The following is a 144,179-nucleotide window of genomic DNA, read 5'->3' on the forward strand; positions in this document are numbered from 1 at the left end:
TTAAAATGGCACTAATACTGACTAACTTCCGGCTGTCATCTGTAGTATTGTATATATAAGTGATTGCCGAGCTGTCAATATTGTATGCGTCCCATTCAAATCGCAATAATAATTCCGAACTTCCCATCTGCCATCTGTAGTATTGTGTATATAAGTGATTGCCGAGCTGTCAATATTGTATGCGTCCCATTAAAATGGCACTAATACTGAATAACTTCCGGCTGTCATCTGTAGTATTGTATATATAAGTGATTGCCGAGCTGTCAATATTGTATGCGTCCCATTCAAATCGCAATAATAATTCCGAACTTCCCATCTGCCATCTGTAGTATTGTATATATAAGTGATTGCCGAGCTGTCAATATTGTATGCGTCCCATTAAAATGGCACTAATACTGAATAACTTCCGGCTGTCATCTGTAGTATTGTATATATAAGTGATTGCCGAGCTGTCAATATTGTATGCGTCCCATTCAAATCGCAATAATAATTCCGAACTTCCCATCTGCCATCTGTAGTATTGTGTATATAAGTGATTGCCGAGCTGTCAATATTGTATGCGTCCCATTAAAATGGCACTAATACTGAATAACTTCCGGCTGTCATCTGTAGTATTGTATATATAAGTGATTGCCGAGCTGTCAATATTGTATGCGTCCCTTTCAAATCGCAATAATAATTCAGAACTTCCCGTCTGCCATCTGTAGTATTGTATATATAAGTGATTGCCGAGCTGTCAATATTGTATGCGTCCCTTTCAAATCGCAATAATAATTCAGAACTTCCCGTCTGCCATCTGTAGTATTGTATATATAAGTGATTTTAGATCTGACAATATTGTATGCGTGCCATAAAAATGGCACTAATACTGAATAACTTCCGGCTGCCATCTGTAGTATTGTATATATAAGTGATTTGCGATCTGACAATATTTCTTAATTGTCCCATTGAAATCTCCATAATAATGCTGTTCAAAAGTGTGGTTTACGTATATGTTGTATTGTAGTATTGAGTGTTAAAGTTCCTAAAGGGGCGGTACAGTGGTGAATCTGTGATGTGTATGGTTGAATCTTCTAATGACGTCATGATATTATTAACCTTCCTATGTAGTTGTGAAATCCTCATTGTGTTGTTGTATTGTGCTACATTGTTATTGTGTGCTGAATAAAATCTAAATGTGTGCTTTGTGGTTGCGTGATGGGTGATACGTGTTATGTACATGTACGTATATATTGTGATTGTGTCCCACATATGCTGACTTCTATATAGCGGTCTGGCATTGTTGTTCCTTCCCATAAAGTGACATCTGTAATCTGGTGTAATGATGTATTTTTTGTAGGTAATTCCTAATGGTTTATTGTGATGGAATAATGATGTTACAAGTACCGTCAAATCCATATGTTGTGTTTTGTGATTCCTGTAGAGAATGTAATGTGTTTGTCCACCATCATTTGAATGCACATGTATGAGTGAATGTTAAAAGTAATATATGTGCATCCATGAGTGATTATGTGTTAAGCCTATGTAAATATGCAGTTGCTGCAAGCATATGAGTTGAATAACTGAAATGCAATAATAAAGGTAAATGAGAGGTGTTTCCCATTGTGTAGTGTTTGTGAATCCAGAAATGTGTATTGAATTTTATTTTAATTTTAAATGTAATTTTATTGAAATAATAATGTGTTACTAGTGATGTGGATTTGTAGTTGATGTAATCTAAAAGTGTGAAACAAATTTATGGTGTTGTGAATATTTAATAATTAAAAACCATAAGTCCACCATAGGGAAATAGTCATTTCTTGATCTATTTAGCATAGCTGTGTCTAACGCATGAAATCATGTATTTTCTAGCGCTGGTATTTGGAGTTTTTCAGTCTACGCTATTTGCGTGCGTTAGGGAAATGAGGGTTTCGCGTGCACGAGCACGTCTTCCCAATAGAAGTCAATGGAGGCTCTAAAGATTTCTAATTTTTTTTTCTAAGACTGGTTTTCCTCGTAAAGTGAGTGACGTCATGAGCTTGTGTAAAAAAGTAACTAAATCGTGTTTTTTTTGTAATAAATAAATATTTTGTGTATGTCATGTGGTGTATATTGTTTGTATGCATCGATGAGTGTATGTTTGTGATAATGTTATTAGTTAGATGTAGGTATATGAGGGTCTTTTCCCGTATGTCCATGTAAGTCAATGGGAAAATGGATTTTTGTGGATTTTTTTCAAACACCCGAGATCTCGCAACTTTAATCCTTTGTATTTTACCGAAAACAAAATAAATATGAAAAATAAAGATAGTGTAGTGTTTGTATGAGTGTAAGTGTACTTTGTGTAATATTTGTTTTGTGATTCGTGGATGTTGTTTTTGTCGGTATATGTTTACTACTGGGTCTGAGGTGGCGGTAGAAAGGTGAGCGTTAGGTGTATTTTGAGTCGCGGTAAATAAACTCTAAATACCGGAGTGCGTAAGAAACCAGCGTTAGGAGCCTCTAACGCTGGTTTTCACGGCTAACGCCGAACTCCAAATCTAGGCCAATGTAAGATAGTTAATAATTTCTATTTAACTCCAGAAAGGATTAGTAAATGGTCTCCCCTGCAGAATTGCTGTTATAAATGTAATATGTCAAACGTTGATCTGATGCATTGTTTCTGTATATGTCCTAAAATACAATAATACTGGATGAAAGTGCAATTCTGGTTAAACAAAGTGGTAAATTATAAGATAAGATTAAATCCATTCCAAATTTTTTTTTTATACCCAGCAGAGAATCTGGAGGACAGATATCTGATAAACCATGCTATTTTAACCGCAAGGCATTTAATTTGTAAGAAATGGAAACAAAAAATGACTCCAAGTTTACAGGAATTTATTAATAATATGAAAAGCCTGATGATACTGGAACGATTGAGCTTAAAACCTAATCTAGAAACACATTATTGGAAGTTTTTTAAGAAATGGAAAAATTATATCTGCTCATGGCCTTTATCTGAACAGCGTCAATTTATTAAACCTTTACAAGATACATTGCCCTTTTTGAATTTAATAGTTGCGGAGGTTCTACCCATACAATGGGTACAACACTTGTGAGGAAGTATAGGAAGAGAAGAGCACATATTATATTTAGATATATGAAAAAAAAAATTATTTTTTTTTTCTTTCCTCCCCCCCCCCTCTTTTCCCTTCCCAGTAGTGGATTCTCTCATGGTACACTACAGCGGGCAAATACAGCTTGTTTAAATTGGATAGAGAAAGGGAGAATATCCAATTAAAAGGTCAGATGGGGTGTCTTTTTATTTTTCTATTAAGATTGGTAATAGCACGAGGTTAGAAATAAACAGAATTTATACGAGTGAAACTAAGGTGGTATCATATTAGTTATCAGAATAATAATTGTATATGGAATTGTTTCATGTATACGGATATTGATATGTCTGTTTTATTTCTTATTTTTCTTCTTTTTTTTGTATTGTCTGATGCAGATGGTATGTTCTGTTTATTTGATATCCTTTTTTTCCCCTTTAATAAAGAGTATATTAAAAAAAAAAAAAAAAAAAAATGATTCTGATGCCACGCCTTAATTCGACCTTCAGGACCTTTTATTTTTTATATAGGAAGTCCTGGAAGCTTGGAAACCAATTAAAAAAAGGGTGCTTTTCCACCGGTTAGCGAGTTTGTGCTTTCTGATAAAACCTAGGTTTCTAAGGAGAACATTATCTCCGGTCTGAATTTCCCTATGCCTGATTTTAGCGTCATAACGTCTTTTGTTATTTTTGATAATCTGGGAACTATCCTTCTCTGTTAGGTCATAGGCTCTTTGCAGACTTTGTTTCAAGTTGCAAACATACTGGTAATATGGGCCATGAGCCATTTCATCAAAGGAGATACCAAACTGAAAATCTATTGGAAGCCTTGCTTCTCGACCAAAAAGCAAGTAATAAGGATAATATCCTGCATATTCATGCCTTGTACAATTGTATGCATGAACCATGGCTTCAACATACCTACTCCAGGTTCTTTTCTCTGTATCATTAAGGGTCCCTAATATGTGCAACAGGATACGGTTTAACCTTTCAGGAAGAGCATCCCCTTCAGGATGGTATGGAGTAGTTCTGGTCTTTTAAATGTTTAGCAGTTTCAAAAGTTCTTTTTATGAGTCAGCTATCAAAGTCACAACCTTGATCAGAATAAATCCGGCTAGGCAACCCATAATGAGTGAAAAACATCTGCCATAGCACTTTGGCAAATGTAATTGCTTTGTGGTCTTTAGTAGGGTAAGCTTGAGCATACCTGGTAAAATGATCAGTTACTACTAATACATTTCCTGCTGAGTCAGTCTCAATACACAGAAAATCCATGCAGACTAGATCCATAGGGCCAGAGCTCTTTAGATGGCTGATTCGCGCAGCTCGGGTAGTTAGTGTTTTCCTCTTAATACACCTTCAACAATTATGGCAATGCCTCTCCACAGACTCTCTTATTTTTGGCCAGAAGAAATGATCTCTCACTAATCCAAAAGTTTTGTCCACTCCCAGGTATCCATGTTGATCATGCAAGGATCTTAGTACCATTCCTCTATACTTTTCTGGTAATACCAACTGTCTTCATCCTGGGTGATCATGATATTGAATAAACCTATAGGAAAGTCCATTCTCAATATGGAAATAGATCCATTCTCTCTTGAATAGTTGTCGCAACTTAGCAGGTAGACAGTTCATGTATTTGTGGCACCCATTCTTAAAAGCTTTTAATAAGGGACCCACTGTTGGGTCTTGAGCTTGAGATTGTTGTTTATCCTCATTACTGATGCTTGTCCACTGGGGCAGAGTAACACATAGCGTCTGGAGCTCAATTCAGAAAAGTTAACCCACCCATCTTCAGTGATTGAGGTCTGGCACAATGCCCTTACTCGAGGGCCAGGAATTTCAATCCAATCTTCTTTATCTGTCTCTGGATGAAGTCCAGGTCTCTGAGATAAAGCATCAGCTCCTACATTAATAGATCCAGGCTTGTATTTCAATAAGAAGCTATAGTTGGACAAAGCTGTGAGCCAGAAATGTCAAATGGCATCTAGTTTAGCTATAATCAAGATATAGGTGAGGGGATTGTTGTCGGTCCTCACCTCAAATTCTGCACCATACAGGTAGTCATGTAGTTCACCTACAATAGCCCACTTCAATGCCAGAAATTCTACTTTATGCACAGGGTAATTTATTTCAGCTTTAGACAAGCTCTGACTAATGTAGGCAACAGGCCTTGCCTTAGCCCCTCAGGATGTGACTGGTGGAGAATGCACCCTAGCCCTTCCATGCTGGCATCTTTACATGAAGCACAAATGGTTTCTCAATATCTGCATATGCCAGTACAGGAGCTTCAGTCAGGCTCTTCTGCTTGGCTTTCTCTCCAGGCTCTGATTTCAGAAGATTGTGAACGCTTCTGGCTATCTCGGAATCACCTTCTACAAAACAGCGGCAGTAACTGTAGAACCCCAAGAATAAACATAGCTCTTCAATATTCTTTGGTCTTGACCAATTTACCACTGCTTCTATTTTTGCTGGGTCTGTGGCCACACCTTCTGCAGAAACTATGTGTCCAACATAAGTCACTGAGCTTCTTGCAAATTTGCATTTGTCAACGAATAACTTCAGACCTTGGATCTTAACCCCTCAGCAACCGATTTTTATGTTCTTCAGGGGTTCCTCCAAAAAATATTTTATCATTCAGATAAACAAGGCACTCTCTTGGACTAAGGTCCCCATGGGTCTTTTCCATTAATCTCTGGAAGGTTGCTAGGGCCCTGGTAACCGCTTGTAGCATATGGGTAAGCTGGTAGAAACCCAGAGGTTTAGGTCATTGAGGAAGTTACATTATTACAGATGAAACATGTTTGACCTGAACTTCCACTTCCTTCTGATTTGATATATTGCTGCTGTTTTTAAGAACTTAACATTGGAATAAAGAATACTTTTTTGCTTTTACTCAATTGAAGTTTGGTGTGTCTATACCTTAGAGTGCTGGGATTACTTCGTTGCTGGATTAATTTCGTTTGGGAGGCGTGGGTGAAGCTTTCCTACCCTATTCCTGACAGCATCGGACTGGACGTACTGGCTTCAAGTTCTGGAGGAACCTTTCCATTACAGGACCGGGTAATGGAAGTGACGTAGCACAGCGCGAAGAACGTTAGAAGATACACAGAGGGGAGAGGAGCATACTGGAGCGCTTACCACTTTTTGTTTATAGAAGCCAAGAGGGCATATAAATGCTTTTTTCTTGTGGTCTTTTTTTATGGGAACTTGATAATATCCAGAATAGAGATCCAATACACTAAACCATTTGCTACCAGATAGAGCATTAAGTAGATCTTCTATCCTGGGTAGTGTATACTGGTCAGGAATTGTTAGTTTTTTTTAAAGTTTGATAGTCTATGCACAATTGCACAGAGCCATTTTTTTCCTCACCACTACAATGGGAGAAGCATAGGGACTTTTAGATTCTTTGATAATGCCAGTGTCTTCCATTTCTTGCAGGATGTTTCTCACATCCTCCACATCTCGTGGTGATATACGTCGAGACCTCTAACGAAATGAAGCAGAGTCTGACAATCTTATGGTGTGTTTTGCACTGTTGCAACACCCTACAAGAGAGCTTTAAGCAGTCTCTCTTTCCCTACAAATGGTAAGCTTGAGTCTTCAAAATCAAACTCCAATTCTCCTGATGATTTGACTGCTGCTTCTGCAGAAAGGGCAGAAATAGGGGTTATCTCCTCTAAGAGGTGAAGGATTCCCAATTCTTGACCATGATCAATATGGACAGTTACTGCAAAAAATGCCTGTTGTGCCTTTCTGTCAAGCCTTGACTTCAGGCATAATCATTCAGCCCTTTTGAATGTCCTCTTCAGGAATAGATTCTACACAGTAGATCTGTGCACAATTAATCATACCCTCCTGTAAGGTGGGTACAGCTTTAACTGATTTCATTTCTCCAGGGTTTAAAGTCAAAGGCTGGGGGCCCCATTAATGGAACTGCCTGGTCAGTGATTCTTGATCTAATTTGTGACATTTGTGTCTTAAGGCAGGCTCCAATTCAGCCATCTGATTAATGGATACATCTCCTACCTCTTGCAAGTAGGCCCTAAACAAGTTTTGAACCGTACTTGTGTTGGTTGCCAGAAGAATGGAAAAACTTGTTTAGGTGTAGGACACAACAGACCCTCCACATCCACGGAGCATGTCTTTCCAATATTCAGTTGTGGGATGACAATCTGCACTCTGACTTCTCCTAGGTAAGTGACGTAGGCGAGCATCATAAAATGATCTGAAGATAATGGTCACCTGAGATCCACTATCTAGCACAGTAGAAGCTGGGATGCCCTCAACCATAAGTGATACCAGTAGCTTGGGTCCAACTCTGGTACTTGCAGCTGTTTCCAGGCTCTTAGAGTGACACTTCTTCCAATGTGTCCACTTTCTTTTCCTAGAAACTTTTCTTTTGGGTAAGGGATCTGTGAAAAAGGTTTCAACCTGAAGAACATCTTCTTTACGTGTACAATGGGATGCTATATGCCCAAGCCCATTACATCTAAAATATCTGAGAGGTTTGTTATGTTTATTATCCTGGGTAGTTGAATTGATTGATTCACAATTGCTGGGTTGAGGTTCTTGTTTCTCTTTTGTTCCTTTAAATTTCTGGGAACTGTCCTGAACAGAGAATTATTCAGAAGCTCTCATCCGTGAACGAGTAAGAGGAGTCTTTTCTATAGTCCTTACTTCCTGCATTACTCCAGCAAAAGATAGAACCTTTTTAATACATAAAAGATTCTCCAGGGTGGCTGCACAGGAGTCTCCAGGTAGTGTTAATCTAAGGAGCTGTTTGCACCAGTATTTGTCAATTTCAGATGCAGGAATGATCCCTTTCTCCACTAATGTTCCTACTATGAGTTCTACTCTCACAACATAGGCTGACAGTTTTTCACATTTCACTTAATCTGTATTTTCATATCATTCTCTCAACTCAAACTCATCTTCCTCTGCATATGCAGTCATTAGAATTTGAAGGAGCTCTGATGCAGAAGCTTGAGGATAGATAATTTGATGTTGCCTTACCAGGTCTAAGGCTGGACCATTTAAACATTCTATGAGCCTTTGTCGTTTCACATCCTCAGTGCAAGCACATTCTCTAAGAAACTGCAAAGTAGTGTCTCTCCAGGGTTTGAATCACTTTTCTCCAACAGAAGTAGGGTCAATCCCAAAGAAAATCTTCAATCTCTTGCAATTGTGAATGTGTTGTGCTTGGGTCACTTCCACCGCTGATGGTTTAAGTACATTTGTTATAGGAGAAGAAACCTCTTGCTTAGGAGAATCATTCTTTAGTCTCCTCCTTTCACTTGTGATAGAACTGCCTTCAGATTCATTTACAGTTAAGTCATCTTCAGACTCACTGTCACTATTTTTAAATATCAGGTCAGAATCATCGCCCTCCTCGTGGTCAGAATCTCCTTCTGGGTATACTATCAGGCACCCTTTAGAGTCTGCTCCAGATATAGGGATTCTAATTGTTTCTTTTCCTGAATTCATATCCTGGTCCCCCTGAACAAGGGTCACACCATGAGTTCCTGTTTTCTTAGTCTGCACTATGGTAGGGTTTTCCAACCGAGGGATCAATTTTAGGGCATCTATAAACTTCCTCTGGCTGAATCCAATAGGAATTTGCACAGCCATGAACCCTCATTATTCTAGCCCACTCTCTAACATCTCTGGGTGATGGAACAGGGGTCTTGCTTAAACACTTCTTACTGTCCCAGTTCGTTTTGGCAGTGCCTCCATCTGTAAACCCTTCCTTACCCATCTTTGGTGAGAATGATACAGGTTGGATGGTCACCTTTGACGCTGTGGCTTCAAAGGAATGACCTAAGTCTCCACTGGGGTAGGGAGTCTGGGACAACTTGATTAATGTAACATACAGTGCCTCCACCCAGTGATAACAATTCTCAGGGATCCCACAACACTGAGGAAGTGAGTACCCCACAGCATGCAATAATAAAACAAGCAGATAAAAAAATAACACAGAATATATTTAAATGCAAATAGAAAGACATATTAATAACATAACAGTCCCACACTTTGCAGGGTACCCTTTCCCCCCCAAATAAACTGCCAAATAATGTCCCTTTTGGTGGCGCACATTGGGGCCCTTAGTAAGTTTCAGATATCCATTTAGTGTGAAGGATAACTGTTCCACTACCTGAATCCTCCTGTGGAACGTTCTAGAAAAGGAGGGGTTTGTTGCAGAACCAGGAGCGCCTATTCGGCTTATACCCACAAAAAGAGAACACAGATGAAGAAATTTGGATAAAAACAAAAACTTTTATTCTTATATTTCTATAAAATTACAGAGACTAATGCATGTAAAAAAGCGGTCTAATAGACCAGATTGCAAACAGTTAAAAATGAATATGCAGCCCAAAATAATCCGTATAGTTGGCCAACCTACTAAATCTGAGCTTAAAAATAAAAGCCTGTTACTGTATTCTTTTATGTAACAGGTGTATGCTCTATGTCAAAAATAGTATAAAAAATATTATAAAAATTATATATATATATATACATACACTTTCTAACTATTAGCACATTTTATAGTTATATATCTGTATGGTCTCACTATTTAACACAAAACAATGTTTCAAATGGAGATTTGTTACATTCAAACTTGAATCAGCAATATTTTAAAACCTTATACAATGTCGTTTGGGTATAATACTTCAGCTCAAAACTTGCTGTCTGTTTCCCACAATGTTATATCACATACACACACGGCCGTGCTTTATCTTATAAGTCCCTTTTCCATTCTTTGGTGTTTCTCGAATTATGACAGTCCTAACAAGTGCACTTGTTCCTAAAATACCTTTATTTTTCAGACCTTGTTTGTCGGTCCATAGGATTCTTTGAAATAAGCTCCGTAAAGTACTTTACCAGTCCACCGATGCTGGAGCCGTCCGTCTATCTCAGCGTCTTAGCTGCTATTCACCCCAGACTCTGTGCCTTCTCCGGACAAGGCTGTGATTGGGTCTCCTTTGGGGGGTGGGTCCTGCTGTTCCTGTGTTGACGGCTCTACGGCTGACTTCATCTGAAGTTAGATTTGCCCGGTATGGAGTATTGCAATGCGTTTCCGCTGAAAACTTCAGCCTTTGTCAAGCATATCCTCCATGTTATCTCTTTGTCTTTAAATATCCCTCTCTCACATCTGATTGGTTACGGGTTGACTTTCAAAAAACGATCAGCTTATTTAGAAACTTGTCCTCTAAACTTATGTGAGTTAAACTTACGTGAGGGGTAAAGAAGTGGTTATGTTTTGAATTTCCCTCTCTCTTGGTTGGTTGGTTGGTTGGAATGCAGCTCTCAGTTAATTTCGAGAACTTGAATTAAGTACCTTAAATTTTCATATAGAAAGTTAGACTCACATAAATGAGGCAAAAAGAAGTAGTTATGTTTTTCCAGTTTCCCTAAAATATCATGTTAGACATTTCATAAATTGTAAGACATTAAAATCATCTGTCTGAGAATCTTTTTTCCATCAATTTAAATAATTATTATTTTGGGCACTTTTTTGTCCTTTTTTGCAAGATAAAAAATAATAATATATAATGTATAAAAAAAAATTCTTTTAAAATATATTTTTTATTTTTAATGGGCAATTGATTTTTTGTAAAAAACAGTAATGATGGTCACAGGTAGCAATGCATTTTTTTGCTCTATTCAATTTAGACAAGTTTTATCACACCACTTAAAAGAATGTAATGTATCTATAAATTTCTATAGAAATTAAGGCCTAGATTTGGAGTTTGGCGGTAGCCGTGAAAACCAGTGTTAGAGGCTCCTAACGCTGGTTTTAGGCTACCGCCGGTATTTGGAGTCAGTCAAAAAAGGGTCTAACGCTCACTTTTCAGCCGCGACTTTTCCATACCGCAGATCCCCTTACGTCAATTGTGTATCCTATCTTTTCAATGGGATCTTTCTAACTCCGGTATTTAGAGTCGTGGCTGAAGTGAGCGTTAGAATTCTAACGACAAAACTCCAGCTGCAGAAAAAAGTCAGTAGTTAAGAGCTTTTTGGGCTAACGCCGGTTCATAAAGCTCTTAACTACTGTGCCCTAAAGTACACTAACACCCATAAACTACCTATGTACCCCTAAACTGAGGCCCCCCCACATCGCCGACACTCGATTACATTTTTTTAACCCCTAATCTGCCGACCACCACCTACGTTATCCTTATGTACCCCTAATCTGCTGCCCCTAACACCGCCGACCCCTATATTATATTTATTAACCCCTAATCTGCCCCCCACAACGTCGCCGCCAGCTACCTACACTTATTAACCCCTAATCTGCCATCCGCACGCCGCCGCCAGCTACATTATAGCTATGTACCCCTAATCTGCTGCCCTAACATCGCCGACCCCTATATTATATTTATTAACCCCTAATCTGCCCCCCACAACGTCGCCTCCACCTGCCTACACTTATTAACCCCTAATCTGCCGACCGCAAAGAGCCGCCACCTACATTATAGCTATGTACCCCTAATCTGCTGCCCCTAACACCGCCGACCCCTATATTATATTTATTAACCCCTAATCTGCCCTCCCTAACATCGCCGACACCTAACTTCAATTATTAACCCCTAATCTGCCGACCGAATCTCGCCGCTATTCTAATAAATGTATTAACCCCTAAAGCTAAGTCTAACCCTAACACTAACACCCCCCTAAGTTAAATATAATTTAAATCTAACGAAATAAATTAACTCTTATTAAATAAACTATTCCTATTTAAAACTAAATACTTACCTGTAAAATAAACCCTAATATAGCTACAATATAAATCATAATTATATTATAGCTATTTTAGGATTTATATTTATTTTACAGGTAACTTTGTATTTATTTTAACCAGGTACAATAGCTATTAAATAGTTAAGAACTATTTAATAGCTAAAATAGTTAAAATAATTACAAAATTACCTGTAAAATAAATCCTAACCTAAGTTACAATTAAACATAACACTACACGATCAATAAATAAATTAAATAAAATACCTACAATTACCTACAATTAAACCTAACACTACACTATCAATAAATTAATTAAATACAATACCTACAAATAACTACAATGAAATAAACTAACTAAAGTACAAAAAATAAAAAAGAACTAAGTTACAAAAAATAAAAAAATATTTACAAACATAAGAAAAATATTACAACAATTTTAAACTAATTACACCTACTCTAAGCCCCCCTAATAAAATAACAAAGCCCCCCAAAATAAAAAATGCCCTACCCTATTCTAAATTACAAAAGTTCATGCCCCAAGAAATTCAGCTCTTTTTCCTGTAAAAAACACATACAATACCCCCCCCCCCCCAACATTACAACCCACCACCCACATACCCCTAATCTAACCCAAACCCCCCTTAAATAAACCTAACACTAAGCCCCTGAAGATCTTCCTACCTTGTCTTCATCACACCGATCCATCCTGGCTCCGATATCTTCATCTAAGCCCAAGCGGGGGCTAGACATCCATCATCCGATGGCTGAAGAAGTCCAGAAGAGGCTCCAAAGTCTTCATCCTATCCGGGAAGAAGAGTAGATCCGGACCGGCAACCATCAGCCAATCGGATCAGCCAATCGGATTGAACTTGATTCTGATTGGCTGATTCCATCAGCCAATCAGAATATTCCTACCTTAATTCCGATTGGCTGATAGAATCCTATCAGCCAATCGGAATTCGAGGGACGCCATCTTGGATGACGTCATTTAAAGGAACCGTCATTCGTCGTCTAGTCGTCGGTTGAAGAGGATGTTCCGCGTCGGCTTGGAAGAAGATGGTTCCGCTCCGCTCCAGAAGAAAGAAGATTGAAGATGCGGCTTGATAGAAGACTTCATCCAGATGATGGACTTCCGACTTCAGCCCGAGGATGGATTTCTTCAGTCGCCGCTTGGATCCAGACGGATCGGTGAACCTGGCAGGGTGAAGATAAGGTAGGAAGATCTTCAGGGGCTTAGTGTTAGGTTTATTTAAGGGGGGTTTGGGTTAGATTAGGGGTATGTGGGTGGTGGGTTGTAATGTTGGGGGGGGTATTGTATGTTTCTTTACAGGCAAAAGAGCTGAATTCTTTGGGGCATGCCCCGCAAAGGGCCCTGTTCAGGGCTGGTAAGGTAAAAGAGCTTTGAACTTTTGTAATTTAGAATAGGGTAGGGCATTTTTTTATTTTGGGGGGCTTTGTTATTTTATTAGGGGGCTTATTGTAGGTGTAATTAGTTTAAAATTGTAATATTTTTCTAATGTTTGTAAATATTTTTTTATTTTTTGTAACTTAGTTCTTTTTTATTTTTTGTACTTTAGTTAGTTTATTTCATTGTATTTATTTGTAGATATTGTATTTAAATAGTTTATTGATAGTGTAGTGTTAGGTTTAATTGTAGGTAATTGTTGGTATTTTATTTAAATAATTTATTGATCATGTAGTGTTAGGTTTAATTGTAACTTAGGTTAGGATTTATTTTACAGGTAATTTTGTAATTATTTTAACTATTTTAGCTATTAAATATAATTATAATTTATATTGTAGCTATATTAGGATTTATTTTACAGGTAAGTATTTAGCTTTAAATAGGAATAATTTATTTAATAAGAGTTAATTAATTTCGTTATATTAAAATTATATTTAATTTAGGGGGGTGTTAGTATTAGAGTTAGGCTTAGCTTTATGGGTTAATACATTTATTAGAATAGCAGTGAGCTCCAGTCGGCAGATTAGGGGTTAATGTTTGAAGTTAGGTGTCGGCGATGTTAGGGAGGGCAGATTAGGGGTTAATACTATTTATTATAGGGTTATTGAGGCCGGAGTGAGGCGGATTAGGGGTTAATAACTTTATTATAATAGCGGTGCGGTCCGGTAGGCAGATTAGGGGTTAATAAGTGTAGGCAGGTGGAGGCGACGTTGTGGGGGGCAGATTAGGGGTTAATAAATATAATATAGGGGTCGGCGGTGTTAGGGCAGCAGATTAGGGGTACATAGGGATAATGTAAGTAGCAGCGGTTTACGGAGCGGCAGATTAGGGGTTAAAAATAATATGCAGGGGTCAGCGATAGCGGGGGCGGCAGAAAAGGGGTTAATAAGTGTAAGGTTAGGGGTGTTTAGACTCGGGGTACATGTTAGGGTGTTAGGTGCAGACGTAGGAAGTGTTTCCCCATAGACAACAATGGGGCTGCGTTAGGAGCTGAACACGGCTTTTTTGCAGGTGTTAAGTTTTTTTTCAGCTCAAACAGCCCCATTGTTTTCTATGGGGGAATCGTGCACGAGCACGTTTTTGAGGCTGGCCGGGTCCATAAGCAACTCTGGTATCGAGAGTTGAAGTTGCGTTAAATATGCTCTACGCTCCTTTTTTGGAGCCTAACGCAGCCATTCTGTGGACTCTCAATACCAGAGTTATTTTAAAGGTGCGGCCAGAAAAAAGCCAGCGTTAGCTACGCGGGTCGTTACCGACAAAACTCTAAATCTAGCCGCAAGTGTTTAGGAAGCTATTTAAATTTAAATCCAAATTTAACCCTTTTGGTTTTAAGGTTTGGATTTCAAAGATCCATTTCGCCTCTTTTTTGAGGAGGGCATACGATTGATTACCCCCTCTTTTATTTCCCTTCAGTTTGGTTATTGCTGTGTAATTAAAATATTTTAAATTGCTGTTATTGCACATTCTGAAGTGTTTTGCAACTGGAAGATCTTTATTTCTTTCTGTGTCTGAGTTTTCTATGGAGTTTAGGTGTTCACTTATTCTTTCTCTGACTGTTCTTTCTGTCTCGCCCACATACTGTTTCCCACATTTTTTGCAGGTTATTAAATAAATTACATTTATATCCATACATCTTATTGTCTTTCTAATTTTGTATTCCTTAAGTGTGTTACTGGACTTGAAAGTTTTTGTTTTGTTTGCATGTTTACAGGCTTTTCAGGATCCACAGGGGTAGAATCCTTGTAATTTGTCACCTAAAACTCCCCTAATTGTATTACTATTTTTCTGTTTTAAAGTGGGTGCTAGTATGCTTTTCAGATTTTTTGTTTTTTTGTACACAAATTTTGGTCTGTTTGGAAGTAATTGTACTAAATGTGGATCCGATTTTAAAATTTTCCAGTGGGATTTAATTATTTTCTCTACTTTAATCCTATCTTCACTATACTCTGTGATGAAGGGTATGAAGATCTCTTCTCCTTCTGTGTTTAATGGTGTAGTTTTCTTAGGTTTATATTGTAGAATTTCCTTCCTGAAAAATAAAGGTATTTTAGGAACAAGTGCACTTGTTAGGACTGTCATAATTCGAGAAACACCAAACAACGGAAAAGGGACTTATAAGATAAAGCACGGCCGTGTGTGTATGTGATATAACATTATTGTGGGAAACAGACAGCAAGTTTTGAGCTGAAGTATTATACCCAAACGACATTGTATAAGGTTTTAAAATATTGCTGATTCAAGCTTGAATGTAACAAATCTCCATTTGAAATTGAAACATTGTTTTGTGTTAAATAGTGAGACCATACAGATATATAACTATAAAATGTGCTAATAGTTAAAAAGTGTATATATATATATATGTATATATTAAAAAAACAACAAAAAAACACAAGATCACAAAGGTAAACTCAAAGAGATGAGTATCACCCCTGTGAGCTAAGGCAGCGCACACTCTAGATTGATATATAAATTGCTGTAATGTTGAAACCTATTACCAAAATGAATAAATAATATATATGTCTGGAATACAAATGGATAATAGCAAAGTACAATCAGAAAATGTGTTAATAATAATTCATATACTTACCATACTCTGAAAGATCCTAATATAGGAAAATCAATGAAGAGCTTTGTCCTTCTGATGATCAGATGTAATAGGGGTTCAAAAAGCTGGTGTTCAATGATGCTCATCACAAAACAACTCAATGTTCAATTTGAGTGAAAAGGTACAGCTGCAGAAATCTAAAAAACAAGCGCAAAGATACACCTCTCATAGTGCAAATCAATTTAATACGATAAAACAATGGAATATACAAAAAACGTCTGAGAGTAATTCCTATTCACAAGTGTGACCCCAATCTAATGAGGTAAGTATTGGCAGGCGGATCTTAAAGTGTCCCCACTTGTGTTAGACAACTGCTCCCAATGTGGTAGAAAAGTCTCCTCACTGTTAATGTCCCCAGTGAAAGTGGAAGAAACACTAGAAAAAGCTGGTTAGTTACCAGCTGAGAGTCAGCACATCAGGAAACAAACACGGAAAGTACTATAAATCCCAGGAGATCAGTACCAGTGCCTGATCTTCAGTATCATTGGGATCCCGCCTCCTTTAACTTCCATGAAACTGCAGTGCATGCTGGGAATAGGTTTGTGGTTTCCGGCTTCTGTTTGATTCCTGCTGAAGATCAGGCACTGGCAATGATCTCCTGGGATTTATAGTACTTTCCGTGTTTGTTTCCTGATGTGCTGACTCTCAGCTGGTAACTAACCAGCTTTTTCTAGTGTTTCTTCCACTTTCACTGGGGACATTAACAGTGAGGAGACTTTTCTACCACATTGGGAGCAGTTGTCTAACACAAGTGGGGACACTTTAAGATCCGCCTGCCAATACTTACCTCATTAGATTGGGGTCACACTTGTGAGTAGGAATTACTCTGAGACTTTTTTTGTATATTCCATTGTTTTATCGTATTAAATTGATTTGCACTATGAGAGGTGTATCTTTGCACTTGTTTTTTTAGATTTATGTATATATATATATATATATATATATAAAATAACTCATTGTGTAGTTCATTAACAAATCTAGACAGGCCCAGAGGCTTGTTTTCCCACAGAAAACCTCTGAATTACACTGTTTCCAATGCAGCAAATGATTCTGGGTAAAATATGCAAATTAAGTACACAATGACACACCTTTTTACTTCAGTCTGCTTTTCAGCAGGTTCCCTTTACGCCAAAGTATCACTGTTCACACAGCTTATAAACTTAGCTAGGGTTAGTGCAGTGATTCATAACCATCCCAGGACAGACTGTTTCGTGGTTTTTGCCACTCATCAGCTGGGAGAAGGTTAGAATCACTGCTGGGTGAAGTTGATTCCAGGCAGAATACAACAACATTTTAAATTAGGGGGAGATAAAAGGTGAGTTTAAAATCCTCCACTACGCACAAAATATAGAAAAAATAACTCATTGTGTAGTTCATTAACATATCTAGACAGGCCCAGAGGCTTGTTTTCCCACAGAAAACCTCTGAATTACACTGTTTCCAATGCAGCAAAGGATTCTGGGTAAAATATGCAAATTAAGTACACAATGACACACCTTTTTACTTCAGTCTGCTTTTCAGCAGGTTCCCTTTACGCCAAAAGGTGAGTTTAAAATCCTCCACTACGCACAAAATATAGAAAAAATAACTAATTGTGTAGTTCATTAACAGAATCCTTTGCTGCATTGGAAACAGTGTAATTCAGAGGTTTTCTGTGGGAAAACAAGCCTCTGGGCCTGTCTAGATTTGTTAATGAACTACACAATGAGTTATTTTTTCTATATTTTGTGCGTAGTGGAGGATTTTAAACTCACCTTTTATCTCCCCCTAATTTAAAATGTTGTTGTATTCTGCCTGGAATCAACTTCACCCAGCAGTGATTCTAACCTTCTCCCAGCTGATGAGTGGCAAAAACCACGAAACAGTCTGTCCTGGGATGGTTATGAATCACTGCACTAACCCTAGCTAAGTTTATAAGCTGTGTGAACAGTGATACTTTGGCGTAAAGGGAACCTGCTGAAAAGCAGACTGAAGTAAAAAGGTGTGTCATTGGGGGCTACTTATCAAGCCGTCTACTTTTCTGGCTTCGCCGGCCCAATACGTCCGCCTAAGCTCGCCTACCTTCGCCGCCGCGGACCTTGAATACGTTCGCCTAAGTTATCAAATAAAGCTGTCAAAAAGCCGCGGGGCGATGAGCAGCGGACTGTGACAGTTATCACTCATCCGATCTCGCTGCCCTTCGGCTTTTTCCCAGCTTTATTGCTAGCCTGTCACTAAGCACTCACACTAAACTACACTGTTCTACCCCCTATACCGGCGCCCCCGGAGCCCCCCGCAACTAAATAAAGTTACTAACCCCTAAACCGCTGCTCCTAGACCCCGCCGCAAGTCTTATAAATGTATTAACCCCTAAACCGCCGCTCCTAGACCCCGCCGCAAGTCTTATAAATGTATTAACCCCTAAACCGCCGCTCCCGGACACCGCTGCCACCTACATTATACCTAGTAACCCCTATCCTGCCCCCCTATACCGTCGCCCTCTATTATAAAATTATTAACCCCTATCCTGCTGATCCCGCACCTCTCCGCAACTAAATAAATAGTTTAACCCCTAAACCGCCGCTCCATGAACCCGCCGCAACCTATAATAAATTTATTAACCCCTATCCTGCCCCCCACTACGCCGCCGCCACTGTAATAAAATGATTAACCCCTAAACCTAAGTCTAACCCTAACCATAACGCCCCCCTAACTTAAATATTAATTAAATAAATCTAAATAAATTAACTCTTATTAACTAAATGAATCCTATTTAAAACTAAATACTTACCTTTAAAATAAACCCTAATATAGCTACAATATAAATAATAATTATATTCTAGCTATCTTAGGATTTCTTTTTATTTTACAGGTACCTTTCAATTTATTTTAACCATGTACAATAACTATTAAATAGTTATTAACTATTTAATGGCTTACCTAGCTAAAATAAAGAGAAATGTACCTGTGAAATAAATCCTAACCTAAGTTACAATTACACCTAACACTACACTATACTTTAATAAATTATTCCTATTTAAAAATAAATACTTACCTGTAAAATAAACCCTAAGATAGCTACAATGTAATTAATAATTATATTATAGCTATCTTAGGATTTATATTTATTTTACAGGTAACTTTGTATTTATTTTAGCTAGTTAGAATAGTTATTAAATAGTTATTAACTATTTAATAACTACCTAGCTAAAAGAAATACAAAATTACCTGTAAAATAAATCCTAACTTAAGTTACAATTAAACCTAATACTACACTATCATTAAATTAACTAAATAAACTACCTACAAAGAACTACAATGAAATACAATTACATAAACTAACTAAAGTACAAAAAATAAAAAAAGCTAAGTTACAAAAAATAAAAAATTAAGTTACAAACATGTTAAAAATATTACAACAATTTTAAGCTACTTACACCTAATCTAAGCCCCCTAATAAAATAACAAACCCCCCCAAAATAAAAAAAATCCCTACCCTATTCTAAATTACATAAATTTCAAAGCTCTTTTACCTTACCAGCCCTTAAAAGGGCCATTTGTGGGGGCATGCCCCAAAAAGTTCAGCTCTTTTGCCTGTAAAAGAAAAATACAACCCCCCCCCCCCAACATTAAAACCCACCACCCACATACCCCTAATCTAACCCAAACCCCCCTTACAAAAACCTAACACTAATCCCCTGAAGATCATCCTACCTTGAGTCGTCTTCACTCAGCCGAGCCACCGATGGAACTGAAGAGGACATCCGGAGCGGAAGAAGTTAATCCTCCAAGCGGCGCTGAAGAAGTCTTCGATCCGGCCGATGTCATCTTCAAAGAGGCGCTGAAGAGGTCTTCTATCCAGGGCGAAGTCATCTTCCAAGCCGGGTCTTCAATCTTCCTTCCGCCGACGCGGAACCACCTTCTTCACCGACGGACTACGACGAATGACGGCTCCTTTAAGGGACGTCATCCAAGATGGCGTCCCCTCAATTCCGATTGGCTGATAGGATTCTATCAGCCAATCGGAATTAAGGTAGGAAAATCTGATTGGCTGATGGAATCAGCCAATCAGATTGAGCTCGCATTCTATTGGCTGTTCCGATCAGCCAATAGAATGCGAGCTCAATCTGATTGGCTGATTGGATCAGCCAATCGGATTGAACTTGAATCTGATTTGCTGATTCCATCAGCCAATCAGATTTTCCTACCTTAATTCCGATTGGCTGATAGAATCCTATCAGCCAATCGGAATTGAGGGGACGCCATCTTGGATGACGTCCCTTAAAGGAGCCGTCATTCGTCGTAGTCCGTCGGTGAAGAAGGTGGTTCCGCGTCGGCGGAAGGAAGATTGAAGACCCGGCTTGGAAGATGACTTCGCCCGGATAGAAGACCTCTTCAGCGCCTCTTTGAAGATGACATCGGCCGGATCGAAGACTTCTTCAGCGCCGCTTGGAGGATTAACTTCTTCCGCTCCGGATGTCCTCTTCAGTTCCATCGGTGGCTCGGCTGAGTGAAGACGACTCAAGGTAGGATGATCTTCAGGGGATTAGTGTTAGGTTTTTGTAAGGGGGGTTTGGGTTAGATTAGGGGTATGTGGGTGGTGGGTTTTAATGTTGGGGGGGGGTTGTATTTTTCTTTTACAGGCAAAAGAGCTGAACTTTTTGGGGCATGCCCCCACAAATGGCCCTTTTAAGGGCTGGTAAGGTAAAAGAGCTTTGAAATTTATGTAATTTAGAATAGGGTAGGGATTTTTTTTATTTTGGGGGGGTTTGTTATTTTATTAGGGGGCTTAGATTAGGTGTAAGTAGCTTAAAATTGTTGTAATATTTTTAACATGTTTGTAACTTAATTTTTTATTTTTTGTAACTTAGCTTTTTTTATTTTTTGTACTTTAGTTAGTTTATGTAATTGTATTTCATTGTAGTTCTTTGTAGGTAGTTTATTTAGTTAATTTAATGATAGTGTAGTATTAGGTTTAATTGTAACTTAAGTTAGGATTTATTTTACAGGTAATTTTGTATTTCTTTTAGCTAGGTAGTTATTAAATAGTTAATAACTATTTAATAACTATTCTAACTAGCTAAAATAAATACAAAGTTACCTGTAAAATAAATATAAATCCTAAGATAGCTATAATATAATTATTAATTACATTGTAGCTATCTTAGGGTTTATTTTACAGGTAAGTATTTATTTTTAAATAGGAATAATTTATTAAAGTATAGTGTAGTGTTAGGTGTAATTGTAACTTAGGTTAGGATTTATTTCACAGGTACATTTCTCTTTATTTTAGCTAGGTAAGCTATTAAATAGTTAATAACTATTTAATAGCTATTGTACCTAGTTAAAATAAATTGAAAGGTACCTGTAAAATAAAAAGAAATCCTAAGATAGCTAGAATATAATTATTATTTATATTGTAGCTATATTAGGGTTTATTTTAAAGGTAAGTATTTAGTTTTAAATAGGATTCATTTAGTTAATAAGAGTTAATTTATTTAGATTTATTTAATTAATATTTAAGTTAGGGGGCGTTAGGGTTAGGTTTAGGGGTTAAACATTTTATTACAGTGGCGGCGGCGTAGTGGGGGGCAGGATAGGGGTTAATAAATTTATTATAGGTGGCGACGGTGTAGGGGGGGCAGATTAGGGGTTAATAAATGTATTATAGGTGGCGACGGTGTAGGGGGGGCAGGATAGGGGTTAATACATTTAATATAGGTTGCGGCGGGTTCAGGGAGCGGCGGGTTAGGGGTTAATACATTTATTATAGTTGCGGTGGGCTCCGGGAGCGGCGGTTTAGGGGTTAATAGGGATAGAGTAGCTTGCAGTGGGCTCCGGGAGCGGCGGTTTAGGGGGTAATAACTTTATTTAGTTGCGGCGGTGTAGGGGGGCAGATTAGGGGTGTTTAGACTCGGGGTACGTGTTAGGGTGTTAGGTGTAGACAGCTCCCATAGAAATCAATGGGATGTCTGTCAGCAGCGAACTTGTACTTTCGCTATGGTCAGACTCCCATTGATTCCTATGGGATCCGCCGCCTCCAGGCTGGCGCTTTGAAAACCAGGTACGCTGGGCCGTAAAAGTGCCGAGCGTACCTGCTAGTTTTTTGATAGCTAGCAAAAGTAGTGAGAATGTGCCGCACTTGTGTGCGGAACATCTGGAGTGACGTAAGAATCGATCTGTGTCGGACTGAGTCCGGCGGATCGAAGCTGACGTCACAAAATTCTACTTTTGCCGGTCTCGAGCCTTTGATAACTAAGGCGTATCAGCCTCGCCACAAATACGCTGCGGAATACGCAGCGTATTTGAGGTTGACGGCTTGATAACTACCCCCCATAGTGTACTTAATTTGCATATTTTACACAGAGTCCTTTGCTGCATTGGAAACAGTGTAATTCAGAGGTTTTCTGTGGGAAAACAAGCCTCTGGGCCTGTCTAGATTTGTTAATGAACTACAAAATTAGTTACTTTTTCTATATTTTGTGCGTAGTGGAGGATTTTAAACTCACCTTTTATCTACCCCTAATTTAAAATGTTGTTATATATATATATATATATATATATATATATATATATATATATATATATATATATATATATATATATATATATATATATATATATATATAAAAATTTATAAAAAAAATTTATACTATTTTTGACATAGAGCATACACCTGTGACATAAAAGAATACAGGAACGGCTTTTATTTTTAAGCTCAGATTTAGTAGGTTGGCTAACCATACAGATTATTTTGGGCTACATATTCATTTTTAACTGTTAGCAATCTGGTCAATTAGGCCCCTTTTTTACATGCATTAGTCTCTGTAATTTTATAGAAATATAAGAATAAAAGTTTTTGTTTTTATCCAAATTTCTTCTTCTGTGTTCTCTTTTTGTGGGTATAAGCCGAATAGGCGCTCCTGGTTCTGCACCAAACCCCCCCTTTTAGGATCATTTTTTGGGAGTCTAGAGGAAGATCCCAGAGTTCCAAGAGCTTTTGTACCCCTGTAGCGCTGACTGTATAAATCTGTTTGAGTATACACGTTCTAGAAAAGGCCTGGTCTTCTGGCTGCTTTCTTCCCACTTGAGTGCTGACAGTCTGAAATGACAGGCTCACTCTAGTCCAAAGGTAGCTGCTTCTTAATGTGACATCAGGCTAAGTGTTCACAGTATACAGGGTCCTGGATGTGGCCTTTATCATTCAAGGCAGAATCACACACACCCCTTTCAGCAGCTCTGAACAGCCCTAACTAAAACTCTCCTCCCAGGAAGTCTCTGAAACTGTTAGCATCTGATTGGCTCTCACTACCATGTGATGCAGGGTTGAGGAAAAGTGCAGTTAATCCCTGCAGCAGAATGAGAAAGGGCTACAACAGTTTTGCAGTGCATTTTTAATATTTTTCAGTTAGCTATTTCAAATTGCACATGCACAAATCAGCATTTAAGAGTAGGAAACCCTATTTAAGAATCGATCGTTATTGAAAGAACTTAGCATGGGAGGAGCTTGGTGGCCATTTTCAGTTCCTAACAAACAATTTAAATGCTTCATTTACTTCTTACAAGCTTATAGATGTGGGACCAGTTGTAGGAAGCTTCTCTAGTATATAACAATATGTAATCAAATGATGTTTTGGGACTAGACGGTAAAATGCAAATAAAATGCAATTAAAAGATAAAAATCCATTTAAAATTATAAATACATATTGCAATAGTTTCTATTAAGTATAATCCACTGCTTAGTGATTTTTATTACACAAGTGAAACAGACTGTTTTATATCCCTTTAACCCCTTAACGATCAAGGACGTGTCAGGCATGTCCTCCAAAAAGTGTCAGTTAATGACCAAGGACGTACCTGACACGTCCTCTGGGGTTTGAAGAGCTGGAAGTGATCATGATCACTTCCATATGCTTTCAGGGTATTGCAGTGATGCCTCAATATTGAGGCATCACTGCAATACCCTTTTTTACCCACCGATGCAAAGAGGGCCCTCTCTGCATCGGCCATCAATGGTCGATTGTTAATGGGTGGGAGCCATAGCAGGGAGGTGGATCATTGAGTTTCCTTATCCTGTTTGTCCATAGTGGGCTTGTGGAGGACGGGAGCGCGTGGGTGCGTGTGCGCGCACACACACGCGTCACATTGTCATTACATTTTATTAAATTGTAGGGAGGAGGGAGTGGGGGGGGGTGAGTGGGAGGGGGGAATCAATGTTGGGCAAGGGATCTGGGAGGTGGTTGGGTATTGAGGGGGGCAACTACACTACAGAAAATGTGGGTTATATTTATTTATTTTAAAAAAGGCTAATTTTTTAACAAATTGGGTACTGGCAGACAGCTGCCAGTACCCAAGATGGTGTAAGCTAGGTAGAGGGGGGAGGGTTAAAAAAGCTCCTTTTTGCCAGTACTTGAAGTGGCGGTGACAATTGTGAGGTGTGGGGGAGGGAAGAGAGCTGTTTGAGGGTGGTCAGGGAGGGATCAGGGGGTGGGATGTGTCAGGGGGGAGGCTGATCTCTACACTAAAGCTAAAATTAACCCTACAAGCTACCTAATTAACCCCTTCACTGCTGGGCATAATACAAGTGTGGTACGCAGCACCAAAAAGCAATGCCAAAGCCATTTATGTCTGTTATTTCTGAACAAAGAGGATCCCAGAGAAGCATTTAAAACCATTTGTGCCATAATTGAACAAGCTGTTTGTAAATAATTTCAGTGAGAAACCTAAGGTTTGTGAAAAAGTGAACAATTTTTTTTATTTGATTGCATTTGGCGGTGAAATGGTGGCATGAAATATACCGAAATGGGCCTAGATTAATACTTTATGTTGTCTACTACACTAAAGCTAAAATTAACCCTACAAGCTCCCTAATTAACCCCTTCACTGCTGGGCATAATACACGTGTGGTGCGCAGCGGCATTTAGTGGCCTTCGAATTGTCAAAAAGCTGTTCCAATCAGCCAATTGGATGAGAGCTCAATCCTATTGGCTGATTGGAACACCCAATAGGATTTTAGCAGCTCTAATCCTATTGGCTGATTGGAACAGCCAATAGGATTTTAGCAGCTCTAATCCTTCAAGCGGGACTTCAAGAACTGTAAGTGGATCGTCAGGGCTTAGTGTTAGATTTTTTAAGGGTCTTTTGGGTAGGTTTTATTTTTAGATTAGAGTCTGTGCATGTAAAAGAGCTAAATGACCTTTTAAAGGCAATGCCCATACAAACCCCCTTTTAAGGGCAATGGGAAGCTTAGTTTTTTTTAGATAGTTATTTTATTTGGGGGGGGGGGTTGCTTGTGGGGGTGGTGGGTTTTACTGTTGGGGGGTGTTTGTATTTGTTTTACAGGTAAAAGAGCTGTTATCTTTGAGACAATGCCCCACAAAAGGCCCTTTTAAGGGCCATTAGTAGTTTATTGAGGCTAGGGTTTTTTTTATTTTGGGGGGCTTTTTTATTTTGATAGGGCTGTTAGATTAGGTGTAATTCTTTTTTTTTTTTTAGATAATTTGTTTCTTATTATTTCTTATTAATTACAAAAAGTGTTTTTTTGTAATTTAGTTATTTATATTTTTGTAATTAGATACTTTTTGTAATTTTTAGAGTAGAGTTAGGATTTTTTTAATGTGTAGTTTAGTTTAATTTAATTGGTAGTTAGTTTAATTGTAGTTTAATAATTATCTAAGTTTAATTGTTAGTTTAAAATTAACTTACAGGTAAGTTTTAATTTAATTTAAGATAGGGAAATTGTAATTTTAATATAAAGTTAGGGGGGTTTGCAGTTTAGAGGTTAATTATATTTAAATAGTGCTTTCTATGCGGGAGGGTGGCGGTTTAGGGGTTAATAGGTTTATTATAGTGGCAACGATTTCGGGGAGCGGCGGAATATGGCTTAATACATTTTAATAGTGGCGGCGATGTCCGGAGCGGCAGATTAGGGGTTAATATATTTATTATAGTGTTTGCGATGTGGGAGGGCCTCGGTTTAGGGGTTAATAGGTAGTTTATGGGTGTTAGTGTACTTTTTAACACTTTAGTTATGAGTTTTATGGTACAGCTTTGTAACATAAAACTCATAACTTTAGACGGTGTTACGGATCTTGTGGTTATAGAGTGTACCGCTCACTTTTTGGCCTCCCAGGCAAACTCGTAATACCGGTGCTATGGGAGTCCCATTGAAAAATAACTTTTTTTAAAAGTGGGGTACTGACATTGCGTGACAGGCTAAAAGGCGTGCGGTACACCTATACTGACAAGACTTGTAATAGCAGCATTAGGGAAAATGAAGCGTTATGGGCCATAACGCTGCTTTTTCACTCATAACGCCAAACTCGTAATCTAGCTGATTGTAATTTAAATTTAGGGGCGTGTTAGGTTTCGTAGTTAATAGTTTAATTTAGTGTTTTGCGATGTAGGGGGGCCGACGGTTTAGGGGTTAATAGGTTTAGTTTAGTAGTTACGATATGGGGGGGCTGGAGGTTTAGGAGTTAATACTTTATTATAGTGTTGGCGATGTGGGGGGCGGCGGTTTAGAGGTTAAAAGGTTTATTTAGGTGTCGGCTATGTCGGGGGCTGCAGAATATGGGTTAATAACTTTTATTATTGTCGGGGAGTGGCGGATTAGGGGTTAATAACTTTTATTAGTGTCTGCGAGTGGCGGATTAGGGGTTAATAGGTTTATTTAATAGTCGGTAAGTGGGTGGCAGATTAGGAGTTAATAAGTTTCCTATAGTGTTTGCGATGCGGGAGGGCGGTGGTTTAGGGGTTTAGGGGTTAATAGGTAATTTATGTGTGTTAGTGTACTTTGTACTACTGCTCTTAGGTTGCGGTATGGATCGTGTTGGTATAGGCTGTAATGCAAGCATTTTAGCCGGAAGGAAAATATTAGAGCACTAAGATGTGAGAAAAGCAGTACGATCACCAGTGACCAGGGGCAGGCTGTGGTACTAAATAAATACCCACTTTCTATTTACCCAAGCGCCAACGGGAGAAATATTGTAGCAATAACTTGAATCTCAATGATATCAGGAATGGACAATATACAAATAACTAATATTTAATGCCCAAAATAGATGCAGGGGTTCTAATACCCAAAATTATACTCTTAATATTGCAAGGCTTTTGCGAAAGTGATATTTGCGCTCAACTTATTAATACCAGTGCACGCAAATGTGTACTGGTATTACATGTTAGGTGCAATGTAAGCGCGACCTCGAGTTTGTATTGCACGGAAGCATTGCGCTCACAAGAGTGTGCTTCCATAGGCTCCTATGGGAGCCTCATTCTCATGCAGATAGTTATGGCACGAGAAGTTGAACAGAGATAAGCAGCAAATATAAATCTAAATGTATATTAATATATACATATATATTTGTGTTTGCGTATATAAACATATAATAAATATATATGTATATAAGCATATACATATATATTTACTGGGAACACATAATCCCAAGAGACTGCTATGTAAAGGCACTTTTCAGTGCTGTTTTTTTTCTAACACCCCCCAACCGCCAGCTTTAGCCCCCAAAAACTGCCTAGTGCAGTAGTTTTTTTAAAATATTTTTTAATAATAAAAAATATATACTTTATTGTGGGGCCAATTGGGGCACTTTTAGAAAATTAACCAGAGATATGATCTCTAATCACTTGTAATGGCTGGTTATTCGTAGCACGATCATAAACGGACAAATTTGCCCATTTTTGGGACGCTATAAATTAGCTCTCCACTTGTATCTAGCTCTTAATATCCCTGGGAATGACACACAGGGCTAGCATAATGTTGCTGTGATGCCACTGTTTAAAATAGAACTAATTCTAATCTGATAAATTATTGACCATCAGACATCAATTATTGAGAAGTTACTAGAAGTGAATATCTAGATCAAGACATATGCTTTTATGAGGAGAGATTATGCCAAACTAATTTAGTTTCTATGAGGAAGTAAGATAGAAACAGGTAAATCAGTTGGGTTTGAAACACTTGGATTTGGCAAATAATTTTTATACAGAGTCCTGTAATAGATTAGTGTGCAATATTAAGGGACTGGGAATAGCTCATAATAGTTGAACATGCATAAACAACTAGATTAAAGACAAGGATCGAAGAGTTGTGGAAAACAAAGATGGTCACTCCCTCGATCGGATTTTCAGCTATCGATGCACTATCTCAAATTTCACAAACTCCCCTTTTCTTCTTTCTGACCATCATCTCCTCACTTGCAACATCACTTCCCTCCCTACAACTCTCCTTCCCCCTATCCCTCACACCAAACTTCTCAGAAGCACTAAGTCATTAGATCAGCAACATCTCGGTAGCTCTCTTGAACCTCTCCTCTCTTCCATCCCCTCCTTTTCCTGCCCTGACCAATCTATCTGCCACTATAACTCCACCTTTACATCGGTCATTGACAATGTGGCCCAGTAATCAGTGATCTAACTTGTATGTCAGTGACCACAGGTGTATTCACTTTTGTTGCATTAAGTTTCTACTTTGGGGCCTGTATTTATAATATAATCTTTCTAAAGTATTTGTTTTTGATGGTTTATAATAGGAAATACTCTACTTGTCAACTTAGAAATAAAACAATTATTGAGAGGTGATACAATTTTGAATAATTTGATATTTAAAGGGACACTGAACCCAAATTTTTTCTGTCGTGATTCAGATAGAGCATACAATTTTAAGCAACTTTCTAATTTACACCTATTATCACATTTTCTTCCTTCTCTTGGTATCTTTATTTGAAATGCAAGTATATAAGTTTAGATGCCGGCCCATTTTTGGTGAATAACATGTGTTATTCTTGCTGATTGGTGGATAAATTCACCCACCAATAAAAAAGTGCTGTCCAGAGTCCTGAAACAAAAAAGAAGCTTAGATGCCTTCTTTTTCAAATAAAGATAGCAAGTGAACAAAGAAAAATTTATAATAGGAGTAAATTAGAAAGTTTCTTAAAATTGCATGCTCTATCTGAATCACAAAAGAAAAAATTTGGGTTCAGTCAGTGTCCCTTTAAGTGATATTGCCCATTGGTGTACTCACTTCTGTTGTATACTGTATAAATATATATATATATATATATATATATATATATATATATATATATATATATATATATATATAACAAATCCAGAGGTAAAAGCACTCTCAATCACAGTCCGGGGTGCACAGCAAAATAGTACACAATTCCAAAAAGAAGCAGGCACTCTCCGTTTGAACTTCAAAATAATTTTACTTAGTGACGTTTCGGGGTTTCACCCCCGTCCTCAGACTTACAACAATAGTGTATAAACACAGTGATATACTTATACCCCCCTAACACCAATTATGCCATCAATATATCAATAATATAATAAATCAATAAACAAGCGTTTGCAAATACAGTCACCTATGTTTCATCGTGATCAGGCTCACAGCGGTGCACACCCGGCGCTTCCATTACGTCATCTGCATGGAGACAGCGCTCTCTAGTGAATCACACCCCCGCAAGCCGCCAACCACCTACCTCTGCCAACCACAGCAAAAGAACGTCATCAGCAGACGTTTGTACGTAGCTGGAGGCTTAATTCCCAGTGATCGTTTAGGCAACTATGTGATCCTATGTGAAAAAGTGAACATTAAAAACATTATCAAAACAGCATTTTGTACATAATTTAAAAATATCATTTCTCCATTAGAACTATTTCTACTCATAGTATTATATTAGGATGTCGCTTATATACAAATACTTCCAAATATACATCGCTGTCTAACATAAACTCAATGTTACCCCTGCATTCTGCTATTCTATGCTCCATACTATAGTACACTAAATTGGAAATAAACACATAAGTAAAGTAGTGATGGCACATATTGTAACACTATAGGAAGACCCTTATAGAAAGATATTTCAGAAAAGTACACTTTCAGAAAAAACACTGCCAATCTAGCTTAACGTTCAGGCCCTTAGGGGTCAGGGTGTCCAATTCATATGTCCATCTGGACTCCTTCTGTAGTAGCAAATTACCCCTGTCTCCACCTCTTCTCAGTGCAGGGACATGATCAATTAGGGTATATCTTAAATCACAGACATTATGCCCGCTCTCCAAGAAGTGGCGGGCAACTGGTTGATCCGATTCACCCTTCTTAATTGCCCTTCTGATTGAGCTTTTATGATTTGCCATACGTATTCGTAGGTTATCATTAGTTTTACCCACGTAAAATAAACTACATGGGCAATGCAGCAGGTAGACCACATGAGTGGTGGTACAAGTCATCCTGTGTCTGTGTGTATACCTTTTTCTGCTTCTTGGGTGATGGAAACATTTTCCGGTTATTAGCCCGTTACAGGTGGTGCAGCCACTACATCTATAGCATCCTGGCTTGACATCCTCCAACCATGTCCTATTAGCGTAGCAGTGAACCGGGTCTGTGAGCTGTAGGATATCTTTCAAGGATTTTCCTCTTCGGTACCCAATCCTAGGTTCACCCATCCCTTTAAAAGGGAGGCTATCCTCTAGACGTAGAATTTTCCAATTCTGTTTTAAAATGGTGTTAAGGCCATTCTTGTCAGCCGCATATGTGGTCACCAGGGTCATCTTATCTTGTTCCACCATCTGTCGCTCAGGGACATTCTCAGAGTATACTTCACTGATGTGTTTTTCCAATAATCCCTTACGATAACCTCTCCTCAAGAAGCGCTCCTTCATCTCATCTGTTTGCCTTGCTGCCCGTTCTTCTTCGGTGTTATTCCTTTTAACCCTTACAAATTGGGATTTCGGTAACGCCTTCTTCAGTGCCGGGGGATGACAGCTGGTTGCCTCTAGAAGAGAATTTTTGTCAGTGGCTTTTCGGAACAAAGTGGTTCCTAGACCATCATCAGTTTTGAAAATCCTTAAGTCAAGGAATTCTATTTCCTCCTGGTTCCAGTTCATTTTGAACTTGAGTGTTCTGTGCTCAGTGTTTAGTTCATTAAACCAGCTGAGTAGATCCTGTTCGTCTCCAGACCAGATCACTATGAGATCATCAATAAATCTCTTAAAGTAAAGGATCTCCCTCCTCTTAAAACACTCGGTCCCATGGTCTTCAAATTCTGCCATAAATAGGTTTGCATAAGATGGGGCCACAATGGACCCCATCGCTGTTCCCATCAGCTGTTGGTAGTGTTGCTGTTCAAATCTGAAATAGTTCTTTTTTAGACAGGTCTCAAGAAGGTCAAGGATGAACTCCACCGGGGGTCCTATATAGGGACTTCTCAAAAGTTGTTTTCTTATAGCCGACAAACCCTCTTCATGGGGGATCACTGTATACAAGCTAGTGACATCCAGGGTCACTAGCAATTCACCTCCCTTCAACCTGATCTTCACAAGGGAATCAATAACATCCTTTGAATCCTTGATGTAGGTCCTCATGCCATGCACGTATGGTTGCAGCAAACTGTCTACATAGATGGCCAGTGGTTGCAATAGCGAGTCAACCGCCGAGACAATCGGCCTCCCCGGCGGTCTCTCCAGGCTCTTGTGTACCTTAGGGAGTGTGTAGAAGATTGGGATTTTTGATTGTCTCGGCGGTTGACTCGCTATTGCAACCACTGGCCATCTATGTAGACAGTTTGCTGCAACCATACGTGCATGGCATGAGGACCTACATCAAGGATTCAAAGGATGTTATTGATTCCCTTGTGAAGATCAGGTTGAAGGGAGGTGAATGGCTAGTGACCCTGGATGTCACTAGCTTGTATACAGTGATCCCCCATGAAGAGGGTTTGTCGGCTATAAGAAAACAACTTTTGAGAAGTCCCTATATAGGACCCCCGGTGGAGTTCATCCTTGACCTTCTTGAGACCTGTCTAAAAAAGAACTATTTCAGATTTGAACAGCAACACTACCAACAGCTGATGGGAACAGCGATGGGGTCCAATGTGGCCCCATCTTATGCAAACCTATTTATGGCAGAATTTGAAGACCATGGGACCGAGTGTTTTAAGAGGAGGGAGATCCTTTACTTTAAGAGATTTATTGATGATCTCATAGTGATCTGGTCTGGAGACGAACAGGATCTACTCAGCTGGTTTAATGAACTAAACACTGAGCACAGAACACTCAAGTTCAAAATGAACTGGAACCAGGAGGAAATAGAATTCCTTGACTTAAGGATTTTCAAAACTGATGATGGTCTAGGAACCACTTTGTTCCGAAAAGCCACTGACAAAAATTCTCTTCTAGAGGCAACCAGCTGTCATCCCCCGGCACTGAAGAAGGCGTTACCGAAATCCCAATTTGTAAGGGTTAAAAGGAATAACACCGAAGAAGAACGGGCAGCAAGGCAAACAGATGAGATGAAGGAGCGCTTCTTGAGGAGAGGTTATCGTAAGGGATTATTGGAAAAACACATCAGTGAAGTATACTCTGAGAATGTCCCTGAGCGACAGATGGTGGAACAAGATAAGATGACCCTGGTGACCACATATGCGGCTGACAAGAATGGCCTTAACACCATTTTAAAACAGAATTGGAAAATTCTACGTCTAGAGGATAGCCTCCCTTTTAAAGGGATGGGTGAACCTAGGATTGGGTACCGAAGAGGAAAATCCTTGAAAGATATCCTACAGCTCACAGACCCGGTTCACTGCTACGCTAATAGGACATGGTTGGAGGATGTCAAGCCAGGATGCTATAGATGTAGTGGCTGCACCACCTGTAACGGGCTAATAACCGGAAAATGTTTCCATCACCCAAGAAGCAGAAAAAGGTATACACACAGACACAGGATGACTTGTACTACCACTCATGTGGTCTACCTGCTGCATTGCCCATGTAGTTTATTTTACGTGGGTAAAACTAATGATAACCTACGAATACGTATGGCAAATCATAAAAGCTCAATCAGAAGGGCAATTAAGAAGGGTGAATCGGATCAACCAGTTGCCCGCCACTTCTTGGAGAGCGGGCATAATGTCTGTGATTTAAGATATACCCTAATTGATCATGTCCCTGCACTGAGAAGAGGTGGTGACAGGGGTAATTTGCTACTACAGAAGGAGTCCAGATGGACATATGAATTGGACACCCTGACCCCTAAGGGCCTGAACGTTAAGCTAGATTGGCAGTGTTTTTTCTGAAAGTGTACTTTTCTGAAATATCTTTCTATAAGGGTCTTCCTATAGTGTTACAATATGTGCCATCACTACTTTACTTATGTGTTTATTTCCAATTTAGTGTACTATAGTATGGAGCATAGAATAGCAGAATGCAGGGGTAACATTGAGTTTATGTTAGACAGCGATGTATATGTGGAAGTATTTGTATATAAGCGACATCCTAATATAATACTATGAGTAGAAATAGTTCTAATGGAGAAATTATATTTTTAAATTATGTACAAAATGCTGTTTTGATAATGTTTTTAATGTTCACTTTTTCACATAGGATCACATAGTTGCCTAAACGATCACTGGGAATTAAGCCTCCAGCTACGTACAAAAGTCTGCTGATGACGTTCTTTTGCTGTGGTTGGCAGAGGTAGGTGGTTGGCGGCTTGCGGGGGTGTGATTCACTAGAGAGCGCTGTCTCCATGCAGATGACGTAATGGAAGCGCCGGGTGTGCACCGCTGTGAGCCTGATCACGATGAAACATAGGTGACTGTATTTGCAAACGCTTGTTTATTGATTTATTATATTATTGATATATTGATGGCATAATTGGTGTTAGGGGGGTATAAGTATATCACTGTGTTTATACACTATTGTAAGTCTGAGGACGGGGGTGAAACCCCGAAACGTCACTAAGTAAAATTATTTTGAAGTTCAAACGGAGAGTGCCTGCTTCTTTTTGGAATTATATATATATATATATATATATATACACACTATATATATATATATATATATATATATATATATATATAGTATATATATATATATATATATTTATGTCTATATACAGTATGTATACATTAATGTATTTATATGTGTATATATGTATTTACAGTCAAAAAAACATTAATATGTATGTACAAACATACGGCTAGATTTAGAGTTTTGTCGGTAATGACACGCGTATCTAACGCTGGCTTTTTTCTGGCCGCACCTTTAAAATAACTCTGGTATTGAGAGTCCACAGAATGGCTGCGTTAGGCTCCAAAAAAGGAGCGTAGAGCATATTTAACGCAACTTCAACTCTCGATACCAGAGTTGCTTACGGACGCGGCCAGCCTCAAAAACGTGCTCGTGCACGATTCCCCCATAGAAAACAATGGGGCTGTTTGAGCTGAAAAAAAACCTAACACCTGTAAAAAAGCCGCGTTCAGCTCCTAACGCAGCCCCATTGTTTCCTATGGGGAAACACTTCCTACGTCTGCACCTAACACTCTAACATGTACCCCGAGTCTAAACACCCCTAACCAAACACTTATTAACCCCTATTCTGCCGCCCCCGCTATCGCTGACCCCTGCATAGTATTATTAACCCCTAATCTGCCGCTCCGTAAACCGCCGCTACTTACATTATCCCTATGTACCCCTAATCTGCTGCCCCTAACACCGCCGACCCCTATATTATATTTATTAACCCCTAATCTTCCCCCCACAATGTTGCCTCCACCTGCCTCCACTTATTAACCCCTAATCTGCCGAACGGACCGCACCGCTATTATAATAAAGTTATTAACCCCTAATCCGCCTCACTCCCGCCTCAATAACCCTATAATAAATAGTATTAACCCCTAATCTGCCCTCCCTAACATCGCCAACACCTAACTTCAATTATTAACCCCTAATCTGCCGACTGGAGCTCACTGCTATTCTAATAAATGTATTAACCCCTAAAGCTAAGTCTAACCCTAACACTAACACCCCCCTAAATTAAATATAATTTTAATCTAACGAAATTAATTAACTCTTATTAAATAAATTATTCCTATTTAAAGCGAAATACTTACCTGTAAAATAAATCCTAATATAGCTACAATATAAATTATAATTATATTATAGCTATTTTAGGATTAATATTTATTTTACAGGTAACTTTGTATTTATTTTAACCAGGTACAATAGCTATTAAATAGTTAAGAACTATTTAATAGCTAAAATAGTTAAAATAATTACAAATTCACCTGTAAAATAAATCCTAACCTAAGTTACAATTAAACCTAACACTACACTATCAATAAATTAATTAAATAAAATACCTATAATTATCTACAATTAAACCTAACACTACACTATCAATAAATAAATTAAATACAATTCCTACAAATAAATACAATGAAATAAACTAACTAAAGTACAAAAAATAAAAAAGAACTAAGTTACAAAAAATAAAAAAATATTTACAAACATTAGAAATATATTACAACAATTTTAAACTAATTACACCTACTCTAAGCCCCCTAATAAAATAACAAAGCCCCCCAAAATAAAAAAATGCCGTACCCTATTCTAAATTACTAAAGTTCAAAGCTCTTTTACCTTACCAGCCCTGAACAGGGCCCTTTGCGGGGCATGCCCCAAGAAGTTCAGCTCTTTTGCCTGTAAAAAAAAACATACAATACCCCCCCCAACTTTACAACCCACCACCCACATACCCCTAATCTAACCCAAACCCCCCTTAAATAAACCTAACACTAAGCCCCTGAAGATCTCCCTACCTTGAGTCGTCTTCACCCAGCCGAGCCAAATTCTTCATCCAAGCGGAGCAAGAAGAGGTCCTCCATCCGGTAGAAGTCTTCATCCAAGCGGGGCAGAAGAGGTCTTCCATCCGATTGAAGTCTTCATCCAAGAGGCATCTTCTATCGTCATCCATCCGGAGCGGAGCAGCAGCATCCTGAAGACCTCCGACGCGGAACATCCATCCTGGCCGACGACTGAACGACGAATGACGGTTCCTTTAAATGACGTCATCCAAGATGGCGTCCCTCGAATTCCGATTGGCTGATAGGATCTATCAGCCAATCGGAATTAAGGTAGGAATATTCTGATTGGCTGATGGAATCAGCCAATCAGAATCAAGTTCAATCCGATTGCTCAGCTCAAATTTGTGGCACTTGTTATGACAAATTATTACATGATGATAATGTTTCTATAAGTATAAATACATCTACCTTTACAGTTTAATGTATATGATATTCCTGCAGATATGAAAAATTATATTGCTACAGCCATAGAGAATGATATGACTGCTATTCTGCCTTCAAATAAACGTTAAAGGTCTTTCCAAACTTCTCATAAATCTGATGAAATTTGTATTGACCGACAGCATACTGAAGTATCCTCTACTGATGAGGATCTCTCTGGCTCAAAGGATCCTGCATCAGAGACTATTCCTATGGATAGGAAGATTGAATCTTATCTTAGAAGAGCATATTTACATACTGGCTATATTCTTAGACCTGCTATTTCTATGGCTGATGTTGCTGCTGCTTCAACTTTTTGGTTGGACAGCTTAGCACAGCAGTTATCAGATCCTGAACTGTCTAGCATTGTTCTTTTACTTCAACATGCTAATCATTTCATTTGTCATGCTATATTTGATGTCATTAACATTGATATTAAATATATGTCTTTAACTATTCTTACTAGAAGAGCTTTATGGCTTAAATCTTGGAATGTTGACATGGTGTCTAAATCTAGAATACTATCTATATTGTTTCAGGGTAATAATTTATTTGGTTCTCAATTGGATTCTATTATCTCCACTATCACTGGGGGAAAGGGAGTTTTTCTGCCCCAAGATAAGAAATCTAAGGGTAAGTTTAAAGCTCCCAATCGTTTTCGTTCCTTTTGTCAGAATAGAGAGTAAAAAACCTCTCCTTCCCCTAAGGCCTCTGGCTCTATTTGGAGACCACCTCCGAATTTGAATAAATCCAAGCCTTATAAGAAACCAAACCCAGCCTCTAAGACTGCATGAAGGTGCGGCCCTCAAACCAGTTCAACTGGTGGGGGGCAGATTGAAATTATTTCAAGACATTTGGACAGATTCTGTTCAAAATAAGTGGATTCAGGATATTGTTTCTCAAGGGTATCAAATAGGTTTCAGAATAAGACCTCCCATGGGAAGATTCTTTCTTTCTCATGTTTCAACACACCCTGTGAAGGTTCAGACTTTTCGGAAGTGTGTTTCAGACCTAGAGCTTTCAGTGGTGATTGTTCCAGTTCCTCAGGAGGAACAGGATTTGGGTTTTTATTCAAATCTGTTCATTGTCCCAAAGAAAGATGATTCGTTCAGACCAATCCTGGATATGAAAATTTTAAATAATTTTGTAAAAATTCCAATTTTCAAGATGGTGACTATAAGGACTATTCTGCCTTTTGTTCAGCAAGGTCATTTCATGTCCACAATAGACTTACAGGACGCTTATCTTCACTTTCCGATTCATCCAGACCACTATCATTTTCTGAGATTCTCTTTTCTAGACAAGCATTACCAATTTGTCGCTCTTCCGTTTTGCTTATCGACAGCAACAAGAATCTTCTCGAAGATTCTCTGTGCCCTTCTATCTGTTATCAGAGAGCAGGGTATTGCAGTGTTTCCTTATTTTAATTATATCTTGGTACTAGCTCAATCTTTTCATTTAGCAGAATCTCACACAAAACAACTAGCGTGGTTTCTTGAAAGACATGGTTGGAGGATCAATTTACAAAAGAGTTTATTGATTCCTCAGACAAGGGTCACCTTTTTAGGTTTCCAGATAGATTCAGTATCCATGACTCTTTCTCTAACAGACAAGAGATGAATGAAGTTGGTTTTAGCTTGTCTAAACCTTCAGTCTCTATCATTCCCTTTAGTGGCTATGTGCGTGAAAGTATTAGGTCTCATGACTGCAGCATCGGAAGCGATCCCCTTTGCTCGTTTTCATATGAGGCCTCTACTGTTTTGCATGTTGCACCAATGGTGCACAGATTATACTCAGATATCACAGTTGATATACTTAAATCCCAACACTCGACTCTCTCTGACTTGGTGGTTAAACTATCACCTTATTGTTCAAGGGGCCTCCTTTGTTCATCCTTCCTGGACTGTGATCTCAACAGATGCAAGTCTTACAAGTTGGGGAGCTGTCTGGGGGTCTCTGACAGCACAAGGGGTTTGGAATCCTCAAGAGAAGTAGTTACCAATCAATATTTTAGAACACTGTACTATTTTCAGAGCTCTTCAGGCTTGACCTCTATTGAAGAGAGAACTTTACATTAGTTTTCAGACAGACAATATCACAACAGTGGCATATGTCAATCATCAAGGAAGTCCTTCAGCAATGAAAGAAGTATATTGGATACTTTCTTGAGTGGAATCCAACTGTTGTCAAATTTCTGCGATTCAAATCCCGAGTGTAGACAATTGGGAGGCGAATTATCTCAGCCATCAGACTTTACATTCGAGGGAGTGGTCTCTCCATCCAGAAGCTTTCCAGATACCTTTCCAGGTCCAAGTATCCTCAGGCGGAGATGGATGCTTTAGCAGTTCCTTGGTTTTACCAACCTGCTTACATTTTTCTGCCTCTGGTTCTTCCTTCAAGGGTGATCTCTAAGATTATAATGGAACAACCTTATGTGTTTCTGATATCACCAGCATGACCTCACAGGTTTTGGTATGTGAATCTTGTCTGGATGTCCAGTTGCCAGCCTTGGCCACTTCCTTTAAGGCCAGACCTTCTGTCTCATGGTCTGTTTTTCCATCAGGATCTCAAATCTATAAATTTGAAGGCATTGAAATTGAAAGCTTAGTGCTTAGTCATATAGGTTTCTCTGACTCTGTGATTAGCACTATGATACAGGCTTGTAAGTCTGTTTCAAGGAAGATTTATCATCGGGTTTGGGAAACCTATATTTCATCATGTTCCACTGATTATTCTTGCCATTCTTTCAAAATTCCTAGGATTTTACAGTTTCTTTAGGATGGTTTGGATAAAGGGTTGTCTGCAAATACTTTGAAAGGACAAATCTCTGCTCTTTCTGTATTATTTCATAAAAAGATTGCTAAGCTTCATGATATTCACTGTTTTGTTCAGGTTTTTTTTTTTTTTTTTAATATTTTTATTGAGGTAAAGTTTGGTATACAAACAAGATATGTAAAACATTCCATAAGTGCCATCACAAGTAACAAGGTTCATCATATAGTAAAAATGCTGTAAAGTGTTAACAGCGATATAATCTAGCAAAACAACAAAGTAAATAAGGTTAGAAAAATAAAAAAGTTTTGTAGGAACACAATACAGTCTTGCCTATGATGATTTAAGCCTCTCCTCTTATAAAAAAGGGCCACTCTTGGACCCCTGACTAAGTGTGAGTTTTACCATGGTAGGAGGCTACAAACTATGTAGGAGATCACTCATGGATCTTATGCTATTTACCTCAGTTTTTTTTTTTTTTTTTAAAGTTATAGTAATTTTATATTTCTATATATTTAAAAGCGATACAATCAAACTATTCTGCTAAATTAGAAAAAAAGAGGGATAAATGTTGTATTCAGTTATGTAGCAGGGCATACTTATAGAGAGTTTGGGGGTGTGGTATAGGTTAGAGAAACCGCTTATTTAATCCTCCTACTACAGGAGGCACATTAAGTAAAAAAGGGAGGGAGGGGGGGGGAGGAGGTGGTAATTCAAGTTTAATGGTCTAGATGGAAGACTCGTGAGTACATAAATTGTCAGCTGTTATATGGGATAGTTAGCTGATTGTATACTGGATTGTGGTTGCACTCAATTTAGAGAGGTGTAAGGACTAAACTACACCAATTGTAATGGGTAACATGAGTCGCGGGGGGTATTATGGCTAGGAGATAGTAGGGCTTTGGCAGGTCCAGCCTGCGCTAGGCATCTAAGGGGCGTTTTGATACAAGACTGCATGTCCCATTTTAGCACCTGCAGGACTAAGAAATGAGCTGTGGTGCCAATATTTAACTGATTTAATCCTCCTGCTAAGGGATGTTTATTATGTGGGGTGGGGGGGGGCAGGAGGTGATGAGTTGCATATGGTAAGCAGATAAGATGTCTGACTATCTTCCGTGTGCACCAAATATTTATACATGTAAGAAAGTTTAATTGGGACAGCTAATACAATATCAATAATCTTCTACAGCTGTTTGACATGACTGTCTAAATTCAATTTGCAGAGTGGGTTAAACTGAGTAAGGTATTATAGATGATCAACTGTACAGACTCTAAATTTTAGGAGTAGAATGCTGAAAATATAGTGCTCAAGTCATTAAACCTGGGTATGTGATAACCTAATGCTATCTGGTAAACAAGAAGGGTAAGTAAAATACAGGTAACAGTTCCCAGTATAATTAAGCAGTGTTTGGCATTATTAAGGGACAGGGCACTGAACAGACTATAGGAGTTCGGAACCAGGTAGAAATAGATGGGTGTCACTTAAACCATTAAATAGCTCCTCCTAAAGAACCAAAATACTCTAACTCCCAGATGTGGGCCCACCATCCAGGAACAGAAGGTCATATATGAACAGCACCTAGGGAAAGGAGGCTATAACAACCCATAATATGCTATAGTAAAGGTTTAATACTTGCATATGACACCCTAACTAGAATGTCCAGAGCTGTAAAGTAGGCATATCCTCAGACCTCACTGCAACCTTCAAGGCTTAACAAGGGAACTGGCAGTGTATTATAGAGATGGTCTCAGGTTACAAACTCCATAAATTGAAGGTTATGAAAAATAAGCACGATGTGGAGTTTTTGAATAACAAGATATGACAGCTTATTAAGCAGGAAATTAACATATTCACTCAAACAACTACATTAAGGGTCAAAATTAAATCCAAACTGATAAGTATGTATCAGAGGATCCCATGTCCTCTAACACAGAATTCAGGTTGACATGTACAAATAACCGATAACCTTAACCAAACTTGTGAGTGTAAAGTATAGAGATAAAAGAGTTGACTTTATTAAGTGTACTGTCCATTAACTCATGAAACAACATATGCAGTCAACTTAGCCTACTTCATGATAGGACAAGCACAGCGTTAACATAATGTCTTCTTCGCTACAGAGACACAATCTCATAGCATGTGAAGGATCGTGTGTAGTCCATGGGGTCTCTTTAGCAGCTGTAAATTCTGGCATCTTATAAACTGACAGGCCTATAACTTGGACAAGAGTCTCTACACGGTCAGATCCGTGCAAGGAGGTATACTCATGTGAGTGACATACTCACATGGAGATATTGCTTTCTGCGTCAGAGGTCTCCCCAACTTTAATAACCCATCATCAGCACTTTGAGCCACCACCGGGTCCCCTCCAGCAAGACTCACCACACCGATCTTCTTCTCTGAACCGGAACTTAGGGACTTTGTAAGCGAGCCACGGATGGCAGAGTCAGGTTCCTCCTGAGGTTTGGATGCAAGTGTAGGTGAGGCGCAAACAGCATTGCGCTGTTGAAAATGCGAGGCTGCCGTAGCTGGCTCCGGTCGCAGCATCAAAGCTGTAATAAAGGAGGTAAGATCTGCTTCGAGGTTCTGGCAATGCTCGTCTAAAAGTTGCCGCATAGACTGCTCCCAGGCCTCCATGTTAGTGCTGTACTTCAGGTGCAGCAGGTAAACTGCCCGCAAATCGCCCGCCGTTACCCCAGTAATGCAGATGATGAGAGCTACTTAAGTTCAAAAGCTCAGGAGGTGATGATTTATAGGCCTCCGGTTTCTCAGTCAGTTTCAGGTCCCGCTAAAGGTGGGCCCGGAAGCTAAGATGGCGATGTTCGTTGGGTGACAAAGTTGTAAGTCTGAGGCTCAATGTGCACTCACTGCATAGATTTTTGTCTGCCCTGCGCTCCTGCATAAGTATCGATGGGCTCTTTGATGGTAAAGCAGGGTTAGTAAGGCTAATAAAGTTGTAGTATACTACATAATAAGACTCGAAAGTCAGGAGCTCTGTCTAGGCACGTCTAGCTTCTTCGGCCGTGGGCTCCTCCCCCCGTTTTGTTCAGGTTTTGACTTGTATCAAACCTGTTATTAAATCTATTTCTCCTCCTTGGAGTCTTAATTTTGCATTGAAGTTTTTACAGGCTTCTCATTTTGAGCCTATGCATTCTCTGGATATTAAATTACTTTCTTGGAAAGTGTTATTTCTTTTGGCTATCTCTTCTGTTAGAAGAGTTTCTGAATTGTCTGCTTTCTCTTGTGAGTCTCCTTATCTGATTTTCCATCAAGATAAAGCTGTTTTGCGGACTTTGTTTACATTTTTGCCTAAAGTTGTGAATTCTAACAACATTAAAAGGGAAATTGTTGTTCCTTCCTTGTGTCTTAATCCTTAGAATATTCATGAAAGGTCTTTGCATTCTTTGGATGTGGTAACAGCTTTGAAATATGTTGAGGCTACTAAAGATTTTAGAAAGAGTTCTAGTCTATTTGTTATTTTTTCTGGTTCCAGGAAAGGTTAGAAAGCAGCTGCCATTTCTCTGGCATCTTGGTTGAAACTTTTGATTCACAAAGCTTATTTGGAGGCGGGACAGTCTCCACCTAAATGAATTACAGCTCATTCTACTAGTTCAGTTGCCTCTTCTTTCAAGAATGAAGCTTCAGTTGATCATATTTGCAAAGCAGCAACTTGGTCTTCTTTGTATACATTTACTAAATTTTACTATTTTGATGTGTTTGCTTCTTCGGAAGCAGCCTTTGGTAAAAAGGTTCTTCAGACAGCTGTCTCAGTTTGATTCTAGTGCCTTTGATTTGAGTTTTTTGAAATTTTTAAAAATAAACTTAATTATTTTTTTTGGATTTAATTTCTCAGCGGATATATCTGTTTTTATTTTATCCCTCCCTCTCTAGTGACTCGTGGACTTCCACATCTTGGGTATTATATCCCATACGTCACTAGCTCATGGACTCTTGCCACTTACATGAAAGAAAACATAATTTATGCAACTTACCTGATAAATTCATTTCTTTCATAGTGGCAAGGGTTCATGAGACCCACCCTATTTTTTGTGGTTATGATTTTTTGTATAAAGCACATTATTTTTCAGTTCCTCTTTTTGTATTCTTTTACTATTTTTTTACACCTCACTATTTGGCTATATGTTAAACTGAGGTAGGAGTGAGTTGGGAGGTGTATTTATAGGCATTTTGAGGTTTGGGAAATTTTGCCCCCTCCTGGTAGGAATGTATATCCCATACGTCACTTGCTCATGGACTCTTGCCACTATTAAATAAATTAATTTATCAGGTAAGTTCTTACATAAATTATGTTATATGTGTGTGTGTATGTGTGGGAGGATGCGTGTGTGTATGTTTGTATGTGTGTGGGTGAGTGTTTGGGAGGATGCGTGTGTGTGTTTGTGTATATGTGTGGGGGTACTTGTGTTTGTGTGTGAATTACTTTATTTTAATATATTATACATATGTTCTGTTATACTTTTATTCTAGCCCTAATACTTAATTTCATGTCTCTAGGTGCTTGTAATATCAGTGATGGTAACTGACCCCCACACTCTCCATTAACAGTATAAGTCCTGCTAAGAAATGTCATCCCTGCTAATCCCTGTATTTTCCCTGTAATTTATGTAAGAACTTACCTGATAAATTCATTTCTTTAATAGTGGCAAGAGTCCATGAAAAAATGTCATCCCTGCTAAAACTATTTTACCATTCACTACACTATCAATAGTGATCCACTTGTTAACTAGGCTTAGTTTGGGTCTAGAAGGGCAGCATATAAATGTAAATTATTTACCCCTGTTTCATTTAATGCAATAATCACGGCGGTACGGCTATACCACTAACGTTTTAGGCTATACCGCAACTCTCCATTCCCCACACAAAAAATGGCTTTTGAGTGTGGAATATTCAGCTCACCGTTATTACCGGTTGAGCGGTCCAGCTATTCCACTAGCGTTATAGCTTATACCGCAACAATCCATTCCATGATCAAATACCAGTAGTTATGAATTTTGCAAAACAAAAATGTTTCACAAAACTCATAACAAAAATGTTAAAAAAGTACACAAACACCCATAAACTACCAATTAACCCCTGAACTGCCACCCCCGCATCGCAAATACTTTATTAAACTTATTAACCCCTAATCTGTCGCCCACCCACATCGCCAACACTTAAAGTATTAACCCCTAAACCGCCGACCACCCCATATCGCCAACTGTAAATAAACATATTAACTGCCGGCCCCCTACATTGTAAATACTAAAATAAACATATTAACCCCTAAACCACCAGCTTTCCACATCTCAAATACGTTATTAAACTTATTAACCCCTAATCTGCCTCCCAGCCACACTAAATAAAAATATTAACCCCTAAACCGCCGACACCCCACATCGCCAACACTAAATAAATATATTAACCCCTAAACCACCTTCCCCCCACATCGCAAATACTAAAATACACCTATTAACCCCTAAACTGCCGCCCCCCACATCGCAACACTAAATTAAACTATTAACCCCTAAACCTAACACCCCCTAACTTTAAATAAAATTTACAATATAACTACCTTTAAATAAAAAAAAACTTACCTGTGAAATTAAAAAAACCTAAGCTTTAACTATAAATAAACCTAATATAACTATTTTAAAACACTAAAATAAATGAAAAATAAAAAACCTAAGTTACAAAATTAAAAAATGCTAACACTACGAAAAAATTAAAAACCCCTAACATTAAAAAACACACTAAAATTACGAAAAATAAAAATAATCTAAGAATACAAAAAATAATAAATGAAATGATCCAAAATAATAAAAATTAAACCTAATCTAATACCCCTATAAAAACAAAAAAGCCACCCCAAAATAAAAACACCCCCTAATCTAACAATAAACTACCAATAGCCCTTAAAAGGGCCTTTTGTAGGGCATTGCCCTGAAGTAATCTTCTCTTTTACATAAAATAATTACAAAGTATCCCCTAACAGTAAAACCACCCACCCACCCAAATCCCCAAAGTAAAAAAAAAACTAAGTCTAAAAAACCTTAGCTACCCATTGCCCGTACAGGGGCATTTGTATGGGCATTGCCCTTAAAAGGGCAATCAGCTCTTTTGCTGCCCATAAAACAATAAAAAAAGCCCTAATGTAAAAAAAACACCCCCCCCCAAAAAAAAAAAAAAATCCCTTGCACTAACCCCAAAAAATGTACTCACAGTTCTTGAATTCTGGACATCCATCTTCATCCAGGCGGTGACATCTTCATCCCGATGGTGAGGAGCTGTGGCGGCGCGGAGCTGAATAGGACCAATGACGACATCCAGCATGGAGGCTCCTCTTCATGCGATCTCCGCCGCACACTGAAGATTGAATGCAAGGTACCCCTTTTATATTTGGGCTACCTTGCATTCCTATTGGCTGAAATATTCAAATCAGCCAATAGGATGGTAGCTGCTTAAATAATATTGGCTGTTTAAATAAGCCAATAGGATTTAAGCAGCTCTCATCCTATTGGCTGGATTGAATATTTCAGCCAATAGGAATGCAAGGTACCCCAAATATAAAAGGGGTACCTTGCATTCAATCTTCAGTGTGCGGCTGACGATCGCATAAAGAGGACGCGGGCGAACTGAACCTGCTCTGCGCCGCCACAGCTCCACGCCACCGGAATGAAGATAGAAGATTTTCCCGCACTTACTAAATTACAAAAAAAACAAACACTAAGTTACAAAAAACAAACAAACACTAAATTACGAAACATAACAAACCACATTATCAAAAATAAAAAAAATTACACCTAATCTAATAGCCCTATCGAAATAAAAAAGCCCCCCCCAAAATAAAAAAACCCTAGACTACATTAAACTACCAATGGCCCTTAAAGGGGCCTTTCGTGGGGCATTGCCCCAAAGATATCAGCTCTTTTACCTGTAGAAAAAAATACAAACACCCCCGCCAACAGTAAAACCCACCACCCAACCAACCCCCCAAATAAAAACCCTAAAAAGGGCATTTGTATGGGCATTACCCTTAAAAGGGCATTTAGCTCTTTTACATTGCCCAGACCCTAATCTAAAAATAAAACCCTTAAAAAAGCTTAACACTAATCCCCGACAATCCACTTACAGTTCTTGAAGTCCCGCTTGAAGGATCCATCCAGCCGGCGAAGTCATCATCCATGCAGCAAGAAGTCTTCATCCAGACGGCCTCTTTTATCTTCATCCAGCCGGCGCAGAGCGGGTCCATCCTGAAGACTCTGACATGGAGCTCCTCTTCTTATGGTCACAGCCGTAAACTGAAGCTTCAATGCAAGGGACACAATTCAAGATGGTGTCCCTTGCATTCATATTGGCTGATTTGAGTGTTAAATTCAAATCAGCCAATAGGATGCAAGCTTCTGAAATCCTATTGGCTGTTCAAATCAGCCAATAGGATTTTAGAAGCTCGCATCCTTTTGGCTGATTTGAATTTAACACTCAAATCAGCCAATAGGAATGCAAGTGATGCCATCTTGAATCGCGTCTTTTGCAATGCAGGTTCAGTTTACGGTGGCAACCATAAGAAGAGGAGCTCCGCATCGGATGTCTTCAGGATAACCCGCTCCACGCCGGCTGGATGAAGATAGAAGAGGCCGCCTGGATGAAGACTTCGCCAGCTGGATGAAGATAGAAAAGGCCGCCTGGATAAAGACTTCTTGCCGCATGGATGATGACTTCACCGGCTGGATGGATCCTTCAAGCGGGACTTCAAGAACTGTAAGTGGATCGTCGGGGGGTAAGTGTTGTTTTAAGGGTTATTTGGGTGGGTTTTATTTTTAGATTAGGGTCTGGGCAATGTAAAAGAGCTTAATTCCCTTTTAAGGGCAATGCCCATACAATGGCCCTTTTCAGGGCAATGGGTAGCTTAGGTTTTTTTTTAGAGCTAGGGTTTTTATTTGGGGGTGTTGGTTAGGTGGTGGGTTTTACTGTTGGAGGGGTGTTTAAAATTTTTTTTACAGGTAAAAGAGCTGATATCTTTGGGGCAATGCTCCACAAAAGGCCCTTTTAAGGGCCATTGGTAGTTTATTGTAGGCTAGGGGTTTTTTATTTTGGGGGGCTTTTTTATTTTGATAGAGCTATTAGGTTAGGTGTAATTTTTTTATTTTTGATAAATTGCGGCTAGATTATGAGTCGTGCGTTAGGGTAAAAAAGCAGCGTTAAGAGGTCCTAACGCTGCTTTTTTATGCCTGCTGCTATTACGAGTCTTGAAAGTTTAGGTGTACCGTACACTTCTTTGGTCTTACAGCAAAACGACTTACGTAAACTTCGTAAAGTCTTTTTTCTATGGAACTTCCATAGCGCCGGTATTACGAGTCTGTTTTGGGAGGCCAAAAAGTGAGTGGTACAGCCTACCCTGTCAAGATCCCTAATGCATTTAAAAGTCTGTAGGTAAGAGTTTTATGGTACAACTCTGTAACATAAAACTCATAACTAAAGTGCTAAAAAGTACACTAACACCCATAAACTACCTATTAACCCCTAAAACGTGGGCCCTCCCACATCACAAACACTATAATAAAAAATGTAACCCCTAATCTGCCGCTCCGGACATCGCCGCCACCTACATTATATTTATGAACCCCTAATCTGCTGCCCCCAACATCGCCGACACCTACATTATATTTATTAACCCCTAATCTGCCACCCCCATCCAAGCCGGGTGAAGTGGTCCTCCAGACGGGCAGAAGTCTTCATCCAGACGGCATCTTCTATCTTCATCCATCTGGCCCGGGGCGGGTCCATCTTCAAGACATCCGACGAGGAGCATTCTTTTCATCCGACGACTAAAGCTGAATGAAGGTACCTTTAAGTGACATCATCCAAGATGGTGTCCCTGTCAGGGTACCAGGAATCAGACTGAGATGAGAAGTGCAAAAATAATCACACCTTTATTAATAGCAAAAAATAATAAAATGTCCACAAGTCAAATAAAAAGCTAGGAATCAAAACCAGATCTGGTAGTCAGACGAGCCGAGTCAGGAGCCAAAGCGAGTAGTCAGACGAGCCGGAATCAGGAACAAGGAGAACAGCAGAGTCAGGAACAAGCCAGGGATCAGTAACCAGGCGGGATGTCAGACAGCCAGGTAATACACAGGAGCTCCCACAAACAGGTCTGAGACAACGCAAGGGCAAAGCATACTGAACAGAGGCCCTTTAAATAATAAGTGATGACATCACAATTCTGAGACTGCATCCTGTCTCACACGGATGATGTACACCAGTCTGGCCATAAAAGGAAGTGCAGGAAATGAGCATTATTATTCTTATTCTTATTATTTTTATTATCGGTTATTTGTAGAGCACCAACAGATTCCGCAGCGCAGTATGCACCAGAGTCAGCAAGAGAGGTGAGTAAAATGGCTGCCAGCAGCACATGGATAACAAAACAGGGAAAATCCCTGATGACCCCCTCCCCCGCAAAAGGACAAAAGGCTTATTGGGGAAACAGGCATGGAATGCACGGAGGAGGGCGGGAGCATGAACATCAGAGGAGGGAACCCATGAACGCTCCTCCGGACCGTAGCCTCTCCAGTGAACCAAATACTGTACGCGGCCCCTGGACATACGAGAGTCAATAATGCTGCTGACCTCATACTCCTCATGGTTGTCAACAAAGATAGGATGGGGACGAGGCAACACAGTGGTAAACCGATTACAAACCAATGGTTTCAAGAGGGAGACATGAAAAACATTGGAGATGCGCATTGCAGGAGGAAGGTCAAGAGCGTAGGCCACAGGATTGACCCGTCGGAGTATTCGAAAAGGACCAACATAACAGGGAGTCAGTTTATTGGAAGGCACACGAAGATTCAAGTTGCGGGAGGACAGCCAAACTCTCTCACCAACCTGGTAGGAAGGCGCGGACAGACGCCTACGATCAGCCTGGAAATTTTGGCGCTGTATAGAAAGATGAAGGCAATCCTGAATCTGCACCCACGTGGAACGGAGTTGCCGGAGATGCTCCTCTAAAGCCTGAATACCTTGAGACATGAATGAATCGGGCAACAAGGATGGTTGAAACCCATAATTTGCCATGAACGGGGATAACTTGGAGGAAGCATTAATAGCACTATTACGAGCAAACTCTGCCCAAAGTAACAGTTCAGACCAATTATTGTGGTGATCTGAGACATAGCAACTGAGGAACTGTTCCAGAGCTTGATTAGACCGTGGCTACCCAGGTCTGACACTATCTCCTTGGGTAACCCATCTAAACGGAAGACCTCCCGGGCAAAAATTGAAGCAGGCTCCTGAGCGGTAGGCAACTTCTTCAAGGGAATGCAATGTGACATTTTAGAAAAACGGTCAACCACCATAAGGATAACAGTATTGCCATTGGAAACAGGGAGCTCGACAATGAAGTCCATGGAAAGATGTGTCCAATGACGCTCACCATTAGCAATAGGTTGAAGAAGACCCACAGGAAGACGTCGAGGAGTCTTATTCTCTGCACAAACCGAGCAGGAGGCAACATACGCAGCAACATCAGAATGAAGACCTGGCCACCAGAATTGTCGAGTGACAGACCAAATCATTTGGTTCTTGCCTGGGTGACCTGTGGCTTTAGGATAGTGGTAAGTGTGCAAAAGTTTATTTCGAAGATTCTCAGGAACAAAACACTTACCACTAGGTTTCTCAGGAGGTGCATTGGTTTGTGCAGCCAGGATCTCCTCCCCCAAGGGAGAAGTCAAATTAGTACATATGGTAGCCAAAATATGGTCAGGAGGTATAACTGGAGTAGGTACAGATTCCTCCTTGGACAGAGGGGAAAATTGTCAAGAGAGGGCATCAGCCCTAACATTCTTAATACCAGGCAGGTAGGAGACCACATAATTAAACCGAGACAAAAATAGCGCCCATCTGGCCTGTCGGGGTGGCAAATGTTCTGCTTCAGATAGATAAGTTAAATTCTTGTGGTCAGTAAGAATGAGTACTGGCACGCTAGTACCCTCGAGAATATGCCTCCATTCCTTAAGTGCTAAAATTATGACCAGTAGTTCCCTGTCACCAATTTCATAATTGCACTCCGCTGGAGACAATTTCTTAGAGAAGAAACCACACGGATGCAAGGAACCATCAGGCATAGGACGTTGAGACAAGAGGGCTCCTACTCCAGTCTCAGACGCATTGACCTCAAGAATGAAAGGCAGGACAGGGTTAGTATGAGCCAGAACTGGAGTGGCAGCAAAGGCAGTCTTAAGACTATCAAAGGCCTTAATGGCAGTAGGTGACCAATGGAGTGGATCATTCTCTTTACGGGTCATGTCTGTGATAGGTTTGACCAAGGAAGAAAAGTTTTTAATAAACTTTCTATAGTAATTGGCGAACCCAAAAAAACGTTGAATAGACCGAAGACCAACTGGGGGAGGCCACTGCAGAACTGCAGATAACTTGTCAGGATCCATGGAGAACCCTGCAACGGAGAAGGTTACTTGAATCTGATGGAATCTGATGGAACTCATCTTTCTCGAGTTTACAAAACAGGCCATTATCACGTAGTCTCTGAAGAACCCGTGTAACATCAGAACGATGAGCCTCAAGTGTGGGTGAGTGTATGAGGATGTCGTCCAAGTACATCACAACACACTGTTGCAACATATCTCGTAGGACATCATTAATAAATTCCTGGAAAAGTATTAAATGCTGTTTTCCATTCGTGGCCCTCCTTGATCCTAACGAGATTGTACGCTCCTCTCAAATCAAGTTTAGTAAAGACCTAGCTCCCTTGAGGCGGTCAAAGAGTTCCGTAATGAGAGGAATAGGGTAAGCATTCTTCATGGTAAGATGATTAGGACCCCTATAATCGATGCATGGTCTTAACTCGCCACCCTTTTTCTTCACAAAGAAGAAGCCAGCCCCTGCAGGAGAGCAGGATTTGCGGATAATCCCCCACAACAGAGCATCGGCAACATACTCCTCCATAGCACAATTCTCTGCATCAGACAGAGGGTACACCCGGCCCCGAGGAGGAATGGCTCCGGGTTGCTGGTCTATGGCACAATCGTAAGACTGGTGAGGAGGTAACGTACCGGCACGCACCTTGTCTAAAATGTCTAGGAACTCTCGGTACTCCTATGGCAATTAAGATACTGAAGAAGTGCACAAGACTTTTTGGTTTCCGAAGACAAGTGGAAATACATTGCGGAGGCCACAACAAAATTTTGGACCTGCGCCAGTCGAGATTGGAATTGTGCTTTTGGAGCAAGGGATAACCCAGAACAACCAGAAAATGCGGAGAGTTTATCACCTGGAACTGGAGGGTTTCAAAATGGAGAGCAGTTTCGTGAGTAACGAGTGCGGGCTTACGGGGCCTCCATAGCAAGCGGAACGGACCGAGGCAAAACTGGAATGGAATGTTTTGATACAAAAGCACTGTCAATGAAATAGCCCGCAGCACCGGAGTCAACAAGAGCCTGGTTGACTATGGTGGAGTCCACCTAGGAAAGGACAACCATGACCAAAGGTTTCTCCTTTAGCGGTTCTGGGGATGAGGATAAACCACCAAGGTCTGCCCCCGACAGGACCTTAGGTGTGAGCGTTTCCTGGCCGTTTAGGACAAGACTTCAAAAGGTGGCCCTGTAACCCACAATAGAGGCAGAGCCCCTCCCTCCTCCTAAAGGCCCTCTCGTCGCGGAGAGACGCGTGTATCCAAACTGCATCGGCTCAGCAGTACCTGGTGACTCAGGACCAGGAGGGATTGGGAGGAGTGGGAGGGATAGGTGGGAACGAACATGTAGGAGACAACGGAACAGGAGGCTTCCACAAGCGCTCCTTGAAAGAGGGCCTCTCACTTAGTCTGAGGTAAATTCGGATCAAAAAATACACCAATGCCTCGAGATCTTCTGGTAAATCTCTGGCAGCAACTTCGTCTTTAATCGCATCAGAGAGCCCATGAAAGAAAGCGGCAACAAGGGCTTCATGATGGGTATATATATTATATATTATGTTATATGGGTAATTTGTAATTCACATATTAAGCATATTGAGGGTAACCTTAAATCTTGTATCAAATGTTTATAATGCAGCATACAGTATTCTATAGCAGCATTCCACAAGTTTCTTTCAGTATAAATTGTAACATATGGTTCTAATATAAGATCCTCTCAACAATATGCTTATATGGGCATATTCTGTTATGTGCTATAACAACATTCTTATTTCCTGTGGGCCCCTTATGCAGATGTGAAGTTAACTACGTTTTTTATATATTTCCTGTGACCTCATGTATGACGTATAATTCACTATAAAGTCTTTGTGTGTTTTTCAATAAATGGGAATCTTGTGAAAACACTCAGTTGCATGTGTGTGTGATTTCAGTGGTCACCCCAGGGCCCTGAAGAAAACGTGTGCTTCACCCTTATCAGCCAGAGCAGAGCTAAGAAACAAAAGTAGTAACCCTAGAAGCTGGTGTCAGACAAGTGGGATGAAACAGGGAAATCTCGGAAGGTGAGTTGAACAAAGAGTCCTTTTTATTCTGACCTTTTTTCTCTTACCACGAGACCCCTTGAGTTTCATTTTACATAGGAATAGTTGGGAAATATATAAGTGAATCTTTGGTAGATTCTAACTATTGTCTTTGGTAGACTAAAAAGAGGAATAGTAGATTTCTTTGGTAGAAATCAGGTAAAATATATATATGAATCTTTGGTAGATTCTAATTAAATCTTTGGTATATTAAAAATAAAAAATGAATAATAGATTTCTTTGGTAGAAATCAGGTTATATTAAGTCTGGCTGAAGGGTTAAACCACACATTTTCTTGCTGCTTGCTTTTGAAATATGCTGTATGGCTAACATTGCTTTAAAGTTATAAGATAAATACTGCATTGTTTATATGAATTCTTATGCTGCTTGCTTTTTAAATATGCTGTATGGCAAAATACTGTTTATTGTATTGTGTTAAGGAAGTAAAATACTGCTTATTGTATAAAGTATTAAGAAAGTAAACTGTTGCTAATATGTATTGCTGTTTATGAATGTTAGTAAAACGCTACATTTTTTCTGGTGAAGGGTGACCTTTGACCTAGAGATAATTAAAGCCAGAAACTACTGAAAGAATCAGCATAGTGATATTTTTTTTTCTTCTCTCTCTTGTTGTAAACTTAAGCATTTAGGCACAATAACTGGTAATGGAGTACAACCATTCTAGTTAATGTGGCTTTTGCAAAAAGATTCAATAATTAATTGCTATAAAAGGTAAAGGTATTGCATTTTTTATTTGTATTATTATTATTTTTTTTTTTTTGTGTTGTATTGTATTTTGTTGTAAAAGTTTTAAAGGATAAGTTAGGAGTTGAGAATAGGCAAATCCCAGTCTAAACACTTTCCATCACCTAGGCCAGGAGAAACATGTAAAGATTATGTGGGAAGGGTGTCGCCCGATGGGTTTATGTATATTATTCCTTGGGTTCAGAATATGGCAGATTGGACAGAAGCTATGAGAAGCTCTGATCCATTCCCCAGAGAGGGGGATATTGATAACTTTCATATGAATATGGTAAAAGGGTTTTGTCTAGGTGATGAAGAGGCATTTCGCTGGTATAAAGGTGACCCAGGGTGGTTATATGAATTATATGAAAAAGGGTGGGGAAAATTGGCTGACTGTTGCTCCATACTGGCAATATATTGATATAGATGGGAATAAAAAGAAGGGTAAAAGTGAGAAGCAAAGACAGACAGCATATTCACCCCCCCTGCCCCATATAATGCCCCTCACCTACCTTTGCCATCATATAACAGACTATATCCTAGCCTCCCATCCCCTAGTGACATAGATCTAGAGACTATTGCTATTGCCTCTGCTCAGGTACCCCAGGAATAGACCTTGCCAGGACCTTCTGTAACTCCCCGATACCAGGTCACTAAACCCCTGATTAAGGTTGAACCAGTAACACCTTCCTACCCCCCTACAATAACCCCACAATATAAAAGAGGGAATGAAGAAGTAGAGGGGGAGGAGGCAGCTGTACCAGAAGCTAGTATGCCATTTCTTACTGTGGGAGACCAATTAATTATTAAACCTTTGTCCCCGGGTGAATTAAGGGAAATTACCAAGGGAGCCCCAAACCCCCGTCAACATCTATCAGCTTGTATTATGTATTTAAAAAAGAATGTTACAAGGACAAAACATGACACAGACAGACATAAGAATTATCATTGATGCACTTCTAGACTATGACCCTGAATCAGGTTGGGAGTGGGGTAATGTAAAGAGTATTAGTAAATTGAGTCGTGATCCAACAATTAACTATGCCCTAAACACACGTGAGGGACTTGATAAAATGTGGACAGAATTAAGTATAGAAATGCATAGAATATGGAAGGTTAAACAAAGTATGTCAATTGCACTAGCGTGCAAACATAATACAAAGGAAACAGTAGTAGAATTTGTTAAGCGTTTTTATAAATGCTGGAAGGAAGAGGCTGGAATGGAATCAGGAGATGCAATGGGCTCTCTGAAGGTCCAGACTTGCATTAGTAATATGCAACCTCAGCTTTCCTTGTTGGTGAAGCAACTTGTCTCTGATTGGCCGGAGTTGACTCCAGCAGAATTCTTGAAAAGAATTCATGAAAAAGAAGGGGCAGGTTGTTTTGACATCAGGAAATTAGAGGGAAAAAACGCTGCTTTTTATCAAAAGCAGAGTTTACAACATTGTGATCCATTCCAGGCCAGGGAAATGGATATTACAGGGAGTAATAGAATGTATGTGAGAGGTAGAGGGAGAGCTAGAGGAAGAGCTAGAGGGAATTATACTTCAAACAGAACACATTGTTTTAACTGTGGGGAACAGGGACATTGGAAAAATGAATGCCCAAAACCCCCTAATAATTCTGGCCCCCCTTACAATCCCCGACAGTATAACAGACAGCCTTACATAGCCCCTGCACCCATGGAGGCACCCAAACACAACATATAATGGCCATAGGGGTGCCAAGAAGGTAGCACTCCAATTTTTCCAGTGGTGTCAACAAGTTATCATGAGCAACCATACTTAGTCCTAGAAGTGGAGGGAGAACCCCTACCATTTCTAGTAGACACAGGAGCTACATGCTCCGCCTTATGCTCAGATATGAATGATGGCATTACTGGAAAATCTGAACCTTCTTTAGGGATTAATGGAGTGCTGACTCAGACTCGCATCACACCGCCACTTGAAGTTAGGGTACCCTGTACTGGCCAACAACTTTTGCACCCATTTCATTTTATAACTGGGTGTCCCCTTAACCTTTTGGGTCGTGATCTTATGGGTCCCCTTGGAGTGAAAGTAGCTGTCACTAGACAGGGTGGGTTAGACTTGAGTCTAGGGTCCACTAACCTGTGTTTTTATAATGACATATTGACAGATGTCCCATCCTCTGTATGGGCATCTTCAAAACTTGACGTTGGTTTAGTTCAGTGTACCCCATATAAAGCCAGATTAAAACCTAATACTACTCCAGTGTTTATTAAACAATATCCATTGTATAGAGGTAATACACCACATTACCACACCAAGACCTGACTTGATGGATAAACCTTTTGACCATGCTGATAATGTGTTTGTTGATGGTTCTTGTTCCCGACCTAGTGACGGTATTTATAAGACAGGCTATGCCGTTGTGCAACTACCAGACATTGTTCTAGATGCAGGCCCCATTCCTTATCCTTCTGCACAAGCTGCAGAATTAATAGCACTCACAAAAGCATGTAAATTGTTTGAAAATAAATCTGTTAACATTTACACTGACTCTCGCTATGCTTTTGGTGTTGTGCACGATTTTGGTATGATATGGAAACAACGTGGTTTTGTTTCAGCAGATGGCAAGACCATCTCTCATACAGACATGATTAATTACCTTTTAGAGGCCATACAACTCCCAAAGGACATAGCGATCATACATTGCCGTGCACATACATACAAGTCTGACCCTATTTCCTTGGGTAATGCGCTTGCAGATAAAATTGCTAAAGAGACTGCTTATGTTTCTCATACACCCGGATCCACCATCCGTATGTATGCTCTTTTAGCCCCACCTTCATGTCCTACAGACCATATGCTTCTTGAACTCCAGGGACATGCCACTCCTAGTGACATATCTTTCTGGACTACTAATTGGTTAACTTTAGATGAGAATGGTTTGTTTTCTAAAGAGGGGAAGGTGGGCATACCGGAAAGCAGTTCACCACTCTTTATAGCACAAGCCCATGGTGTTGGACACCTAGGTATAAAACCAACAACTAACTTGTTGAAGCAATCTTTCTACATTAGAGGTATAGGTGATTATTGCAAGGCATATATTAATAGATGTGTATATTGCTTACAGAGCAATGCAACCATTCCCAATAAAGCCCAGCATGACCACTTACCCCCACCTACAGCCCCATTCACACATCTACAAATTGATTTTACACATATTCCAAAAACTGGCACTAAACAATTATATCTGCTTGTAATAGTTGACCAATTTTCTAAGTGGCCAGAAGCTTTTGTTACCCAGAGGGAAGATGCAAAATCAGTCACTAAAATTTTAGCCACTGAAATAATTCCCAGATTTGGTTGTCCGCTTCAGATTAATTCTGATAACGGTCCAGCGTTCATTAGTAAAATCACACATGAATTAATAGAATGGTTACAGATTAATTGGAACTTTCACATTCCCTACCATCCTCAAAGCTCAGGGGTTGTAGAAAGAATGAATCGCAATATCAAGGAAAAACTTTTAAAGGCAACAGCAGGTACATGGGTTAAATGGCAAAACTATTTACCTGCGATTTTAGCAGAAATCAGAATGACCCCAAATCGGACAACCAAGTTGTCTCCATTTGAGGTCCTAATGGGTAGACCATTCCCGACTCCATTGGTAAAAGGCCCACTTATCATTAAAAATGGTGATTTAGATTGTATTAAGGAACAATATGTAAAACAATTGATTGATAAATTGAATGGCATCTATGGTGATGTGTCTTCCCGTTTACCTCTTCCCTCACAGGAACCAACCCATCCTTTCAAGCCTGGAGATCTGGTCTGCATTCGCCAGCTGAATAAAGCAAAGAAAGGAGGTTTCCCGTTCAGCAAGCCAGTCACTGTGATCGCTGTAACCAGGACTGTCGTACTGACTGACGACAAGGACATCTGGATACACGCTTCACGAGTGAAACTCTGTCCTAAGAGAGGAGAAGCGGTTGACAAGCTATTGGTCACCCCTCACAAAGGAGAAGTGGGTGATAAGGTACAGATCACTCCTCACAAAGACCAGGATGATGATCTCAATCATGGATCCAAGACATTCCTGCAAGATCTTCCTTTTCCTAATGGGGATATTGATCTTTGTGTATATCCCAATAGTATTAATAACGGCATGTTATTACTCACCTGAAGATGCTGAACACTTTACTATTATTAACATTATTTAACTGTTACATGTCTTGTACTTTACGAAAGAAAATATCAGGTATGATACAAGATGCAGAAAAAGTTCAACTGCAAAATTTAATTAGAGGTAGACCCAGATAGTTTATAGTTTATATTGTAGGAACATTACAGGTTATGTGATCACAATGTGATCAAAGAGGGGAATGATGGGTATATATCTTATATATTATGTTATATGGGTAATTTGTAATTCACATATTAAGCATATTGAGGGTAACCTTAAATCTTGTATCAAATGTTTATAATACAGCATACAGTATTCTATAGCAGCATTCCACAAGTTTCTTTCAGTATAAGTTGTAACATATGGTTCTAATATAAGATCCTCTCAACAATATGCTTATATGGGCATATTCTGTTATGTGCTATAACAACATTCTTATTTCCTGTGGGCCCCTTATGCAGATGTGAAGTTAACTACGTTTTTTATATATTTCCTGTGACCTCATGTATGACGTATAATTCACTATAAAGTCTTTGTGTGTTTTTCAATAAATGGGAATCTTGTGAAAACACTCAGTTGCATGTGTGTGTGATTTCAGTGGTCACCCCAGGGCCCTGAAGAAAATGTGTGCTTCACCCTTATCAGCCAGAGCAGAGCTAAGAAACAAAAGTAGTAACCCTACACTTCATTGTTCCAACCTACCTCTGCTGCAAGCGTATGAAACTCAATGGCATACTGAGCAACAGATCTTGTCCCTTGCTGAATGGACATGAGTCGTTTAGCAGCAGAGGAGGAGCGAGCCGGGACATCAAATACCTTTGAAAGGAGGCCACAAATTCAGGGTAATTTGAAATCACAGGTTTATTAGTCTCCCACAAGAGATTAGCCCAGCAAGAGCTGTGTCAGAGAGTAACAAGATGAGATATCCCACCTTAGCTCTGTCAGAGGGAAACGCCTGAGGTAACATCTTAAAGTAAATGCCCACCTGGTTCAAAAACCCTCTGCACTGATTAGCATCGCATCCATAACGCTGAGGTAGAGGTGCAGAACCGGACATGCTCCTGGTAGGACTAGGTGCAGTGCGAGTCAGCAGGGTTTGCAGGGCTAGTTCAAATTGATCCAAGCGGTGATCCTGTTCATCCATCCTGGAAATGATGGCAGGTAAAGGTGGATTATTAGCACCATCAGGATTCATGGCCCTTGCGTAATGTCAGGGTACCAGGAATCAGACTGAGACGAGAAGTGCAAAAATAATCACACCTTTATTAATTGCAAAAAATAATAATAATAATAATAATAATAGTCAGACAAGCCGGAATCAGGAACAAGGAGAACAGCAGGAACAGCAGGAACAAGTCAAGGATCGGGAACCAGGAGGGATGTCCGACAGCCAGGTAATACACAGGAACTCTCACAAACAGGTCTGAGACAATGCAAGGGCAAAGCATACTGAACAGAGGCCCTTTAAATAATAAGTGATGACATCACAACTCTGAGACTGCATCCTGTCTCACACGGATGATGCACACCAGTCTGGCCATAAAAGGAAGTGCAGGAAATGAGCAGCATCACACAGTAGGCACCAGAGTCAGCAAGAGAGGTGAGTAAAATGGCTGCTAGCAGCACATGGCAAACAAAACAGAGAAAAAACCCTGACACTCCCTTAGATTCCGATTGGCTGATAGAATTTTATCAGCCAATCGGAATTAAGGTAGAAGAAATCCTATTGACTGATGCAATCAGCCAATAGAATGTGAGTTCAATCCTATTGTCTGATTGGATCAGACAATAGGATTGAACTTCAATCCTATTGGCTGATTGCATCAGCCAATAGGATGTGTTCTACCTTATTTCCGATTGGCTGATAGAATTCTATCAGCCAATCGGAATCTAAGGGACGCTATCTTGGATGACGTCACTTAAAGGTACCTTCATTCAGCTTTAGTCGTTGGATGAAGAGGATGCTCCGCGTCGGATGTCTTGAAGATGGACCCGCTCTGCGCCGGATGGATGAAGATAGAAGATGCTGTGTGGATGAAGACTTCTGCCCGTCTGGAGGACCACTTCACCTGGCTTGGATGAAGACTTCTCCCGGCTTCGTTGAGGACTTCGGCCTGGCTTGGATGAAGACTTCTCCCGGTAAGTCGATCTTCAGGGGGTTAGTGTTTTTTTTAAGGGTTTTTTTTTAAGGGTTTATTGGGTGGGTTTTATTTTTAGGTTAGGGACTTTGGGCTGCAATAGAGCTAACTGCCCTTTTACGGGCAATGCCCATCCAAATGCCCTTTTCAGGGCAATGGGGAGCTTAGGTTTTTTTAGATAGTATTTTATTTGGGGGGTTGGTTGTGTGGGTGGTGGGTTTCACTGTTGGGGGGTTGTTTGTATTTTTTTTACAGGTAAAAGAGCTGATTACTTTGGGGCAATGCCCCACAAAAGACCCTTTTAAGGGCTATTGGTAGTTTAGTTTAGGCTAGGGTTTTGTTTTATTTTGGGTGGGCTTTTTTATTTTAATAGGGCTATTAGATTAGGTGTAATTAGTTTAAATATCTGTAATTTGTTTATTATTTTCTGTATTATTTTCTGTTTAGTGTTTTTTTTGTACTAATTTAATTTAATTTATTTAATTGTATTTAATTTAGTTAATTTATTTAATTGTAGTGTAGTGTTAGGTGTTAGTGTAACTTAGGTTAGGTTTTATTTTACAGGTACTTTTTTAATTATTTTAGCTAGGTAATTAGTAAATAGTTAATAACTATTTAATAACTATTCTGCCTAGTTAAAATAAATACAAACTTGCCTGTAAAATAAAAATAAACGCTAAGCTAGCTACAATGTAACTATTAGTTATATTGTAGATAGCTTAGTTTTTTTTTATAGGTAAGTATTTAGTTTTAAATAGGAATAATTTAGTTAATGATAGGAATATTTATTTAAATTTATTGTAATTATATTTAAGTTAGTGGGTGTTAGGTTTAGGGTTAGACTTAGGTTTAGGGGTTAATAACTTTAATATAGTGGCAGCGACGTTTGGGGCGGCAGATTAGGGGTTAATAAGTGTAGGTAGGTTGCAGCGACATTGGGCGCGGCAGATTAGGAGTTAATAAATATAATGTAGGTGTCGGCGATGTTGGGGGCAGGAGATTAGGGGTTCATAAGTATAATGTAGGTGGTGTCCGGAGCGGCAGATTAGGGGTAAATAATATAATGCAGGTGTCGGCGATGTCGGAGGGCGGCAGATTATGGGTTAATAAGAGTAAGATTAGGGGTGTTTAAACTTGGGGTTCATGTTAGGGTGTTAGGTGTAGACATACATTTTATTTCCCCCTAGGAATCAATGGGGCTGCGTTAAGTAGTTTTATGCTGCTTTTTTGCAGGTGGTAGACTTTTTTTCAGCTGGCTCTCCCCGTTGATTCCTATGGGGAAATCGTGCATGAGCACGTACGACGAGCTCACCGCTGACTTAAGCAGCGCTGGTATTGGAGTGCGGTAATGAGCAAAATTTTGCTCAACGCTCACTTCTTGTCTTTTAACGACGGGTTTCTGAAAACACGTAATACCAGCTCTGTAGATAAGTGAGCGGTGAGACAAAACTGCTTGTTAGCACCGCACAGCCTCTAACGCAAAATCTAGGCCAGTGTTTGTTTTTTTGTCATTTAGTACTTTTAATAAGGTTTAATTGTATATTTAAATAATTTTAGTAGTGTAAGTTTTTTTTTAATATGTAATTTAGTTTATTTAATTGGTAGTTTAATTTAAATTAAGTATAATAGTTAGGGTAGGTTAATAGTTTAAAATTAGTTTATTTTAATTCTACAGGTAAGTTTTAATTTATATTAAGATAGGGATCTTGTATTTTTAATTTTAAGTTAAAGGGTTGCTAGGTTTAGGGGTTAATAGCTTCATTTAGCTTTTGGCGATGTGGGTGGCTGACGGTTTAGGGGTTAATAGGTTTAGTTAGTGGTGGTGATGTGGGAGGCCAGAGGTTTAGGGGTTAATAAGTTTGTTTAGGTTGTGGCGGTGTCAGGGAGTGGCGGGATAGGGGTTAATAAAACTTTATTTAGGTTGCGGCGGTGGCGGGATAGGGGTTAAAGGGACAATCAATCAATGTTTCTTCGTTCTCTTGCTATCTTTATATGAAAAAGAAGGCATCTACATTTTTTCTTGGTTCAGAACTCTGGACAGCAGTTTTTGATTGGTGGATGAATTTATCTACCAATCAGCAAGGACAACCTAGGTTGTTCACCAAAAATGGGCCGGCATCTAAACTTATATTCTTGCATTTCAAATAAAGATACCAAGAGAATAAAGAACATTTGATAATAGGAGTAAATTAGAAAGTTGCTTAGAATTTCATGCTCTATCTGAATCACAAAAGAAAAAATTGGGTTCAGTGTCCCTTTAAACATTTTAGTATAGTGGCGACGTTTAGTGAAATGGTATAAATAAAGTTGGGAAAAACATGAATAGCAGCGTCATCGATGACTGTTATTTAACAACAGTCTGATCCTCATCGCCCCGTACTAGGTGCGCGTGTTTTTGACGGCTTTATTTATAAATATGGAGATTGTATTGAGATCTGTGGCCGCAATGTTAGGCAAGTGGATTGACACCCGCAAATGCAATATAGTTGATGCTTTGATACATATCCCCCTTAGTGTTATTTACGCACCAGGTTTAGCGCACAATATGTAATCTCGGTGACTGTAAATTATTTTACTGGACGTGGAACTTTGATGTTACAACAGTGTAAATACATTACACTACTTTATAAATTTATGCTGATTTAACATCTGTCCACTTAATGTTTTTTTTTCTTTTTTTTCTTAAAAAATTTAATAAATTATTATACTTAATCATTTGATTATCTTTAATTGATAGGGTGCATTTTAGGGACTGGCCCAATAGCAAATATTCTTAACTTTATCTATAGATATGAATGTTCTTTTTAAAGAGATGGAAAGGTTAGTTTAGGTCATGTAACTGCCCCTCTGAGTTTATGAGAAAATATACTGTTTAGTCCACAAACAGATATATTTTTGTAAACACTATTTCCTGTTTGAGTGCAAATGAGAACTCTGAATCGATGTTTATGCCAATAAACCACATAGCTTTAAGAAATGTCTGGTAACTTTTTAGTGGCAATATTTAAGATAATGCACTAAACCTGGGGTGGAAACAAAGCAATATAACCCACTGTAATCTGCATACTTTGTATTGAAGATGGTTTACAGATACAAAGTATATATTTCCTATGGAAGAAATCAAAGAAAGCACCAACCAACCCTTAAAAAAAGCACTGTTAAAATCACTATTCAGCACTAGCCCTTAAAAGAAGTTTAAGGGGCCAATTTATCAATGCTTCAACTGATAATATGCTGGAATTCCGCATCAAATTAGACACAAAGTTGATCCGCCGTAATTAACAAAGAATCAAGATTGTCAAATGCTGAAATGTGTGACGTAATATACGCTCCCGCGATATTAATCCGACGCAGATCGATGCTTGTGTTATTCAAGTGGAATACTGATCATCCGTTTTCACATTCAACTCCATTTTACCCTCTTGCTAATTTATCAAACATTAAACAGAAATCAATGGGAGTCTGAAAACACAGAAAGGTTATGATTGATGCTGTAAGACAATGAAGCATATTAGATAATAAAAGTAAATTAGAAACTTTATTAAAATGGTATACTCTTTCTAAATAATAAGACAAAATATTGGTTTAATGTCCTTTTAAGTTGATTTTATTTAGCCCTTATTACTAAATAAAATCAAGTAGGGAGATGCTACCCTACTTATGGATTATGTTACATCTACAAAGCAAGGGGACAATATTATTGCTTCAAATTTGGTGCAAAGTATTGCTTCAAAGTTGGTGCACTAGTAGATATAGGGATACAAATTAAATAAATACATTACATAAAATAGCTAACTTCCTTTTTTTGATAAATCTATTTGTACCATGTTTAACGCATATAATACAAGTCCTACTTTCCAATTCGCACCAAGTTTGACGCAACACTTTTCGCACCAAATTTGACGCAATACTCAAACTCCTAAACAACCCACAAACTAGTAAAGTTTTCCACTTCTTATTCGTAAATGCATAATCCTGTGGTTAATGAAATCAGCCAATCTGATTGAAATATACATTTTTCACTATCACTAACAAATCAAATTGCTCGATACTTGTGTCATTGATCACTCATCAGAAGTCAGATAAAACGAGGATTGAGTCCTTGTGGAGGTGCGCACATATGAGAAGCAGAGCACATAAAACAGAACCAGTCTCGGGGGAGGCAAGGTAATACCCCACCACAGGCCACCCGATCTGACGGCAGCACTCCCGAAGGTAGGATAATGGCAGATATCTGTAGGAGCAGAGAACAGAAAGAGGCGCCTTATGGGACAGTATCGTGGTGTCGCTAAAAAGCAGGTAGGAGCAGACAGCACACACAAATGGCAAAATACTCACAAGTGAGATGGCATAAACGTATGCCAAACTAGACAGGACGGAACCTTAGTCGCCCGCCAGACGGTCCAATAGGAGGAAGGCTCTAGCGCTCCAGTGGTCCAATCCGCTACGGCGGACAAACACAGACGTCAGAGGCCCACAGCGTCTGTGGGAGGATTAATGGCTCAAAGTCCTTGGTGTAAGTGGCAAGATACCGCTCCACACATAGGATCAGATAGTAGACGATGAGAGCGGGGGTATCATAAAAGAAATTTTTATTGATAAAATAGAATTTAAAACTGTTTAAAATACATGGAAACAGCAACGCATTTCTCGACCTTCCGGTCAGTTCATCAGGCTGATATTCACTTTGAAAACCCCGCTCTACTTAACATAATGATCATCCAATCATAGCCCGATCTATTGTCCACACCCATCATCGAACCAATCATAAATTGTGATTGGTATCTATGGTGACAATCGCACCTGTTCTGTAATCAGAGATGAAGAGTGTAAAGACAATAATGCCGACTGTGATCAGTATACATACATAACCAAAAAATGACTGCAATATCGGAATGTAATAAATTCGTATATAATTCTAATAAAAATATCGAGAGATACTGGAAATTAACAGTTGTTACTATTGTAAAAAAAGAGGTGTTTAGCTGAAAGAATGTAACAAAATTATGTCTGTATTTCTCCTGTGTAATAATTGCGATGTGTGATAATTGCAATAACAAAAGGAAGTTTAAAATATCATATAAACCACCATAACATACAGATGCAGTATTATTGTACCATCTGTAAGCTAATGCAATAAAAACTTAATTGTAGGGCATGAGTAAATTAATATTCGTAGACCTGTTGGTTATATAATCACATATTTAAAGGGACCATGTTTTCTGATGAATAGTAATGTAATAGCATATTTAAAAGAACCATATGTTCTAATCGATGGATATAATAAATTATTATTCATATGTGTTGAAGGTGTAATGTATATTGACAAATAAATTTGATAGATAGGTATCTATAGGTATATTATTATGATAGCCTCCACATATTTGCATGGCCTATATGTTCTAACAGATAAATATCAATGTGTGGTCATAAATGATTTTATCTCTAAATCTGAGTATAATTAACTTGTAAAGTGTTCTTAATAATCAAACCAGTTATATCTAGTTGGTCCGAGACCATAGAAGTCTACTCCAATGAGGACAATTGGTTGGTAATAAATAACCTACATCAAAATCAGGCAGAGGGACTAGAGAAATGGACCTTTATGAGAAGGCTGCCAAATCGACACATAAATTGAGACCATCAGGATACATGCTTTTCAGCAGATGGATCCAATAAGTCTCCCTCTGTCTGAGCCTAAAAAAACGGTTATAAAGGTGAGATTTAGGAATGAATTCTATGGGATTGACAGAATAACAATTAAGATCTCCCCTATGTACATCGTTACAGTGTCTTGATACACTATGAAGTCTGTAGTTATTCTTCATATTTCGATGGTGTTCGGACCATCTAGTGCTAAGGTATCTACAGGTGCGCCCTACGTATTGTACCCCACAGACACATGTAAGTAGATAAACTACATAAGAGGAAGCACAAGAAGCACGGCCAATGATGGTATAGGATTTGTGGGTGATACTAGACCTAAAGGTTTTTTGCCGATCACCAATGAAAATACACATCTTACAGCGGGCTCGTCTGCACTTATAAGACCCATGTTGTAAATTGTTCCTATTATTTCCCGGGGAAGGTTGTCTATGTTTGACAATCTTGCTCGGAGCCAGCATTGTTTTGAGGGTTGGTGCCCTTCTATAGACTATTCTGGGTTTGTCGTCCAAAGTTCTTTTCAAAATAGGGTCTTTAAGTAATATTTGCCAATGACGTGTGACAATCTCTCTAATTAGATTATGGTTAGAGTTGAATTGGGTAATGAACAACGGATCTTTATGAAAGGTACTGTTATTTATTGGTTCTAATCGTGCATTGGACTCAGTAAAATACAATTCTCTATTGTCATTTTTGGCTCTCAAGAAGCCATTTTCGATGATAGAATTAGGGTAATGTTTCTCCCTAAAGCGTTCCTTTAAGGTGAGGCTTTGTGTTTCATAGTCTGCCATAGAACTACAGTTACGGCGCACTCTTTTGAACTGACCATAGGGGACGTTCAATTTCCACGGGTGATAGTGACAGCCTACAGGCAATTTCCGAATATTTGGAAAAAGATTTTTATTTACCACAGACCCAACGAGAGTTTCTTCTAGATCTTATTGCTTTTATCTTGAGACATAACTACTTTGTCTTTCAAGACGAATTCTATATCCAAACTAAGGGTACGGCCATGGGTACCAGGTTCGCCCCTAGTTATGCGAACCTGTTTATGGGTTCCTTTGAACAATGTTACATCTACGATTCAGCATATGGGGCGAACCTGGTATACTATGGAAGATATATAGATGACCTTATCTTTATTTGGAGGGGCGAACCGTCCAGTGCTGAATCTTTTGTTGAACATCTAAACACCAACAATAGAGGCTTAGTGTTTACCAGTACTATTGAGAGGCAATCAATAGTGTACTTAGATCTTAATCTTAGTTTTACTGAGGGCCAAGTGACTAGCACTACCCACTTTAAGGCAGTAGATTGTAATAGCTACCTCGACTTCAAGAGCTGTCACTATCACCCGTGGAAATTGAACGTCCCCTATGGTCAGTTCAAAAGAGTGCGCCGTAACTGTAGTTCTATGGCAGACTATGAAACACAAAGCCTCACCTTAAAGGAACGCTTTAGGGAGAAACATTACCCTAATTCTATCATCGAAAATGGCTTCTTGAGAGCCAAAAATGACAATAGAGAATTGTATTTTACTGAGTCCAATGCACAATTAGAACCAATAAATAACAGTACCTTTCATAAAGATCCGTTGTTCATTACCCAATTCAACTCTAACCATAATCTAATTAGAGAGATTGTCACACGTCATTGGCAAATATTACTTAAAGACCCTATTTTGAAAAGAACTTTGGACGACAAACCCAGAATAGTCTATAGAAGGGCACCAACCCTCAAAACAATGCTGGCTCCGAGCAAGATTGTCAAACATAGACAACCTTCCCCGGGAAATAATAGGAACAATTTACAACATGGGTCTTATAAGTGCAGACGAGCCCGTTGTAAGATGTGTATTTTCATTGGTGATCGGCAAAAAACCTTTAGGTCTAGTATCACCCACAAATCCTATACCATCATTGGCCATGCTTCTTGTGCTTCCTCTTATGTAGTTTATCTACTTACATGTGTCTGTGGGTTACAATATGTAGGGCGCACCTGTAGATACCTTAGCACTAGATGGTCCGAACACCATCGAAATATGAAGAATAACTACAGACTTCATAGTGTATCAAGACACTGTAACGATGTACATAGGGGAGATCTTAATTGTTATTCTGTCAATCCCATAGAATTCATTCCTAAATCTCACCTTTATAACCGTTTTTTTAGGCTCAGACAGAGGGAGACTTATTGGATCCATCTGCTGAAAAGCATGTATCCTGATGGTCTCAATTTATGTGTCGATTTGGCAGCCTTCTCATAAAGGTCCATTTCTCTAGTCCCTCTGCCTGATTTTGATGTAGGTTATTTATTACCAACCAATTGTCCTCATTGGAGTAGACGTCTATGGTCTCGGACCAACTAGATATAACTGGTTTGATTATTAAGAACACTTTACAAGTTAATTATACTCAGATTTAGAGATAAAATCATTTATGACCACACATTGATATTTATCTGTTAGAACATATAGACCATGCAAATATGTGGAGGCTATCATAATAATATACCTATAGATACCTATCTATCAAATTTATTTGTCAATATACATTACACCTTCAACACATATGAATAATAATTTATTATATCCATCGATTAGAACATATGGTTCTTTTAAATATGCTATTACATTACTATTCATCAGAAAACATGGTCCCTTTAAATATGTGATTATATAACCAACAGGTCTACGAATATTAATTTACTCATGCCCTACAATTAAGTTTTTATTGCATTAGCTTACAGATGGTACAATAATACTGCATCTGTATGTTATGGTGGTTTATATGATATTTTAAACTTCCTTTTGTTATTGCAATTATCACACATCGCAATTATTACACAGGAGAAATACAGACATAATTTTGTTACATTCTTTCAGCTAAACACCTCTTTTTTTACAATAGTAACAACTGTTAATTTCCAGTATCTCTCGATATTTTTATTAGAATTATATACGAATTTATTACATTCCGATATTGCAGTCATTTTTTGGTTATGTATGTATACTGATCACAGTCTGCATTATTGTCTTTACACTCTTCATCTCTGATTACAGAACAGGTGCGATTGTCACCATAGATACCAATCACAATTTATGATTGGTTCGATGATGGGTGTGGACAATAGATCGGGCTATGATTGGATGATCATTATGTTAAGTAGAGCGGGGTTTTCAAAGTGAATATCAGCCTGATGAAACGACCGGAAGGTCGAGAAACGCGTTGCTGTTTCCTTGTGTTTTAAACAGTTTTAAATTCTATTTTATCAATAAAAATTTCTTTTATGATACCCCCGCTCTCATCGTCTACTATCTGATCCTATGTGTGGAGCGGTATCTTGCCACTTACACCAAGGACTTTGAGCCATTAATCCTCCCACAGACGCTGTGGGCCTCTGACGTCTGTGTTTGTCCGCCGTAGCGGATTGGACCATTGGAGCGCTAGAGCCTTCCTCCTATTGGACCGTCTGGCGGGCGACTAAGGTTCCGTCCTGTCTAGTTTGGCATACGTTTATGCCATCTCACTTGTGAGTATTTTGCCATTTGTGTGTGCTGTCTGCTCCTACCTGCTTTTTAGCGACACCACGATACTGTCCCATAAGGCGCCTCTTTCTGTTCTCTGCTCCTACTCATCAGAAGTGCCATTTGTTACATTGTGTATTATAATTTGAAAGTATGTGTAATGCTCGTGGGATACTCCTCTATCAGACCGAACTCGGCCAGTAGTCTTGTTATCCCGGCGTCGAGCCGGAATGATAGGGAATATCCCAGAGCAGAGAAGGTTTGCAAGATAAGATAAGTGGCACTTACCACAGGCAGGACAGTCCTTGGCGGCAACAGACAGGAAACCAGAAAGGTAGTTCAGGGGCAAACCACTAGGATGGTCAGGCAGGCATCGGCAACAGTAAGGCAGTCCAGAGGTAAACCACTAGGATGGTCAGGCAGGCAGGGTGTTGCAACAGTAAATCAATCCAGCAGTTAAGGGTTAAACAGGCAGGATGATCAGACAAGCAAGGTTCAGCAGCAGTATATCAATCTAGCAGTTTAAGGGTTAAACAGACAGCGTGGTCAGATAGGCAAGGTTCAGTAACACTATAACAGTCCAGCAATTAAGGGTTAAACAGGCAGAGTGGTCAGACAAAAAAGGTTCAGCAGCAGTATATCAATTCAGCAGTTTAAGGGATAAACAGGCAGAGTGGTCAGACAAAAAATGTTCAGCAACAATATAACAGTCCAGCATACAAATAGGCACAACCCAGTAGAACAATAAGTAACACCTATACTTGGGCAGTGATAGGTATGACTGAGTTACTTACATTGGCGCAGGATACGCGCCACAGGAGATCCTAACCGGCTTCTGAGGGAGAAAGTGTGTAGCGATGACATCACTGCTGCACGCAGAGAGGAGCAGACTCCCCCCTAGGCAACGAGCATACAGGTCGTGCCGTGTCCCTAGCAACGGCTAGCGCGGCGCAACATAGCCCCCTTCTCAAGGGTTCCCTCCAGGAACCAGAGTCTGTCTCAAAGGTTGAGTAGCATGAAATCTAGAGCCCAAAGATGGAGCATGCACATCACGGGCAGGAACCCAGGAACGATCTGCCACAGAGTAACCCTTCCAATGTATCAGATACTGCAGTTAACTGCACCTGTATCTGGAGTCCAGGATCTTAGCTACCTCATATTCAGGATCACCATGGACCAGGAGCGGAGGAAGAGGAGCTTGGAGCCGGGTATATCTATTCTTGATGTACGGCTTGAGTAGTGAAATGTGGAAGACAGGTTTTATGCACAGGGTTTTGGGCAAGACCACTTTGTAGGCAACAGGGGACAGTCTTTTCAGGAGCTTGTAAGGACTGATAAACCTAGGCCCCAATTTGTGACAGGGTTGACATAGACGAATATGTTGAGTAGAGACCCAAACACATTCACCCACTGGGATGGCATGTACAGAAGCTCTATGACGATCAGCAAACTTCTTATATCTAGAGACAGCTGAATGTAGCTGAGAGCGAATACGTTGCCAATGAGTGGTGAGTTCAGTAACGTGTCAGTCTTGAAATGGAGAACATCGAAGAGAAGAGTGCTAATGAGTGCTTCTCGCCCAGCTCAGCTAGGGGTAACAACTCAGACCAGTTGGTATGGCTAGTGTTGACAAATGCTCTAAGGTAGGCTTCAAGATCCTGGTTTAATCTCTCAGTTAGTCCATTGGTCTGAGAATTGTAGCCAGAAGACAAGGAAACAGTGGTTCCAATCAGCTTACAAAAGGCTCTCCAAAAGGTGGAGAAGAACTGTGGACCTCTGTCGGAAACAATATTCACAGGAATGCCATGAAGTTGTACCACATGCAAGAGAAAAAGAAATGATAATTCTTGGGCAGAAGGCAGTTTGGTTAGGGGTACACAATGAGCTAGTCTGGAAAAGCGATCCACCCCAACCCAGATAACTGTATGGTGGTCAGAAGGATGAAGGTCCACAACGAAATCCATTGTTATAGGTGACCATGGTTGTTTGGGAATGGACAATGGTTGGAGCAAGCCAGGAGGTAAGGATCAGGGAGTTTTGTTGACAGCACAAGTTGTGCAGGCTTTCACAAAATCCAGAGCACCAGACTTCATAGTAGGCCACAATACATGTTGGGAAAGACGCTTAAAAGTCCTAGTCAAACCAGGATGTCCTGAGAGTTTACTATCATGAGCCCAATAGCACAGGGGTTTACTGGTTTACAGGGGTTTACTGGATTGGGCACGTTGCAATCTTTGCAGAAGAGTGGTATTTAGTTGAGCAACCACACAGGAGGGTGGTATGATGTGTTCAATAGGAGCTTCAGAGGAGTCACTTGAGGGAGGGAACTGACGGGAAAGGGCGTCCACCTTCTTGTTCTTGGTCCCAGGAAGATAAGAGACCACAAAGTTAAAACGGGAAAAGAACAAAGCCCACCTGGCCTGTCAAGGATTAAGTCGATGAGCAATCTCTAGGTAGGTCAGATTCTTGTGGTCGGTGAGAATCTGAATGGGATTGGCGGTGCCCTCTAACCAATGACGCCATTCAGTCAAAGCCATCTTAATTGCTAAGAGTTCACGATTACCCACATCGTAATTCCTCTCAGCAGGAGTAAAGCGTTTAGAGAAAAAGGCTACAGGGTGTGACTTGGAAGTCAAAGGATCCCTATGGGTTAAAATTGCTCAAGCCCCTATCTCAGAGGCATCAACCTCTAAAGTGAACTGTAGGTCAGGATTAGGATGGTGGAGCACAGGAGCAGAACAGAAAGCCTTTTTCAGACAGGCGAATGCATTTATAGCTTCAGGAGGCCAATGTTTACAGTCTTTGTTCCATTTTGTCAATTCAGTGATAGGAGAGACTGTTTGAGAAAAGTTCTTCATAAACTTGCGGTAATAATTGGAGAACCCCAGGAACCTCTGTAATTCCTTTAAATAAGTAGGTTGAGTCCATTCTAGAACTGCGGTGAGTTTAGCACGATCCATGGCAAAACCCTCCTTCGAGATGACATAACCAAGGAATTGGATCTGAACTTGATCCAACTCATATTTTTCTAGATTGGCTACTAAAGAATTGTCTCTGAGATGTATAAGAACCTGTCTTACCTGTTTATGATGCTCCTCTAAAGTAGAAGAGAAAACAAGGATATAATCCAGATAGACGATGACAGTGCAGTTGAGGAGGTCACGGAAGACATCGTTGACAAATGCCTGGAAGACTGCAGGGGTGTTACACAGCCCAAAGGGCATTACAAGGTATTCGTAATGCCCAGATCTTGTGTTAAAGGCGGTCTTCCATTTGTGGCCTGGAAAGATATGAATCATATTGTATGCCCCACATAAATCCAGCTTGGTGAAGAAGCGAGCATCCTGGAATGAGTCATACAGTTCGGTGATCCAAGGAATGGGATAGTGATTCTTGATAGTTATGTTGTTTAAGGCCCTGTAGTCGATGCAGGGTCTGAGCCCACCATCATTCTTACTGACAAAAAAGAAGTCTGCCCCAGCAGGAGAGGAGGAAGGGCGAATGAAACCTTTAGCTAGGTTCTCTTGGATGTACTCCTCCATGGATTTGGTTTCAGATTTGGAGAGTGGATAAGTCCTCCCTTTAGGAAGTGGGGCTCTGGGAAAGAGGTCAATCTTGCAGTCATAAGGATGGTGGGGTGGCAGCATGTTGGCTACTTTTTTCTCAAACACATCTGCAAGGCAGGAGTGGAAACAGGAGGTACCCCAGGAGGCCAGTTGTCCTTTAGCCCAGTCGAACTACGGATTGTGTACCCGAAGCCAAGGAAGACCAAGGATGACAGGCTGTGCTGGGGAAAGAATGACCTCGAACTGCAGCTGTTCGGTATGAAGGACTCCCACATTCAGGGTCAGGAGTGCTGACTCAAAATGGATCAACCCTGAACCAAGGGGGGTGCCATCCAGAGTAGTTATTTTGAGACAGTGTCTTTTCTGCAGAAGAGGCAAGCCAGTTTGGATCATAAAACGGTGATCCAGAAAGTTTCCAGCTGCCCCGGAATCAATGAAGGCATGAGTGTGGACTGTATTATGAGGGAAGGTAAGGGTTACAGGTACTAGAATCTGAGTGGAATGAGGGGATTTAGTAGTGATCATGCTTAGAGGCCGAATATCACAGTTCTTTAGTTGGTGGGTGTTAGACCCACAATAAAAGCATAGTCTCAATCTCCTTCTTCTCTGTCTTTCATATTCTGAAGGTTTAAAGGAGGAGCGATCCATGGGTTCCTCCACTGGGGTAACTGGAGCTGTTGAAGAGGTAGAGGATACTGCCGAAGCCGGATGCATAGGAGAATGGGAGGGAAGGAGCCTCCTGGTTCTGTCTCTTTCGGCTTGTCTCTCCTGGAAGCGAGAGTCCAGATTGATACAAAGCAATATAAAGTCATCCAAAGAAAAAGGAACATCACGATAAGTGAGTTAATCTTTGATGCATTCATGCAGACCCCTCCTAAAGGCTGTCTTGAGAGCACTGCCATCCCAAGGGGTTTCAAGTGCCAAGGTGCGAAACTCAATGGCAAATTGTGCCACAGTTCTATTGCCCTGGCGGAGGTCCAGGAGAGAAAATTCTGCAGCAGAGGTACGGCCAGAAGTCCCAAAGACAGAAGATAATGCAGAAATTAAATCATCAGCATCATGCAAGAGTGGAGCTTTCTGTTCCAAAAGGGGAGAGACCCAGGCTAGGGCCTTGTCTTTCAGTAAGGAAATGATAAAGTTGACCCTTGACTGGTGAGACTGAAAGGTGTGAGGATCATTGCGGAAGTGCAGCCTGCATTGGTTAAGAAAACCCCTGCAATCCATAGTACCTTTATACTTCTCAGGCAATGGTATCCAGGGTATACTTCCAGAAGCACAGGAAGAAGCCGCAGTACTAGGAGTAGAGACTGGCGGTACAACAGGAGTGGTAATCATCGCTGTAACTAGTAAGGAGAGTTGAGCAGTTAATAACCTCTAACTTGGAATCCATATACTGCAACTGTGACGTATGGGTTCCCAACATCTGTCCCTGTAGATAAACTGCTCGTGCCACCTCATCTGGCTCCATGGCCCAAGTATAATGTAATGCTCATGGGATACTCCTCTATCAGACTGAACTCGGCCAGTAGTCTTGTTATCCCGGCGTCTAGCCAGAATGATAGGGAATATCCTAGAGCAGAGAAGGTTTGCAAGATGAGATACGTGGCACTTACCACAGGCAGGAGAGTCCTTGGCAGCAACAGACAGGAAACCAGAAAGGTAGTTCAGGCAGGCAGTGATTGGCAACAGTAAGGCAGTCCAGAGGTAAACCACTAGGATGGTCAGGCAGGCAGGCAGGGTTTGGCAACAGTAAATCAATCCAGCAGTTAAGGGTTAAACAGGCAGAGTGGTCAGACAAGCAAGGTTCAGCAGCAGTATATCAATCCAGCACTTTAAGGGTTAAACAGGCAGAGTGGTCAGAGAGGCAAGGTTCAGCAACAATATAACAGTCCAGCAATTTAGGGTTAAACAGGCAGACTGCTCAGACAAGCAAGGTTCAGCAGCAGTATATCAATCCAGCAGTTTAAGGGTTAAACAGGCAGAGTGGTCAGACAGGCAAGGTTCAGCAACAATATAACAGTCCAGCATACAAATAAGCACAACCCAGGAGAACAGTAAGTAACACCTATACTTGGGCAGTGATAGGTATGACTGAGTTACCAACATAGGTGCAGGATTCGCGCCACAGGAGATCCTAACCGGCTTCTGAGGGAGAAAGTGTGCGGCGATGACGTCACCGCCGCACGCAGAGAGGAGCCGACTCCCCCCTAGGCAATGAGCATACAGGTTACGCCACATCCATAGCAACGGCTAGAGCGGCATGGCGCAACTGTATGTATATGTGAAATTAGTATTAAAGATAAACATTGATGATGACATTAGGCCACACAGTGTAATATTTTTGACAATGATTTTAATAACCAAATGATGTTTGATTCAATATAATCTTAAACTGAGAGCTCAAAGGGATAGTCTACCTAACATTAAACTGTCATGAATCAGATACAGCAGAATTTAAAACCACCTCTTTACTGTCATGCTATTTTCAGTATTTTTCTTCCTTCTCTTGAATTTCATTTTCATTAAGGAATGTCATCTTATATGCCAGCCCATTTTTAACACCTGTGTAGGGGTGGTGTTTAAAACTAGACTGCAATCAGGAAGGTTTAAACAGGTGCAGAGAGAAAACTGGCCAGGCTCTTAAAATATCTATTGATTGCAAATAAATACATATGATACCCTGATTACATGTTATATTCGCAATTATTCTTGCTCAGAATAATTATATATTTACACTATATACATATAAATAACCACAGAGATATGAAATACAAAATTGTTTAGAACAAAAAAAGGAATTTAGGGACATGTAAATATATACAAGTATGTGCAAAGATATATGTACAAATTCTAGCATTAATCATTTAAAAAAACGAAAAAAAAAAACCATGATAGGCATATCATGATTTCTAGAAATACAAATACCAATTAATTTATGTGAAAAAATCATATATCAGATTTTTTATATAACAAATAAATAGAATATTAACAGATGAAAAATAAAAGATTAGCTTTAGAGAAATGTGCTTGTTCATGGACAGAAATGAAATGGTATAAAGTTGGAAAAAAAATATCCGCAAAATTGATGACTCTTATTTATCAACAGTCCGATGCTCATCGAGCCATACTTGATGCGCTTGTTTTTGACAGACTTTTTAATAAATAAGGTCGTCATTTGTAGATCCGCGGCAGCGATGTCTGGCGAGTGTATTGACTCCACCGAATGCGCCGAGATTGACGCTTTGATAAATCGGCCCCTAAGTATCAATCGCAGTAAATCAAATAAAAATAATAATAATCAAGTCAAAATTAAACTTTCATGATTCAGATAGGGCATGCAATTTTAATTGCATTTATCATAAAATTTACTTTGGTATTCTGTGTTGAAAGCTAAACCTACTGTAGGTAGGCTCAAACTGATAAGGCTCTGTGCTGTTGAAGGCCGCCTCTTATCTCAGTGTCTTTCGACAGTTTTTCACAGTTAAACACTGCTGGTTCATGTGTGCTATATAGATATCATTGTACTCACTCATGTGGAGTTACCCAGGAGTAAGTTCTGATTGGCTAAAATGCAAGTCTGTCAAAAGAACTGAGATAAGGGAACAGTCTGCAGAGTCTTAGATACAAGGCAATTATAAAAGTGAAAAGTAGATTAATATACCAGTGTTGGTTATGCAAAACTGGGGAATGAGGAATAAAGGATTATCTATCTTTTAAACAATAAAACATTTCAAGTAGACTGTCCCTTAAAGTTATACAAGAACAATTCCAGCATGGACCCATGGGCACACTAACAAGTAATTTGTATAAGCATCCTCGCTAAGTATTACACTCCTTTGGAGGTTGCTGAAAATCATATAATAAAAGTATACAATATGTAACTTTATAATTAATCAATAGCAACCGATACAAAGCTAGTTGTGAGTCATTGGTTACACTGTAACTTAACGTTTGAATACACAGTAATTCCTGTGGTTTTATTTATATACACACGCTCCATTCTAGATATTGGGCTGTACAAATGACGGCAGAGATATACCTCTAATCTGTGGAGCAACTAATATTTTAATAGTGACCCACGGGCACACTAACAAGTAATTTGTATATATAAGTGCAAACTACATGTAACTTACTAGGTATCAATACCTAGCCATACTACTACTGTTGCAGTACTCTACCACAGAGTACATATGAGTACAATTTATTTTAGTATCCACATAACACTCAGTTAGGTATACAATTTATGAGTACACACTTTGACTGATTAGTGGCCCTTAACAGGTTGGCCTCAATTTTGCAGGGATGTTAGCCCACAGCAGATTATAAACATACCTTTACCATTAAGGTTTACCACAAATCCTCTTTAGGTTGGAGTTACTATCCATGATATCAATTCAGGATAAACATTTGTAACTATCCACCATTTTCACTACATTAGTTTGAAAACCACTTTTACTTGCTGCAACTGTTTTTATTGTGTGTAACCCTTTTTAAATAAAACTAATAAAGTTGATATATTTTAAAACCTATATACACTAAGCCCATACATATGAGGGCAGAGTGCTTTTCTGGTTAGTATCCTGTTCAGCTCTCTTGCTGGAATTATTCTTGTATATGTTTCTCTCTGATACTCAGCACCTATACACAATTACATAGTATATTAGATTATATTCTATACATTTAAATAAAGTGTTCCCTCAAAGTAATAAGAGTGGTGCCATTGCTCATCTCTCAAATTTTGCCTGTCCCTTAAAGGTAACTTGATTCCCCTTTGGATATGGACATTGCATCTCTCCATCACCCTCTTAATGGTAAACAATAGCAGCCCAACCAATGGAACACTTGTTAAATAATGTATCACAGAAAAATAAGACTTGAAAAGTTATCCTCTCGCCTTTGCTACATACGGGCAGTGGACGAACAGGATCCGCTAGTCATATGTATCATTACACGCTCACTTGAGCGTTTAATGCCCGCCCCTTCTCCCAAGAGACCAATCGAAAAGCTCGCCACCTCAGAGGTGGCGTAGAGTGTAAGAAGCAGCGATCTAATGAACTGCTTCTTACACTGCGGGAAGCAGGCTCGCATATGCAAACCTGCCCCACAAGGGCACTAGAGCAGCTTTAGCTGCTTAGTACATTGAGCCCTTTGTGAACTCTGTTTTTTTTATATTTTTGTGTTTCATCTGTATTTACTAAGAAAATATAAATAAGCATTTATAAAAAAACAAGTTAAGAATTCAGTGAAATTACACAAACCAATGAATCACACACACTCATACAAACAAGGTGTAGTGAAATCGCTGTGGTACAAACATAAACTGAATGATGCAAAAGAAGTTTTTACTTTTAAACAAAGTCTTTAGTTTCAGTCAGCAGTTCAAGGGTTAAACAACCACCCTTTTGCAGGTAAGCAAAGAAACAAAAAAACAGTACATATACAGGGGCCGATTTATCATGGCCAGAATGGGGCCAGACACATCTGTTTCCGTGCGAGCCTTCAGGCACGCCGGAAACAGGAGTTAAGAAGCAGCAGGCTTAAGACCGCTGATCCTTAACTTGTACGCCACCTCTGAGGTGGCGTACAGCAATCAGCCCGATCACATACGATCGGGTTGATTGACACCCCTGCGAATCTGCAGGGGGAGGCATTGCACAAGGAGTTCACCAGAACTGCTTGTGCAATGTTAAATGCCAACAGCGTCATGTCTGCCCGACTCTTAATAAATTGGCCCCACAGAGTCATATGCTTTAAAACAAAAACACACAAAACAACTTCTATAATCCTACAAGGTCTTATAATAAAGCATTAGACATTTTAAAAAGAGATTACCCATGGCAACTCTCTCAGTATCTTGCTACATCCTTGTCTAAGGATGAATCTAATCTTGCTTGCAGGAGCTGCCTTAACTCCTGCAAGCAAGTTCTCCTGCAAGCAAGTTCTCCTGCAAGCAAGCTCTAGCTGTTCTCAGCAAGTTGGCTGCCTGTAACTAATATGAATGTTTTCAGTAGGGAGGGTTAAGCCTTACAGCATTTTGCTTGTTTCAGTATTGTATTTCCCTGTAGAGCACTGTTTTTCAAACCTGTCCTCAGGCCTCCCTAACAGGTGAAATAATCAGCTGATTAGTAACAAGGTTATTTTACCTGCTCTCATCCAAGATAATCCTGAAAACCTGGCCTGTTGGGGAGGCCTGAGGAGAGGTTTGAAAACCAGTGCTGTAGAGAAAAGCACCTATATCTGATACTTTCACTCCTCTGCAATTATTTTTGGCTTTTGGTTTCAGCATTAGTTCCCATATTTTAAAGTAGTAGCTTATTCCATGTGGGTTATATTTTCCTAATAGGCCACCAGGAAACTTCTGATGAATTGATGTATACTATTATGCTTTATGTATAAGGCAGCTTCTTCTTTTTTTTTTTTTTTACATGTGTTCACAACGTTTTATCCGTTAATTGTATTTGCTTAATTTTCAGGCACCATTTTATTTGATGGTCTTGCAGACAAAAGCTTTTCCTCTTTCATGTGTTGCATTTTTCATTTTCTATCTACATATTGTAGGGTACAACCTATATTTACACTGAGGTTCTGCTATTATTTCACTTGATTTATTTAAAGGGACAGTCTAGTCAAAATAAAACTTTCATTATTCATGAGGGCATGCAATTTTAAACAACTTTTCAATTTACTTTTATCATCAAATTTGCATAGTTCTATTGGTATTCTTAGTTGAAAGCTAAACCTAGGTAGGCTCATATACTAATTTCTAAGTCCTCAAAGGTCACCTCTTATCTGAATGCATTTTACAGATTTTCACAGCTAGAGGGTGTTAGTTCATGTGTGCCATATAGATAACATTGTGCTCATGTCTGTAGAGTTACTTATGAGTCAGCACTGATTGGCTAAAATCCAAGTCTGACAAAATAACTGAAATAAGGCAGCAGTCTGAAAAAGCTTAGATACAAGGTAGTCACAGAGGTTATGCAAAACTGGTATTGGGTAATAAAGGGATTATCTATCTTTTTAAACAATAAAAATTCTGGAGTAGACTGTCCTTTTAAGCTGACATGAAGTGGATAGTATAGAAGAACTTCACATTGATGGATTTGTGACAGGTTTCATCCTGTGACTGAATTAATCTGTAACAAGCACAAGATACACAAGTTCAGATATTATTTTCATTCAGCAATGTTACAAACATTGAACAGAATGTGCTGCTTAGTAATTTACACAAATCTCATGACAACAAATATAATATCTGGACCAATCTAACCAATAAACATATCTTGTGATGAATGTGCAATTTAATGACTGATAGATTTGTGAGAAATTGAGATACCATCAGTATGATCACGTGTGGCCAAGTGACTGGTTGAGGAATTTCCTTTCACTCAAGGTAAACCATGTGAAGTGGAGCAAAAAAATAAACAATCTAAATAGGTCAACTTAAATAATCTCAGAAGTGAGTCATAACTTCTGGTAACCCTATGAATAAATCACATAATGAACTTCCACATGATCTAGAAATAGGAAGTTTTTAGTTTAATTCCTCCTTTCTAACATATTATTCCAGAGGGACAAAAATCAATTTCACAAATAACTGTACAAAAAAAAGAGTGTCTCCTTTAATAGTAAAAATTGCACACACTCATAAGAAAATTAAATTTAACATATGTAATGTAGCAGAGAAAAATACCTTTCAAGAAAAGGATGCAATATAAACACGTTTTTATTAATAGTATAAACCAAACAACTAATTTAAAATATCAGTGACACAAGGTAAGAAATGAGATCCCCATACACACCAGCCTCATAAATACATTCACACATAAATTACGGCTAGATTACGAGTTTTGCGTTATGAGGGGTGCAGTGTTAACTTGCACGTAACTCTCACTTCCCTACAGCGCTGGTATTACAGGTTTTCATAAACCCGACATTATTAGGCAAGAAGTGAGCGTAGAGCAAAATTGTGCTCCATACCGCACTCCAATACCAGCGCTGCTGAAAGCTGCGGTGAGCTGGTTTTATGTGCTTGTGCACAATTTCCCCATAGACATCAATGGGGAGAGCCGGCTGAAAAAAAGTCTAACACCTGCAAAAAAACAGCGTAAAGCTCCGTAACGCAGCCCCACTGATTCCTATGGGGAAACTAAATTTATGTTTACACATAACACCCTAACATGAACCCCGAGTCTAAACACCCCTAATCTTAAACTTATTAACCCCTAATCTGCCGCCCCCAACATCGCCGACACCTACATTATATTTATTTACCCCTAATCTGCCGCCCCCGACATCGCCTACATCTACATTATACTTATTAACCCCTAATCTGCAGCCCCCAACATCACCTACATTATACTTATTAACCCATAATCTGCCATCCCCGACATCTCCTACACCTACATTATACTTATTAACCCCTAATCTGCTGCCCCCAACGTCGCCACCACTATAATAAATTTATTAACCCCTAAACCTAAGTCTAACCCTAACACCACCTAACTTAAATATAATTAAAATAAATCTAAATAAAAATTACTATCATTACCTAAATAATTCCTACTTAAAACTAAATACTTACCTGTAAAATAAAACCTAAGATAGCTACAATATAACTAATAGTTACATTGTAGCTAGCTTAGGGTTTATTTTTATTTTACAGGCAAGTTTGTATTTATTTTAACTAGGAAGAATAGTTACTAAATAGTTATTAACTATTTACTAACTATCTAGCTAAAATAAATACAAGTTTACCTGTAAAATAAAACCTAACCTGTCTTACACTAACACCCAACCTTACACTACAATTAAATAAATTACATAAAATAAATACAATTACCTAAATTACAAAAAAACAAACACTAAATTACACAAAATAAAAAAAAGAAAGTATCAGATATTTAAACTAATTACACCTAATCTAATAGACCTATCAAAATAAAACGGCCTCCCAAAATAAAAAAAAACCTAGCCTAAACTAAACTACCAATATCCCTTAAAAGGGCCTTTTGCGGGGCATTGCCCCAAAGAAATCAGCTCTTTTACCTGTAAAAAAAAATACAAACAACCCCCCAACAGTAAAACCCACCACCCACACAACCAACCCCCCCAAAAAAAACCTAACTAAAAAAACCTAAGCTCCCCATTGCCCTGAAAAGGGCATTTGGATGGGCATTGCCCTTAAAAGGGCATTTAGCTCTTTTTCAGCCCAAAAGCCCTAAAAATAAAACCCACCCAATAAGCCCTTAAAAAAACTAACACTAACCCCTGAAGATCCACTTACAGTTTTGAAGACCGGACATCCATCCTCAACGAAACCGGGAGAAGTCTTCATCCAAGTGGCAAGAAGTCCTCAACGAAGCCGGGAGAAGTCTTCATCCAAGCCGGCAGAAGTGGTCCTCCAGACAGGCAGAAGTCTTCATCCAGACGGCATCTTCTATCTTCATCCATCCGGCGCGGAGCGGCTCCATCTTCATGACAACCGGCGCGGAGCATCCGCTTCTTTCCACGGCTAACAACGAATAAAGGTTGCTTTAAGTGACGTCATCCAAGATGGCGTCCCTTGAATTCCGATTGGCTGATAGAATTCTATCAGCCAATCGGAATTAAAGGTGAAAAAATCCTATTGGCTGATGCAATCAGCCAATAGGATTGAGCTTTAATCCTATTGGTTGATACAATCAGCCAATAGGATTGAGCTTGCATTCTATTAGCTGATTGGAACAGCCAATAGAATGTGAGCTCAATCCTATTGGCTGATTGAAATCCTTTAAGTCCTTTAAGTGACATCATCCAAGATGGCGTCCTTAGAATTCCAATTGGCTGATAGAATTCTATCAGCCAATCAGAATTAAAGGTGAAAAAATCATATTGGCTGATGCAATCACTATGCAAACTATAAATCTAAATGGTTATGGTGATAATATCTAATATTTTACACTCTATACAGGTAGCCCTCAGTTTTCACCGGGGTTAGGTTCTAGGAGGAATGGTTGTAAATCGAAACCGTTGTAAATTGAAACCCAGTTTATAATGTAAGTTAATGGGAAATGAGGGAGTTAGGTTCCAGGTACCTCTCAAAATTGTCATAAGTAACACCTAATACATTATTTTTAAAGCTTTGAAATGAAGACTTTAAATGCTAAACAGCATTATAAACGTAATAATATAGATTGTATCATCATCAAACTAAGTTTAATGAACAAAAACGTCTTTTTACTTGCATTTTTCTGCAATCAGTTCTCTGCATTGTTAGCATGTTAGATAATATTTGGTCTGCACTTATTCTATGCATTTCAATCTGCAGTGATTAATAAGCAGTTAGGCACCCTCACCTCAAGCAGCTGGACAGGAAGATAATAGGGAAGTGGCTGCTAAATTTTGTTGCTTGATAGCTAATGTCTGTTCTGTGTACACAGATCAATTTATGGCTGTTAAGTTGCATAACTTTGCTGCAAAACAAGTGGACAGCTTCACCTACTGGCTATTTTAATTAGTGCACTTTGCTTTCCAAAGCTTTTCAATAGCAGTCACATGACTGGAAAAAAAGGCTGTTATTCTGAAACGGTGCAAATTGAACCGGCGTAAACAGAGGGCCACCTGTATGTAACATAATGCAATACAATGAGATATACAAATAAAATGAGATATACAAATAAAATGAGATATACAAATAAATATAAGGGGAATTGGCTAAGGGGTTTCAGTGGTTTAATGATTGGTATAATAGGTCTAATATTTTTTGCGCCTTACGTTATAGTATATTAAATTAAAAAGGCCTAGATATCCACTTCCCTATTCATTCCAAATGGCTCCAGAGTTTGAAGAGAGTGCATCCAGAAAGGCTCCCTCTGTCTGAGACGTAACATTCTATCTCCCCTTCTTTCATCTAGTGTTACTTGTTTTATTGATTTAAAATGTAAACATGAAGGGTCATTTCGATGGAACTTTCTATAGTGATCTGTTACCCCATGAGATACATTTCCCTTTTCAATATTGGTGATGTGTTCTAAAATACTTCTTTTGACAGTTCTTTTTGTTCTGCCAACATATTTATAGTGGCAAGAACATTCCAAAACGTACACTACGTATTTTGAATGGCAATTCATAAATGTTTTTATTTGTTTTTTGTAACCATTAACCTTAGAAACTATTTGTTTGTTGTCTTTAGCTATAATTGGGCAAGTATTACAGTTTTTACAATTGCATTTAAAAAATCCAAAGTTGGTCTATGTTTTAGAGTTTTGTCTCAAACAACTCGGAGCTAAAATATCTTTAAGATTTTAATTTTTTTCTAAATACAACTGAAGGAGCCTTGTCTATAGATTTACCCAAAATGGGATCTTCTAAAAGCGCATGCCAATGTTTTTTGATGGCCTTTTTAATTCTCCCTGACTCCTCATTGTATTTGGTTAAAAAGATGTTATTCTTTTTCTCTTTTATACCAAGGTTCTTTTTTTGTTGTTTTTGTTGTAACAAAGATGATCTCTCTAATTGGCGTGCTTTTATATAACCATCTTCAATTATCTTTTCCGAATACCCCTTTGCTTTAAATTTTGTTTTCAAATGTTCAGATTCTGCATCAAAGGAGACATGGCTTGAACAGTTCCTCCTCACCCTCTGGAACTGTCCATATGGTATATTTCTTATCCAATTCCTATGGTGACCACTATTGGCATGGAGGTAACTGTTCGAGTCCGTCTCCTTTCTGTATAAAGAGGTCATTATTTTATCTCCCTTACCCTTACCTGACAATACTATATGTAAAAATTCAATTTTTTCATTATTTAATTTCTTAGTGAATCTTAAATTAAATTTATTTTTATTTACGTATTCAAAAAACTCCAAAACACTATTTTCATCTCCCTTCCAGATGACAATCACGTTATCTATAAAGCGTTTCCAAACAATGATGTTATCTTTAAAGGGATTGTTCTGCCAGATATACTGGTCTTCCCAAGCTCCCATGTTTGCATAGTTCGGGAAAAAGCGAGTCCCCATTGCTGTGCCCCCAACCTGCAAATAATACTCCTTATCAAAAATAAAATATTTTTTCCGTAGTATAAACACAATAGATTGTAAAAGAAAGTCTCTCTGTGGAAGGGGTAGATGATTATATTTATCAAAACTGTATTTTATACTCTCTATACCTGTATCATGAGGGATACAGGTATAGGCCCCAAGTTAACAAGGTCTGGCGGACCTGATCCGACACTGCGGATCAGGTCCGCCAGACCTCACTGAATGTGGTGAGCAATACGCTCGCCATATTCAGCATTGCACCAGCAGCTCACAAGAGCTGCTGGTGCAACACCGCCCCCTGCAGACACGCGGCCAATGGGCCACCAGCAGGGGGTGTCAATCAACCCGATCATACTCGATCGGGTTGTATTGTGGCGATGTGTGTCCGCCTGCTCAGAGCAGGTGGACAGGTTATGGAGCAGCGGTCTTTGTGACCGCTGCTTCATAACTGCTGTTTCTGGCGAGCCTGCAGGCTCGCCAGAAACACGGGGCATCAAGCTCCTTCCGGAGCTTGATACATATGCCCCATAGAGTGAGGTAACATCTAAGGTTAACTAGATATAATCTGGTTGCCATTTAATAGAGTCCATAATTGATATTATATGTGGGGTATCCCTAACATATGATTTTAAAGTAATTATCATTGGTTTTAAATAGTGGTCAACAAATTGGGAGAGATTGCAAGTCAATGAGTTGATGCTGAAATAATGGGGCGTCCTGGGGGCTGTTGTTGATTTTTATGGACTTTAGGTAGGTGGTAAAAAATTGCCACCCTACATTTGTCCATCAGTTAAAAGTCATATACATTTTTTGTGATAGTTCCTGCTTCCAGGCTATCTTCTAAAAGATTTTTAAGATCCTTTATAAATTGATTTGTTGGATCCCTTTTCAATTTAGTATAGGTTGTAGGGTCATTCAAAATCCTATATGCTTCTGCTGTATAGTCCTCCCTATCCTGAATAACTATACTCCCCCCCTTGTCCGCTTCCCTAATCACAATTGTAGTATTTTGTTTTAATTTATTCAATGCTCTTTTTTCAAAATCATTTAAATTAGTGTTGTTCTTCAATTTGTCATTGTCCTTCTTACACAGATCCCTTAGTTTTTTTTCTATCAGTTTATAAAAAAAACTGGTATATAATTCCCCTGGGAATGTAAATGATAAAAAATGGATCTGGGTTTGAAGACATGTCCCTTCTTATAGTTCTCATTTTTTTCTTCTAAATCCAAGAGTAGATCTAAAGTGTATTGGTCCGAACCACTAGTTAATTTCTCTATGCCTAGATTATCACACTCCAAAGCAATTAAATTTGTTATCAGCTATTGCTTTAAGTATTTGAACTTAGCCAAAAGCTATTGCCTCCAGTCCAAGGATCAAAAGTTGGCCTTCTACGTTCCAAAAGGATGTTTGGAAAAGACGGAATCTTTCTATTTAAAAGAACTTCCGGTGACATCTTGCCATTCTGCTGTGGACAAAGTGGGGACACTTATATATCCATACGTCCTTCCTTACCTCATATGATTGAGGTCTCATTCTGTGAGTAGGGATTACCCTAGGGGAAGGTTCTTTTATGAGTTTCTATTGTATTTTATTCAAATTGATCTGCACTATGAGAGGTGTTTTTGTGCACTTGTCTTTTTAGATTCTTGCAGCTGTACCTTCATACTCAACTTGAACCATGAGTTTACTTTGGAAGAGCAGCACTGAACACCCCTGTTAACAACATACCTGGAGAAAAAAAATTGACAGAAGGATAAGACTTTCATTTATTCTATATAATATACTTTTATATATAATATTTTATTTTCATTTATTTAATTTATTCATTTCTTTTTATTGAATTTAATTTATTTTATTCAAATCTATTTCTATTGTACAGTACTCACACCAAATATATTTTTTCTTTCTTCTTTATTACAATTATTCACTAGTTGAATTTCAAACTAGGTTACAATCAATTGATTTGCAAAGAGTCTTTTTGGTGTATTGTACTGGTCTGTACATATTTTTATATTCTCATTTAGTTAAGATTCAATTGCACATAATTGTTTAGCATGTCAACTTAATTATATTTATTAGTTTTTTTGGTTTATACTGAATTTTTTAATAAAAACCATTGGAAAACATCATTAATACACATTGTGTGTGCAGCTTTATATATATAGATATGTATATCTTCATGTGTATTTATGTGTTTAGATTTGTTTATACATACATATATACACATATAAACACATCCATGCACATGTACAGTAAATTCATCTGCTCACACACACAAACTCACACATATACCCTAGGTTATTTTGGGTGTTCTAAAGTAGGTTCAGGGTTGAAGATGAGGAGCCGCTGTGTTAATTTTTTTTTCTTTATTTAGCAAAAAGTAAAATCTGGGAAGCATCCCACAGTGATAGAAAGGCAGCACACCACTGCTAACATGTTTCGGCCCTATATATGACTATGCTATGACTACGGCCGGAAGGGCCGAAACATGTTAGCACTAATGGTGCGCTGCCTTTCTATCACTGTGGGATGTTTCCCAGATTTTACTTTTTGCTAAATAAAGAAAAACATTTTTTAACACAGCGGCTTCTCATCTTCAACTCTGCACGTCTTTCTACCGGTTTTTGGAAACCGCTGTACCCGCCTGGTCGGGCTTTTGCAGTTAACCATGTACCGGTACCAGGGGTGTATTATAGCCTAGGCCAACAAGGCCGGTGCCGAGGGCAGCAGATTTAGGAGGGGCAGCACATCTGCCCTATCCTCTCTCTAAAAGCCAGCACACAGTACAGTGAGTGATAAAGTGCAGGCTTTTACAGAGAAGACAAGGCATGTGCACTGATTAAGGTCGCTCTTTACAGGCAGTGCTCCTTTAAACCATTGCTTTATTTAGAGCTGCCGGCATTTTTGCAGTGGAAGCGTTCTTGGTGAGAAACTTGCCCGGGGATATGCTTACAAGGTGAGGCTGGAGGAGAAGACCTTGTGCCGATCTGCAAGCACAGTGCTTATTGCAGGTCTTAGTTACTAACAGACTGGATGCGTCTGTGTACTGCTTAGATCAGCTTGTGATGTCTAGTTATAAACTCTCCACGCTAATGTATGTTAGCTACTAATAGCTAGCTTTCTCTGCATTCATGAACCCACAAAGTAAATAGTAAACGGACACTTAAAACGTTTAATTACTTGAATGATGGTAATTACTGTATGTTGTTGCATGTGAAGGGCAGTGATTGTTTTCAAAGGGTATTCTTCTTTCCCTCCCTTCCTCTCTCCCTTCTTTCACTTTCTCCCTCCCTCCCTTATTTCTTTCCCTCCCTTCCTCTCTCCCTTCTTTCACTTTCTCCCTCCCTCCCTTATTTCTTTCCCTTCCTTCCTCCCTCCCTTCTTTCTCTCAACTCCCTACCTTGCTCCTTCTATCACTTTCTTTCCCTCCCTTCTTTCCCTCCCCCATTTTCTCTTCTCCCTCCCTCCCTTCTTTCCTTTCCCTCCCTTTTCTCCCCTCCCCTTCTTTTCTCTCCCTTCTCTCAGGGAGAAAATGGTATGAGATGCATGCAATTCAACCCACCTGTATGCAAGTGTTTTGCTAGCCATTTTCTTTTGAATTGTTATATAAAAAATAAAAAATAAAAAAAGAAATAACATTTTTTACACACTGACCCCAAAAAAATATTAAGTGAAAAAAAGGCCTAAAACCTTTTTTTTTTTTTTTTTTTTTGGGGGGGGGGGCAGCAGAATTTTGAGTGCCTAGGGCAGCACGAAACCTAAATACGCCCCTGACCGGTAGATTTCCCCTCCCTGAGTATATGTCACTCCTGACGTCTGTGGAACCTTACATCCGGATCATCGAACAGTGCAGCTGGGCGATCAGCTGATTCAGCTGCCGAGTCGGATCTCGGCCTGTGATACACATGAATAATGCCTGGCTGTGTAGTAGGAAAGCTCCAATTTGACTGCTGCACAGATCTTCTATCAAGGTAATCTCCTGGTGGTACGAGGAAGGGGGGAGAGGGATTGTATGTGTACTGGACCGGTTTAAGATTTAATCTGATAATTTAAAGGACTCTTTTGCAGTTTGCCTATTTCACTCTGTCACTAAAGTAGGTTCAGACATACAAATTGAGCTGCTTTGAAGAAAGAAACACATTTTGTTTAATAGTTCCATTTATACCACTGCATCAAAATAATCACCATTATTTGTCAGCAGCTTGATATTTGTGGCTACCTATAGATGGTATTGTCATGTTAACAGTATAAAGATTTTTTATGAAGGTGACTATTTCCAGAATGAAATTTTAAGTAAATCCGAACCATATTTTTTCTCTAAAAGATTTAAAAACTAGTGAAATACAATAAATTAGTTTAACAGCTCATTTTAATGGAACAGTCTACACCAAAATTATGTATCTTGTATCTAAGACTCTGCAGACTTTCCCCTAATCTCAGTTCTTTTAATAGATTTGCTGAAAGTTGTTGAATGTATAAAGTTAGACTGTTTGTGGTTGATTTATGGAACAGGGGATGCTGCTTCCGGCCCACTCCGCTTCAGGTTCGCCTGAAGTGGAAGTTAAGAAGCAGTGGTCACAAGAACGATGCTCCTTAACTCGTCTGCCACCTCTGAGGCGGCGGATAGCAATCAGCCCGATCGGATACGATTGGGTTTATTGACACTTCCTGCTAGCGACCAAATGGCTGCGAATGTGCAGGGGCGGCATTGCACACGCATTTCACTATGCTATGCTATCGGCATTTATTGATGTGCGGTGGACATTAGTATCGGCCCCTATGAATGAAGTTGATTTGTTTGAATAATTTTATTATTCTGTATCAAAAACTGTATCAAATTTATAATATATATTGTATTATAATTTGTTGATTTCCTGGGGCATATTTATGAATGTGCGAGCAGACATGATACGGAGTAGCGTATCATGTTCGCTGCACATCGATAAATGCCGACAGCATATGCTGTCGGCATTTATCATTGCACCAGTAGTTCTTGTAAACTGCTGGTGCAAAGCCGCTCCTTGCAGATTCGGCCGCTAGTAGGGGGTGTCAATCAACCCGATTGTATTCGATTGGGTTGATTTCTATTCGCCGCCTCAGAGCAGGCAGACAAGTTATGGAGCAGCGGTCTTTAGCTCCATATGGAGTTTGATAAATATGTGCCCCTGTGTGAAATGTGTCGATTCCTTTTTCTCTTTAAAAAAAACTTGGAAACTGTAATGTAGACACAGAACAATTAGACAAATAGAAACAAAAGCAATACTAAAATGTTACCGGTAAAAAGGATCATAAGAATGTCACAATTTCTAGGTTTTATCATACAGCAGGATCTGTAGCACAATATTGCTTAGCCTAATCAGTGAATGGAGAACTGAAAGTTTATCATATACTGTAGCTATCATAATAAACAAAATAGTGCAACTTGTTTTAATTCAATTCTGTGGGAAAAAAGAGATAAAGGAGAACTATCATTTGTCTAGAAATATTTTTGGCTACCCACAAAGTGAAATATATTACAAGTGTCTGTGTTTATTATAAAAATGAAAATATATACAAGATATAATAATTAGTAATGATAAAATAAACATGACTGATAAATAAATATTACAAGACAGACCAACACTTTGAATTTGTTCATATAAAGTATAAATAAAATTTGAAGATGACCCTTTACTTCCATACTTATTTTAGTGCTCGTATTACTAGTTTAAGTAGAAGTCAATGGAGGAAACACAGTGGAAAAATACCCTACTTGTGCGCATGCACGATCCCATATTCTCATGTGCGCTAACCTGAAATGGAAATTATGAATATTTCACATTCCAATGTTCTTCACATAGAATAATGTGTTCTATTTATTCATAAATACATATTTCTACATATAGCTGATGCTAATTTGGTACAATATATATCTATACCATATATATATATATATATATATATATATATATATATATATGATTATATATAGGTATAGATATATACAGGAATATCTATTTTGAAATACTTAGAACATATTCTGCTATCTGCAGAACATTGGAATATTAAATATTTACAGTAAATACATAGTTAAAACCTATATTAAAAATGAATATTGCATAAACTTGCTTTTACGTGTTTTTATCTACTTGACTGCAAAGAGCTACAATGCACTTATATACTGTATGTGTATATATATATATATATATATATATATATATATATATGTGTCAATATATGTATACATATGTATTTGTGTTTATATGTATATATGTCTGTAAATACATATCTACAGATATAAATACATATGTACACACACACACACACACACACACACATATATATATATATATATATATATATATATATATATATATATATATATACAGTATCTCACAGAAGTGAGTACACCCCTCACATATTTGTAAATATTTTATTATATCTTTTCATGTGACAACACTGAAGAAATTACACTTTGCTACAATGTAATGTAGTGAGTGTACAGCCTGCATAACAGTGTAAATTTGCTGTCCCCTCAAAATAACTCAACACACAGCCAATAATGTCTAAATCATTGACAACAAAAGTGAGTACGCCCCTAAGTGGAAATGTCCAAATTGGGCCCAATTAGCCATTTTTCCTCCGCGGTGTCATGTGACTCATTAGTATTACAAGGTCTCAGGTGTGAATGGGGAGCAAGTGTGTTAAATTTGGTGTTATCGCTTTCACACTCTCTCATACTGGTCACTGGAAGTTCAACATGGCACCTCATGACAAAGAACTCTCTGAGGATATGAAAAAAAGAATTGTTGCTCTACATAAAGATGGCCTAGGCTATAAGAAGATTGCCAAGACCCTGAAACTGAGCTGCAGCACGGTGGACAATACCATACAGCGGTTTCACAGGAGAGGTTCCACTCAGAACAGGCCTCGCCATGGTAGACCAAAGTATTGAGTGCACATGCTCAGCGTCATATCCAGATGTTGTCTTCGGGAAATATACGTATGAGTGCTGCCAGCATTGCTGCAGAGGTTGAAGGGGTGGGGGGTCAGTCTGTCAGTGCTCAGATCATACGCCGCAAACTGTATCAAATTGGTCTGAATGGCTGTCGTCCCAGAAGGAAGCACAACAATTTGCTGAAGACAAGCAGACTAAGGTCATGTGTGAATGGGGAGCAAGTGTGTTGGAACCATGTCCTGTGGTCCGATGAGACCAAGATAAACTTATTTGGTTCAGATGGTGTCAAGCGTGTGTTGCGGCAACCAGGTCAGGGGTACAAAGACAAGTGTGTCTTGCCTACAGTCAAGCATGGTGGTGGGAGTGTCATGGTCTGGGCCTGCATGAGTGCTGCCAGCACTCGGGAGCTACAGTTCATTGAGGGAACCATGAATGCCAACATGTACTGTGACATACTGAAGCAGAGCATGATCCCCTTCCTTCAGAGACTGGGCCGCAGGGCAGTATTCCAACATGATAACGACCCCAAACACACCTCCAAAACGACCACTGCCAAACAGAAGGTGGGGGAGCGCAAGGTCTCTAACATCCACCAGCTCCATGATGTCGTCATGGAGGAGTGGAAGAGGACTCCAGTGGCAACCTGTGAAGATCTGGTGAAATCCATGCCCAAGAGGGTTAAGGCAGTGCTGGAAAATAATGGTGGCCACAAAAAATATTGACACTTGGGCCCAATTTGGACATTTCCACTTAGGGGTGTACTCAATTTTAATGACTGCGTGTTGTTATTTTGAGGAGACAGCACATTTACACTGTTATACAGGCTGTACACTCACTACTTTACATTGTAGCAAAATGTCATTTCTTCAGTGTTGTCACATGAAAAGATATAATAAAATATTTACAAAAATGTGAGGGGTGTACTCACTTTTGTGGGATATTATATATATATATATATATATATACATTTTTAGACATGTATGTATGTCTATGTTAAAGCCCTTTGCCTTTTTTCTAATACATATCTTTGAGCCTTTATAATGTATTTTGATGTGTTTTATGACACTTTTTATTTTTGTGAAACAGTTAAGCAGAGCTCTGAGTTCGCGATGATCATTCTAGCGTAAATCGAGATTGTGCTCATTCATTTGTATTTACTTTTAACTTGTAATTCGAGCACAATTTAACTTGGCGCAAACAAATGCAAAAACCCAATATTGCGCGCACACATACAATATCGTTTAAAGAAATACTGAATAATGATTCTGTTTATTGAGACCTTTTAGGGTGCACTGAGTCCATTAAGTATATCCATTTGGTCTCTGCTCTGAATGTCACCTCTTCTAACTCCCAACGAGATCCTTTGGACTCCATAACATTTAAGTTCTGATGTTTTGAAATGATGAAGCTACTGAGGTTAGCGTTTTAATGTCTTTGCAGATCTTTGGAAGCATTTTTAATGTTACGCAGATGTTCAAATAATCTCGTATCTATTTTGCATGATGTCATTCCAATGTAAATTTCGGGACAATTGCATTGGAGAGCATAAATTACTCCAGTGGTGTTACAAAATACCACCTTATAGAGGTCTGCTCTGTAGAGACTCTCTATATTTTAGTCACTTCTATCAGATATGGATTTTCACATTACCTAATATAGAACCCTCACAGACAGCAAGTTAGCTGACGCAGGAGGACACAATAATCATTTGGGTTTTTCTAAATCAAATTTGTGTATTTTAACATAAACCATTTAGACAATTATAAGTTAATTTACATGATGATGGACTTTATAACTTACAACTGAGTTGCCTATGGATTAAGACATCATACAGTGGGTATTGAAAATAATCACCCCTCCCTTGAAAATAATCACATTTTGATGCTTTGCAGTCTGATATAAAAAAAGACACTGTTTTTGTTTATCCGGTTGTAATTACTCAGTGCAACTTATAACATCCAAGTGAAAGATATAACACTAACATGTCAGGCAAAATTAAATAAAGACAATTCCAAAACAGAATTAGGGATTGTTTCCATTGAGCCGTAATTCGGTTTGCGTGCACTCGCAAACTGATAAATATGCTGTCAGAAGCAATATCGTTTATCTACTGCTTCCAATGGCCCATTATAACCTAAACATTATAGTGTCCCATACAAAGTATAGGAAGCCACTAATCTTTAGATTTTACCCGGTTTCCAATGCCCGTGCAAACCATAACTACACTGTCGAAGGCTGCCGATACAGTAACAAAAATTACACCCAGCTCATCTAGGTGTAAAACAGGAAAAAGGTGCTTTTTGAGACCTTTTTCACATTGAAATCTAACCTAGCACGTCAAAACCCTTCTATCCGCCTTCCCCCCACATCACAACTTACAATAAATGTATTAATCTCTAAACCGCCATGCCCCACAACGCAAACTATCTATTAAATCTATTAACCCCTAATCCGCCATGCCCCCATAATGCAAACTATGTATTTAAATTATTAACCCCTAATCCACCATTAACTTACATCGCAATTAACCTAATAAATCTATTAACCCTTAAACCGCCAAACCCACAATGCAAATAACTAATCACCAAGCCCCCTAACCTAACACTCCCTAAATTAGCCCCATTACATAAATTAAAATAATCCTAAATTACAATTAAAATAAAAAAGCTAACATTACTTAAAAAATTAAAAAAATAAGTTTAAATTGAGCTAAAATTACAGAAAATAAAAAAGTTTAACATTACATAAAATAATAAACAAAATTATCAAAAATAAAAAAATTAAACCTAAATCCCTATGAAAATAAAAAGTCCCCCCAAAATAAAAACACCCCCTAATCTAATACTAAACAGTTCCGCTGTCACTGGTCTTCAGTTCCGCGGTCCTGGATGAAGATAGAAGAGGTCGCCGCTTGGAAGAAGACTTTACCGCCTGACTTCAGGAACCATGAGTACCTATCTGGGGGTTAGAGTTAGGCTTTTTTAAAACATTTTTCAATTTTTTTTTATTTTTTAGATTAGGGATTTGGGCACTGAAAAAGAGCTGAATGCCCTTTTAAGGATAATGCCCATACAAATGCCCCTTTAGGGGCAATGGGTAGTTTAGATTTTTTTTAGTGTTAGTTTTTTTTTTATTTTGGGTGTGGGGGACTTTAAGGTAAAAGAGCTGTTTAATTTAGGACCTACAAAAGTCCCTTTTAATGGCTATTGGTAGTTTAGTATTAGATTAGGGGATGTGTTTATTTTGGGAGGCTTTTTTATTTTCATAGGGATTAGGTATAATTTTTATAATTTTGTTTATTAATTTTTTAAGTAATGTTAGCTTTTTTATTTTAATTATAATTTAGGATATTTTTAATTTATGTAATAGGGTTAATTTAGGGGGTGTTAGTGATTAGTTATTTGCATTGTGGGGTTTGGCGGTTTAGGGGTTAATAGATTTATTAGGTTAATTGCGATGTGGGTTAATGGCGGATTAGTGGTTAATAGATTTAATAGATAGTTTGTGTTGTGGGAGATGGCAGTTTAGGGGTTAATTAATTTTATAGATACTTTGCGGTATGGGGGTTGGCAGATTAGGGGTTAATACATTAGTTATTGCGGTGGGGGGTTGCAGTTGAGAGGTAGATATCGCGCATGCGTTATGTGTTTGATTTATTTTAGAAGTGAGCGACGGGTAAAATATACAGCGCCGCACTTGTATGTGGCACCGTATATGCAATCGAGTGTAGTGTAAGGTGGGGTTACCATAGTAACCTATAAATGTTTTAGAAATCCGGCATCGGGTGGAAGCGTTAACACACCACTAACTTACACCTACACGAAAAGAGCAACCTTATCAATAGAAACCTGGTACTAAAATGGAGCCGTAAATTACTTTTAGCTGTCGGCCGCTTCGGTAGCTTACGGCTCCATTTTTAACGGCTCAATGGAAGTGAGCCATAAGCCCCCTTGTGTCAGTATTTTGTTGAGCCACCTTTTGCTTTAATTGCAGCATTTAGTCTGTTAGGATATGTCTCTACTAACTTTGCACATCTTGTCTGTGTAATATTTGCCCACTCTTCTTTTCAGAACCGCTCCAGTTCCGTTACATTTGATGCTGACGGTTTGTGGACTGCAGTCATCAAGTCATGCCACAGATAGTTAATGTGGTTTAAGTCTGGACTCTGACTAGGCCATGCAAGAACATTCACCTTTTTCTCCTTCAACCACTGTGTGGTCATTTTTGCTGTCTGCTTTGGGTCATTGTCATGTTGGAAGGTAAACCTTATTCCCATTGACAACTTCCTGGCAGAGGGCAGCAGATTTTCCTCAATAATTCTAACAGTATTTTGCCCCATCCATTATTCCTTCTATCCTGACAAGTGTTCCAGTGCCTGCTGCAAATAAACACACCAAAAACAGGATATTACCACCTCCATTCTTTACTGTAGGTATGGTTTTATTTGGATGGTGAGCTGTATTGGATTTCCTCCAGACATATCGTTTGGTGTTGAGGCCAAGTAATTAAATGTTAGTCTCATCTGACCATAACACCTTTAAACCATGTGGCCTCCGAATCTTCTAAGTGTGTTATGGCAAAGCTCAGTCTTGACTGCATGTGGCCTTTCTTGAAGAGTGGCTTTTTTCTTGCAACCCTCCCATACAAGCCACATTTATGGAGAGTTTGTGATATTGTTGTCACATGCACACAGTGACCACTATTTGTCATAAATTCCTGCAACTGCTTCAGAGTTGCTGTGGGCCTCTTGGTAGCCTCTCTGACCAGTTTCCTCCTGGCTCTTTCATCCAGTTCGGAGCAACATCCTGATCCAGAGAGGGTCTGTTGTTGTATTAAATATCTTCAACTTCTTAATAATAGACTTCACTGTGCTTCTAGGCATTGATAAAGCCTTTGATATTTTTTTGTATCCATCTCCTGACTTATGCCTGTCCACAACATTATCCCAGAGATCTTTTGACAGTGCCTTGCCACCCATTGTTGATTGTTTGCTTCAGTTGCACTACCAGGGACTGAGATGCTCCAGGAAAGCTCTTTTCATGCTGAGCTAATCAATATGCCCACAGCTGATCACAGTTGAAGGTCAAATGGATTTGTGTGTGCCTTTGAGAAGGTGATTAGCTATACCTGATTAGGTTTCCAAGTAATTATAGGAGGGGGTGATCCTTCTTCCAACTCAGTGATTCTCTTTTTGAATTGTCTTTATTTTTGACTGACATGTTGGTGTTATATATTTCACTTGGATAAACAAAAATTGTGTCAGTCTTTATTTCAGACTGCAAGGCAACTAAATGTGATTATTTTCAAGTGGGTGATCCTTTTCAATACCCCCTGTATATTGTGCACTAAAGCCTTATTTAAAATGGCATAATATTGGAATTATGCTTAATTTGGCACACTTAAGAAAAATCCCTTGAACCACAACAACTCAGTTGCAGCATAACTTATATACCTGTTATACACTCTTAACTTGCTCACGATTATCATTTATTTTTCTAATCACAGATTGGTCACTTTTCCCTTGATTTAAATTACACACATAGGGGCCCATTTAACAAGCTCCGTAGGGAGCTTGAAGGGCCGTGTTTCTGGCAAGTCTTCAGACTCGCCAGAAACAACAGTTATGAAGCAGCTGTCTAAAGACCGCTGCTGCATAACCCTGTCCACCTGCTCTGAGCAGGCAGACAGACATTGCCCCAATTCAACCCGATTGAGTACGATCGGGTTGATTGACAGCTCCCTGCTGGCGGCCGATTGGCCGTGAGTCAGCAGGGGGTGGCGTTGCACCAGCAGCTCTTGTGAGCTGCTGGTGCAATGTTAAATGCGGAGAGTGTATTGCTCTCCGCATTTAGCAAGGTCTTGCGGCCCTGATCCGCACTTTCGGATCAGGTCCGCAAGACCTTTAATAAATAGGGGCCATTGGGGCATATTTATCAATGTGTGAGCGGACATGATACAAAGCTTGTTAAATATGCCCCTTAGGGCCAGATAACAAGTGGTGCGCTAAATATCGATTTAGGGAAATCAATATTTGCGCTCCAATTAGTAATACCTGTGCATGCTAATGTGCGCTGGTATTACAAGTTATTAGCAAGACTGCATGCTTCCATAGGCTCCTATGGGAGCCTTGTTCTTATGCCGTCAGAGACGGCACAGAACCTAAGTGCAGCGATGGCAGAAAATATAAACATACTGTATATGTATATGACTATATACATATATTTATGTGTTAATATGTATATGATCTTTCCTCCTTGATTTTACCCATGTGTTGGGAGCTGCTGCAATAAATATTTGGATTAATTTGCCTCTGTGCCCATCTTTTTGTGTAAATATGTGTATATACATATATAAACACATAAATATATATACATATAATCATATACATATATATTTACTGGGAACACACAGTTCCCAAAGACCTCAATGTAAAGACACTTTTCAGTGCCGTTTTTTCCTAACACCCCACTCCCACCAACTTTAACCCCAAAATACTGCCTAGTGCAGTTATTTTAGTAAAAAAATAAAGATGCTGCTATCTTTATTTTTTAATAACATACACTACACAGTATTTTGGGGCCATTTAGGGCACATTTATAAAATCTGATCTCTGGTTAATTTTATAAGTGGTAGCAATAAACCAGCGACTTGTAGTGGCTGGTTAATTTGCCCATTTGCGGGCGTGCGATAATTTAGCACTCCACTTGTAATCTAGCCCTAATTTGGCACTTCCAATTTGTTTCAAATTGAAACACACATATTTATGGCACTTTCCATTATAATTTTCATGACTACAATGTAAGTATATATTAACTGTATTACTGTATTGGTTATATACATCATTATTTTTTTGGAAGAAACTTTTATCATCATGGGAGATGTTAGGTTTAATGTCCTTTTTAATGATAATTTACTTGTTGGCACGTTCACTTCCCTTTGAATAACTTTTATGTTATTATTAAGATTTGATATACTGTATATGATATTTCCTTTTTTCTTCATCTCTTTTCATCATTATCATTACATTACTTTCTCACAAGCTCATCATTATTCATCAGTATATCTAAATCAGCATCAACCACACATACACATCTATTATTCTTATAAGCCATATTACTAATCCGGCTTGGAGCCAGCTGGCCCGCATGGCTATTGGCAAGAGGTGGAAGCGTCACCTCACAGCAACATAGCGTTCTGCCGTGGGCTGCCTGAGGAGCTCAGTGGGACGAACACTTCAAACAAATAAAGGAGCTTTCAGCATGGAGTATTTAATACTTCATGGCTGAAAGTCCCCTTTATTTGTTCCACTGGTAAATCCTAGCATTTCACAAATGATAGGATTTACCATCACTTTAGACTATGGGGTTGATTCATCACGGCCCTAATAGGGCCGTATACCCCTGTTTTTGCACGAGCCTTCAGGCTTGCCGGAAACAAGTTAAGAAGCAGCGGTATTAAAGGGACAGTAAAGTAAAAAAAAATCTTTCATGATTTAAATAAGGCATGTAATTTTAAACAACTTTCCAATTTACTTTTATTACCAATTTTGCTTTGATCTCTTGGTATTCTTAGTTGAATGCTAAATCTAGGAGGTTCATGTGCTAATTTCTTAAACTCCTAGGAGTCAGTAATGATTGGCTAAAAATGCAAGTCTGTCAATAGAACTGAAATAAGGGGGCAGTTTGCAGAGGCATAGATACAAGGTAATCACAGAGGTAAAAAGTATATTATTATAACTGTATTGCTTATGCAAAATTGATGAATGGGTAATAAAGGGATTTTCTACCTTTTTAAACAACAAAAATTCTGGTGTTTACTGTCCTTTTAAGACCACTGCTCATTAACTCTTCCGCCTGCTCTGAGGCGGCAGGCAGCAATACACCCGATCGTTTACGATCGGGTTGATTGACACCCCCTGGTAGCTATCTAGCTTTTAGTCTCTTCAACAATGTTCAGTTGGGAATAGTCACTAGCCATGGGGCCCAAATCTCTATGAATTGGTCCATTATGTCATAAGCCTTGAAAAGGTATGCTTCCATTGTTTTAATTTATTGCACAATGGATCTGAGGTATAGACGGGGGTTTTGGTCGCTTCCATTCTCTTGTGATTGCTAGTTTGGTGACCATGAGGAGGTAAATTAGAAGGGCTTTTGAGGCTGGTGTTAAGCTAGGTAGCCCTAAATGTAAAAGACTCACCTCTGGTCTAAAGGGTATATTTATTTGTATGCACCTTAGAGTACTAAATAACTTGTGCCAAATAGGTTTTATTTTTGGACAATCTCACCATATATGTACAATTGTACCTACTGGTTATAGTACCCCCAGCACAAGGAGGAGGGTCCACTAAATATCTTATGCAGAGTGTCTGGAACAAAATGCCATCTAACAAGTAATTTGTAGTGAAGTTCTCATAAAGTGGCACAATGTAATATCTATTTTTCATCAGTGTCCACCGTGCAATCTAGGTCTCTATCCCACAAATTATGTTGAGCTATCTTGTGTTGGCTATTGGCTGAGAAAAGTAGTATATACTGTAATGAGTGGCACTTAGTCCATCTCTGTTCCCATTTTGCCATGTCTTTCAAATCTGATCTCTGGAAACCCCAAGATCTTAAAAGACTATTTAATCAGTACAACTCAAAATAAAGATAATCTGGTATTTGATACTTTTTGCATAATAGAGACCTGTTGTCTTTGTAGAGATCTGAAATGTGAGTTGCATGTAAGTTTAACCAAGTCTCTATATGCAAGTCTGGGAGACAGTGAAGAGAGCTAGCAAGAGTTTGGGCAGGTGTAGGATGTGGAGCTACTTCACTGCTATGTCTTACTGAGTCCCAGAACTTCAGCATACTAAGAATGAAAAGATGATCTATTTTCAGCTCTTTCCTATAGTATGGAGGTCTTCAGGGTAGGTCTGTTAATCTCAGACCTGTCGGTAGCAATGCCTTTTCAACTTCTTGCCATCTGGGGGTGGAATCTGAGATACTCCAGCCTGCCAAATGGGATAATCTAGCTGCAGTATAATAAAGGATGACATTTGGGAGGGCTAGTCTGCCCGTTTTGATTGACCTTTATAGGGTTCGTCTAGAAGTCCTAGGTTTTCACCTGCTCTATATGTATGCAGTGATCATGTTTTGCAAAGTATTAAGTATAGATCTAGGTATGTTAAGTGGGATGCATCTGAATAAATAAGTTAGTTTGGTAAGAAAAGAGATTTTAATGGCAGCTATTCGTCTTGTCCATGTAGTCCATGTCAGTAAATTCACAGGACACTTGAATTCTGGGATTCATTTAATTAGAACTAGGGACAAATTGGGACTAAATTATGTCCCAAGGTATTTAAGGACATGTGAAGACCATTGCATTTTATATATATGTTGGAGTCAGGTGAGTTCTGCTAGGGGGTATGCATGTTAAGGGCTTGAGTTTTAGTCATATTAAGCTTATAATAGCTCCATGAGCTAAAGTGTGTAAGGAGGTCAAAGACTGCTGGGATGGAGGGAGATTAAGAGTAAGGTAATATCATTTGCGAAGAGCACAATTTTTTTGCCTATATGAAAACCAGAGATATCAGAACCAAATCTAATTGCTTTGGCAACTGGCTCAATCGGGAGAGCGAACAAGAGAGGAGACAGAGGGCACCTCTGCTTTGTGCTGTTGGTGACAGCGAAAAGGTCCGACCTAAATCCCAGTCCGCTAACTCTTGCGGTGGGGAAGGAGTAATAAGCTTAGCCTGCAAGAAGAAATTCCAGGGGAAAGCCCAACATTTTCAAGGTCTCCCAAAGGTAATCCCATGTCACCCTGTCGAAAGCTATTTCTGCATCTAGTGACAGGGCGAGAAGAGGTACTCCCCTATTTTGAGCTTGAGTTAGTATTTGTAAGATGTGTCTGGTTCCATCTGGGCCCTCCCTGCCCAGGATGAACCCCACCTGATTCCGATGCATGAGGGAGGGGATTACTCTGGAGAGCCTATTTACAATAATTTTAGAATATAGTTTTGTGTCAAAATTTATGAGCAAAATTGTACGGTATCTACTACATTTTTGTGGGTCTTTTCCAGGTTTCAAGATAGTGACTATCTTAGCCTTGAGGAATTCCTTTTGGAATGAGTGATTATTCAATATTAAACTATAAATTCTTTTTTTTATCATGAGTATTATTTTGGCTGCTATCTGAGGCCATATGGGACAAGCGCTTTTGGACACATATGTTATGTCAAAAACTACCTTTAACCCTATCATAGATCATCCTCATTTAATAGATAGGGGGTTATTATAGGATATATTAAGCTCTGATTCCATCTAATGAGAGTTATACATCAGGATCCACTTTATTACCATTTTACCTAGTATGTGATCTTGATACTATTCCTCAATACATTTATTTCACCAATAAAACACCACACACAGTGTTGTTTTTTGTGAGAAGTGCATTTATTTAAACTAATGACATTGTGCAAAGATAATTCAGTTTATCAAGTTGATACTATTATAGAACCATTTTATTTGGATTAATAAATCTATCAATCCATTCATACAAGTTAACTTAGATCTTAGATTACAGTAACAGTGGGTTTCTATTTATATAGTGGATAGCATCATGTATCCACAGGCCCTATTATAGGTGAACTGATAATCAAGGTGCCCTTATAAGGGTTTTTGATGATTTCCTTGACCTTCTTGTGCTTTGAATTAACAGATGTGCTATTATGTCAATTATTTTAGTCAGTTCTTACTGACTTATATGTACATTTATTGCAAGCTTTTCAAATTAATTTGTGGCAAGATAACTTACAACAGGGTGCCCAAATGCATTGACTACATCTACCAGTCAACCACTTGGCCTGTAAGGTATATTGTGGATGAATATGGTGGCCACACTATAATGGTGCCATGAGATGGATACTGCGGCCCCACTAAAACATAATGCAGCTATGAAAAAGATAGCACAGTGACACTAAAGCTTATTATTTTGTAGTGTGAGCCATGCTATCTTTTTCATAGATGCACTATGCTGCATTATAGTGCTATTCTTTCACCTTCCTTGAAAGTAAGAACAGTGCGCTGCAGCTGCAGGTCACTACACGAAGTCGGGATGTCCCATGGCATTGGGTGATACCTGATGGACAATGAAGTCTTATACGTCCTCAGACAGTGCTTTGTTTGTTACAATACATATCTGCCTTGATTCTTATCAGAGTGCCCTAATGACGAATTATAGGTCTAAAGATATGGGGGCCTATCTATCAAGCTCCGAATGGAGCTTGAAGGCCGTGTTTCTGGCGAGTCTTCATGGAGGCCATTTTAACAAATGTCTGTCGGACCTGATCCAGACCAATACGCTCTCCGTATTCAGCATTGCACCAGCAGCTCACAAGAGCTGCTGGAGCAACGCCGCCCCCTGCAGACTCGCGGCCAATGAGCTGCCAGCAGGGGGGTGTCAATCAACCCGATCGTACTCAATCAGGTTGATTTTCCGGCGATGTCTGTCCGCCTGCTCAGAGCAGGCGGACAGGGTTATGGAAACACGGGCCTTCAAGCTCCGTTCGGAGCCTGATAGATAGGCCCCATGGTGTGTACCCTAATTATATTTGGATATGATTTTTTTAGGACTGGCTATCACTATAGACTTTCTTGTTTCCTATTTTTTTTTCTTACACTCCCAAGATATATATTATGGGCTCCAGAATTTTCAAACAGCAGGCTTTACTTTGGAGGCATACACTTTGAGATTATAAAGCAGTACATCTCTGGGGATATACATTAGCTTAATATAGCCTACTTGTCTTTATGTTCTATGCTGGTTCATGCTGCACACAGAAGGAGCTTTTTTTACATATGTTTATTTCCAATGTAATTACTTAGACTCTTTCCAGTTTTACACAAAAATATCTCCCAATTTTATATTATTGACAGTGTAATTTACATCATACCACCACTTGATTTTCTAGAGGATTTATGAGAGTCTAATGCATAACTATTTATAGTATAGGATCATATTGTTCACCTAACCTACAGTTACCTAAGTTAAAAAACTAACCATACTTTTATGAGTTTGGTAAAATATTGAAAAGGGACCCTTTATGAAATACTCTGAATTTTTAAGAGTATCTCATTCCATTATTACCCTACTAGATATTCATGTTAAAATACATATGTGCTGAGCCAACAATTCGTCTAATAGTACTATTGAGATCATTTTAGCTGACTACAGAGATGTCTGACCCCTTTCTCTTTACCCCCTGCTTGTTCCCCTTTAGGACAACTTTTATATAAAAGGTCTATAAAATGCCTGTATTCATTATTAGGAGGCATAACTTTAATATACATTCTGCTATTCATCAGGGGGATATGCTTGATTTTCTTTATGTAAGGCTATAGAATTGATATGCTTTAAAAGGATAATTGTATTCTTAAACAATCCTCATGCGCATTGTAATATCAAGATTGAGGTCCAAGAGTGGCCTTAAAGTGTTCAGGAGGAGAAAGGTTTTGCCAAATAGTTCTCTTGTGGTAGTTCGTGGTCTACATAGTCAATATATAGACAATAAAAATGGAAAAAGTGAGGTATCAAGGTTTATATAATATATGCATTTCTGCAACTTGTTTTCTATTTTTGGTTTTGATTATATAAGGATCCCATAATGTAAGCATTATTAAACAAATGTGCATTTACTAACCAGAGGAAGGATGCTTTCAATTTGCTAGTGAGTACAGACAGAGTTGGTACTGTAAAGGTGTTCTCTTTGTAAGCTTTTTTTGTTATAGCTGGTTTTCAATATATAATGATACTATTGCTTTTATATATTTAATTACATGTGTAATATTTGTGCAGACTTTTTAACTTGCACTGTCAGGTTACAATTTCTATTTTCTGTACCTTTTTCTGTTAAAACCTCAGTAAAAAAAATACAGCGCTAAAAAAGTTATCATGACTTGAAACCAGAAGTAATGTGTTAAGGCAACAATAAAAGTTTACATTTTAGGGGCCCGATCCGATATGCAGCGTCGCCTGCAAAAGCCGGCGACGCCAAATTTTGCGCTGGTTTGGTATCACATATACGGCGTAACATAGAAGTTACGCTCGTATATTTCTGCCTTCGGCCGTAGTTTTTTGGCCCATAGACAGGTATACCAAACCAGCGAAGTTTGGTATCCAATATACAGCGTAAGGACTTACGTGGCGAAAATGGAGAAATCCTACTACATTTTCACCTCGCCACAAATTGCAGCCGTAGTAAGCCTTACGCTGTCTATTGGAGCCCCGTAACTCCCTAAACTAGCTGCTAAATAAAACCTAACACCTAACGCATGTCAATGTCTATCTACCTGTCAACCGCGAACTGCTAAATAAAACCTAACGCATGCGCAATGTCTATCTACTTGTCAACCACGATCCCCCTCCGCAATCCCTAATAAAGTATTTAACCCCTAAACCGCCGCTCCCGGACCCCGCCGCCACCTACATTAAATGTATAACCCCCTAATGTGAGCCCCTACACCACCGCCACCTACATTACCTAGCCCCTAATGTGAGCTCCTTACACCGCCGCCATCTACATTACCTACCCCCTAATGTGAGCCCCTTACACCACCGCCACCTACATTACCTACCCCCTAATGTGAGCTCCTTACACCGCCGCCATCTACATTACCTACCCCCTAATGTGAGCTCCTTACACCGCCGCCACCTATATTACCTACCCCCTAATGTGAGCTCCTACCCCGCCGCCAGCTATATTAAAATTATTAACCCCTAATCTAATCCCCCTACCCTGCCGCCAGCTATATTAAAATTATTAACCCCTAATTTAATCCCCCTACACTGCTGCCAGCTATATTAAATACATTAACCCCTAATCTAATCCCCCTACACCACCACCAGCTATATTAAAATTATTAACCCCTAATCTAATCCCCCTACACCGCCGCCACCTATATTAAATTAATTAACCCCTAAAATACTAAAATATCCCTACCACTAAACCTAAGTCTAACCCTACAAATAGCCCTGAAAAGGGCTTTTTGCATGGCATTGCCCCAAAGTAAACATCTCTATTGCCAGCCCTTAAAAGGGCTTTTTGCGGGCCATTGCCCTAAAGTAATCAGCTCTTTTACCAGCCCTTAAAAGGGCTTTTTACGGGGCATTATCACAAAGCAATCAGCTCTTTTGCCTCTATGCTAAATCCCCCTACACCGCCGCCACCTATAATAAATGTATTACCCCCTAATCTAATCCCCCTACACTGCCGCCACCTATATTAAATACATTAACCCCTAATCTAATCCCCCTACACCTGTCGTCACCTATATTAACTATATTAACCCTAATTATATTAGGGTTAATATAGTTAATATAGTTATTATATTATATATATTAACTATATTAACCCTAATTATATTAGGGTTAATATAGTTATTATATTATATATATATTAAGTATAATAACCCTATCTAACTCTAACACCCCTAACTAAATTCTTATTAAAATAAATCTAATTAATATTAATATTATTAATTAAAATATTCCTATTTAAATCTAAATTACTTACCTATAAAATAAACCCTAAGATAGCTACAATATAATTAATAATTACATTGTAGCTATTTTAGGGTTTATATTTATTTTACAGGTAACTTGGTATTTATTTTAACTAGGTACAATAGCTATTAAATAGTTAATTTAATAGCTACCTTGTTAAAATAATTACCAATTTACCTGTAAAATAAATCCTAACCTAAGTTACAAATACACCTACACTATCAATAAATTAAATAAACTACAAATATCTAAACTAAAATACAATTAAATACACTAAACAAAATTACAAAAAAAAACAAACACTAAATTACAAAAAATAAAAAAAGATTACAAGAATTTTAAGCTTATTACACCTATTCTAAGCCCCCTAATAAAATAATAAAGCCCCCCAAAATAAAAAAATGCCCTACCTTATTCTAAATTAAAAATTAACCAGCTCTTTTACCAGCCCTTAAAAGGGCTTTTTGCCCCAAAGTAATCAGCTCTTTTGCCTGTAAAAAAACACACAATACCACCCCCCAACATTACAACCCACCACCCACATACCCCTACTCTAAACCCACCCAAACCTCCCTTAAAAAAACCTAACACTAAGCCCCAGAAGATCTCCCTACCTTGAGTCGTCTTCACCAAGCCGGGCCGAACTCTTCATCCAATCCGGGCGATGTCTTCATCCAAGCGGCAAAGAAGAAGTCTTCCATCCGGGCGATGTCTTCATCCAAGCGGCAAAGAAGAAGTCTTCCATCCCGGCGATGTCTTCATCCAAGTGGCAAAGAAGAGGTCCTCCATCGGGGCAAAGTTTTCCTCCAAGCGGCATCTTCAATCTTCTTTCTTCAGACCTCCGACGCGGAACATCCAGCTGGCCCGACGACTGAACGACGAATGAAGTTTCCTTTAAATGACGTCATCCAAGATGGCGTCCCTCGAATTCCGATTGGCTGATAGGATTCTATCAGCCAATCGGAATTAAGGTAAGAAAATCTGATTGGCTGATTCAATCAGCCAATCAGATTCAAGTTCAATCCGATTGGCTGATCCAATCAGCCAATCAGATTGAGCTTGCATTCTATTGGCTGTTCCGATCAATCAGATTTTCTTACCTTAATTCCGATTGGCTGATAGAATCCTATCAGCCAATTGGAATTCGAGGGACGCCATCTTGGATGACGTCAATTAAAGGAAACTTCATTTGTCATTCAGTCGTCAGGCCAGCTGGATGTTCCGCGTCGGAGGTCTGAAGAAAGAAGTTTGAAGATGCCGCTTGGAGGAAAACTTCGCCCCGATGGAGGACCTCTTCTTTGACGCTTGGATGAAGACATCGCCGGGATGGAAGACTTCTTCTTTGCCGCTTGGATGAAGACATCGCCCGGATGGAAGACTTCTTCTTTGCCGCTTGGATGAAGACATCGCCCGGATGGAAGACTTCTTCTTTGCCGCTTGGATGAAGACATCGCCCGGATTGGATGAAGAGTTCGGCCTGGCTGGGGGAAGACGACTCAAGGTAGGGAGATCTTCTGGGGCTTAGTGTTAGGTTTTTTTAAGGGGGGTTTGGGTGGGTTTAGAGTAGGGGTATGTGGGTGGTGGGTTGTAATGTTGGGGGGTGGTATTGTGTTTTTTTTACAGGCAAAAGAGCTGATTACTTTGGGGCATGCCCCGCAAAAAGCCCTTTTAAGGGCTGGTGAAAGAGCTGGTTAATTTTTAATTTAGAATAGGGTAGGGCATTTTTTTATTTTGGGGGGCTTTATTATTTTATTAGGGGGCTTAGAATAGGTGTAATAAGTTTAAAATTATTGTAATCTTTTTTTATTTTTTGTAATTTAGTGTTTTTTTTTTTTTGTAATTTTGTTTAGTGTATTTAATTGTATTTTAGTTTAGATATTTGTAGTTTATTTAATTTATTGATAGTGTAGATGTATTTGTAACTTAGGTTAGGATTTGTTTTACAGGTAAATTGGTAATTATTTTAACAAGGTAGCTATTAAATAGTTATTAACTATTTAATAGCTATTGTACCTAGTTAAAATAAATACCAAGTTACCTGTAAAATAAATATAAACCCTAAAATAGCTACAATGTAATTATTAATTATATTGTAGTTATCTTAGGGTTCATTTTATAGGTAAATATTTAGATTTAAATAGGAATATTTTAATTAATAATATTAATATTAATTAGATTTATTTTAATAAGAATTTAGTTAGGGGTGTTAGCGTTAGATAGGGTTATTATACTTAATATATATATAATATAATAACTATATTAACTATATTAACCCTAATATAATTAGGGTTAATATAGTTAATATATATAATATAATAGCACAAAAGAAATCCAGCAAACCTCCCAGGCGTATGATCAATCAAAATTTATTTAAGGAAAACCGTGCAAAAAAACATATAAAAAAAGGTAAAACATACAATATGTCCCAACACCTGGAACAGATACAGGAATCGTCCTACGCGTTTCAGCAGATATTCGCCTTATTCATGGACATAATTTGCTCCACACTAACTTGTCTATTTAAACACACCCTTGTCATCAGGTGTAAGAGCTCCAGGTGCTAATTATTAAAGGGACAGACCTATAGCAACACTATGTGAAAATAAAGACAGACTATAAATGGCTAGTCATTGGGGGATATTACAAAAAACAAGTATCATCAATTCATTGTCCGCTCAGGCTAAACATATATATATATCTCTGATAGCATATTCAACCTTAGACATTTAGTAAAAGATATCTTATAAAGAAAAAAAAAAAAGTGTATACCCTTACATTTTTATACACACTGTGTCCTAAGCTCTTTATGCATGATTCACAAATATCTTCTGTAATAAAGGGCTAAAAAGTATGGATAACATGGAAAACCGTGAACTTTACTCTCTCAGACCTATGTCACATATTGAAATGGACAGACTTACAATTGAAGACACCTTTATTAATCAAAAAGAGACTTTATCAATGAGTGACATTTTTTTGAATATGGAACGTACACTTATTAAGGAATATAAAACATGGTGGGACAAACGTGCCCTAGAGAAATACCTTATAATGGGTCTAATTCCCAGGGGGCTGCGCCTAAATAAATATCCCACATTTCAAACAAATGACTCTTCCTTTATTGCTAAATGGAATGACATCCTAACGGACTGTTCAAGGAGACTAATGGAGTTAATCATATCCTATAAAGAGACTGTCTTACATAAAACAAGGGAGGAACTGTCTGAATTACAAGCACAGCTTAATGATTATGTGTTGCACCCCAAATACGGGGATATGGACGCTCTGCTGAAAGAATCTATAGATAAGTTTAAAGTGGAGTTGGATAATTTTAAGCTTAAAAAATTCATTAGAGATAGTGATGACCATACAAATGACAGGGTTTACACCTGGCATACACGTAGTAATCCTGGTACTAGTAATAGATCCAGATCTAGATCTAGGTCCAGGAATAGAGCAAGGACAACTTCACCAGTTGAAAAACATGTAACATTTTTAGAGCAAAGTCCTGAGGGAAATACTTTACATCAGGCAGACTTAGAACAGCCTACAATCATGCAACCAGAACATAGTGAACAAATAGTTAAACCTAAAAACACCGGTATCACTAGAGTTGACCCCATAGTTACAAGGTACAATAGCAACAGCAGTAATAGAAATACATTTAAAAACACCAATGTAGTTACATCAGTTGACCAGAGGAGGCAGGATTTCCTAAAGGATAATGAAACTCCTAACCCTATATTAAAACAACAAACAAATTTAGTCCATAATTCTGATCAGCAGGTTTTTCAGGTAGATCCAAATACCAGGGAAAGAGGAGGAAGCATAGGAAGAGGAGCAAGAGGCAGAGGGGCAAGGAGGCAAAAGAGAGGAGGAAGAAACAAATATGCACTATGAACGTAATTAACATTTCAAATTACACTCTTACTAAAGAGGAAAAAGAGGTATTGAGTTTTGGTTTAGGTTATGTACCGACTAATAAATTTAATTTGTTCAACACTATTGTGGACGTGAATAAAATGGTTCGGGATCTCACACTAAGAAAATTCTTTTGGAAAAAAGATGAAATAGATGTTAATAGAGATGTAGATTTCATACACTCTAGTGATACTCTACCCAAAATATATGACATAGTTGATTTTACAGAGGCATGTGATCTACTAAAGGCACATGATCTAGCCAAGTCAATAGTTGATGAAATTCCACTTAAGTGTACACATGGTGGATATACACCAAAATCAATTTTTTATCCAACAAGGGAGAGAGGGCCATTCTTAGAAGCTTTTCACCATAGAATTGAAGAGGACCTCATTGCACTTTTCAATAACACTAAGCATCCCTATCCAAACCTAAATAATGAACAATCTAAGGCCCTCAATGACTTAAAATCTAGAGAGGACATTGTAATAAAGAGGGCGGATAAGGGTGGCTGTGTGGTAGTACAGGACAAGCAGCTATATCTTGAGGAAGCTTTTAGGCAACTCAATGATACAGAAGTCTATGAAACTCTCAGATACAATCCAACTGAAAAATACAGGCAGCAACTTGTATCACTGCTAGACGATGGCTTAGAGATGGGGGTTTTAGACCAAGGCACTGTAGATTATCTCTTTGTTCAAGATCCTGTTACCCCCATATTCCATCACCTCCCCAAGGTTCATAAATCCTTGGAGGGGGTGAAAGGAAGGCCTATTGTGGCGGGTATAGGATCTCTTTTGAAAATATTTCAACATGGATTGAATCTTTATTACAACCAGTAGTCTATGGTCTTCCATCATACCTCAAAGATACGAAACACCTCTTGAGTTGTCTGAAAGAGGTAGCCTGGACGGATACTGCGGAATGGCTGACTATAGATGTAGTCAGTCTATATTCTGCTATCCCTAATAAGAAAGGTCTAGAAGCCATCTCATATATGCTGGACAGATTCAGCAACTATGATGAGTATCTTAAGACTTTTGTAATCCAAACATTGGATTTTTTGCTAACTCATAATTTTTTCCAATTTGAGGGGATTTTTTATCTCCAGAGACGTGGCACTGCCATGGGGGCAAAGTTTGCCCCGGCCTACGCCAACCTATATATGGGTTGGTGGGAGGCCTGCCACGTCTTTGGAGATTCAAATCCCTTCAGGGGTTACATCACCATGTATAAAAGATATATCGATGACCTCCTGTTCATTTGGACAGGGGGTCCATCTAGACTAAAGGAGTTTGTTAAATTCCTTAACTCCAATGAGGCCAATTTGCAATTTACCTATGAGAGTAACAAAGAATCCATACCCTATCTAGACCTCTTATTGATAGGAGAAATTGATACTCAGCAAATAAAGACAACCTTATATCGTAAACCTATTGCAGCGAATGCCATATTACATGGCCGAAGCAATCATCCAAAACATATGGGTTTTGGAATAGCCAAAGGGCAATTCATAAGGTTGAAACGTAATTGTACTGATAATGAAGTTTTTAATGCAGAGAGTTTGAAAATGAGAAAAAATCTCCTAGAGAGAGGCTATCACATAAAAACAATAGATCGAGCTCTCCTAGAAGTAACTAGGTTGGATAGAGAGACTCTCCTTCTCGATAAAAAAGCCCCAGTGAATAAACAACGTTTCGATAGCTCAAGACCTACATTTGTTACCACATATAGTGCGCAATTTAATGACATATGTGGAATTGTGGAAAAGCATCTCCCTATTCTGACTGCTGAGGCGAGCCTCAAAGACTTTGTACAGAAAGGATGCAATTTTGTCTCGCGTAGAGGCTACACGATAGGCAATGCAGTTTCTCCTAGTCTTCTTAGAAATACACAAGCTAGAAGCAATAGCTGGCTGAATGTAAAAGGCCACTATAGGTGTCATTACAGCAATTGCATTGCCTGTGGTTTCACAAAGGTTTCAAAGAGCTTCCAATCATACACCACACAGAAGGTCTATGAGTTGGATGCATATACAAACTGTCGCTCTATCTTCGTTATCTATCTCATAGATTGCGTAGAATGTAAAAAACAATATATTGGATGCACCTCCAGAGAGTGTAGAACTAGGATTAGGGAGCATCTCAAAAATATTGAACATGGTATCGAATGTTCTGACCTTGCCAGACATTTTATACATGCCCCCAATAAAGTGGTAAGCAGTCTAAAATGGCAAATTATTGACCATATCAAACCCGCCATACGTGGTGGAGATAGAATAACTAAACTCTCACACAAAGAGGCCTTCTGGATTTTCAAAATGAAAACTAGGATTCCAGACGGCTTCAATATAGTGGGCGATGTCATTAATGTTTGGAGGCACTAATAAATAAGAATCATAATTAGGATCTAAGGGAGTCTATGAAGTAGCATGAAATAAATTTCCTTGTTAAATAGGTACTTCATTATGCATTAATGATAAATACAAAGGACTTTAGCTTATACTGGTTAGCTCATATTTTTATCTCTATGAATTTACAGAATAAACTTAGATAATAAATTTTTGAATTTTTAGGTACATTATTATAACCAATATAACATAACCTGAATGTATTATTCTGTACATTTCTTTATCACTTTTTGAAACATTCTGTGCTGTTCTTTTTTAAAAATTAGCACCAAATATGTTTATAATTAAGGTCACATTGTCATAGTGGTAATTAATAATATGATGCACTTAACACCCGTTACCCTTTTATGAATTTACAAAATTATATAGTTATCATTATGGTACTATTTTATCCGCTCGCATATAGGCTTTAAAATAAACATAGGCTGTTCCCATTTTCTTTATAAGATATCTTTTACTAAATGTCTAAGGTTGAATATGCTATCAGAGATATATATATATGTTTAGCCTGAGCGGACAATGAATTGATGATACTTGTTTTTTGTAATATCCCCCAATGACTAGCCATTTATAGTCTGTCTTTATTTTCACATAGTGTTGCTATAGGTCTGTCCCTTTAATAATTAGCACCTGGAGCTCTTACACCTGATGACAAGGGTGTGTTTAAATAGACAAGTTAGTGTGGAGCAAATTATGTCCATGAATAAGGCGAATATCTGCTGAAACGCGTAGGACGATTCCTGTATCTGTTCCAGGTGTTGGGACATATTGTATGTTTTACCTTTTTTTATATGTTTTTTTGCACGGTTTTCCTTAAATACATTTTGATTGATCATACGCCTGGGAGATTTGCTGGATTTCTTTTGTGCTATTGCTTGCTGTCTAACAACCAGCTCAAACCTCGGCGTCTTCCTGGACAAAGGCTTGGAATACCCGGTTTTGACACCGGCTGATGACTTCATCGCAAGCCGCTGGAGTGTGTCGTTTGGCATTTCATTGAAGGCATTTTACAGAGGCGGGTGTGCTCACAGAGTTTGGGACTTACCTGGTCACACAATTCAACAACGGCAGCCGAAGGTGCATAGTACCGGCCCGGGGACCCACAGAGTGGTGAACGATCCGGAGGCTGATTAGGCTGCTTAAGTATTCGTTTGAATCTACTGGTGCTGGTGAGTTTTCACAATACCGCTCTGTATACTCTAAGGATTAATGCTGTTGGGCATATACACTATACAAGTCTGGAGCTGTCTAACGGGGGATTTCTTGTGATTTATATATAATATAATAACTATATTAATTATATTAACCCTAATATAATTAGGGTTAATATAGGTGGCAGCGGTGTAGGGGGATTAGATTAGGGGTTAATGTATTTAATATAGGTGGCGGCGGTGTAGGGGGATTAGATTATTGGGTAATACATTTATTATAGGTGGCGGGGGTGTAGGGGGATTTAGATTAGAGGCAAAAGAGCTGATTACTTTGTGACAATGCCCCGCAAAAAGCCCTTTTAAGGGCTGTTAAAAGAGCTGATTACTTTAGGGCACTGGCCCGCAAAAAGCCCTTTTAAGGGCTGGCAATATAGCTGTTTACTTTGGGGCAATGCCACAAAAAAGCCCTTTTCAGGGCTATTTTTAGGGTTAGACTTAGGTTTAGTGGTAGGGATATTTTAGTATTTTAGGGGTTAATTAATTTAATATAGGTGGCGGCGGTGTAGGGGGATTAGATTAGGGGTTAATACATTTAATATAGCTGGCAGCGGTGTAGGGGGATTAGATTAGGGGGTAATACATTTATTATAGGTGGCGGCAGTGTAGGGGGATTTAGATTAGAGGCAAAAGAGCTGATTACTTTGTGACAATGCCCAGCAAAAAGCCATTTTAAGGGCTGGTAAAAGAGCTGATTACTTTAGTGCAATGGCCCGCAAAAAGCCCTTTTAAGGGCTGGCAATATAGCTGTTTACTTTGGGGCAATGCCACAAAAAAGCCCTTTTCAGGGCTATTTGTAGGGTTAGACTTAGGTTTAGTGGTAGGGATATTTTAGTATTTTAGGGGTTAATTAATTTAATATAGGTGGCGGCGGTGTAGGGGGATTAGATTAGGGGTTAATACATTTAATATAGCTGGCGGCGGTGTAGGGGGATTAGATTAGGGGTTAATAATTTTAATATAGCTGGCGGCGGTGTAGGGGGATTAAATTAGGGGTTAATAATTTTAATATAGCTGGCGGCGGGGTAGGGGGATTAGGGGTTAATAATTTTAATATAGCTGGCGGCGGATAGAGGGGTATACGTGTCGGGCTATGTTTGGGAGGCGTGTTAGACAGTACGGGAGATTTAATAACTTAGTCAGGTTTTGTAGGCGCCGGCAGTTTCTAAAGTGCCGTAAGTCACTGGCGACTCCAGAAATTTGTACTTACGCAGATTTCTGGACATCGCTGGTTTGTCAGACTTACGGCACTTTAGCATCTGACGGTGCCATATATGGGATAGCTTGAGTTGTGAGCTGAAACTACGGGCGGCGCAGGTTTCCACGCTTGTGCCGAAACCTGCGCCGTATATCGGATCGCGCCCTAGATTTGTAAGAGTGAAAGTGATAGCTACACCATTGTGATATCCTGCACTTAAAACCTTCAAGTAGAGTTGTGTATTTAACTTAGAGTTTTACTTAGATTAACTAAGCCAAAGGAAAGTCAATTTAAGTAAAGTTTAACACAAGTCAAATTAACATGTAGCTTTAAGACGATTCCTATCTTATAAAATATATCACGGACATGTATTTTATGATGCACTATTTCACATTCAGGCCCAATGATTGAAAGTTCAATGAGGCACCAAGATATTCAAAAGGGATCCATCGCCATATCCAGAAAGCTGGTGAAATATTCCAACTGGCTGACATCAGTCTTTAAAGGCAGCATTGTCGAGAGGTGGGTGGTACGATATGTTTCAAGCAGCATCGCTACCTATATTGAAGATGTAAAGTAAAACGTACAGCAGCCTACAAGAATAACGCCTAATCGGCCATAACGCCCATCGCTAATAACCCCTAGACTATTAACCTCTAATACACCATAATCCCATTGCTAGTAACCCTCTACACTATTAACTCCTAATCCGCCATAACCTGCATCACAATGAACCCCTAAACCAGCATAACCCCCACCACAATAACTCCTACATTACTTCAACCCTAAACTGCAACATCCCCCATCGCAATAACCTCTGTACTTCTTAACCCCTGAACCACCACATCCCCATTGCAAATTACTCTGATATACTATTAACCCATAAACCAACATAGTCCCTCACTGCAATAACCCCTACACTACTTAAAGGGACATTGAACCCGAATTTTTTCTTTCGTGATTCAGATGGAGCATGCAATTTTAAGCAACTTTCTAATTTACTCCTATTATCCATTTTCTTCGTTCTCTTGCTATCTTTATTTGAAAAAGAAGGCATATTTTTTTGGTTCAGACCTCTTGACAGTACTTGTTTATTGGTGAATGAATTTATCCACCAATCAACAAAAAATGGGCCGGCACCTAAACTTACATTCTTGCTTTTCAAATAAAGATACAAAGAGAATGAAGACAATTTGATAATAGGAGTCAATTAGAAAGTCGATTTAAAATTGCATGCTCTATCTGAATCACAAAAGAAAAAATGTGGGTTCAGTGTCCCTTTAACCCCTAAACTAATAAAAAAAAATGCAAAACTTAAGTAAAGTAAACTGGTGAAATCATTGTGCAATAAACACCGTTACAATAGTGAATGCAAAGAATAAAACACCTGCAATTAAGTCAAAGTATATAAGTTTATAGTCCTTTTGAGATATGGATGGATCCAAACCTCGTGTTTCAGCACATGTAAAGAGAAATATCATTGAATTAATAACTGGGATAGTATTGCATGTATTTTCATTTACTGAATGTGCTGAAACAAGAGGATTGGCTCCATCAATATCACAAAAGGACTTTAAACATATCCTTTGACTTAAGTGCAGGTGTTTTATTTTTTAACCCTAAACAGCCACATCCCACATTGCAATAAACCTTACAAAGTTTAACCCCTAAACTGCCAAATCCCCGTTTGCAAACTACCCTGCTACACTATTAACCCCTAAACCAACATACCCCCCACCACAATAAACCATATACTAATTAATCCCTAATAGCTAACTCCCAAAGACTCATTATCCTAAGACCCCCTAAGTTACAAAAACACTACCAGAAGAAAAAAAAATACCAAAAATAAAAAACCCCAAAAAGTAAATGCAATATCCTAAAACTAAAGTACCCTAAAAAAGACCCCCTAAAAAAACCTATACTAAAACTAAAATAATCGACACAACAAGAAACTTTCTTTAAAAAACTAATCTCAAAATCACCCTGAAAAGGGCATTTGTTGGGCAGTGCCCTTGTTTAAGTGATTACAGCTCTTTTATGAAAAAAATCCCTTTCCTAAAATAATCTAAAAAATGCCAAGAAAAGGGCATAAGTGATTATAGCTCTTTTTATAGCAACCCCCCCCCCCCACAAACCCTATCATAATAAAAACCTAATAAAAAAAATGCCCTGAAAAGGGCATGATTGATTATAGCTCCCGTCCTAAAAAAATGCTCTGAAAAGGGCACAAGTGATTTCAGCTCTTTTTCTAAAAAAACAAAACCCTATACTAAACCTAACCCACCCCCCAAAAAAAACCTAAGACTAACATTCCCTAGGACTAAGCCCCAAATAATGTACTCACCATTTTGAATCAGGCTCCTTTGGAGGGCAGCTGCTGCTCCATGGTGTCAGCGGTCCACTTGCAGTGGTCCCTTTACAGCACTCCTGGATCCTCTTGGGCGGTCCCCTTCTTGTCCTCCACCCGATCTGTCTTCATGCATTCACCGCAGCACACTGATGATTGAATGTAAGGTTTCCCCTTATGTAGGGGAGCCCTTGCATTTCTATTGGATGATTTTTGAATTCTTATTAAAATCAACAAATAGAAGGACTACCCAAGAAGATCAAGGATTGCCGCCATGGACCGTCGCTGTCCTGCAAAGGAGCCAGACTCAAGATGGTGAGTACAAAATTTGGGTTTTAGCCTTAGGTTTTTGTAAAAGAGCTATAATGACTACTCCAGAATTTTTATTTTATTACACCTTTTTTGGTTACCTTGTATCTAAACCTCTGCAGACTCCCCCCTTATTTCAGTTCTTTTGACAGACTTGCATTTTAGTCAGTGCAGACTACAAGGTAACTCTAGGAAAGTGAGAACATTGTTTTCTATATTGCACACATGAACTAGCGCTGTCTAACTGTCAAAATGCACTGAGATAAGAGGCGGCCTTCAAGGGCTTAGCAATTAGCATATGAGTCTACAAAGGTTTAGCTTTCAACAAACAATACCAAGAAAATAAAGCAAATTTGTTGATAAAAGTAAATATGAAAGTTGTTTAAAATTGCAATGCTCTATCTGAATCATGAAAGTTTAATTTTGACTAGACTGTCCCTTTAAGCTAGAGCACTGCCCGACAAATGTCTTTTTCAGGGTGATTTATAGATTAGTTTTTTTAAAGATAGGCTATTTTAGTTTTAGCATAGTTTTTTATTAGCAGTACTTTTGTTTTAGTTAAGGTGCTTTTCTTTTTAGTAGGGCTTTTTATATTTTGTAAATTAGGGTCTCTTATGTTGTTTCTTTGGTGTTAGCTGTTAAGGGGTTAAATGGCAATGAAACCCATTTTTTTTTCTTTCATAATTCAGATAGAGCATGGAATGTTAAGCAGCTTTCTAATTTACTCATATTATACATTTTGTTTGTTTTCTTTGTATCTTTATTTGAAAAGCAGGAATATAAAGCTTAGGAGTCGGCCCATTTTTGGTTCAGGACCTGGGTAGCGATTGCTGATTGGTGGATGTAGCCACCAATCAGCAGCGCTACCCAGGTGCTGAATCAAAAATAGGCTAGCTCTTAATCTTGCATTCCTGCTTTTTCAAATAAAGATACCAAGAGGACGAAGACAAATTGATAATAGGAGTAAATTAGAAAGTTGCTTAAAATTGCATGCTCTATCTGAGTCATGAAAGAAAATAATGTGGTTTTATATCCCTTTAAGTAGTGTAGGGGTCATTGTGGGTGTGTGTGGTGGTTTAGTGATTACAGCTTGTTTAAGTGATTACAGCTCTTTCTTTCATGTAATTAGCATGAGCTAGTGACGTATGGGATATACATTCCTACCAGGAGGGGCAAAGTTTCCCAAACCTTAAAATGCCTATAAATACACCCCTCACCACACCCACAAATCAGTTTTACAAACTTTGCCTCCTATGGAGGTGGTGAAGTAAGTTTGTGCTAGATTCTACGTTGATATGTGCTCCGCAGCAGGTTGGAGCCCGGTTTTCCTCTCAGCGTGCAGTGAATGTCAGAGGGATGTGAGGAGAGTATTGCCTATTTGAATTCAATGATCTCCTTCTACGGGATCTATTTCATAGGTTCTCTGTTATCGGTCGTAGAGATTCATCTCTTACCTCCCTTTTCAGATCGACGATATACTCTTATATATACCATTACCTCTACTGATTCTCGTTTCAGTACTGGTTTGGCTTTCTACTACATGTAGATGAGTGTCCTGGGGTAAGTAAGTCTTATTTTCTGTGACACTCTAAGCTATGGTTGGGCACTTTTTTATAAAGTTCTAAATATATGTATTCAAACATTTATTTGCCTTGACTCAGGATGTTCAACATTCCTTATTTTCAGACAGTCAGTTTCATATTTGGGATAATGCATTTGAATCAATCATTTTTTCTTACCTTAAAAAATGTGACTTTTTTCCTGTGGGCTGTTAGGCTCGCGGGGGCTGAAAATGCTTCATTTTATTGCGTCATTCTTGGCGTGGACTTTTTTGGCGCAAATTTTTTTTCTGTTTCCGGCGTCATACGTGTCGCCGGAAGTTGCGTCATTTTTGACGTTCTTTTGCGTCAAAAGTGTCGGCGTTCTGGATGTGGCGTCATTTTTGGCGCCAAAAGCATTTAGGCGCCAAATAATGTGGGCGTCTTATTTGGCGCTAAAAAAAATATGGGCGTCACTTTTGTCTCCACATTATTTAAGTCTCATTATTTATTGCTTCTGGTTGCTAGAAGCTTGTTCACTGGCATTTTTTTCCCATTCCTGAAACTGTCATTTAAGGAATTTGATCAATTTTGCTTTATATGTTGTTTTTTTCTATTACATATTGCAAGATGTTCCACGTTGCAACTGAGTCAGAAGATACTTCAGGAAAATCGCTGCCCGGTGCTGGAGCTACCAAAGCTAAGTGTATCACTTTTGGTATCTGTTCCTTCAGCTGTTGTTTGTATTAAATGTCATGACAAACTTGTTAATGCAGATAAAAATTCCTTTAGTACAGTTATATTACCTGTTGCTGTTCCGTCAACATCTAATACTCAGAGTGTTCCTGATAACATAAGAGATTTTGTTTCTAAATCCATTAAGAAGGCTATGTCTGTTATTTCTCCTTCTAGTATACATAAAAGTCTTTTAAAACTTCTCTTTTTTCAGATGAATTTTTAAATGAACATCATCATTCTGATACTGATAATGGTTCTTCTGGTTCAGAGGTTTCTGTCTCAGAGGTTGATGCTGATAAATCTTTGTATTTGTTCAAGATGGAATTTATTCGTTCTTTATTTAAAGAAGTATTAATTGCATTAGAAATAGAGGATTCTGGTCCTCTTGATACTAAAACTAAACGTTTAAATAAGGTTTTTAAATCTCCTGTAGTTATTCCAAAAGTGTTTCCTGTCCCTGACACAACAAGGAACAAAAGCCTGATCCTTCATCCTCAGGAGCGGTATCAGTTTGGAAACCATCTTCAGTTTGGAATATATCCAAGCCTTATAGAAACCCAAAGCCAGCTCCTAAGTCCCCATGAAGGTGCGGCCCTCATTCCAGCTCAGCTGGTATGGGGCAGTTTACGTTTTTTTCAAAGAAATTTGGATCAATTCCTTTCACAATCTCTGGTTTCAGAACATTGTTTCAGAAGGGTACAGAATTAGCTTCAAGTTAAGGCCTCCTGCAAAGAGATTTTTTTCTTTCCCGTGTCCCAGTAAACCCAGCAAAGGCTCAAGCATTTCTGAAATGTGTTTCAGATCTAGAGTTGGCTGGAGTAATTATGCCGGTTCCAGTTCTGGAACAGGGGCTGGGGTTTTATTCTATCTCTTCATTGTACCAAAGAAGGTCTATTCCTTCAGACCAGTTCCGGATCTATCAATATTGAATCGTTATGTAAGGATACCAACATTCAAGATGGTAACTGTAAGGACTATCCTGCCTTTTGTTCAGCAAGGGCATTATATGTCTACAATAGATTTACAGGATGCATTTCTGCATATTCCGATTCATCCAGATCACTTTTAGTTTCTGAGATTCTCTTTTCTAGACAAGCATTACCTGTTTGTGGCTCTTCCGTTTGGCCTAGCATCAGCTCCAAGAATTTTTACAAAGGTTCTCGGTGCCCTTCTGTTTGTAATCAGAGAACAGGGTATTGGTTTTTCCTTATTTGGACGATATCTTGGTACTTGCTCAGTTTTCAAATTTAGCAGAATCTCATACGAATCGACTTGTGTTGTTTCTTCAAGATCATGGTTGGAGGATCAATTTACCAAAAAGTTCATTGATTCCTCAGACAAGGGTAACCTTTTTAGGTTTCCAGATAGATTCAGTGTCCATGACTCTGTCTTTATCAGACAAGAGAAGTCTAACATTGATATCAGCTTGTCAAAACCTTCAGTCACAATCATTCCCTTTGGTAGCCTTATGCATGGAAATTTTAGGTCTTATGACTGCTGCATCGGACGCGATCTCCTTTGCTCGTTTTCACTTGCGACCTCTTCAGCTCTGTATGCTGAACCAATGGTGCAGGGATTACACAAAGATATCTCAATTAATATCTTTAAAACCGATTGTACGACACTCTCTGATGTGGTGGACAGATCACCATCGTTTAGTTCAGGGGGCTTCTTTTGTTCTTCTGACCTGGACTGTAATTTCACAGATGCAAGTCTTACAGGTTGGGGAGCTGTGTGGGGGTCTCTGATGGCACAAGGGGTTTGGGAATCTCAGGGGGTGAGATTACCGATCAATATTTTGGAACTCCGTGCAATTTTCAGAGCTCTTCAGTCTTGGCCTCTTCTGAAGAGAGAGTCGTTCATTTGTTTTCAGACAATGTCACAACTGTGGCATACATCGATCATCAAGGAGGGACTCACAGTCCTCTGGCTATGAAAGAAGTATCTCGAATTCTGGTTTGGGCGAAATCCAGCTCCTGTCTAATCTCTGCGGTTCATTTCCCAGGTATAGACAATTGGGAAGCGGATTATCTCAGTCGCCAAACGTTGCATCCGGGCGAATGGTCTCTTCACCCAGAGGTATTTCTTCAGATTGTTCAAATGTGGGAACTTCCAGAAATAGATCTGATGGCTTCTCATCTAAACAAGAAACTTCCCAGGTATCTGTTCAGATCCCGGGATCCTCAGGCGGAGGCAGTGAATACATTATCACTTCCTTGGAAGTATCATCCTGCCTATATCTCTCCACCTCTAGTTCTTCTTCCAAGAGTAATCTCCAAGATTCTGAAAGAGTGCTCGTTTGTTCTGCTGGTAGCTCCAGCATGGACGGATCTTGTTCGGATGGCCTCTTGCCAACCATGGGCTCTTCCGTTCAGACCAGACCTTCTGTCGCAAGGTCCTTTTTTTCCATCAGGATCTCAAATCTTTAAATTTAAGGGTATGGAGATTGAACGCTTGATTCTTGGTCAAAGAGATTTCTCTGACTCTGTGATTAATACTATGTTACAGGCTCGTAAATCTGTATCTAGAGAGATATATTATAGAGTCTGGAAGACATATTTCTTGGTGTCTTCTCATCTTTTTTCCTGGCATTCTTTTAGAATTCCGAGAATTTTACAGTTTCTTCAGGATGGTTTAGATAAAGGTTTGTCTGCAAGTTCCTTGACAGGACAAATCTCTGCCCTTTCTGTTCTTTTTCACAGAAAGATTTCTAATCTTTCTGATATTCATTGTTTTGTACAAGACTTGGTTCGTATAAAACCTGTCATTAAGTCAATTTCTCCTTCTTGGAGTTTGAATTTGGTTCTGGGGGCTCTTCTAGCTCCTCCTTTTGAACCCATGCATTCATTGGACATTAAACTTCTTTCTTGGAAAGTTTTGTTTCTTTTGGTCATCTCTTCTGCCAGAAGAGTCTCTGAATTATCTGCTCTTTCTTGTGAGTCTCCTTTTCTTTTTTTTTTTTTTTAAATAATTTTTTATTTTTGAAATAGATAAATGAACATAAGAGCTTCAAAAGCATATATGTAAATAACAAAGGTACATAATACGGCACTTGTAAAACATTACAAAGTATGGAACAGTTACATATAAGAAAAGCATAACAGAAGATGCTGGGTGTCAAGGTCCATTGTCTGTTAATCTCCCAAACTTTCCCGCCACCTCTCAGGGTGGGAGTGTTAGAGGCCAAAATCCACAAGGAGACAGACATTGTTTTAGTAGTCCAAAAAGATCAGCATTTTCCTGTGTAGTATAAAGGTTATGTCATAGCTATTCACCTCAAAATCACAAATTAACCATTGGATGTTGGAAATCAAATATATTAATCAACCATACTGAGATTATATCAAGTTGTTAAACAAAAACAAAAACAAAAAAAAAACCAAAAAAAAAAAAAGGGGGGGAGTGGGGTATGTGGGACGAAGGTTGTGGGGAAGAGGGCAGGGGGGAAAGGGGTTCATTCGAGGGAAGGGAATAGGAGCCTGGATGGACAAAGTTGGTCATGTAGTTTTAGAAAAGACCAGGGGTAGGGAGCCATGAGTCTCCCGCACTCTTGGTAGTGGGAGTCATTTCGGGCCGTACGCCCAGATCTTGACCTGGAGGTCCACTGACCCATGAATGTGGGAAACATAGGATTCCATTTTCTTGATAAAATGTAAGATGTCAGTCACTTGCTCCCAGGAGGGTGAAACGCGCTGTAGCCACATACGGGCCACAGCTAATTTAACGGCTAGGAATAGGTAGATACAAAACAATTTTTGCGGCAGGGGTAACTGCCTGGGGAAAATGTGAAAAAGACAGATACTTGGTGATATGGATAACTTAATACCCTCTGAAGAACAAAACTGGGTTGCCTCTTGCCACAACGGCTGGATATGTGGGCAAGACCACCAGATATGTTGGGGGGTTCCCAAATCTTCGCATCCCCTCCTGCACTTAGGTGAGTGAATAGACAAGATTTTAAAAAGGCGGACTGGAGTCATGTGCCATTGGAGAACAACCTTGAGGAACAACTCATACAAAGTTGTACAATGTATAGCTTTTTTGGTGAGTTGGACTGCAACTTGCCATTGTTGAGGTTCGTGCGTAACCGCTAAGGAGGATTCCCATCGTCGGATTGGGGGGGATTTGTAGAAGACTGGGGGATTCATGAGTACAAGATATGAAATAGATAGTAGTCGAGTAGGGGGGGACGAGGAGTCCCATCTTACCTCCCAGCTAGTTTTGGTTCTCGGAGGGCCTTTATCAAAGCCCCATGAGATGATGAGGCTGCTTAGTCTCCAGAACTCAAAATGCAAGAGGAGGGGTGGATTATACTTCCGGATAAAATCTTGAAAAGTGAGCAGTTTATCTCCTACATAGAGGTCTGCTATTTTGGTTAGATTCAAAGCAAGCCATAAATTAGGATGAGAATCCGGCAGTGCTAGCAACAACCCTCTCAATGAGTGTGATGGCGAAGGGTGAGGTGCTATAGACGGAAGGTTGCGGATCTTGTCCCAAAATTTCAAATTTGATTTTACAATAGAGTTAGCCAAAAGGGTAGAAGGCCTGGAATGTCTGGGGATCCACAACAGATCTCTCAGGGTATACCCTGTTGGAAGGGATGCCTGTTCAATTTCGGCCCACCGGCTCTCCAAGGTCGCGTTCCATTGAGTTACGTGAGACAATCTGGCTGCTTCATGGTATTTTAAAATATTAGGGGCAGCCGCTCCACCCGCCAGCAAAGGCTGTTGCAGGATGTTAGTAGCTAATCTTGGGATCTTATTACGCCATATGAACTTATTGCACAACTGCTGAAATTTGTAGATTGTAGGTCTAGGGATTGGGACAGGTAACGATCGAAATAGATATGTAAGTTTTGGGAGGAGGCTCATTTTGAAAGCTGCTATCCGACCCAGCCAGGACAATGATGGAACATTCCATGTACCGGTAGTTTTTTCGATGTTAGATAATAGGGGGGTAAAGTTTAGATCGATCATCTCTGGGATATTATGGGATAAATAAACCCCAAGGTGTTTAATATGCGATGTAGACCACGAGAACTTGTATGTGCTCTTTAGCACATTGAGGGTCTCTTCCGAAATGTTGATTGCATAAGCTTCTGTTTTGAGAACATTTAGCTTATAATAGCTAACTAGGGTGAACTTATCCAACAAAGAGAACAAATGGGGGAGAGAAGCAAGAGGGTCAGATATAAGTACTGTTAAATCATCAGCAAACAGAGCCGTCTTCTGCTCTGTGTGGTGTATACTGACCCCATTAATTTGGGGGCAGGATCGGATAGCTTCAGCTAGGGGTTCCATCACAAGGGCAAATATGAGTGGGGACAATGGGCACCCCTGTCTCGTACCATTTGTTATCAAAAAAGATTTGGAGCAGAATCCCAGGCCCTTAACCACTGCCGATGGAGTAGAATACAAAGCCACGACCGCCGTGATAAAAGGGTCCGGAAGACCGAATCTTCGTAAGACGGCAAACATATATTCCCAGTTCACCCTGTCGAAGGCTTTCTCAGCGTCTAACGACAGGGTGACACAGGGTAGGCGCGATCTATGGGCCTCAAAGTAGATATTCAGGAGTCGTCGAGTGTTATCTGGACCCTGACGTTGCAGGACAAAGCCCACTTGGTCAGAGTCAATCAGTATAGGTAGTAAAGAGTTAAGGCGCGCTGCCAAAATCTTGGCATAAAGCTTGACATCGAGGTTCAGCAATGAAATTGGCCTATAGCTTCCGCATAATGTCGAGTCCTTCCCTTGTTTCGGAATGGTGATAATAGTGGCCTGTAAGAATTCAGCCGTGAAGGTTCCCCGCGCACTCGCCAGTGAAAAAAAACGTCCCAAAATAGGGATCAGCTGGGCTTGAAATTTTTTATAGAATAAATCCGAAAAACCATCCGGCCCCGGCGATTTGAAAGCTTTGAGGGATTTAATAGCCCTCTTAATTTCCGTTAGTGAGATGGGACCCTGTAAGGAGTCAATGCAGTCCTGAGGTACCGAAGGAAGATTTAATGAGGTTAGGAATGTGTCAATAATTTCAGGCGTTGGGGGGAGAGTCGAGTCTCCCTGATTCAAATTATAGAGGGAAGCATAATAGTCCGCGAAGGCGTTGCCAATGTCTGCAGGTTTTGTTATACATTGCCCGTTCACCTTCAATGAGGGAATACGCGCTGCTGCGGTGTTTTGGCGTAGCCTATTAGCAAGTAGTCTATCGGCTTTATTACCTTTGTGGTAATAGATTTCTTTAAGCCGCAAGAGCCTCATGGCTGACCTCTCGGTCTCCAGTGTAACTATCCGTGTCTTGAGGTCCGCTAACTGTTTAGTCAGCACAACTGTGGGATTTATCTTATGCTTCTCAGAGATCTCGCGGAGGTGAGTCTCCTTTTCTGATTTTTCATCAGGATAAGGCGGTGTTGCGAACTTCTTTTGAATTTTTACCTAAGGTTGTGTATTCTAACAACATTAGTAGAGAAATTGTGGTTCCTTCATTATGTCCTAATCCTAAGAATTCTAAGGAGAAATCATTGCATTCTTTGGATGTTGTTAGAGCTTTGAAATATTATGTTGAAGCTACTAAGTCTTTCCGAAAGACTTCTAGTCTATTTTTCATCTTTTCTGGTTCTAGAAAGGGCCAGAAAGCTTCTGCCATTTCTTTGGCATCTTGGTTGAAATCTTTATTTCATCATGCCTATGTCGAGTCGGGTAAAACTCCGCCTCAAAGGATTACAGCTCATTCTACTAGGTCAGTTTTTACTTCCTGGGCGTTTAGGAATGAAGCTTTGGTTGTTCAGATTTGCAAAGCAGCAACTTGGTCCTCTTTGCATACTTTTACTAAATTCTACCATTTTTATGTGTTTTCTTCTTCTGAAGCAGTTTTTGGTAGAAAAGTACTTCAGGCAGTGGTTTCAGTTTGAATCTTCTGCTTATGTTTTCATTAAACTTTATTTTGGGTTTGGATTATTTTCAGCAGGAATTGGCTGTCTTTATTTTATCCCTCCCTCTCTAGTGACTCTTGCGTGGAAAAATCCACATCTTGGGTAGTCATTATCCCATACGTCACTAGCTCATGGACTCTTGCTAATTACATGAAAGAAAACATAATTTATGTAAGAACTTACCTGATAAATTCATTTCTTTCATATTAGCAAGAGTCCATGAGGCCCACCCTTTTTTGTGGTGGTTATGATTTTTTTGTATAAAGCACAATTATTCCAATTCCTTATTTTTTATGCTTTCGCACTTTTTTCTTATCACCCCACTTCTTGGCTATTCGTTAAACTGATTTGTGGGTGTGGTGAGGGGTGTATTTATAGGCATTTTAAGGTTTGGGAAACTTTGCCCCTCCTGGTAGGAATGTATATCCCATACGTCACTAGCTCATGGACTCTTGCTAATATGAAAGAAATTAATTTATCAGGTAAGTTCTTACATAAATTATGTTTTTATGAAAAACCCCCCCTTGGTTTAGAGGTTAATCGGTTAGGGGTTTTTTTGCGATGAAGATTGTGGCAGTTTTGGGGTTAATAATGTAGGGGATTAATATCAATGGTGGTTATGGCAATTTAGGGGTTAATTGTGTAGATGAGTAGTTTGTGATGGAGATGTAGCAGAATATAGCGGCTAGATTTAGAGTATTGTCAGTAACGACCCGCGTAGCTAACGCTGGCTTTTTTCTGGCCGCACCTTTAAAATAACTCTGGTATTGAGAGTCCACAGAATGGCTGCGTTAGGCTCCAAAAAAGGAGCGTACAGCATATTTAACGCAACTGCAACTCTCGATACCAGAGTTGCTTACGGAAGCGGCCAGCTTCAAAAACGTGCTCGTGCACGATTCCCCCATAGGAAACAATGGGGCTGTTTGAGCTGGAAAAAAACCTAACACCTAACGCAGCCCCATTGTTTTCTATGGGGAAACACTTCCTACGTCTGCACATAACACTCTAGCATGTACCCCGAGTCTAAACACCCCTAGCATTACACTTATTAACCCCTAATCTGCCGCCCCCACTATCGCTGACCCCTGCATATTATTATTAACCCATAATCTGCTGCTCCGTAAACCGCCGCTACTTACATTATCCCTATGTACCCCTAATCTGCTGCCCTAACATCGCCGACCCCTATATTATATTTATTAACCCCTAATCTGCCCCCCACAATGTCGCCTCCACCTGCCTACACTTATTAACCCCTAATCTGCCGAGCGGACCGCACCGCTATTATAATAAAGTTATTAACCCCTAATCCGCCTCACTAACCCTATAATAAATAGTATTAACCCCTAATCTGCCCTCCCTAACATCGCCGACACCTAACTTCAAACATTAACCCCTAATCTGCCGACTGGAGCTCACCGCTATTCTAATAAATGTATTAACCCCTAAAGCTAAGTCTAACCCTAACACTAACACCCCCTAACTTAAATATAATTTAAATCTAACGAAATTAATTAACTCTTATTAAATAAATTATTCCTATTTAAAGCTATATACTTACCTGTAAAATAAATCCTAATATAGCTACAATATAAATTATAATTATATTATAGCTATTTTAGGATTAATATTTATTTTACAGGTAACTTTGTATTTATTTTAACCAGGTACAATAGCTATTAAATAGTTAAGAACTATTTAATAGCTAAAATAGTTAAAATAATTACAAAATTACCTGTAAAATAAATCCTAACCTAAGTTACAATTAAACCTAACACTACACTATCAATAAATTAATTAAATACAATACCTACAATTACCTACAATTAAACCTAACACTACACTATCAATAAATTAATTAAATACAATCTACAAATAACTACAATGAAATAAACTAACTAAAGTACAAAAAATAAAAAAGAACTAAGTTACAAAAAATAAAAAAATATTTACAAACATAAAAAAAATATTACAACAATTTTAAACTAATTACACCTACTCTAAGCCCCCTAATAAAATAACAAAGCCCCCCAAAATAAAAAATGCCCTACCCTATTCTAAATTACAAAAGTTCAAAGATCTTTTACCTTACCAGCCCTGAAGAGGGCCCTTTGCGGGGCATGCCCCAAGAAATTCAGCTCTTTTTCCTGTAAAAAAACACATACAATACCCCCCCCCAACATTACAACCCACCACCCACATACCCCTAATCTAACCCAAACCCCCCTTAAATAAACCTAACACTAAGCCCCTGAAGATCTTCCTACCTTGTCTTCACCTCACCGGGTATCAAACCAATCCGTCCTGGCTCCGATATCTTCATCTAAGCCCAAGCGGGGGCTAGACATCCATCATCCGACGGCTGAAGAAGTCCAGAAGAGGCTCCAAAGTCTTCATCCTATCCGGGAAGAAGAGTAGATCCGGACCGGCAACCATCTTCTTCCAAGCGGCATCTTCTATCTTCATCCGATGAGGACCGGCTCCATCTTGAAGACCTCCACCGCGGACCCATCTTCTTCCGACGACTTCCCGACGAATAATGGTTCCTTTAAGGAACGTCATCCAAGATGGCGTCCCTCGAATTCCGATTGGCTGATAGGATTCTATCAGCCAATCGGAATTAAGGTAGGAAAATTCTGATTGGCTGATGGAATCAGCCAATCAGAATCAAGTTCAATCCGATTGGCTGATTCAATCAGCCAATCAGATTGAGCTCGCATTCTATTGGCTGTTCCGATCAGCCAATAGAATGCGAGCTCAATCTGATTGGCTGATCGGATCAGCCAATCGGATTGAACTTGATTCTGATTGGCTGATTCCATCAGCCAATCAGAATTTTCCTACCTTAATTCCGATTGGCTGATAGAATCCTATCAGCCAATCGGAATTCGAGGGACGCCATCTTGGATGACGTCCCTTAAAGGAACCGTCATTCATCGGGAAGTCGTCGTCGGAAGAAGATGGGTCCGCGGTGGAGGTCTTCAAGATGGAGCCGGTCCTCATCGAATGAAGATAGAAGATGCCGCTTGGAAGAAGATGGTTGCCGGTCCGGATCTACTCTTCTTCCCGGATAGAATGAAGACTTCGGAGCCTCTTCTGGACTTCTTCAGCCGTCGGATGATGGATGTCTAGCCCCCGCTTGGGCTTAGATGAAGATTTCGGAGCCTGGAACGGACGGTCATACCTGGCATGGTGAAGACAAGGTAGGAAGATCTTCAGGGGCTTAGTGTTAGGTTTATTTAAGGGGGGTTTGGGTTAGATTAGGGGTATGTGGGTGGTGGGTTGTAATGTTGGGGGGGGGGGTATTGTATGTTTTCTTTACAGGCAAAAGAGCTGAATTCTTTGTGGCATGCCCCGCAAAGTGCCCTGTTCAGGGCTGGTAAGGTAAAAGAGCTTTGAACTTTAGTAATTTAGAATAGGGTAGGGCATTTTTTTTGGGGGGGGGGGTCTTTGTTATTTTATTAGGGGGCTTAGAGTAGGTGTAATTAGTTTAAAATTGTTGTAATATTTTTCTGATGTTTGTAAATATTTTTTTATTTTTTGTAACTTAGTTCTTTTTTATTTTTTGTACTTTAGTTAGTTTATTTCATTGTATTTATTTGTAGTAATTGTAGTACTTGTAGGTATTTTATTTTATTAATTTATTGATAGTGTAGTGTTAGGTTTAATTGTAACTTAGGTTAGGATTTATTTTACAGGTAATTTTGTAATTATTTTAACTATTTTAGCTATTAAATAGTTCTTAACTATTTAATAGCTATTGTACCTGGTTAAAATAATTACAAAGTTACCTGTAAAATAAATATTAATCCTAAAATAGCTATAATATAATTATAATTTATATTGTAGCTATATTAGGATTTATTTTACAGGTAAGTATTTAGCTTTAAATAGGAATAATTTATTTAATAAGGGTTAATTTATTTTGTTAGATTTAAATTATATTTAATTTAGGGGGGTGTTAGTGTTAGGGTTAGACTTAGCTTTAGGGGTTAATCCATTTATTAGAATAGCGGCGAGATTCGGTCGGCAGATTAGGGGTTAATAATTGAAGTTAGGTGTCGGTGATGTTAGGGAGGGCAGATTAGGGGTTAATACTATTTATTATAGGGTTATTGAGGCGGGAGTGAGGCGGATTAGGGGTTAATAACTTTATTATAGTAGCGGTGAGATCCGCTCGGCAGATTAGGGGTTAATAAGTGTAGGTAGCTGGCGGCGACGTTGAGGGGGGCAGGTTAGGGGTTAATAAATATAATATAGGGATCGGTGGTGTTAGGGGCAGCAGATTAGGGGTACATAGCTATAATGTAGCTGGCGGCGGCGTGCGGACGGCAGATTAGGGGTTAATAAGTGTAGGTAGCTGGCGGCAACGTTGAGGGGGGCAGGTTAGGGGTTAATAAATATAATATAGGGGTCGGCGGTGTTAGGGGCAGCAGATTAGGGGTACATAAGGATAACATAGGTGGCGGTCGGCAGATTAGGGGTTAAAAAAATTAATCGAGTGTCGGCGATGTGGGGGGGCCTCGGTTTAGGGGTACATAGGTAGTTTATGGGTGTTAGTGTACTTTAGGGCACAGTAGTTAAGAGCTTTATGAACCGGCGTTAGCCCAGAAAGCTCTTAACTACTGACTTTTTTCTGCGGCTGGAGTTTTGTCGTTAGAATTCTAACGCTCACTTCAGACACGACTCTAAATACCGGAGTTAGGAAGATCCCATTGAAAAGATAGGATACGCAATTGACGTAAGGGGATCTGCGGTATGGAAAAGTCGCGGCTGAAAAGTGAGCGTTAGACCCTTTTTTGACTGACTCCAAATACCGGCGGTAGCCTAAAACCAGCGTTAGGAGCCTCTAACGCTGGTTTTCACGGCTACCGCCAAACTCCAAATCTAGGCCTAGGTTAATAGCGTAAAGGGGTTAGGTTGCCCTGGGGGTGAGGGCACCTAAGGGGCACATTACATGTATATACAATGTTTTAGTTAAATGCATTTTCTTATAAAAATGCATATTATTTAAGTATTGTATTGATTTTAAACAGCTGTTTTTTTGTGTGTGTTTTTTTAACACCTTCACTACTGGAAATTTCAGAGTAAAACTTGTCAGTAGCGAAGGGGTTAAAAATTTACTGTAGAATTTTTAGCATTTTTGCGATCACTCTGATTAAACAGAAATAGAGCTTTTGATTTTTTGATTTACCTATGAAAACTATATATATTTATATATCTTTAAAGTAGACAACCCGAGGTATTAATCAGGCCTGTTGTTGTATATTTGATGCCACTATTTGACCGCCAGATATGATCATATAAAAAAAGATGTTAACTTTTTAGCAAAACTTTGGGCTACTCACTTAAATTATTTGAACAAAACTACTGCAGTCATATGGCAAATGGTTATAAAAGCTCCTCTGGGGTCCCCTTTGTTCAGAAATAGCAGACATGCATGGCTTTGCCATTGCCTTTTGGCAATTAGAATGCCACTAATTGCAGCTGTGCACCTTACATGTGTTACTGTCTGTGTCACTGTCTGTAATAATCAGGCATCTACCTTCATATGGAACTGGAGCACCGATCGTGCACCAGTTCCATATGCAGACGGATGCCTGGGGATCAGAAACTCATTCAATAGCCTTAACTTTAAATTTTTACATTAACTGCACCAGAACACTACTCAGCGCTAGGTATAGATATATTTGTAATGTTAAACATTATGCAGTTATGTAAAACTATAAAATCACTGCTACTGTCTTTTATAACATATTTATATAACGAAAATAAATATTTTTGTTAAACAAAAAATAAAGTGCAAAAAAGCTGTTTAAAATAAATACAATGATTACAATACATATGATCACATTGTACAATAGGATACATATATATAACAAATTGTACATATGTGTATCGACATAGCTTCTATAGTTTTAAAAGGAAGTTTTTATTTCTTTATTAGCAAGGTAAAGTGCAGACAGGATTGGATTTAGATGTAGGCGTTCGGTGGAAGTTTGCTGGGTGTCACATGGGAGTAAACTGCATTTTAATTGGGAAACATCACCAATAGTGCAATATATTCCAAAAACTGCCCTGCAGGTTATGTATAGGTTTTCAGCCATATTTGTATTGTCACCATTTCAGTGGCGAGATTTTGCAGTGTGAGGCATGTAAGTGTAGGTACTGTAGAAGTAAGATTACACAGGCATTATTTTAAGTGTTCCTACACAGAAACCTCTTTTTGATTTAGCAAACGCACTGTTTGTGCTGTGTAGGAACATTTCAAATACATCCCACATCTCCGCTAATATTGCAGACGAGTGGCGATGTGGGTGGACTTTTGCTGAAGAAGGACTGCGAGCCTGGCAAACCCAAACAGGCAGCTTCTTGTTAATTTGTCGATATTATAAATATCGGGGCCTCAGACATACATCCATACAACCAAATTTAAAGTGCTGTAAATGCACTTGTGTAGTGTTTAAAGGGATACTGAAACCAATTTTTTTTCTTTAATGATTCAGATATATATATACACTGTTTATGTGTATATATATATATATATATATATATATTTATATATATATATATATTTATATATATCATATGGATTATTTAGAATTTTCTACATTATGTATAATAAGTTTTTAATTATTATTATTAATATTTTAGATCTAATATTTCAAGAACACGCTTTAAGATTTGTAATTCTTCTTGTGCGATAACCCAAAACCAAGTTAGACCTAAAGCACAAATTGTGTTACGCATATTTTACATTCCTATGTTCCTCACAGAGAATGTTTTTTTCTATAAATATCATATATATATATATATATATATATATATATATATATATATGAAGAAATATATAGGTATATACGGATATATATAGTTATACAGCATATATTTATAATAAAGATAACCTTCCTGTATGTGTAGAACATTGGAATGTAAAATATGTACAGTATATATACAGTAAAAAGCATAAACACTTAAATATATATATATATATATATATATATATATATATATATATATATATATACTCACCAGCCACTTTATTAGGTACATATGTTCAATTGCACAAATTTCTAATCAGCCAATCACATGGCAGCAACTCAATGCATTTAGGCATTTTAGGCATCTAGACACAGTGAAGACTACTTGCTTCTTCATACCGAGCATCAGAATGGGGAAGAAAGGGGATTTAAGTGACTTTAAACATGGCATGGTTGTTGGTGCCAGACGGGCTTGTCTGAATATTTAAAAAACAGCTGATCTACTATTTTCGCGCACAAACATCTCTAGGGTTTACAGAGAATGGTCAGAAAAAAAGAAAATATCAAGTGAGCGGCAGTTGTGGGGACGAAAATGCCTTGTTGATGTCAGAGGTCAGAAGAGAAATGGCAGACTGATTCGAGATGATTGAAAGGCAACAGTAACTCCAATAACCACTCGTTCAACCAAGGTATGCAAAATATTATCTCTGAAGCACAACACGTTGAACCTTGAAGCAGATGGGCTAGAGCAGCAGAAGACCACACCGGGTGCCACTCCTGTCAGCTAAGAACAGGAAACTGAGGCTACAATTTGCACAGGCTCACCAAAATTGAACAACAGAAGACTGGAAAAACGTTGCCTGGTTTGATGTCTCAATTTCAGCTGCAACATTAAGATAGTAGGATCAGAATTTGGTGTTACCAACATGAAAGCATGGAACCATCCTGCCTTGTATCAACGGTTCAGGCTGGTGGTGGTGGTGTAATGGTCTGGGGGATATTTTCTTGGCACACTTTGGGCCCCTTAGTACAAACTGAGCATTGTTTAAATTCCACAGCCTACCTGTGTATTGTTGCTGACCATCTCCATCCCTTTATGGCTACAGTGTACCCATCTTCTGATGGCTACTTTCAGCAGGATAATGTACCATGTCAAAAGCTCAAATAATCTTGAACATGACAATGAGTTCACTGTACTCCAATGACTTCCACAGTCACCAGATCTCAATCCAATAGAGCACCTGTCAGGGTTTTTTCCCTGTTTTGTTTGCCATATGCTGCTGGCAGCCATTTTACTCACCTCTCTTGCTGACTATGGCGCATTGTGGGGGATGCTGCTCATTTCCTGCACTTCCTTTTATGGCCAGACTGGTGTGCATCATCCGTGTGAGACAGGATGCAGTCTCAGAATTCTGATGTCATCACTTATTATTTAAAGGGCGTCTGTTCAGTATGCTTTGCCTTTGCGCTGTCTCAGACCTGTTTGTGAGAGTTCCTGTGTATTACCTGGCTGCCTGACGTTCTTCCTGGTTCCTGATCCCTGGCTTGTACCTGACTGGCTGTTTTCCTTGTTCCTGATTCGGCTTGTCTGACTATTCGCTTTGGCTCCTGACTCGGCTTGTCTGACTACCAGCTCTGGTTTTGACTCCTGGCTTGTTATTTGACTTGTGGACTTTTTATTATTATTTGCTATTAATAAAGGTGTGATTATTTTTGCACTTCTCGTCTCAGTCTGATTCCTGGCACCCTGACATTACACAAAGGCCATGAATCCTGATGGTGCTAATAATCCACCTTTACCTGCCATCATTTCCAGGATGGATGTACAGGATCACCGCTTGGATCAATTTGCACTAGCCCTGCAATCCCTGCTAACTCGCACTGCACATTTGGATCAAAGTGTCCCGCACGTTATGGCTGCTCCTGTTTCTGCTGCTGCACCTATGCCTACCAGGAGCATGTCCGGTTCTGCACCTCTACCTCAGAGATATGGAGGCAATCCTATTCAGTGCAGAGGGTTTTTGAACCAGGTGGGCATTTACTTTAAGATGTTACCTCAGGTGTTTCCCTCTGACAGAGCTAAGGTGGGATTTCTCATCTCGTTACTCTCTGACACAGCTCTTGCCTGGGCTAATCCCTTGTGGGAGACTAATAAACCTGTGATTTCAAATTACCCTGAATTTGTGGCCTCCTTTCAAAGAGTGTTTGATGTTCCGGCTCTCTCCTCCTCTGCTGCTCAACGACTCATGTCCATTCAGCAAGGTACAAGATCTGTTGCTCAGTATGCTATTGAGTTCCGTACGCTTGCCGCAGAGGTAGGTTGGAACAATGAAGCCCTTGTTGCCGCCTTCTTTCATGGGCTCTCTGATGCGATTAAAGATGAAGTTGCTGCCAGAGATTTACCAGAGGATCTCGAGGCATTGGTGTCTTTTTTTATCCTAATTGACATCAGACTCAGAGAGAGGCCCTCTTTCAAAGAGCGTTTGCGGAAGCCTCCTGTTCCTACCATGCTTCCTGTTCCCGAGTCACCAGGTACTGCTGAGCCGATGCAGTTGGGATTCACGTGTCTCTCCATGGCGGAGAGGGCCTTTAGGAGGAGGGAGGGGCTCTGCCTTTATTGTGGGTTACAGGGCCACCTTTTGAAGTCTTGTCCTACACGGCCGGGAAACGCTCATACCTAAGGTCCTGTCAGGGGCAGACCTTGGGTGGTTTATCCTCATCCCCGGAACCGCTTAAGGAGAAACCTTTGGTCATGGTTGTCCTTTCTGGAGTGGACTCCTCCATAGTCACTCAGGCTCTTGTTGACTCTGGTGCAGCGGGCTATTTCATTGACAGTGCTTTTGTATTAAAGCACTCCATTCCTGTATTGCCTCGGTCCGTTCCGCTTGCTATTGAGGTCATTGATGGCAGGCTCCTTCAGTCCGCACTCGTTACTCATGAAACTGCTCCGTTGTCCATGGCTGTTGGGGCTCTCCATTTTGAAACCCTCCAGTTCCAGGTGATAAACTCTCCACATTTTCCGGTTGTTCTGGGTTATCCCTGGCTCCTAAAGCACAATCCCAGTCTCGACTGGCGCAGGTCCGAAATTTTGTTGTGGTCCCCGCAATGTATTTCCACTTGTCTTCGGAAACAAGTTTAAGTCTTGTGCACTTCTTTGGTATCTCAATTGCCAGAGGAGTACCGAGAGTTCCTAGACATTTTTGACAAGGTGCGTGCCGGTACGTTGCCTCCTCACTGGTCTTATGATTGTGCCATAGACCTGCAACCCGGAGCCATTCCTCCTCGGGGGCCAGGTGTACCCTCTGTCTGTTGCAGAGAATTGTGCTAAGGAGGAGTATGTTGCCAATTCTCTGTCGCGGGGGATCATCCGCAAATCCTGCTCTCCTGCAGGGGCTGGCTTCTTCTTTGTGAAGAAAAAGGGTGGTGAGTTAAGACCATGCATCAATTATAGGGGTCTTAATCGTGTTACCATTAAGAACGCATAACCTATTCCGCTCATTACAGAACTCTTTGACCCCCTCAAGGGAGCTACAGTCTTTACTAAACTTGATTTGAGAGGAACGTACAATCTCGTTAGGATTAAGGAGGGCCACAAATGGAAAACAGCATTTAACACCAGGAGCGGGCATTATCAGTATCTTGTAATGCCCTTTGGCCTATGTAATGCTCCTGCTGTTTTTCAGGAATTTATTAATGATGTCCTACGAGATATGTTGCAACAGTGTGTTGTGGTGTACTTAGACAACATCCTCATACACTCACCCACATTTGAGGCTCATCATTCTGATGTTACACAGGTTCTTCAGAGACTACGTGAGAACGGCCTGTTTTGTGAACTCGAGAAATGTGAGTTCCATCAGACTCAAATAACCTTCTTAGGTTATGTTATCTCCATTGCAGGGTTCTCCATGGATCCTGACAAGTTATCTGCAGTTCTGCAGTGGCCTCGCCCAGTTGGTCTTCGGTCTATTCAACGTTTTTTGGGGTTCGCCAATTACTATAGGAAGTTTATTAAAAACTTTTCTTCCTTGGTCAAACCTATCACAGATATGACCCGTAAAGAGAATGATCCACTCCATTGGTTACCTACTGCCTTTAAGGCCTTTGATAGTCTTAAGACTGCCTTTGCTGCCGCTCCAGTTCTGGCTCATCCTAACCCGGTCCTGCCTTTTGTTCTTGAGGTCAATGCGTCTGAGACTGGAGTAGGTGCCCTCTTGTCTCAACGTCCTATGCCTGACGGTTCCTTGCATCCATGTGGTTTCTTCTCTAAGAAATTGTCTCCAGTGGAGTGCAATTATGAAATTGGCGACAGGGAATTACTGGCTATAATTTTGGCACTCAAGGAATGGAGGAATCTTCTCGAGGGTACTAGCATACTGACCACAAGAATTTAACTTATCTATCTGAAGCAAAACATTTCTCACCCGAAAGGCCAGATGGGCGCTATATTTGTCTCAGTTTAATTATGTGGTCTCCTACCTGCCTGGTAGTAAGTTAGGGCTGATGCCCTCTCTCAACAATTTTCCCCTTTGTCAAAGGAGGAATCTGTACCTACTCCAGTTATACCTCCTGACCATATTTTGGCTACCATACGTACTAATTTGACTTCTCCCTTGGGGGAGGAGATCCTGGCTGCACAAACCAATGCACCTCCTGAGAAACCTAGTGGTAAGTGTTTTGTTCCTGAGAATCTTCAAACTAAACTTTTGCACACTTACCACTATCCTAAAGCCGCAGGTCACCCAGGCAAGAACCAAATGATTTGGTCTGTCACTCGACAATTCTGGTGGCCAGGTTTTCGTTCTGATGTTGCTGCGTATGTTGCCTCCTGCTCAGTTTGTGCACAGAATAAGAATCCTCTATGTATTCCTGTGGGTCTTCTTCAACCTATTGCTAATGGTGAGCATCCTTGGACACATCTTTCCATGGACTTCATTGTCGAGCTCCCTGTTTCCAATGGCAATACTGTTATCCTTATGGTGGTTGACTGTTTTTCTAAAATGTCACATTGCATTCCCTTGATAAAGCTGCCTACCGCTCAGGAGCTTGCTTCAATTTTTGCCTGGGAGGTCTTCCGTTTGCATGGGTTACCCAAGGAGATAGTGTCGGACTGGGTAGCCAGTTTGTCTCCAGATTTTGGCGTTCCTTTTGTGCTCAAATGGGGATCCAGCTTTCCTTCTCCTCGGCATATCACCCTCAATCCAATGAGGCTGCGGAATGGTCTAAGCAAGCTCTGGAACAGTTCCTCCATTGCTATGTCTCAGATCACCACAATAATTGGTCTGAACTGTTACCTTGAACAGAGTTTGCTCATAATAGTGCTATTAATGCTTCCTCCAAGTTATACCGATTCATGGCGAATTATGGGTTTCAACCATCCTTGTTGCCCGATTCATTCATGTCTCAGGGTATTCCGGTTTTGGAGGAGCATCTCCGGAAACTCCGTTCCACGTGGGTGCAGTTTCAGGATTGCCTTAATTGTTCTATGCAGCGCCAAAAGTTCCAGGCTGATCGTAGGCGTCTGCCCGCACCTTCCTACCAGGTTGGTGAGAGAGTTTGGCTGTCCTCCCGCAACTTGAACCTTCGTGAACCATTGGTTTGTAATCGGTTTACAACTGTGTTGCCTCTTCCCGGTCCTATATTTGTTGACAACCATGAGGAGTATGAGGTCAGCAACATTATTGACTCTCGTATGTCCAGGGGCTGTGTACAGTATTTGGTTCACTGGAGGGGCTACGGTCCGGAGGAGCGTTCTTGGGTTCCCTCCTCTGATGTTCATGCTCCCGCCCTCCTTCGTGCCCGTTTCCCCAATAAGCCTTTTGTCCTCCCGCGGGGGAGGGGTCGTTGAGGGGAGGGTACTGTCAGGGTTTTTTCCCTGTTTTGTTTGCCATGTGCTGCTGGCAGCCATTTTACTCACCTCTCTTTCTGACTATGGTGCATTATGGGGGATGCTGCTCATTTCCTGCACTTCCTTTTATGGCCAGTCTGGTGTGCATCATCCGTGTGAGACAGGATGCAGTCTCAGAATTGTGATGTCATCACTTATTATTTAAAGGGCCTCTGTTCAGTATGTTTTGCCTTTGCGTTGTCTCAGACCTGTTTGTGAGAGTTCCGTTGTATTACCTGCTGCCTGACGTCCTTCTTGGTTCCTGATCCCTGGCTTGTTCCTGACTCTGCTGTTTTCCTTGTTCCTGATTCCAGCTCGTCTGACTATTCACTTTGGCTCCTGACTCGGCTCGTCTGACTACCAGCTCTGGTTTTGACTCCTGGCTTGGTATTTGACTTGTGTACTTTTTATTATTTTTTGCTATTAATAAAGATGTGATTATTTTTGCACTTCTCGTCTCAGTCTGATTCCTGACACCCTGACAGCACCTTTGGGATGTGGTGGAACGGGAGATTCGCATCATGGATGTGCAGCCGACAAGCCTGCAGCAACTGGGTGATGCAATCATGTCAATATGTCAAAATGTCTGAGGAATGTTTCAGCATATATTTAAAATACAGTAATAGTTTATCGAAATAGTTATAGTAAGTTACTACTGCATTACTTTACTAGTTGACTTGTGTTTCTATATTAGTATATATTACAATTTTAAAGTGATTATGTACTAGTGTAAAATTGATTTTTTTAATTTACTACATTTAGTTATAGCACTGGCAGCAGTTACTTCACTGACTTAGATGTTGCTGTGCCAACCTGTAACATTTTGAGACATATAAATTTGCCATTTGAAATTGCCATTTCCTTTAATTTCATAGTCATAGGACCAGATTACATATTAAGCGCAAAATATCGCATTAGCTAAATCGATATTTGTGCTCCACTTTGTAATACCAGCGCACTCTAATGTGCGCTGGTATTATAAGTTTACAGCAATAAGAACGCAAGCTCATGTTCACATTGCTGGGAAGCATTGCACTCATGAGAGTTCACTTCGAGCCTTGTTCTGATGCAAGTAGCGCACAAATAGGCAGCAGTTACTAAATATATATGTATATGATTATATACATATATATATATATGTGTGATAATATGTGTGTATACAGGGGGATAACTGAACTAAGTATGCATAATAGTAAAAACAAAGCAGCAAAGAACACTGCTCTCTCAAAGTAGAAGCCCCTGACCTTGGCAGTGCCATAAGCAGTAGAAGCAAGCAGGAATACACTGCACCTGACAGTGTCATTATCAGTCAAGAAATGTACAGTAGCCCAGCTACCAAAAGAAAACATACTAAGTCTAGAGGCACAAGATCCCCTTATACCCCTCACCTACCTCATCTCCTAGCTGTCAGCAGCAGCAGCCCGTTAACATGTCTGAGCAAATGTCCTCATCTGCATGTGGTGTCACCACCACTGTAACAACCAAAGGCTGGGCAATGATGGAGCAGAGCAGCAGAAGGTCCTCTATGCCGCGTTGAGCAGTAACTGGTATAGAGCACCATGGCAAGGTGTCAGTGTGCGAGATAGGTACAGTGCTAAGTAAATATTACATTTGTTTGTGTTATCTATAAATTATATTCATCATTTGTTCTGATTTATAGATTGGTTGAGATTAAATATTCACATGATTGTCTCACATGTTTTAATCATTTTGTAGGATTTAAATTAATATTATGTTGTGGTTATGGATTGTATGAAACATGTGTGTAACATAGAAGATGAAGTTGAAAATAGACCGAAGTTCATCAAGTTCCACATATACAAATCTAATATACTTACAAAAAAAGCAGTTGATCTTAAATTAATCCCACTAAAAGGTGACCTATTTAATACAAGCAATCATATCCATGAATTTTGTTAATATCCAGAAACGTATCCAAACAACTTTTAAATGTATCTATGGTATTGGTATTCACTACCTCCTTTGGTAATGAGTTCCACAATTTTATTGCTCTCACAGTGAAAAAACGTTTCCGTTGCAGGAGATTAAATCTGCCATCTCTGTATATGGGCCTTGAATATATTTATATAAAGTAATCATGTAACCTCTCAAGCATCATTTTTGTAGAAAAAACAAAACCAGTTTGGCTAGCCTCTCCTCATAGCTTAATTTATCCATTCCCCTTATTAGCTTTGTGGCCCTTCTCTGAACATTTTCTAGTTCTGCAATATCTTTTTTTGCGATTGGTCCCCATAACTGAACTCCATATTCAAGGTTAGGTCTTACCAGGGATTTATATAGTGACAGAATTATGCTTTCCTCCTTTGAATCAATGCCTCTTTTAATACATGTTAGTATCTTATTAGCCTTTGAAGCTGCTGCCCTGCATTGTGCACCCATCTTTAGCTTGTTATCAATTACTACTCCAAAATCCCTTTCCTCCTCTGTTTGGCTAAGTCTTGTCCAATTTAAATAATACACTGCCTGCTTATTTTTACTTCCAAAATGTAGAACCTTTCATTTTCCCGTATTAAATCTCATTTTCCATTTACCTGCCCATACTTCTAATTTTTGCAGATCCCTTTGTAACGAAAACAGAATTTATGCTTACCTGATAAATTACTTTCTCCAACGGTGTGTCCGGTCCACGGCGTCATCCTTACTTGTGGGAATATCTCTTCCCCAACAGGAAATGGCAAAGAGTCCCAGCAAAGCTGGCCATATAGTCCCTCCTAGGCTCCGCCCACCCCAGTCATTCGACCGACGGACAGGAGGAAAAAATAGGAGAAACCATATGGTACCGTGGTGACTGTAGTTAGAGAAAATAATTAATCAGACCTGATTAAAAAACCAGGGCGGGCCGTGGACCGGACACACCGTTGGAGAAAGTAATTTATCAGGTAAGCATAAATTCTGTATTCTCCAACATTGGTGTGTCCGGTCCACAGAGTCATCCTTACTTGTGGGAACCAATACCAAAGCTTTAGGACACGGATGAAGGGAGGGAGCAAATCAGGTTACCTAAACGGAAGGCACCACGGCTTGCAAAACCTTTCTCCCAAAAATAGCCTCCGAAGAAGCAAAAGTATATAATTTGTAAAATTTGGCAAAAGTGTGCAGTGAAGACCAAGTCGCTGCCTTACATATCTGATCAACAGAAGCCTCGTTCTTGAAGGCCCATGTGGAAGCCACAGCCCTAGTGGAGTGAGCTGTGATTCTTTCAGGAGGCTGCCGTCCGGCAGTCTCGTAAGCCAATCGGATTATGCTTTTAAGCCAAAAGGAAAGAGAGGTAGAAGTCGCTTTTTGACCTCTCCTTTTACCAGAATAGACGACAAACAGAGAAGATGTTTGTCTGAAATCTTTTGTAGCTTCTAAATAGAATTTTAGAGCACGGACTACGTCCAAATTGTGTAACAAACGTTCCTTCTTTGAAACTGGATTCGGACACAAAGAAGGTACAACTATCTCCTGGTTAATATTTTTGTTAGAAACAACCTTTGGAAGAAAACCAGGCTTAGTACGCAAAACCACCTTATCTGCATGGAACACCAGATAGGGCGGAGAACACTGCAGAGCAGATAACTCTGAAACTCTTCTAGCAGAAGAAATAGCAACCAAAAACAAAACTTTCCAAGATAACAACTTAATATCTATGGAATGTAGAGGTTCAAACGGAACCCCTTGAAGAACTGAAAGAACTAGATTTAAACTCCAGGGAGGAGTCAAAGGTCTGTAAACAGGCTTGATCCTAACCAGAGCCTGAACAAATGCTTGAACATCTGGCACAGCTGCCAGTCGTTTGTGTAGTAAGACAGATAAAGCAGAAATCTGTCCCTTTAGAGAACTCGCAGATAATCCTTTATCCAAACCTTCTTGCAGAAAGGAAAGAATCTTAGGAATTTTTATCTTATTCCATGGGCATCACTTTGATTCACACCAGCAGATATATCTTTTCCATATTTTATGGTAAATCTTTCTAGTTACCGGTTTTCTGGCTTGAACCAGAGTATCTATCACAGAATCTGAAAACCCACGCTTTGATAGAATCAAGCGTTCAATCTCCAAGCCGTCAGCTGGAGGGAGACCAGATTTGGATGTTCGAATGGACCCTGAACAAGAAGGTCCTGTCTCAAAGGTAGCTTCCATGGTGGAACCGATGACATATTCACCAGGTCTGCATACCAAGTCCTGCGTGGCCACGCAGGAGCTATCAAGATCACCGAGGCCCTCTCCTGTTTGATCCTGGCTACCAGCCTGGGAATGAGAGGAAACGGTGGAAACACATAAGCTAGGTTGAAGGTCCAAGGCGCTACTAGTGCATCCACTAGAGTTGCCTTGGGATCCCTGGATCTGGACCCGTAGCAAGGAACCTTGAAGTTCTGACGAGACGCCATCAGATCCATGTCTGGGCAAAGATCTCCGGGTGGAGTTCCCACTCCCCCAGATGGAATGTCTGACGACTCAGATAATCCGCTTCCCAGTTTTCCACACCTGGGATGTGGATCGCAGATAGGTGGCAGGAGTGATCCTCCGCCCATTGTATTATTTTGGTCACTTCTTTCATCGCCAGGGAACTCCTTGTTCCCCCCTGATGATTGATATACGCAACAGTCATCATGTTGTCTGATTGGAATCTTATGAATCTGGCCTTTGCAAGCTGAGGCCAAGCCCTGAGAACATTGAATATCGCTCTTAGTTCCAGAATGTTTATCGGGAGAAGAGACTCTTCCTGGGACCATAGTCCCTGAGCTTTCAGGGATTCCCAGACCACGCCCCAGCCCACTAGACTGGCGTCGGTCGTGACGATGACCCACTCTGGTCTGCGGAAGCTCATTCCCTGGGATAGGTGGTCCAGGGTTAGCCACCAACGGAGTGAATCTCTGGTCTTCTGATCTACTTGAATCACTGGAGACAAGTCTGTATAGTCCCCATTCCACTGTTTCAGCATGCACAGTTGTAATGGTCTTAGATGAATTCGCGCAAAAGGAACTATGTCCATTGCTGCAACCATCAACCCTACTACTTCCATGCACTGAGCTATAGAAGGACGTGGAACAGAATGAAGAACTTGACAAGCGCTTAGAAGTTTTGACTTTCTGACATCTGTCAGAAAAATCCTAATTTCTAAGGAATCTATTATTGTTCCCAAGAAGGGAACTCTTGTTGATGGAGACAGAGAACTTTTTTCTATGTTCACCTTCCATCCGTGAGATCTGAGAAAGGCCAGAACGATGTCTGTATGAGCCTTTGCTTTTGAAAGGGACGACGCTTGTATTAGAATGTCGTCCAAGTATGGTACTACTGCAATGCCCCTCGGTCTTAGAACCGCTAGAAAGGACCCGAGTACCTTTGTGAAAATCCTTGGAGCAGTGGCTAATCCGAATGGGAGGGCCACAAACTGGTAATGTTTG

Source organism: Bombina bombina, chromosome 10 (genome assembly GCF_027579735.1).
Source record: "Bombina bombina isolate aBomBom1 chromosome 10, aBomBom1.pri, whole genome shotgun sequence".
NCBI lineage: Eukaryota > Metazoa > Chordata > Amphibia > Anura > Bombinatoridae > Bombina > Bombina bombina.